Below are 139,310 nucleotides of genomic sequence, written 5' to 3'. Positions count from 1 at the left end.
AGGATGGGCATACATTGTGTGTGAGGTGCTTGAATGTCCAGCACACCACTTCAGCCCTAGGGGTTGAGATGTTTTGTGAAATCTGTGCGGCTTTTCAGCCCCGGGTGCTTCGCAAAAGGCTTGACAGGGCCATGGGGACGGAATGTATGTCCCCTGTGACTGAGCCGTCAGAGGCCCTAGGGGCCCCGGTTCCCTCCCTCCTCCAATGGTCCCAGAGCCCCTCGCAGGGTATCCCCTGTCCACAGGCTCAGCCGCCACTCTCTCGCAGCCGCTCCCCATTTCCACAGATGGTGCAGCTGGTCAAGCACTTGAGGCAGGCGAGGGACATATGGCCCAGGTCCTGGAGTTGTTGGCGCAGCAGCAGAATGCTGCTGCTCCGGCCGCGGCTCCGCCAGTGCCCCTCCCAATACCAGTCACTGTCTCCCCCAGGGGAGTTCAGAGTGAGCTAGAATCACCTGCATGGATGGCAGAGAAGGAGGACATGCTCCCCCACCTAGATGGAGGAAGGAGAGGAGCCTGCTCTCTCTACCGAGGCAGAGCCCAGCTCGCGCTCCATGTCGGCCCTGATGGGATGCACTGCAAACTTCTTGCAGGTCCCTTGGTCGACAGCGGCTGAGCCATGCCGGTCTGTGTTCAGGATGCAGACTGCGGCTCCCCACCCTCAGCCCTTCCCAGCATTCCGGGATTTTATGGAGGAGGTACGCTCCTCCTGGGCTCGTCCGGCCTCAGCAGCAAGTATGCTGAAGCAAGTGGCCCCGCTCGCTTCCTTGGAAGGCGCGGAGAAGCTGGGCCTGGCAGGCTTTCCCCCAGTTGACTCCACCATTGCAGCCTTGGTCAAGGCTGCACCGGTGGGGGGCATACCCTGTGTGCCTGAACCTGCAATGCAGGCCACCTGAAGTGGGTGTACACAACAGAAGCACAGGTGACTTACCTAGCAAATACGGCGAGTATTCTGACTGCCTATATGGATGGCATACTACGGGAAGCCCCGCTCCCTGAGCCGGTGGCTTCCAAGTTACCCCTCCTTTCAGGCACACTGCTGCAGATCTCCAGCCTTCAAGAACAAGCCCTAGGCCGGAGCCTGGCAAGCCTGGTGGTGGCCCGCTGTTGGATGTTCCAATGTCCCCAGGGCATACCTTTGGGCCAGCGGTAGAGGAGATCCTGCAGCGCTCCTATCGAGAACGCGAGGCATCTTGGGAAGTCGCCGTGCTACTCCCTGTACTCTGGCCTGGGGCAGGTTGAGCCACTGGCAATCTCCCCAGGCACGCATGATAACTCGGATGGCGCCTGTCCCCACGGCTCCACTGGGTGACCTGAGGCATCGCCTGCAGGCCACCATGGCAGCAGGCAACCGGACCCTCCCACAAGGGAAAAGGGAACGCAGAGTGCACCCATGCGTGCACCCATGCAGCAGCGCTCCAGAAGGCAGTTCCAGGGCTGTCGCCCTAGGCAACCACCTCAGCATGTTCCACCCCAACCTCAGCAGCCCCAGCAGGGGCCCTGAAGGCTTGCTGCCTCAGGCCCACCCATTCACACAACATCAGCTGCAATACTGGCGCAATTTCACCTCGGACTCCTGGGTGCTCACCACCGTACACACCGGTTACACACCGGTCCTCCTCCCATTTGGCCCTCAAGCAAGATGTAGAGAAATTACTTCTCAAACAAGCCATCCGTCTCATAGAACGCACCTCTCAAGAAGAGAGGTTCTACTCAAGATACTTTCTGGTGCCATAAAAGGATGGCGGCCTTCATCCCATCAACGGCTTCTTGAGGGAGAGGGGGTTCCAGAAGGTCACACATCGCCACATCTTCCAATCTGTCCGGCCAGGAGATTGGTTTTCAACAGTGGACTTGAAGGACGCGTATTTTCATGTTCCTATCCATCCAGCGCACAGGAAATATCTCCACTTCGCCTTTCAGGGGAGCGTATTCGAGTTTTCCATGCTGAGTTCCCAGTTGCAGGAAGGAGCAATGGCCCACATGGTGACAGTGACAAACCATCTAGTGAGACTAGGTCTCACTCTCAACGAAGCCAACAGTCAATTAATACCGGTGCAGAATACGGTCTTCTTGGATCTCCAGCTGTATTCCCTCACCATGCGAGCCTACCTGTTGGACAACAGAGTAGCGGCTATTCAGAACTGTCTGGCCCGGTTTCAACAGGGTCCACAGTACAACTGGTGTTGTGTCAAAAACTATTGGGTCTGATGGTCCACAGCTTCATCAGCTATCCAACTGGGGTTACTGCACATGCACCCCATCCAAGCGTGACTCAATGTGCCTTAATGTTGCAGGTGATGAACACAAAGGACATGAGGGATCCTCTCCTACCCAGAGTTTTAGGTTCTGTGGTGATGGGAGAACATCATATGTTGTCCTGATGAGGAAACTGATCCTGCTCTGTTCCACTGACCACAGGTCTTGCCAGCCAATCTTGTGTTGTTCCACACTCTCCCATTTCATCCCTTCTCCCTGCTTGGCCTGGGAAATGGCCTTTATACACCTCATCCTCTCCTCCTGCTTTTGCTCCTCGTTGACTACCAGCTTCCTCCATTGAGCTGGGGCTGCCTTGTGCCATGTAGGAGGAGCTGAACTGAGACCAAGACCCCCTCTTCCATGCTGAACTTGCCCCATGATATCACCAATTCGAAGGGCAGCCTCATCCTCCACAGCTTTCTTTGCCGCCCACTTTCTTCCAGTTTTCAACACAGGTGCTGCCTCCCTTACGCATTTGTCGCTTGACTCTACTAATGTCATTTCCAGTCTGACCTTGGTGCACTTAAACTCCTCGGTTAGAGCAGAGACTGGTAGCAGCAGTATTCCTTTACCATAAAGTCCCACTCTGCTGAGGCAGCGTGGAACTCCCAACCATTTCCTGACGTATGAACTGATTAAAGCTTCCAGCTTCTCTACTGTTGTCAAAGAAACCTTGTACACAGTCAGTGGCCACAGCAACCTCAGCAGTAAACCAAACTGAAAGGATCAGAGTTTTAGTTTGCCTGGTAAAGTGCTGCTGTCTGTGCTCTTCAACCCTTCCACTGCTTGTTGTCTAACTTCTCCCACACAAACTGTGTCCTTTAGATCCCCGTTGTACCATCTCCCAAGACTCTTCACTGGAGTCTCAGACACTGTTGGTATTGCCTCACCATTAATGAAGAACATTTTATCTACTACTTTACCTTTGATTATAGAGATGCTCCTTGATTTAGTGGGCTTGTATTGCATTTGTGCCCATTCAATGTTATTGGTTAATTTGCCCAATAACCGATTAGTGCAGGCTACTGTTGTAGTCATGGTTGTCATGTCATCCATGTATGCTCGAATTGGTGGTAGTCACATTCCAGAAGCCAAGCGCTCTCCTCCTACTACCCATTTTGATGCCCTAATGATTACTTCCATTGCCATGGTAAAAGCCAGTGGAGAAATGGTGCATCCTGCCATTATTCCAACCTCTAGGCATTGCCATGTAGTGCTGAATTCTGAAGTTGAAAAACTAAATTGCAAATCTCCAAAGTAGGCTTTCACTAAATTTGTTATTGTCATCGGTACACTGAAAAAATCAAATGCTGCCAAAGAAGTTCATGTGGCACTGATCCACATGCATTAGCCAAATCCAGGAATGTCAAATGGAGCTCCTTCCTCTCCTTTTTAGCTGATTGAATTTGTTGCCAGATCACATTGATGTGTTCTAAGCATCCTGGGAAACCTGGAATGCCCGCTTTTTGTATTGAAGTGTCAATGAAGCAGTTCTTTAATAGGTAAGTTGACAATCTCTGAGCAATAATGCTGAAGAAAATCTTGCCTTCTATGTTTAATAGGGAAATAGGACAAAACTGACTGATGCTTGTAGAATCTTTTTCTTTAGGTATAAAGACTCCACCTGCTCGGCGCCATGCTCTTGGTACAACCTGTTTTTCCCATGCCACTTTCATCAATTTCCACAGGATTCGTAGAACTCCTGAAGCACTCTTGTACACTGTACGGAACTCATTAGGCCCTGGAGATGATGAAGCCCTTGCTTTTTTCACAGCTTGCTCTACTTCTTTCCACTTAGGTGCACAGTCCTCCATTTGGTATTCTCGTGGATTGATAGGTGGGATGTCTGAAGGAATTGACATAGGCTCCTGACTTTTTGAACCTGTATGTGTTTCCTCCAAATATCTCTCCAGCTCAACCTTAGATGCTTTCTAGAACCTTAGTGTGCCATTCTTCCCACTGGTGAATAACTTCTTTACAAATTTGATTATACAAATAACTTCTTTACAAATTTTGGGTCTTTATAAAAGTTAGTTCTCGCACGCTTATTCTTTTTGTAGCGTTTCCGTAGGCACTCAGCTCTGCGCAATGTTGCAAGCTTATCTTTTATGACCCTTTGTAAGAGATTGAGTCCCTCCTTCTGACTTTGTTCTGCTCTTCTCCATTGCTTCCTCAGCTGTCTCCTTTCTCTAACTAAGCGTTCAATCTCCTGCTGCCACCTAGACTTTCCAGGAATAGTTTGTACTTTTTCCTTCCTTTTTTCAACTCCAAACCTCTCGCTTCCATATGCGTAGATGATGTCCCCAAATTTATCCAGCTTCTTTTCAACTGTTCCACTTTACCTTTCCAATGCAAAGCAGAGATCTGTGTTTACTGTGTCCCATGCAGTTTTCTCACAAGCTCTTGGCCATTTAACTCCAGGCTTATGTCCGTTGAGGTTCTGTTCTCTCTTATGCTGGTTTGTCTGGTCGGGTTCACAAGGATCATTAGGTTCATCACTAACTGTGTCCATGCAAGTCCTCCTCACGTCTATGACAGGGGTGCTGATATCCTGCGAACTGTGGTTTGCTTCCTGTCGCGAGTTTTCATTCGACTGACATGACTGACTTGGTAAGAAGAACTGATCAATGCGAGGCCCTTGTCCCTTCTCCCTCAAGCATTTCATTCTCCCTTGATGAATCTTCAAACCCCTGACTGTTGTCGCCTGGGAGTAATACACAGCCGTCAAGTGGTGACGACAGACGCATCCAAGCTGGGTCTGGGCAGGCAGAGGAGTTAGCGGGTCCTGGACAGGCATCTGGACACCCCTGCACATAAATACGCTGGAGCTCTGAGCAGTGCACCTTGCTCTCCAGCATTTCCTTCCTGTGCTCCAGAACAGACATGTCCTTGTTTGCACCGACAACATAGTAGTGGCATACATGAACCACCAGGGTAGCTTCGGTCCATGGGGTTACAACGCATAGCCTTTCGGCTGTTGATCTGGGCACAGAAGCATTCACTATCCCTCCAGGCTGTTCACCTCCCCGGAGTGGTGAACTGGACGGCGGACCTCCTCTCGAGGGAGGGTTCTCACCCATCAGAATGTCAACTCCACCCTCAGGTGGTGGTGCGCATTTGGGATCGCTTCGGGGAAGCCCAAGTCTATCTCTTTGCTTCGGCAGAGACGACTCATTACCCCCTGTGGATCTACCTCCACCATTGCGGAGGTCCACTAGGCATTGAAGGCTGTCTCTAAGGCCCCGTTTGAGCCTATACATTCCATAGAGCTGATATATCTCTCTATGAAGACAGCCTTTTTATTGGCCATCACCTCTGCTAAGCGAGTCAGTGAGCTACAGGCTCTGTCTGTGCACAGTTCCTGTATGCGCGTCTGGGATAATGGAAACAGGCTATCGTTGCACACAAACCCTGCATTCCTACCTAAGGTGATTACAGCTTTCCACTTGAACCGATCAGTGGAACTAGAGGCCTTCCATCCCCCTCCTTTTGATTCGGAGAAGGATAGGAAACTGAATTCCCTCTGCCCAGCCTTGTGGGCATTGAGAGGTTATGTGGATAGAATGAAAGCGCTGTGTCAATCTGACCAGCTCTTCGTTTGCTATGGTGAAAGGACCCTGGGTCAAGCCCTCTCGAAGCAGCGACTGTCCCACTGGATTGTGGACACAGTATCGACTGCGTATAATAATGCCACCTGGGAGGGTGGCTGCACACTCTACCAGAGGTGTGGCTACGTCATGGGCCCTCTTTCGAGGTGCCTCATTGACTGACATTCACCAGGTTCTACCTACTTGTGGTAGATCCCTATATGTCTTCATTAGGCACAAGGGTCCTTGAGGTTGTACGTGCACACCACCAACACTAGTTGGCGGTAGCGAGGCGTCCCTCGTATACTGTCCGCTTACGCTCCCTCGTGACGGCTTTGGTATACTTTTCCCAAAAGTATTGGTTGGTAGTCATCTTTGAATTGAAAGGGAACGTTAGGCTACTTACCGTAACCCTGGTTCCCTGAAAGAGAAGACGACCATCAAACCTTGCAAGGTCGCATCACTCGCATTCGCGGGTTCGATGCAAAAGAGGAAGTGAGCTTCCCTCGGCAGGCGGGACCGAGGACATCACTCCACGGAGAGGCCTATCGGCAGCTGTGACATAAAATGCTCAGTGAATACCTACCTATGGCAGACATCCCAAAAGTATTGGTTGGTGGTCGTCTTCTCTTACAGGGAACCAGGGTTTCGGTAGGTAACCTAACATTTTCAATTAATTGACCTAACATTTTCAATTAATTAATTTCAGTGGTCTGTGGATTTTGTCATAGTGGGTGAACAGATAAATTATTACACTGGTAAAAAAAAAAAAAGAAAATGTGTTTGTTTGCACTGCTGGGGTATTTACGATGTGTTTATGAAACAGCAGCTACAATACCAGTCTTTTACGTTTGTAGGGTTATTAAAAATGTAATTGACCTCTTAGTATTACTGTACATTCGTGCATTTTAACTACATTGATTATTTTATTTAGACAAACAACTGGGATGTTAATGTACTAAGTCTATGGTTAAAATGTTTATGGTGTGAACAACCCTTTTTTTAGCTGAAAATAACGATAATTACTTATTTTGTAACACGCATTATTATACTAAACCTTTCAAGATACATTTCTTTCTGCAATATTAAGCAAATTAGGCTGGAGCATATATGTGCAAGTATGCAATGGTTTTGAAACTCTGATTTCGCCTCAGTTGCATTACTTGGACTGTTTTCCTTTGTAACTGCTATGTTAAGGCCTAGAAGCAAGATCTCTATATTAATATCAAATTAAATTCCACCAAATTTCCTTTAAAAAAAACTATCAGGGAGTTTCACTGTTGATAAAAAGTGAAAAGCACTCAGTAAAATTGTAAATATATGGTTAAATGCATTCTTTTGTTTTGTGTACATTATTGTACATCAAACCCAATTGAGCATAAGTAAAAGGGCCTCTGTCTCGTCAATAACAAAACCTGCTTATAAATAGGCCAAGCCATCGTGAATTATGTGTGACCACATTATTGTGCATCTCAATTTTGTATTTTTAATTGAAATGTTCTTTTCTTTTTACTTGCAGATTGTTAATCTCCTGTCAAAACTAATGACTCGACTAAACTTTGTGACTCTACTTGACTCGACTCAAGTCTTTACCCCCTGTGACTCGACTCAACTTGTCCCAATTTTTGTGACTCGATTACAACACTGCTTGGATGTAGAAAACAACACTTTTCTTGTTGCCAAAGTCCACATCCTCCTTTTCTTGCTCTTAGATTAATTCTACATTACTACCTAATGGTTTCCTTTCCCACAGTTTAAACAAATACCAAGCCCTCAGCAGTTATGCTTGTTCTGGCTGATAGCTAAATTAATCTGATAACAATATAGATAATGTGCATTTGAAAGGCAGTTAAATGAACCACATAAGGCTTCTGTTTATAATGGTCTGCTTTTAAATGCCCCTTTCATTATAATGTTGATTTATACCTAGTTTATGGTACATATACTTATAATGTTTAATTTATATATATATATATATATATATATATATATATATATATATATATATATATATATATATATATATTATACAGTGCGTCTGATTTTCTGCATTTTTGCATATTTTTGACACTGAATGTTATCAGATCTTCAACCAAAACCGAATATTAGATAAAAGGGACCCAGAGTGAACAAGTAACACAAAAATTTGATACATATTTCATTTAATTATTAAAGAAAGTTATGCAACACCCAATGCCCCCGTGTGAAAAATTGCCCCCCTACTTAATAACTGGTTACGCCACCTTTAGCAGCAATAACTGCAACCAAACGCTTCCTGTAGTTATTGATTAGTCTCTCACAGCACCATGGAAGAATTTTGGCCCATTCCTCCATGCAGAACTGCTTCAACTCAGTGACATTTGTGGGTTTTCGAGCACTGCTCGTTTCAGGTCCTGTCACAACATCTCAACAGGGTTTAGGTCTGGACTTTGACTAGGCCATTCCAAAACTTTCAATTTCTTGTTCTTCAACCATTCTGATGTAGACTTGCTTGTGTGTTTCGGACCATTGTCTTGCTGCATGACCCAGTTGCGCTTCAGCTTCAGCTCACGGACGGATGGCCTGACATTCTCCTGTAGAATTCTCTGATACAGAGCAGAATTCATGGTTCCTTCAATGATGGCAAGGCGTCCAGGTCCTGATGCAACAAAGCATCCCCAAACCACTACCACCACCATGCTTGACCGTTGGGTTGGTGTGAGGTTCTTACTGTGGAATGCAGTGTTTGGTTTTTGACAGACATAACGGGGCCCATGTCGGCCAAAAAGTTCCACTTTTGACTCATCTGTCCATAGAAAATTGTTCCAGAACTCTTGAGGATCATCCAGGTGCTTTTTGGCAAACTTCAGATGAGCATTCATGTTCTTCTTAGTGAACAATGGTTTCCGCCTTCTGACATGAATCCCATTTTTGCCCAGTGTCTTTCCACTCCTGGCCACTCCTATGAAGATTCACTACTGTCCCAAACTTTCTCCATTTGGACAATATTGCTCTGACTGTGGTTCGGTGGAACCCCAGAGCCTTAGAAATGACTTTGTAACCCTTTCCAGACTGATAGGTATCAACTACTTTTTTCCAGAGGTCTTTAGGAATTTCTTTTATTCGTGGCATGATGTGCCTCTAGAATCTGTGTGCTGACAACTTCACTCTGATGGTAAGGGCCAAAGTTAGTCAGATTTATATTGGGCAGGGCTGTCCCAAATCAGGCCTGGTTGTTAACCAAAGTACTCAAACAGCTGATCCTAATTATCCCTTTAATTGGGTTGATCTGATGACCTTGTACACCAAACAAATGAAAGAAGCACCAAACTTTGGCATCATTTTTTCTCTCAGACTCCCTCTATATACTGCTACAACCCACAAAAAAATCTGACCCTCCGCAGTTCGTTGCCCCTTTAATAGTAGACCGAGACACTGTATTTTAAAGTGCTTACATGCTATTGCTTTAATCAATAAAATAAACAAAAATGAAAAACAAAACCTAACTCTGTTTTATAGCACTTACTAACACAAGAACAAGAACCTAACTAACCAACAGGACAGCTAAGCTGTTTACCTGTTAAAACCCAACAAAAAACAAACAAAAACACACAGTTTGTTAACAAATCACACAAAAAGGCTATACACATTACCTTTTTTCTATACGCTTGAGCACACTATCAAGCGGGCTTCTTCACACAGCAGCCCCGAAGAGACTGGCTGCTCTTTTTAAATACCCTGCACCTGGATCTAATTTACAATGATAGCCAGGTGCAGGGGATAATTAATAATTAACCCCCCTCCTTCCTTGTCACTATATATATATATATATATATATATATATATACTATATATACTGTATATATATATAATGAATGACAATCTATTTTGTTTTATTTTAGATGAACGCAATGAACAGATGTGTAACTTAAATTCCCCTGACTACAAACTATAAAAAATAAATTAAAAAAAACTACAAAAATAACAAGGTGTGAAAGCAGTGTTATTTAAAACAAGAACAATATCCCTAGTTATTTAGTAAAATATGAAACAGAATTTTTGCACAAGACATTACAAACCAGACTGACTTTATAAGCATTTGCAAGATACTGTATATGTAAGACTATATTCATAAAGAATTGATGTGCACAACTGTATTTACTAACACCTTAATACTTTATAAATCCAAAAAATAGGTGGTGCTTTCCAACCCAGTAAGTCATATCATCTTATCAGCTGAACTCCTTTGAAAATGGTATGGTGCTGGAAGGCTATTCCTAAAATGCCAACAATAATAACCAAAAAAAAAAGCTATATATACTGTACATGGTTTATTGCCTTTCTATAGGATATCTTGTTAATGATCGGATTATGTCATCTATGAAAAATTTTGTTCAGAACCATGTAAACTTAGCATGGATAAATAGTATGTCCACATAACAATGTATTTAATGTAAACCCACAATACCAGGTTTATTAAATACATGCCTATGCATAGAAACATGTCAGTACAAAAAGCATACTGAATAAATTAAATCCAAATGATATTGGATTCAGTGTTTTCTGTGTTTTAAGCAACCACACCCCAAATATATCAACTGCACACATCCTAACATAAAAATATGTTTTATCTACTATAATAACTGTAACAACTTGATGGTATTACAAAATGATAACAAGCTGCTTGCCACGCATCAATATTACATTTTTTGTTTGCTTATACAGAGTCATACCCAAGAAACCCCTCTGGGAAGAGTACTTGCTGGAGGAACATGAGAGGAAAAGGGTGATGTTTATATTCCAGTGAAGGACTGTGAGGGAACAATTGGCAGGGTCTTAACTTTTCCTGTGGAGGTGCGGTGCCTCGGTTTAAAAGGCAACTCCCAAGAAACATTTGTAAGGGAAATTGATGTCAGCATTGTTACCAAGAAGAGAATGTGAAGCTGCTGCCTATGGATAAAGAGGACATGGTGGAAAAAGTAGGCAAGGAGTGAAGTTTCCCAATGCAATTATTATTTTTCCACACCAATTTGTTGTCAAATTGGTGGGTGACGTAAGATCAGAAAATAGACACACAACAGGATCGTCAGTGCGCTCACATTTATTAAATAAATAACCAAAAATAACAAAACATGAACACACAAACAAAAAGGTACGATGGCCAAACAAACAAATAGAACACGGAAAATAACAATAAATATCAGCCAAAATGCAGCCAACTGGATAGCAATTGTTTATCTTACTTTGTGATGGCTCTGTCTCTCACTCTCGAAATCCTCTTAACACTCTTTCACTCCTGCAGTACTCAGCTGCTACACTTTTTGTACATCTGGCTGTCCTCAAATTGGCAAACAATTAACCAATTTGAAGATGGCCATATGCTGCATGTGTTCTTTTTGGCAAGATAATTGTCTGCTTCCCTGCTAACCCAAAACCACACCAACTATCATACAAAATACATTTCAATAATAACAACAATAATTCACAATAATAAAACAAATCAACATTGGAGGCTGTTGTGCCCCCGTCACACAGCCCTTTTCCTGCCTATGGAATTTGCACCACAGCGTACCATCTGTCTTCAAAGTACTCAGTAGTTAATTTTCCTACATGTTTAAGTTTACTAGTAGGTTTTTTTTATAGCAATGACAATTGCAAAAAAACACTTTTTGAATATAAACTCTGTATGCAAAGTTATTTATCCTAATCCGTACTGAAACCATGCATAGCTAGTTACATTAATTAATTTAACTCCACCTTTATTCCAAATATGTGCCACTAGCACTCCACCTGACTCAAATTCAGAACAGCAAAAGCTAGCATTCTCAAAACATGTCCGTGAACTTTTCAAAAGCCAATGGCTTTGTGTGGTCCAGTGGTTAAAGAAAAGGGCTTGTAATCAGGAGGTCCCCAGTTCAAATCCCACCACAGCCACTGACGCATTGTGTGACCTTGAGCAAGTCACTTAACTTCCTTGTGCTCTGTCTTTCAGGTGAGACATAGTTGTAAGTGACTTTGCAGCTGATGCATAGTTCACACACCCTAGTCTCTGTAAGTTGCCTTGGATAAAGGCGTCTGCTAAATGAACAAATAACAAATATAAACAGGGAAGGCTGATTACAGATCTGATCAAATCTGCATTTCTCACTGTAGGTTTGTTAGATCCATTATAGCTTGTCAGGGCTAGGTATGTGACTGTTGAAATAAATGTAAATGTTATTAAATCTATTGTACCAGTCAGCAGTTTATTTTGAATTTCTATTGAACCATAGGGGGAACTGTATATGATACAGTAACAATATGCATAATACAGTTACATTCATTGAAAATGTGTTATATGTGGTTTATGGTTCTTATATTTCTTTTTTTTTTTCACAACAACGCTTATCAAAACTGGTGGAAACAGAATGCTGCACCCAGCTACCTCCAGACCCTCATCTCTCCCTACACCCCAACTCGACCTCTCCGCTACTCCTGCACTAGAAGACTGGCTGTACCTCCTCTACGCTCCCCTGCCTCCAGAGCCCGCTCCTTCTCCACCCTCGCCCCGCAGTGGTGGAATGACCTTCCTACAGATGTCAGGACTTCCCAGTCCCTGACCACCTTCCGGCACCTCCTCAAGACTCACCTCTTCAGACAGAACCTGTAGAACTCCTCTTTTCCCTCTGGACACTTATCACTCTTCCTTAAATGCGCTTTACTTGCTCTTATCTGCCCCCTATTTTACTGCATTTAATCCTGTACTTTAGAGTACTGTAATCTGTCACAAGTGTTATTTAATCTGTAGTATTTTGTATTTAATTATATCCTGATGTAACTATCACTGACACTGTTATCTGCTCCGTTATTGAATCGTGTTTTGTCATATACTTGAACTTGCTAGAACCAAAGTCATTGTATTTTTATCTTGCTCTTAATTGTATTATTACTTGTACTGTGATTCTACTGTAATAGATAAGGGTGTCTGCTAAGAAATAAATAATAATAATAATAATAATAATAATAATAATAATAATAATAATAATAATAATAAATTAAAGCTTAACATTTATGAACTATTTCACGGTTTGCCATTTTTGGCACATTGCATAGCACACATGAAAGGGGATTTTTAGTTGTGTCTGATGGCACGATGTCAGAAAGCACTCATCAAGAAAATGCAGAAGACATGTATCATATGACTATATTGTGACAGGTTTACTTTACTTAATCAGTATTACAAATAGTGGGAACTAGTTGCATTAACAATTCTATTGGATGTAGGCACCAATGTTAATACATTTTAGTCCCAGAAAAGCCCTCCAAAAATGGATTTTCATTTGTAAGTTTGTTGCAATGTTTCATATAACATACAGCTTTTTATTATTCTGAGACCCCCTAGTCACACGATTACTATTCTAAATAGTCTATGTTTTTTTGTTATTGTTATAATTCTTTATGCAGTCTGTCTAGGTCATTTAAGTAGACGAGAAACAGCATGGGTCCCAGCACCCCACTGAGTACATGACCCCAACTAGAAGTTGAACCCCTTACAGTACTATTTGCTTCCTGTGTTTTTACCCATTACACAATATGCATTTACTAACTTCAGTTTGAGCTTAAGGTGAGTCTTTTTTGCGACACTTTGTCAAAGCCTTTTTACAGGCCAGAAACTATATTATGTCATATAATCTTGTTTGTATCCATCTTGAAAGAAACAGTCATACAGGATCTATCTTTCCTGAATATGTTTGCTGTCTCTATTGATGTTGTCACAACACAAATGATCTACTAGGTTACCCCTTGATTGATTTTCTATGAGGCTTTGTTGCAGACAGAATTTGTGTGTTATTTGTAGTAGTAGTGATGAGTAACTTCATTAGACACTTACTGTATAGAGCCATTACTTAATAGTAGCCTAGACAACTACTATGTTATTCTTTCTTTTGTTTAATTCAGTTATTTGGTATTACAGTGCTTCCCCTTTATAAGGCAGCCCTTTATACTGCGGAACAGGTTATAAGGTGGTACGGTCATGGCTCCCATTTTCCCCATAATGCCATTGCACTACCACTAGAAGCCTTGTTATAAGGCGGAACCAGGGCCAGATTAAAGGACGTGGGGGCCCTACGCTAACCCATATTTTGGGGGCCCTATGCATATTATGGTGAATGGTGTTATTAGCATATTGGTTAAACCTTGCCCTGTGTTGGTGACAGAGAGTGTGAATGGGGGCTAACCAATTGTATATGGAGCGGTGGAGCGGAGTGGATATATCCGGCCCGCTCCTTCACAGCACTGAGCAGGTTTTTATTTTTCTTAAATACACGTTCGGCCATGGAGAAAAAATCCAAATAGAGACGCAGTCACTGTACAGTATTCCACTGTTCCATCATGCCTGTGCATGGTAACCATTCATTTTCCAATTTCAAACCAAAATTACGCACTTTTATGCTTTGCAGACTTGAGAATTACATTTTTAAAAAAAGCTTTTATATTCAATGTGATTGGCGTTGCACTTTATAATTCATTATGGAGGGGAAAATATATATTCTCCCGATTGTGGAGCTGCCATATAAAAATGTGCAAAACGTCATCAGTGTGTCTATCTGTCTGTGGTTATTACATAGCTTATATTGTTTTTATACAGTTATACGGTTATGCAGCAATGCAGCGTTGTGAACACAGTTTATATTTTCTACACTCTTAAGGATAGTTCAGAAATCACATGCGAATGATAATAATTAAATCTCACTGTTACTAATGATCATTTTAATTAACATTCAAACATCCCTGGGAACACAGAACACAAAATAATGCAATATGAATCACAGACATAAAAAAAGCTTGAGTCCCAGGCAGTAAAGTACAAAAGCATAATCATGTGCATAGTTTACCAATAAGTCCAGCAGCTAATCTACACAATAGCAGCAGAATTATATACAGTGTATATATATATATATATATATATATATATATATATATATATATATATATATATATATATATATATATATATATTCCAAACCTGCTCATAGATACCTTCTATAGACCAGCAGTAGCATTGCATTCAATAGAACAAAACAATGTAGTTTAACAAAAAAGGGAATAACTTTTCTGTCCTTTACTTCTTTTTTGGGTTTTCTTTTGTAGCGAGAGCAACAAACACTATAGACTTAAACCATTCTTGCCGTCTGCAGACATCCACATCTGAATTTACTTTAACCTCCCGCATTGTACATGTTTACCTTTACCTGCCTTTTTTTCTAAAATTCCAACCCCCAAATGAAAAAAGGAAAATTTCTAAAATGTAAAGAGGCATACTGTGCTCATTTGAGACAGGGCAGGTTTTTAAATTGACCCTAAAACTGAAATAAATCAACACATAAATTGAGCCAGATTCCCACATTTTATCCTGCAGACTGATGCCTCTGACGTAGTAGGACTAGTGTCTGATCTCTCCCAGGAGGTAGAGGGTGTGAGGGAGATGGTATTGTACATTAGCAGGAAGCTGCTTGCGTGAGAGGCTCAGAGACCAGGTATGCTGTAATCGAGAAATAAATGCATACCCGTCATAAAAGAACAAAGTTAACCCTAAAGCAAGCTGTGCGCCTCTCTTCCTGTGTGTGCGCCTGTCTGCCCACATGCAGTTTTTGTAAAATGTCCCAAATGGCGACCTCAATTCTGCTGGGGGCCCAGCACTATAGCGTAATTTGCATATAGGTTAATCCGGTCCTGGGCGGAACACAAATAGCACGGTCTCTTAACTATGGCTCCCGACTACAGCATTATAAAGAGGGAGCACTGTACTCACCTTGTCTAAATTTATGCAGCCTATGGTGCCTCAACAGTTTGATAACATCTTCCACTAGTTTACTGTCAATTGATTTGCGGAGCAGCCAGCCATGACAGCTAAGTCTCTCCATGCAGCTGAGAAAAAGCATTTTAGAGGGATGACCCAGCCTGTGGGTTCCCAGACTTTTGAAATAGCTCAGGTAATACAAGTACTATAATCTGAGTGATTATAGTAATAGCTGTTGATTGGACCACACAGCTGTAAGACTTCTCTGAAATATCAGCTGTACTGCAACATAGAGGCTAGGTTTATCAAGGTCTTCGAAGCTGAAGCAATGTGCTATTAGCAGTGATTAAATATATACACATATGAAACAGACATTTTATAAATGTTATGATTATAGCCAAACTGAAGAAATCAGAAACATGAAGATTTTATTTCATGTTTAAAAATATACAGAAAATTCATAAAATGAGAGTTTCCTTGGCTGCATGTTTTCTCCCTTCTTAAAAAGGTGTGTTTTGAATTTTCAAACTCCTACATTGCATTTTAATAGTCTATACATTCCTGTCAAGTTTTAACTCAAAAGGTCCAAGTCTGAAGTAGCTCCCAAGATAACACTTAAAGTGTAATGGTCTTTTCCAACAGCTGTTATTTCATATATAGTAACCCTGAGGTCTAGTCCCCTGAGAATACCGTACAACATACATTATAGGGATAATGCATTGTTCTACCTTCTCCTGGAAGCTGAATTTAAATCACTGCTGAAATGGTCTACCACCTAACAGAGAAAGCTGAGATTCTTTCCATACCGTGTTAAAGAGGAACTGATAAATGTCCGTTAAAGCAAACCAGAACAGTATGCAGTCATATAAAAACTGCACTGGCTGTGTAATTGAAGCCAGATTTAAGTAACTCTAACATAGTGTTGCTGAACAGGCTGTAGTGTTTACAGCAAAAGCCTTACTTTTAGTTGATGTTTGCTGGGTTGTGTGTATTCCTGCAAACTCTTAAATCAGTTGTTTTATTTTTTGTCTTGAAATTTGGTACCTTCTACTAAAATTGTATTTATTCATCATCACATAAATGGGTCGTACCTTCAATGTAGAAAAGTCTGTCATCATGATATGCATATGACATTTTCACAAAGAACACACCAGACTAAAAAACATGTATGTAGCAGAATGAGTTCCGTTCTCCCTTAGGTTATTGTTATTTGATTCATTTTTCTTGTTGTTTTACTAAAATGAAATTATTTATTTATTTATTTATTTATTTTTTAATTTAGCTGTCAACAATGGTTTTCTCCCCAATTTAGAATGCCCAATTGTTATTTGTATCCCGGTTCACCGCTGCAACCCCCTGGCGACTCTGGAAACGGTGGCTGGAACACACGTCCTCCGAAACGTGTTCCTGCCAATCTGTCATATTTCGCACTACGGATCCACAGTGACGCCACCAAACCTAAGCCGGAGGACAACACAGATCTGATGGCTCCACTGCAGACCTGCAGGACCCCTATCGGCCACAGGGGTCGCTGGTGCGCAGTGAACTGTGGATTCCCCTGCTGACCTAAGCCCTACCTACCAGGGCGCCGCTTGGCCAATTGTGCCTGCCTCCTAGGAACCCCCGGTCACGGTCGGCAGTGGCATAGACTGGATTCGAACCTGCGATCTCCAGGCTATAGGGCACATCCTGCACTCCACACGGAGCACTTTTAACTGGATGTGACCCCCGGGAGCCCCAAAATAATGATTTATAATCACTCACATATTTAATTTCAACAGAGATGAGAAACAAGACCTACCTGTGTAAGCCTGCGTCAGTATCTCATTTTGTTGATCAAATAGCAGACCTTGTATTTTGGGTTGTTTGCCTGGTGTAATCACTTTTGTGACTGTTTTTGTAAAACATCAGTATTTAGAACAGTTAAATACAGATGCACCTGCCATTTGAGCACCTACACTACTGTACCATCAGCCCTCTTACGAAAGTCTCGCCTTTTGTGACTGAACTGACTTGCAACAGGAAATTTGAGTAGTTTTGCTATAAAGCAACATGATTTAAAAGCACAAGCAAATATGTTGCAATGTGTTACAACTAAGGCTTAAAAACACATTAAAAACAGCAGAAGGACACAGAGAGCAGGGACTATGGTAAAGCTAACAAGTGGTAGGAACTTATTTTAAACCCACAATAACAACACATGCACATATGAAAATAACAAAATATGAAAACAATAATAATTAATAACTAACAATAATAACTCTGTTATGTGCCTAGCCAATAAAACAGTTTAACAAACACAGTATATAAAACCAAGTGTTTGTTATGGTAATGATCTAACCGTTTCAAGGGCAGTTCTTATCTTAGTTATTGAACAGCATAAAGGCAAAATGCTAAAGCTTTTGCGGGACTTGTTATTTGGTTGTCACTCAAGGATTGCCCATCTGCCCTAACCTCGAAGAAAATAAGGGCATTTCTGACAGCGGTAATCCCCTCTGATCATTACTGTATTGATTTTAATGAAGAAATCTGCAGTAATGAGCCTGCTCTTGAAATACTGTATATACAACCTGGCATGGTTTTATCATAACAGTTTGATACATTCTTTGACATAGAGTAATAGAATAGATTCATCACAATGCTTGGTTTCCCCTGCCAAGAGTACTGTACTTTTTTATCTTCATTTGTAGTCTTATGATTGTGTTGACTGATACACAGCTTAACAGTGTACAATACAATGTTATATTTATTTTAAAGATACTTCACATGATACAAAAATATTGATCACAGTGGTTTTTTTACGATTGCAATTGCTATGAACAAAATTGCTGCAGACTTTTTAGTGGCAATAAATTATAGTCATTATCTGAAAAAAATCACAAAAAAGGAAAATCTAGGCCATTTGGTCACTGCCTGAGAACTATGAGTCCTTTGTAAGTTCTCTACATGAAGGCCAAAGTTAATGGAAATGCACAATGTGCCTGTGTCCTCATAGCCCTTGGTGATCTTTGGTGCACAGGTATATCGAAGCAGTGCACATTTCAACATGTCACTTTGCATATAACTGTTCTTGGTATATTTATTATTCAGGTATATTTAATCTGTGTATGCTGGTCTTCTCCAGAACGTTGGTACACAGCGGCAAACCTCCTCACTGAAGTAAAATCTTGCTTCGCAGCGTTTTCTTCGACCTTCACAAGGTGGGCTGTAGCAACTGTGGAAAAAAAAGAAATATATATATATATATATAAAAAGAATGAAGACTGCTTTTAACCCAATATTTGTCATTGTTTATAAAATATCTTGAGGGCATATATTTCTAACATAATAGCCTAGAAAGGTACAGTGCTTTCTACAGTAAGCAAAAACACAGTGGTAACAAAATTAAACCTTTAAGTAAAACGCCCTAAAGCATACAAATATACCATACTGTAGATGTAAAAGAACACTTAGTGGTTGTTTTCCCTGGTGACAAGGGAAGGCAGTTGTTATCCTGTGGTACTGTGTCTTTTATACATTAATTTACAGTAAGCAACTGAACTGATAAGAGGTCTGAGAAGATGCAAATGAGGTTGAGATCACTGCAGCACTGGTCTTGTCTCCAGCAGTGTTTTAGTTAGTAGTTTTACGATGGTAACATTTAAAAAATAAATAACACTATAGGTCTTTAATGGACCAGACTTTGCTGAGGAATTGAGGGCATATACTCATTCAAACACATAAAAACTCTTCACTTCAAATCAAGCCTAGTGGCCCAAAACCCTATTGATAGTGTTTTTCGGGTGTTAGTCCTTGTCCAATTCTGTTAAACATGTTCTAATACCATGGCTTTACCAGCCCTTATACACATATACAACAACTTTATGAAATATATTATAAAATGCTTCTCAGTGTAAGTTTATCAAAGCATAGGAGTTACTACATTGTTTTTCGAGTGGGGGAGTGATTGCAAGATGTCACATGTCTTACCCTGCTTTGAACTATTATATGGAGTTTTCATAGATAAAAAGCCAGGTATTTCTTTTTTTTTTTTTTATAAAAGGAGACACTGGCTAAATGAATTATGTCTATCTGCATTCACTAAACAGGAAGATGACAGATATTATCTAGGAGTACTGTTACTTGATCACAAGCATTATATAATCAGTCATGAATAAATATTTCCACAACATAAATGTCAAACCGCACCCTCTTACTGTGGCAAATTGGCCTATTTAGTGATGAAATATTATGAAATTATACTTTTGGCAATGAAGTCATAAACAGAGTAATTGTTGGTTAATTGCAATTGCATTTTATTATTATAGTAATTTAGTTACAACAAAAGTGAACCTCCTCAACATACATATCTAATCTTACAGTTTATAGGATATAAGAAAATTATGAATCTCTCACATTAAAATGAAATAGCAACAGTACAAAGAGTACAAAAAACATACAAAAGAGCCAAGCTTGTTTGCAGTTATATAACTGTTGCCTTTGGTGCACGTGTCTACTTATTTTAACTACTTATACAATGAAAACTAAATTAAATTAAATGTGTGCTAAAACAGGTTATTGCTCACATTTTTATTTGGGTTAATCTGCCACACACACACACACATACACACACACACACACACACACACACACACACACACATGGTATATATATTTGGTATATATTTGGTTCAGGAGAGTTAATACAGTTCACAGTGTATTCTGTAGATAAACCAGATTGCAACATTGTCTATTTCAGTTTACACCATTTAAAAGATCATTCAAAAAAAGCAAAAGTCTCATGTTGACAATTTTATAAGACATTCAGTTCTTAGTCCTATATTAGGAGAACTATAAATATGAGCTTAACGTCATAAACATAAAGTGTTGTGAAGGATTATATACCGTTTTGGCATTTCATCTGACTTCTGTCAAACCTCATGATATATTGAAGCCTCTAGCAGAAGGAGAGACAAAATACTAGTCTGTACATAAAATAATATTTGGCAGCAAAAAAAAAAAAAAATGAATGCAGGTTATAACTTGGTTGAGACCTTCAAAAGCTGAAAGTGATAAATGTACACATGCAGTGTTGTGCACTGGATGTCTGTTTCTTTTTTAAACTGTATCCAGTCTGTAAAAGCAAAAACATCACCACTGGCCTTGAACAAATACAGATGTTTTCATATTGTAGTTCAACTAACTGCTCCACAAGGAAAGCACCATACATGTTTGGCACCGGGTTGCTTGAATGCATAGTTTGGCAAGCACAAGTCAGCAAAGCTCTGAAAACTTAATTGTCCTACTTTTTAGGTTTGCATAAACACTAAAGGTATTTTTACACAGTTTTAAATTCATGTGGAACTACATTATAAATATATAATGACAAGCTTTTGTTCTACTGCGAGTTAAATATTAATATTTTCAGCATGTTTTAATTATGCATCATTAAAGAAGAGTGACTAGGGTAAAACGTCATTAAAAAGGACTTAAAAGACTGCCGTTGATGTTTGAGTAGGTAACTTGGATTTTGTTTCCATATTATATGAGTGACATAAACATGAGCTCACAATAAGTTAAGTGTTGTCTATGAATAAAAACCTTTACATAGCAATACTACCCTTGAAACATCAATCTTCTAATCATACCATCTAGTACTGACTTATTATAATACAGCACGTATGTCCAGTGCATGACATGAGGGTAAAAGATAAAACCTGCAGAGAACATTACCCAATCAACAGCAGTGACTGACAAGCTTTATTATAAAAAAAAACCAAGAAGTGCCTAAAAAATTTTTCATTTTCATTTTGACCCAGTTGAAGCCAATTTATCTTGCCAGCACACTAGTATTGCAACCCCAGTTGACCTCATACTTAAGTGAGGGTAACCTGCTACTCAGGCATTGCAGCAGGTATGCTGACCTTTGTGTCGATAGAAAAGTAAAAAAAAAACAAAAAAAAACAGTTGTATTACCTGCATGTCTGGTGTTGAAACCGTCTTCCTCTCAAAAAGCATCTATTTGGTGATTCTGTACATTCACAGGTACATTTCTCAGGATTCAGCGGCTGATTTCTTGGGCAGACTTTTGAACAAGCACACTGGCATGTGTCTTTATCAAAAACTTTACTGGGTCCACATGATGTTGGAAGTAGTTTGCACACACATTGGCAGGAATCTCTATCCAGTACTCTGTTGGGTCCACAGCTGGATGGCTTCAAGCCTCCCTTACAGACACACTGGCAAGTCTCGTCATCTAGCTCTTTATTTGGTCCACAAATATCATTGACTCCATCAAATGCATCTGGAAGCAAGAAAAGAACAGTACAAATGAATCTTCTTTTTCTTCTACTTAAAACTGAAATTTCAAACAGTAACTATAAATAACCTTTGTCATCACATTGAAACTGCAACAAAACTGTGTTGAAATCAACCAAACTTGGCAATTAATTCAAACATCGTCTGAACCGGACCACACATGGTAACCTTGTGTGACAAACTATTTTTTGCAGACTTCAAAAGCTGCAGTATTTTAATATTAACTGTTCATAGAAAAATTACATTTAAGTTGCACTGTGAACACTTTCTTTACCTGTCTTCTACTCCAAAAATGAACACTCTTTATCCCTATTTGTACATTCAGGTCTAATGCCAGCTGGACAGCTACTCCTTTATGCCTGTTTTACAATACTAATAAATAGAATTTATCAGCTATATACAGGCAGTACTTTTGTCTCAGTAAATGTTACACAAGGTCAATCACTCTTAAGCTATAGACTTTTCACAGTAATTATAGTTTCCATTGAATTGCTATGATACTCTAACCATACATTCTACCAAAATTAGGGAGTTCACATGGGCCCCTTATTATTCACACTAAATGAAGGTGCCATAGCTGTTATGACCATTGTGTTTAAAATAATATTAATTTATGTGTTTTTTTATATATAATTGAATACTTAGATAAGATTATAAAGTAGCAGACTTCATTCTTTGAAATCCTATATCCCCATGAGGCCCTGACAGCTGTTTCATTTTCCTTGTGTGTGCTTTAAGTTAAAATCCATCTTCTGGAATCTTTCTGGATATTTTATATTATTTTTATAGTGCTAAAACTGGGATACCATCCAGGCCATAAAAGATTATAGGCACCCCAACAGTCTTCAAGAGAGTTCAAAACAATTTCCACAGGGAAAGCTCATGATAAATATGTTCTGGATTGATTAGTCTTATACCTAACCAGTAATACATCTTAACCAAGTTATTAGGTTACTGTAGATTGATTATCTGCCATAAGGGACATATTTAATATCGTTAAAGCAGATTCAACATGGCCAGGCCTCATTGCTCAGTTTTCTAGCACATTACAATGTTACAAATCCGAGAAATTTAAACCAGGACTACGTAAAGGACAGTGATAATCTCTATCATTCTTTATATTCTTTATACTGTCTTACAGTTAAATGGTGACAGAAAAATACAGTTTAAAATTACTAAAAACAGGACCTTCCCCATATATATATATTTTAACACATAGAAATACACTAAAGTAGGGGCTCCCAAGTGGCGCACTCCGCGTGGAGTGCAGGATGCGCCCTATAGCCTGGATGTCGCCAGTTCGAGTCCAGGCTATTCCATTGCCGACTGTGGACGGGAGTTTCCAGGGTGCAGAGCACAATTGGCCGAGCGCTGCCCAGAGGGGGGAAGGGTTAGGTCAGCCAGGTTTTCCTCGGCTCATCGCGCACCAGCGACCCCTGTAGTCTGGCCGGGCGCCTACGGGCTTGCCTGTAAGCTGCCCGGAGCTGCGTTGTCCTCCGACACTGTAGCTCCGAGGTGGCTGCATGGTGAGTCTGCAGTGTGAAAAGAAGCAGTCGGCTGACGGCACACGCTTCGGAGGACAACGTGTGTTCGTCTTCGCCGCTCCCGAGTCAACGCAGGGGTGGTAGAGGTGAGATGAGCTTAAAAATAATAATTGCATATTCTAAATTGGGAGAAAATAATAATAATAATAAAACAATGGTGACTACTAAATAAAAAAAAGAAATACACTAAAGTAATGTTAGATAAACAACATGGCTCGTATTAATTAATCACATACTCATTTCAATAAATTATCTTACCACATGTTAATTATGTTGCAATTCACAATGTTAAAAGTATTTGCAATATACAATAAAGTACTTTTGCAATGAGATGAACTCTAGACACATTTCGAATGTGTGTTTTCTTGTTACAAAACATTATCTCTAGGTATTATAGAACGTGGCTGATAACAGCACCAAACTGTTTGGCTGCAAATAAACCCCTGGCAGCTATTAAAGGGAAATATGATGTTTGGAAATGCTAGCAAGATTAAATTAAAGTTCAGCAAATGTGCTTACAAAGGAGGGATCCGACAAAATGTTGAGGCAACAATAAACACAACAGTATTTTATTTCACTTTTGCAACAGTCAGTTGCCAATATCCATCCACATTCTTCCTTGTCAATCATGCCAAGTCATGATATCAACAAATAATATTATTAGGTTTACAGATTACAGAATTTACTTCATATTATCTAAAGTCATTTTGTGTAATTTATACTGATTAACCTGTCACAATTTAAAAACATCAGGCTGACACCTGGAACTACGTGGGTTTGAATGCAGTTCCTTAGCTTAGCTGTTTTATAACATGTATTTTGCCTCAAGAAGAGAAGATGGAAGACAGTGAATTATAGGAATAGATGCTCTGCAATGCTGCTCAAATGTTGCTTGTTGAATAACAGATTGTGGGGCTGTTAAATTGCTGCTCAAGATGTGAGGTCTGGCAGATGGCACCCTGGGGTTAAATCATTGTAGGCGTCAAATAGCATGTCCTGCAAACATTTATACAACTACTTCACAGCTGCTTTAACTATTGCTTTGTGCAAATAATAGGAGAAGCAGGGCTATGATCATGCTGGCTGTAAACAGTAACATTCTTTGTAGATGTAATTTCTGTAATATTACACATAGATCATGTAAAGGTTATTTGAAGGACAATTGCAATGTCTTTGATAACATTTTGGAAATAAAGATGAAATACAAATAAAGAAGAACAAAAAAACTTACACATAGTGGGGTCAATTCAATGAATGTGTTACTGCTTAAGTAATAGTAGGTCCAATCTGGTATTTTACATATGTTTAAAGGCAAAAGGGACACTACTCTAAAGACAACTTCAGAAACTCACAGGCATTGTTAGAGATGTTAGGTATCCACAAAGGACCCTTCTTTAAATTATTCAGATGAAGACAGTATTTACATCTGCACATGTTTAGATCAACTGACAAGACCCAGATACTTAAACCCAATGAAACTGAACGATTCTGCATCCAGGCTTCTATTTGCTAAAGTGAGAAAAAAATGTAATGATTATACTTACAAGATCCTGGATACTGGGAAGGAAAAGTGAAGTCATGCTGCTTCACACATCTACAGATGTGATTATTCCAGATGTGATTCTTTGGACAGGTCTTGTTTGCAGCATGACATCTGTAAGGGAAATTGATTTAAAAGTCACCTGTAATTTATATAAGTAAGCAGGTGCTGGAAAACCCCATCAAAATCTTTATGTTGTCAAAATAAACAATACTTTTGGAGAGTTTAGAAAGCCTTAAATGACACTTCTATAAGCTTAAATGAACATTTTTAAGTATTCATGTGTACTGTATGATAATCCCACTTTCAGACATCACAAAGTACAATAAGTTTAATTAGTATGACATTTCATTAGAAACCTCATCCACCAATTAGGTAGATGACCTCAGAACCTTCAGATGTAATCTATATCTTTAAAAAAAAAATCGCTTTTAAAAAAAGATTAGCGAGCATTACGTGGTGGATTAGCAGGCGGTAATCCTATTGCTTAACTAAACATGAAAAACGGTGATCTTATTGACACACAGCAACAGGATAATGCTGGGCAAACAAACCAAAAAAAAACAAACCAAAAAAAACTTACAGTGCTTCTTATCAGATATAATAATCATTTACAGTAGGTATCAGTTATTTTGCAGGTCTGTGTTTGATTACACTAACACAAGCGTGGTTCAATTTAATTTGATTTTAACTAGTGTTTCTTTGAATAACCTTTAGGAGGAATGTGTATGCTAATACAGAGATTGTGAAACCTGGCAATACTGGGAATGTGGTGGCTCCCACTTTAAGGTCGATACTTTAGAGCAGTAGTTTCTATGGTCTAGTATTATTGTTTCTTTGAATACCCTTTTGGGGGGCTTGTGTACTGTATGATAATGCAGATTGTGAAACATGCTAGGACAATCTCACTTGCCATAGATCCCACCTAGACTGACAATACTGGAAATGTCCTGCTTTAGAGCAAATACTGCAGCGCAACAGTACCTACTAAAAGAAACACCCATACCCTCAATCTACCAAAACAGAAGCACTTTTCATTAACTAATGGTCCCCATATTTCTAAGTTGGCATTTCTGCTGTATACATGCTCTTCAAATATTTACGGTCTGTGATGTTTATAAAATACATATGGCTTGTCATTTCTGTAAGCAGCAACTCAGTGAAAGCTTTACTAATATGTTAAACAAGAATTGAGCAATAGTTGCAACTTTAAGAACCCACAATTTAACAAGCTGCACATCCTGTAAATTCAGAATTTTAACTCAGTGACCTTTACTTTCAAAGGGTGGCCAACAGGGTTTGAAATTGTGTCGGTATACTGCACAATTAATGATGATATGTTATGTGCTCCGTCTCAATCTTCAAAGCATATATTGATCAAAAAAGCTCAGTTGGTGGTAAATGCCAGAGGCAATTGAAATAATGAAGAAGAAGAAGAAGAAGAAGAAAAAGAAGAAGAAGATGATTATTGATGTTTTGTGAACAAAAACAAAGCATTCCCTGTGGCATTAAGAGAAGTGGCACCTCCGATATGGGTTAAAATAATTTTGGGTGTGAAAAATAACATTTTTCAAGGGTCTGTGTCTCACAAACCTCAACAATGTAACAACCTAAATCAGTCATTGTCTCAGGTGACATAGTTTCGCCGAGAAGTGTTTTTATTAAATTAAAGTATGAATTCCTGAATATGTCTGTCACAAATCTGAGCTTACTAACTGAGGAAGTGTATATGTATTTACAAAGTATATGTCAAGGCACATTACTCATTTGAAGACAGTGTTATAAGCCCAGAGCCTTATTAGAACAAAATACCATTATCAGGTAAAATGATGAGATATATTCCTTTCTGTTCTGCCAGATGACACAACCCTTGCTGGAAATACAGTGCGTTTGATTCACCACACATTAATTCTGCTGTCTGCAGGGTATTAGAAAAAAACCCCAAAAAACTACAACATAATATCAGTAACTTAATACAGAGAACCAGGCTGCATTTAGCAGGAATAAAACATGCTTAAGCTTGAAAATGACAGGTATGGAGAAATGCCATTCTTAATATCGATTTAACAATAACATGTACACCCTGTCATGACTTGTGTGAATACCAATGGGTTTTATTTCTTTGCTGACTGTTTATTAGGCTATGATCAGGATTTCCAAATACATATACAAACTGGTAAAAGGCTAAATAAACCTCTGAGACTATTAAACATCTCAATGATGTTATAGGGTGCAGTTGATAAATAAACTAGCTTATGGATATCTGTATTTAAACCTAGGATGTAATGATTCATTGTGCATAGTTGAATATTAATACAGTGCTCACCCTTTATAAGGCAATCATTTATGCTGCAGAACAGATTATAAGGTGGTACAGTCATGGCTCCCATTTGCCCCATAATGCCATTACACTAACACTAGTATTCTCGTTATAAGGCGGAACAGAAACAGCACAGTCTCTTAACTGTGGCTCCCGACTACAGCGTTATACATGAAACAGGTATATTATGTCATAATTAGGGGTTTTAATCTTGACATTTTCTATTGATCAATTCATCATACGATCTATTAGTTGATTAATCAATTAATCATACCTGTTTGCTCATGACACGAAATGGTAATGAAAAACAATTACAAGCAATAGTATTTGCTTACGATTGTAAGTCGCCCTGGATAAGGGCGTCTGCTAAGAAATAAATAATAATAATAATAATAACAATATTAACATAAAGCTATTGTAGCCAGCCAACCGGTGAAAGAAAACCACTTCCAGACTGATTTGTGAAACCAATCCAGGTAACGTTTATTCTTGAGTCTTCCGGATATACAGTAACTTGATTATGTATTTTCAGTAACTTGATTATGTATTTCCCAGGAATATGAACTTATATTCTTGGACGTTAGAAGCTGGCAAAGTAACACACTGACCACACGCATGTATTACAAACATAACTCCTCCACCGTCCCTGCAAGCACTGCAGCACATAGCATCACTCTCAGAGCTATAGTAGCTCAATTATAAAGCAGTAATACTATAACACAAACTGTGTTTTAATGATTACATTTAGAACTTAGCTTTTAGATCGCATGTAACTTACACTATTTACTGCAAATGTTTCATAATGCCAGCTAATGTTTAATATACATATATTTACTTACATGTACTTTGACAGCTTGAAAATATTTGCTTGCGTGCAATTGGAAGTTAGCCAAACTGAGCCATTTAAAATATAAATTGTGTTTTTAATTGCTGGTTGTGGTGTTTTATGGATTGGCAGGGCTCACACCTGGCTCTTTTTTTAATTTGAACGTTTCATTGGAAGGGGAGCGATAACTAGAATTTTGTTTTTCTTTTTAAATCAACGGTGTTGAGGGTGGATTAAAACGTGTATGGTGCTATAAAAGCAATAAAAGAGGGGAGCTGTGTATCTGATTGTTTGGAATGTCAAGGTGTGCTTGTTTATTCGATTCACTGTTGTTTTACCGATTGATTAATTGCATTTGTTGTAACACTTAATGTCCAGCATTGGACATTTCTTTAGCCTAATCTGGACTCTGTTTAAAATGCTTATTAGCACACTTTGCATTCTTTGAAAAATACTTTGACCTTCATCAAGGGGAAGCAAAACTGTAGAAGCCTAAATCTGTTTTAGCAACGTCATTTGTTGATGGTCTCACCTAGCGATTACTACAATCAACTTTACTCACCAAACATATAAAACTACAGTTTTTTACACTTTTTAACAACTGAAACCACTCCTATAGCTGTCATGTAGGTCACATATTCTGCATATTTGTAGGCTGGTTAAAGTAGCTTAAGCTCTGGTTTTTAAACAGCAGTACACAGCACCAATAATACTACTAAAGCAGAGGGGTCTGATGGGATATATTCATAGGACTTGCTATAGAGAAATAATGTAAGAAAAAGGTACAGTGTGCAGTCACTTGACAGACCACAGGTGCTAAATATATAAAAAACTGCACTATGGATAGGAAACCTACAATTAGTAAGTAATAATACATACTAGGGCTGTCAAGCGATTAAAAAAATTAATCATGATTAATCTTGCGAAATAGTAATCTTAGTTAATCTTGGTTTTAATTGCATATTTAAATGTGTTTGAAGTTTGTCAGAGCCAGGGCATTTAGTTATAATGCCCCTCGTCTTGCTCCCGATTCACAGCAGGAATGCTAGCACAATTTAAACTTTTAAACCCTGTTTGAAAACATATATTTTTGGGTCTGTTTATTTGTAGCTGGATTATATATTAGACACAGGTGTTTTTATATTTCTTTTGTAAAGCTCCCTGGAATGCTTGCATGAAGAGCACTATATAAGTGAAATTTGTATTATTATTATTATTATTATTATTATTATTATTATTATTATTATTATTAAAAAAACAACCCATAAAAAAAACTGTTGTCCTATTTCTGGATTAATATTGTTGCCCCTTCTTTATAGTTTTATATTTATTTACACAGAATTATACAGAACAATGCCAGCATTAACTGTTAAATTGTTTGAACCAACTGCTACATCACAACTGAGTCAGTTTATTACTCACCTTACTGCATTTCAAATTGAATATATATATATATATATATATATATATATATAGTGCCTATAGAAAGTCTACACCCCCTTGAACTTTTTTCACATTTTGTTGTGTCAATGCCTCAGAGTTTCATGCATTTAAATGATGATTTTTTTTCCACTTACCTACACTCCACACTGTTCAGGGGAAAAACGTTTTTATTGAGAAAAAAAATATATATTAAAAATACGAAACTGAAACATCATAATTGGATAAGTCTCCACCCCCCTGAGTTAATACTTGGTGGAGGCACCTTTGGCAGCAATTACAGCTGTGAGTCTGTTGGGATAGGTCTCTACCAACTTTGCACACCTAGGTTTGGCAATATTTGACCATTCGTCTTTACAAAACTGTTCAAGCTCTGTCAAGTTCCTTGGGGAGCGCTGATGGACAGCAATCTTCAAGTCATGCCACACATTTTCGATATGGATTAAGGTCGGGGCTCTGAATGGGCCACTCAAGGACATTTACCTTTTTGTTCCTTAGCCACTCCAGTGTAGCTTTGGCTGTGTGCTTTGGGTCATTGTCATGCTGAAAGGTGAACTTCCATCCCAGTTTCAGCTTTCTTGCAGAGGGCAGCAGGTTTTCCTCAAGGACTTCTCTGTACTTTGCTCCATTCATTTTCCCTTCTATCCTGACAAGTACCCCAGTCTGTGCCGATGAGAAACATCCCCATAACATGATGCTGCCACCACCATGCTTCACAGTAGGGATGGTGTTCTTTGGGTGATGCGCTGTGTTGGGTTTGCGCCAAACATAACTCTTTGCATTTAGGCCAAAAAGTTCCATTTTAGTTTCGTCAGACCACAAAACTTTTTGCCACATAGCTACAGAATCTCCTGAGTGTTTTTTTGCATACTTCAAATGGGATTCAAGGTGGGCTTTCTTGAGTAATGGCTTCCTTCTTGCCACCCTACCATACAGGCCAGATTTGTGGAGTGCTTGGGATATTGTTGTCACATGCATACTTTGACCAGTCTTGGCCATAAAAGCCTGTAGCTCTTGCAAAGTTGCCACTGGCCTCTTGGTAGTCTCTCTGATCAGTCTCCTTCTTGCTCGGTCATCCAGTTTGGAGGGACGGCCTGATCTAGACAGGGTCTTGGTGGTGCCATACACCTTCCACTTCTTAATAATCGTCTTGACCATGCTCCAAGGGATATTCAAGGCCTTTGATATTTTTTATACCCATCCCCTGATCTGTGCCTTTCAACAACTTTGTCCCGGAGTTCTTTTGAAAGCGCCTTGGTGCTCATGATTGAGTCTTTGCTTTGAAATGCACTACCCAGCAGAGGGAACCTACAGGAACTGCTGAATTTATCCTGGAATCATGTGAATCACTACAATGTAACACAGGTGGAGGCCACTTAACTTGGTATGTGATTTTGAAGGCGATTGGCTACACCTGAGCTAATTTAGGATTGCTATTACAAAGGGGGTGGACACTTATCCAACCAAGCTATTTCAGTTTTTATTTTTAATTAATTTTCTACAAATTTCTAGAATATTTTTTTCACTTGGAAGTTGTGGGGTAGGATGTGTAGATAAATGAAAAAAAAAACACTATTTTAATGCATTTTAATTCCAGGCTATAAGGCAACAAAAGGTGAACATTTTGAAAGGGGGTGTAGACTTTCTATAGGCACTGTATATATATATATATATATATATATATATATATATATATATATATATATATACAGAGAGAGAGAGAGAGAGAGAGAGAGAGAGAGAGAGAGAGAGAGAGAGAGAGAGAGAGAGAGAGAGAGAGGATGTGCCATGGCCCAACTGAAAATATCAAATTGGCGAAGCAGAGCCACAAATGAGGTTGAAGATGTCAGGCTAGCAAGTGAAAATAAATCAGATATTTTCAGTTGAACCATGGCATATTAGATTTATACACTTCTACTGGGTTGCTTTATGTATTATTTCTTCTATATATTTTTTTTGTTTGTTCTTCAGTTTAAATTGTGACTATGTTATGTCCTTCTGCAGTCTGCAGCAATTTATTGGTATGTCAGTGTCTTACCATTGGTTGTAGAAACTTTCATTTCATTGGTTCTTTGTTTCCTGCGGTGGGGGTTGTGGGAATGGAATATTCTGATGCTCAGTTGAGCTGCAGCGGTTGAAGAGGCAACATGTCCTGTACACACTGATGGTTTTGCTTACCCAGGCCTGAATTATGTATAAAGACATTTATTTTGTAGTCTAGTTGCTCTGCCCCACTGTGATTGCTATGTGTGCTGTCTGCTTTCGGAGCTGTACTATTTGCCAGTTTGTCTTTCATTGGTTTGGCGTCATTCTCAATTGACTCAATTACTCCACTATTTTTATTTTGATGGTTTCTATTTGTATTGTAAGGGTCTCAATCGTGCTTAAAATGTTTGAAGTGAATGATACATCTTTGTAAACATTTCACTTTTCATGCTGTGTTTTAAGAAAAAGAACTACAGTACTTCTTAAACTAAAATAGAGTAAAATTAGATCCGGCTAAGAAGCAAAACATACTTCTATTGTGACTAACCCACATATACTGTAGTTATTTTTTGCTACGACACACATAATACATGTTATTTTTTGCTATATATTAATATATTTTTAAAAAAACATTTTTTTACAATGTATTTAATGTAATATCTAGTTATTATCAAGGAAAAAACTCAACCGTTGCATTGGAATTATACTATTGTTCTCACAAAGTATTCATTGTTGAAAAATGAAATCGCCTTACTGTGATATAACCAGCTATGTTGGTGCTTAGTTAAATAACAACATTGCTGCTATACAGTGTCAGCCAGGTTAAGATCATGTCTTAACTGGGGCCTGGATTATGTGTGATAAGAGTGGCATGAGGGTATGAGGTGAGAGGTTACCTCATGTCAGGAGAGGTAGGCTTACAGGAATTGCAAGACATCTTTCTCTACCAGTCATGTGTCTTGGCATTTTACAGAAGCAGAATCAACAGATTATCATCATACTGCAGCCACCTGAGCTTAATCCACCTCTCCACAGCCTAAGAAAAGACCTCCTTGAAGAAATGGAGTAATACCCTAAGATATACTGTAAAGAAACTACAAAAAGTATATTTTAATGTACAGTACTGGTATATAACCCCTGGAACAAGCATAATAGTGAGTAAGAATACTAGCAGTTTTGTACAGGTGTTATATATCCTGTTTACACCTAACATTGGACCAATAACAACTTTGGGACAGCTGGCAGAAAAGACTCTTATCAGTTGTAACTCCTGTGTACACTAATGCAGCACTGCAAGATTGCAGCAGTAGTGTTACCTGTCTATTTTCTGCAGTACTGTGGTCCATCCCTATGGGAACCACTGTAATGGGTACCATTGGCTTAGAGCCATCCCTGCAATGAAAGTTATGAAACTTTCTGATTTTGAAGCAAAGCTGGGGGCATCATCCATGAGGCAGATCTAGTGTACTCTATATCACTCCTATGTTCATCTCCCTAGGTGATTTATTTGCTACAATATAGAATAAAAAATAAAATAAAAGTTGGTTTGTGAAATATGGTTTACAAAAGTAATGGCTATTTTAATTTTATAATTAGACCCCATGATGTTACTAAATTGTTAAAACATAAATCAGTGTACAAAACTTATAAACAAGAAAAAGCCCATGTGTCCTAAAAATAAGTTTGGCAAATTTAGGCAGAATATTAACAGCAGGCTAAATCTGTAGGGTTATTTGATATAAAGCGATGTCTGTGGAGTTATATACTCACATTTAAAAAAATGTTTGGGGCAAGCTATAGATGTGCTAATGTGTTTCCAATTACTATGTTAATGGCTTAGGAAGGTTCAAATGTATTTCTAAAAACAAGCAGGAATGTTCTTCTACAATGCTCACTTCTATGTTACAGAAATCTCACTTTCTGATTGCTAACATGTGTACTTCCAGTAAGAAAGTTTATAAATAATATTAGTAATGAGTAGCAATTATGGCTTTTTATGTGTCATTAACTATTTTGAGTTTTGGTTTCAAGCTTTCAAAATCTGTAGGGTTGTGTTGTGAATTATGGGTGTTTTAGACTAACAGAAAAGGAAATTAAGGATTTCTTTTGAATCCTGAAATAAAAAAAATATGTTATTTAGAGCCATAAATAAAACACAACTTTAACTATTTTGCTGTGCAGTACTTTCTTGACTTGTGTGTACTGTATATATACAGTCAAACTGATATAATGTACCACATTCAGACCAGAAAAATGGTACTTTATAAGCAAGATATGTTATATCTAACAATGACTTTATTTCAATGCAGAGGGGGAAAAGGGATCTATTTTTTAGAAACGACAGCACATATAATGCATATTCGATGAATTTAGAACAACGTTTTGTAGAAAAAGGGACAAAACTGTATTTGACAAATTTTGAACATTTGGAAGAAAACCAAAAAAGGTCTGCCCTCAGAAATTAGAAATTATTTCCTTTATTTAAATTAAAAACATATATGTGAGTCATTTAAAATATGAATGTTGTTTCTAATAGCAGTTTGTGGTGTTTTATGGGTTGGGAGGGCTCACACCTGACTCTTTTTAATTTAAAGATATTGTGAAATATTGGGTATACCTTCCAGTAAGTAACTTCTGCCATTTTTCAAGATTTGTTTTTCACGCACCGTTTTTTGATACCGCACTCAGGTAGACAAGATTAATCAATCAATTATTAGATATAAAAATTAGATTTTAAATACTACAAGCTAATGCATAACCAGGACATGTTTGAGATGCTTTGGTGTACAAATTGGTGCCTTATGTGAAATATATGAAGAACTGATGATTAACCTGTAATGACTGATGTGTTTTAGTTTTTTTTTAGAAATAGAGGGTAGAAGATGAAATGGAAGAAAAGTGGATTCAAATAATTTTTTGGGGGGATTTTCTGTAATCAGATAATTTTACTGCAAATAAAGTGCAAATAAAAATCTCTCTCTCTCTCTCTCTCTCTCTCTCTCTCTCTCTCTCATTACAGTTATGTGCTGCTGCTTATTTCCAGTTGTGATTACTCAAACCTGTTTTTCTCCCTTTTTGTGAACTGTGGTATTGCTTGTCACATTGAAAAATACAGGGTACTGTTTGTTAGAACAGAGCCTAATAACAAAATGCTGAAATTGTAAAAGCTTCTCTTTGAATTCCTCAGGAAGCTAATGACGCTTCTTTGAAAATGGTTGCCTGTATGTCATACATAATTCGAGATCGGGCAGTAACGTTTTTTTTCGTCTTTTCTCGGGCAGTCAGTCACGTTCCTGTTGTGTACTCAGACAGGCACGTCTTGTTTTGGCGATTTTAATATATATATATATATATATATAAATATATATATATATATATATATATATATATATATATATATATATACTATTTAATGCATCACTATACTCACATTTAAGATGCAGGTCTTTTTTGAGAAGAAAAAATTGGTGTCTTAAATTCAAAGGAATACCGTATATATATAGTTTATGTATGTCCCAAAACTAGAATCAGTAAAAACAAACTTATAATAATGAAATGACTGAGTTTAAATGTAAAGCCATACCAGCAATCTGATACACATTTTACTACTTTGGTTTTATAGAAGACATAATTTTTATTTTGTGAATTGTTACTGCATAAAACTATTCTTTAAAGAAAGCATATTTTCAATGCTCTGTAATCTATCACAGTCAAACAGTAAGCATTTTGAAAAACAAGTACACATACAATTAACAGGGCTCCCTGCTCCAACCAAAACAGAGATTTCTCTTTGAAGTAAATAAAAAAAAAAAAAAAAAAGAAAATAGAAACACTAAACCAGCCAAAGAATGTAGTAAATTAAGGCAGTTTTAACAAATATGCAACATATTCCTAGATTGTTTATAAAGTTCAGAATAATCTTTCAAATTGTTTTTCTTGTTACACTAATCTTTGATAAAAAAAAAAAGATACATAAAAAACATCAACAAGGTTATCTTTGAAATGTTTCAGCGCCATTTACTGTAGTCTTTTTTTATCTTTCAAGGAATAGATTTACAATCCAATTTCTTGTTACAGCAGGATTTAAGATCTGCATTACTACCAGTACCTCCCTGGAAGTTCTGGATACCTTCAGCAGCAATACTGCTTGGTTTACAAGCAATCTTGATTCAATCATGTGCCTATAATCTCCAAATCACCATTTTATCTGCAAATCTGATCTCAGATAGGTGTTTCCGCTTAGGGTGAATTCTCTCAAGCTATTTTCTGGTTATTAGACTGAAGGGGCTTAACTTTAAACACAGCTTCTAATTCATGCGAGTGATCAACATGACTGTAGAATACAAGCTACAATGTGCAATATGTAGGAATATCCATCAGAGATTACAGAGGAAGTACAAAAAGTAAATACTTGTATACAACTTCCAAGAACCATGGCATACCACATATTTGGAGCAGCTTAAGGTCTCTTATTTTCATTGACTTTGTTTTTTTTTTCTTATGTGTTTATTTGCAGCTCAGTTCTTTTACAAGACTGGTTGATCTCTCTAAAGTTAAACTTTAAAGTTGATTTATAGTTTTTACGTAAAATTAAGTATTTGTATTTAATGTAAAGTCTGGATTTTTGAAAGCCTTCCTCCTTATATTATTATTTTGGATACGATGTGGATTTTACATTAGCTTAAACAAAATTATTATTTAACAGTTTATCTTATCCAATAGATGATGAAAGACAAAAAGATGTAGCCTTTTTTTTTGTTGAAACCTATCAAGACTGTTGCTGGTTTTTACGAAATATGCACATTTTTAAAACACATACCACATATCAAATTCATGACTTCTAATCAGGATGTTTCATATTCTTTATTCAGTTTAAAATTTTAACAATTCCCAGGAAAAATACCAGATATACTTATGATAAGAGTGGAGCCATATGTCCATATTAACCTAGGCTTTCTTAGTGAAGATGGAGGAGGTGATGGGGAGTATTGGGTGGCAGGGAAGGAGTTAAAATCATCCCTGCAAACACACGTTGGAATGTGGCTGGAGCTGTCAGGTGTATATATAGGGTGATCACGGGTGTAGTTAGAATTGTGTTGGTGAAGGAATGGTGTGGTGGACGGTACTATGTGTTTGTTTTGAGTAATGTAAATAAATATGTGCGTATGAGCGCTTAACTACAGCTTCCTGGTCTCTGACTCTCCTTGGCAACATGCACCCCGTCACAAGCACCCAAGAACTTTTATATTCCAGTAATGGTTTTGGCAACAATAGTGTGTTACAGTTAAGAAGAAGTGTTTGCAGATTGAACATGACAGGATGTTGTAAAATAAGTGACAGTCGGTTAGGGGGCCTTTAAAAATGTCTCAGGAATGTGTGAACAATGTTAATTTACTTGTCCTTTAGAAAACAGCAAAGGCTACAGATGTGTGCAGTCAAGAAGATCTTGTGCATGCAAGGAGGTCAAATGTAGAGAGCAAAATAAGAACAAAAAGTTTTAGAGACGAGTAGAAGACGTTAAGGTAAGTTAAGATAAGGCAGGTTCCCAGAGACACTCCTGATAAATAACAACAGAACAAAACACCAATTGCATGTTACTGTCTAAAGAACATCTGCTTTTTTCATGTACTGAATTTCTAAAACCTCACGAGAGATACATTTTCCCAAAATTTCTCTTATTGCAAATCATCTTGACAGTAAGGATTTTTTCGGAATGAAATGCAAATGAATAAAACATTAAGGAAGTATTTATAAAGGGATTCCCCAGACGTTTTAACTTACCAATACAACTGTGTAAACGCCAGTTGTAATCAAAAGGATCTATTTTATTAGCATACACTATGGTGACAAGAGAAATGATTTATGGCTGAAGATCACTACAGTTTGGCCATCTGTTTATAAAAGCTGTTTAGGAACACAATGTCAAGATAACGGGGATTAGCCTTGCTCTTAAAATATAAATCCTTCCAAGACACATACAAAAATGTCCCTGAGGTGTTACAAGTGTCCCTCAGTTTACTATTAGCCAATGTTTTATCTGATGTATAAAAGCTCTTGATAACTTAGTGTTCAGTTTTAACACACAGTTATTTCTATTTCTTTCACTAATCTGTGGCATCGTTTTTGAAATAAATAATTTAAACAGATTAGATGAGAAACAGAAATGGGTTGTAAACACTACTGATTGCCTTTAATAATTTAAAAGAAATACTGTATACAGTTTTAACAAAATAACAGTTTCATGGCAAATGCATTTTATTTTTCCATAGAATCAAAACCCAGCATTTACACTGTGAAAGGAAACAGTTCTACAATACTTTTATGATGCTGTGTAATTTATCAGATAAAAACTAGGTCTGAACAAACTTGTTGCACAGAAAATACAACAGAAGTTTTAGAAGTGCTTGTCATGCCCATAGACAAAAGAAAGAAAGAAAAAGTGTTAAGTGAATTGCTTTATTGAATGATGCTACGGCTTTTGTCATTGCTCCATTAATTCACAACCTGTAACCGATAATATAATACCTTGATAAGAAATGCCTGAAGTAGGAACTGTCAGCTCAAATAGGTGGACAAATATTTATATAGAATTGGTTAAACAATGACATAATATTTATCAAAGCAGGCCACAAAAAAATCCAGTTGGTTGTCCAATACCTCGTTTCCAGGGACAGCCAACTGGAGTCGACTCGAGTTGGCCTGAATTCTCCCAGAACTCGAGTTAATGGACAACTCTAGTTGGTGAAAAAGATGGTGTTTCTATGCTTTCCTGAGTTACCCTAGTTATCACGAGTTGGGCAGGAAATACTACCAATTTTCCCAAGAAATACTTGAGTTAAAGGTCAAGACCGTTTTGTTGACAAAAATGGAAACTCATTCTGTGAATTTGCTGCAGACGTTATTAGCTACCCTTGAATGTGTGTGTTTTGTTTTAAAACTTATTTGCAAACACATTGCAAACTGGAGAAAACAGAAGCGAAGAGAAGGAATTGTGCAGATTAAGAAGAAACGATTGGAAATGAATGCAAGAAGGCGGTCGAGAATAAAGGCATGTAATTGTTGGTTGCACAATCTTATTTTAGTTGGTGTAAATTTAAATAATTATTTGTCCCCTGATAAATGTGGTAATAATAACATTAGTTTTGATTATCTTTAAACAAATCTGTTCTATTCATGTGGTTCATGGAAATATGGTACAAGATGGAAAGCTCATTAAGATCTTGGCTTGAATTTCTCCATTATCATAACCTGTAACAACAGTGTAACAGGAAGTTCACTGTACATGTCTGCACTAAATTAACAAACATTAAATGATATATCCTCACAAGGAAGTAACTGCTTTTATAAACTTACTCTGTAACCACGACAACACAAATAGAAAATGGCACTTTGCAAAATGTCAAATCCAAAATACACATGTAATCAGCAACCTTAGCAATAGTATGGCGATAAATACATAACACTAGGAATACAACTGGTTCACTAATTGGTTTTCAAGAAAGTATTGTTATAGTGGCAGAAAGCTTAAGGGTTCAGCAATACATATATAATTTTTTCAAGTACTCAACCCAGATACCACACATAGTCAAATATATTACTAAACTCTTTATGAAAATGTATATATCTATCAATCATATCTTGGCATGCTGTCAAAGGCCCAGGTCCCACTGGACAAAGTGACTTCTGTTAAACCTATTCAAGTTTAGACAGATGTCTTCATAAGTGCTCCACTGGGGCACTAAGAATGCAAAATGTCAACTGCCCTTTTATAGGAAATTCCTCCTTATCCAAGGTTTAATTCTGGAATGGGATTGACTCCTCTCACTCTGTATATTTAGAAGTGGTTGGGGGCAGTTACCCTTCTGGTTCTATTTTTTTTTTTTAAATAGGAAGGATAATGAGTAACTTTGAAACTGTAATGATTCCTTTTTCAGGCAGAAAAAATAACTTACAGTTAATGTACATAAGAAAAAGAACTACGACTAATGAATAACATGGAAATAAGAAAGTGCTTTAATATTGCAAGACCTTACATGTCACGTGAACGAACTTTTCATGTCATCTTGCTAGAAAATGTAAAACGGTTAATCAAAAAATGTGTCAAGCTGCAGCCTAACCAAGCCGTAGAAAATATATCTGTAAAATGTAAACTGTGCCTGAGAAATAACTATTTGTAACTGTAACTTCTACAACACTTCCCATAAATCATACTGGGAATCTCAATTTCAATTAAAAATATACTATAAATTGGCCCCTGTTTAACTATTCCCTTGTTATGGTTGCTTCAGGCGAGTTAAGCAGCAATCAGTACCTCACTATCTGCATTCCATTTCTAAGGCTTCAACAATATCTGAATACAAGGCCTCGACCTGCTGTAAAACCTACAGAAATACTGTTCTGTTTTGTATCTTATTTAATTATACACACATGTTCAATGTAAAGGAAACCATTAAAGCAAACTACCCCCTAAATGTAATGACGTCGGGTTCAGGGAGATTGAACAGGGTTATAACAAATAAGTATTAACCTTTCTATTTCAAGGTTGCATATGGGCTTGTCATGGAAATGCAGTAGAATTGAAAATGTCTATAAATTCCACAGTGTTGGAATTAAATCTATTGATATCAATATAACCGTGGAAAATTCTAGATTATACTGTGGAAAATACCTGCAAATATAAAAACACAGACAGTTACAATCTTCAGCTTTTACGGTTATATATTTTAAACTGAGCATACACTCATTCTCAATCCCCCCCCCCAAAAAAAATAAAAATAAATAAACATTTACTTATTTGAGAAATAAAAACAGAATAATAACATCAAATGAAAGATTCAGAAACTTACTCTGGTAGAGAACGTCTAATGATTGAGTGCACATGTCTATAAACATCCAGTTTGGACAAGCAGCGGCAAGATGTATGATTGGCAAAGCTGACTGTCACTGGTTTTGGTCCTTGAGACAGCGGTACTGTAATTTCAAACAACTAGAAGAGGATAAAATAGGACAAAATCAAAAAACATGACAAAAAACATGACCATAATTTGACATTCTTGTGGAACACAACTGTCTGCAAACACCATGACTCTCAACAAATTAGTTTATTTTATCAATGTTGTTTATTCTAATACAAATTGTTACAGCATTGCTAACAATGGCTGAGCATAGTAATTTCTTAATCATATAATTTTTGTTTAAATAACTTGTTTGCCAGAGCCCACACAGCTGTGTCAACCACAAGTGCTTATTTAAAAGTGTTCAAAAGAGACAGCAGCATTACTTGAATTAGCAACTCATTCAAGAATAAATTCTTAAAAAGATTTCAAGCCTTGGGAATATGTTTTCAAATAAATGCATTATGTACTCCCATTTACTGTTATGAAGTAACTCCATGTTACCATGAGTATCCTAATTAATTATGTTTTCATGCACAAGATCCAATAACCCTTAAAGTGTACATTAATAAGTGAACCTTTTCAGTTTTTGTTACTTATTTTGCAACATACATTTTCATCGAGAAGAAATAAAGGTTTGCATTAAATTGCACTTTTCACTTTATAAAAAGTGATATAACTGCAATGACTTGTCAAAAACATTCATTTTTATCAATAACCAATTTCAGTTCAACAGTTCCAGTAAGTATATATCAATATATTACTTAAAGGGCCATACAATTTGTATTTGGAAGAATTTACTCAAGTGGTTTCCACCTATTATTTATTACAGTTCTTAACTGAAAAGGCTGTTACTTCACGGACTGTTACAGAATTCACAATGGTCATTAAAACCAATCTTCTTGACTCTTTCCCTTTACTACACGGCCATAACACTTGCAGATCAACTCTGTTTTACAGACACAAAAATTTGGCATTGATGCACCATCCCAACTATAAATATTCAAACTAAAACTCTTGTCACTGATAATGATGAAGTAGTAACAAGATGGCCTGACCTAACAACATGACCTAGGAACTGACACCACCTAATTTACTGGGTGTAACTCTTCCCTTCACAGGCTAATTTATAGCCATTTACGTATAGAGCACATATGATTTTCTCATTTATAGAATGTAGGCACCAATTTAATTAATTTGTGTAAAAAGAAAAAAATGGAATTGGCTTCCGTTCATTCGCAGCTGTACTTTAATTATCTCTGGGCACAAAACAAACAGCATTTACAGTAAAACACTTTTTGAACTCATAAGATAGGTCAGATAAAGGACAAAACAAGACATGTAGGTTCCAAAGGAATAAAGAGGGCACAATTCATGTGTGAAGTTTTAGAATACTGTATTTTAACTTTAGTAACAACTTACTGTTTTGCTGATATAAGATGTACTAATGTTCATGCACTGAAGTCCTTCATTGTTGCAGCAGCCCCCACATCTGTAGACAGACACGCAGGGTGGTTTAAAGAAGGTGTTTGTTGCTGCCCCAAACTCTTTTCCCACATCTAAACAAACCTCTCGTGGCATGCACTGGGTCTTTCTCCACTCAGTATCAATACCTGTCAAATGCATTTTGAAAAATCAGACAGAAGAATAAGTTGAAATACAATAGTGCTAAAAAAAATATATATCTGATGCACTGCCCACATGATTAGGTTTAAAATATGCTATTATATATGTGCATTAGTAAATAACAAACAATGTACATGCAAGCATTATCATAATTTAGTTAATTATTTTCTAATGTAATGTAAATGTCTTTTATTATAAATAGATGTTTCTACTTTTCTTCGAATAATAACTGTTATTGCAGTCAATATTATAGGAACAGACCACTGCAACAGGCACAGTAAAAATTAACTGGATCTGTCTAAGTGAACTCGTGGGACAGTTTAGTGTAGTTTACAAAAACAGTTTCAAATTTAAAAAGTACATATATATATATATATATATATATATATATATATATATATATATATATATATATATAAAGCAAACATGAGGAAAAACAAATAAATACAAAAATACTCAATGATCTTCAATATCCCACTACAGTATATTTCAGTTGTAGACCTTTCCTAGCTTACTGACATAACTGGGATATAAAGCCAGAGTTCATTGTGTATTCATTAAATACAACATTTCACTTTTAAATCTCATAATGGCTTTGACACTATTGGGCAGTAGGATCAGTAATCAGGGTCTCTTTTGCTGTAATTCAGAGATCTGATAGTTTGGTTTGGAAAGGAAACAATATCTGGCCACTGATGTCATTTTGTTGGGAAATGTTTCAAATTTCAGCAGCGTTTCTCCTGAGGATAACAGTAGGGATTACAAATCTTTCAGATTTTAATCTTTTGCTTGTTATGTTGTTAATTTTACATATAAAAAACAGGAATGGTTATCATATAGTACAGATATGATAAATGGTTCTGTACACCCTAGAGGGAAAACTGCTAGTTGCATATCCTCCAATAACTGAAAAATGTCCTTTGGCAGTTCTGAAATAAAATGAGTCTAATTATGTACTCATATTACAATAAACTTACTTTTTAAAATGTCAAGATTGTAAAATGCTGCTGCAAACACTAAGGGTTCCTCAGCCCTTGCGTCAGAGGCAGCTTTTTCTCTGTCTTGCAGATGCCCGCCTTTCTTTGACTGGCATCTTAACATATTCCAATATTTTGGGTAGACTATTTTCATGAGTTCATCCACACTGGATACAGACCGCAACTGTTCTTCTAGCTCTGGTTCTGGATAGTCCTAACAAAGAAACACAGGAGATCAGTTACACTGTGCTGGAGATCCTGAATGTAAAAAGTGCCTCAACAAAGTCAGTCTATTAAAAGAGTTCACACTCATTTTAAAGAAGCTTCATTAGCTTACCAATAAGATCCCCCATCTACGGTATTAGCAAAATGATTCAATTAAATTAGTAGCAGAGATGAGTAGTCTGTGAAATTTTTACTCCTTTAAATGGAATATTGTACTGATGATCAAAACGAGTTTTTTAATTAAAACACAACCAGCTGTGGAAATGTGTAATTCTGCACAGAAAGACACCTTTCTGTATTCTCCATATTTCTCTTATATACCCTGTCGACATTACCATAATAATGTGCAATACAAATGTGTTGAAATTACACAATTGCCATTGACTTAATACATAACCAAATATTCAAAACAAGATGTCGGTAGTGTGAATAGGATATTAGTTTCATAACCTGATTAACTGATTAACCTGATTATCTTTCTACCCATTTACCGAACAAAAAATGTGTGAATTAGTAACATCTCTTCAGTTAAAAAAAAACAGTTACTGCTGAGAGAGAAAGAAAAGCTGACAGTGTCATCTGGGATGATACGGAAACATCTGCAAATTGATTAAAAAATTGAACTAAGACTTCCTTTATATAAAGAGGTAGATAAATAACACAAAAAAAGAATTGGCTAACTGAGAAAGTAAATGGCAAATAGTTGTCCCCCTTCTGTTATCCTTGTTTGTTCAAGTTTGGAAAAACAATATTATTACCATAACTCAGTTCTCATTGTATTCACGGATCAGAATACTATTTGTATATAATTTTCCATCATCAGTCCATATTTTACTGCTCAGGATTGATGACTTATCACTGCTTCTCTCAAAGTTCAGTCCATTTTGCTTTTTGTTTTTCTTACAAATTAACGGTTTCTTCCTAAACAATCTTGCAATCTATCTACTGATGTATATCAGCTTCCCCAGTTTCCTTCCAACTTAACCACATCCACAGCTGTTTTCCTTCTGTCTAGTTGTCTTTTCCTGGTAGACCTCTGAGTGACTTGAGCTTTAAAACAGTAATGCATACTTGCATTAATTGAGTACTAATAAGGAAAGCACCAGTTCCTGTATGTGCTTAATGTATGCATACCTTTTATATTATTATACTGAATATATTTTGTACTGGGATGGTGCCATGAATCACATTTTTGTTTTTTATATAATCAACGACTTGCAGTACAAGAAAATAATGCAAAAGAGAGTTTTCAAAGGAATCATAAACAACCTGACCCATTCTTATTCTTATTCTTCTTCAAGTCGTTTGTAATTACTTGCTGAATATACTGTTTTAATACATGGCACATTGTTCGGTCTTGTTCAACAACAGAATGAAAATGTCTGGAAATGTAAAATCTCAACATTACTTTAACAAGAAACATTTGTAATGATGACTGTGGCAAGTGAGAAAAAGTGCACCATAATAAAATCATTTTTAAATAGAAAACATGTTATTTTACTGAGAGGTCACACCATTATATAGTTTCTCCTATAAAGTTATTGTATTCAACCTAGAAAAATATTCAATTGATAAAAATAATACTCATCATATGTGTGGTCTATCATACTGCCTCTTTCTGTCCACATTCTGATCTCGTTGGGTAGTTGTAATCTTCTGTATAGTATAACTCAATAAATATATCAAAAGAATTTTACAAATCATCTTTTTGAGAATACAATTTTGTAAGAAAGAACACAGCGCTGTTTCTGAAATTCAACTCAGATGCTTGATCTTTTTAACACTGCTGTATAAACAAGTTTTTCAGTATACTGTATGTACATTTAGATTAAAATATTTCCTTTGATTAGTTAAATTATTATTTTTTTGTTTATGCCTGGTGTCAAAACCGTAACTCAGCTGCTGTCAGAACAACTGCAACACTTACAACCAGACCTCTACCTTGCAGGCCTGCTTAACTTGGACGTCCCTCGTCCTGTGTTCAATTGGCATTCCTCTTTCAATGCAAGGTCTCGGGGTTATTTTGAAAAAGGTCAACATTTAACCTCTTTTCCAGCTACTACTCCTACTGATTAACAGTTTAACTGTCACATTACTTTATAAAATAATGGGTGGGTAATGAATTCTTCAATAACCTAGCTGCACTTTCTTCTGGTTGTCTTAATGCAATACTGACTGTAATTTTATTTGTGTAGAGCTATTAATCATAGTAATAATTGTATCTTGATTCTGTGTACACAACATTTTAACATCCAATTTTCCTTCACTTAGGACCAGTCAAAATTTATTTGGTAAGCTGAGTAGAATTTTAGCAGGTCTGGGAATTAACATTAAACACAAGCGTTGTAGTGTGAATGTGCAACATGCAGCCCCTTTGGGACACTCCTTCTCAGTGTGAAAACATGAGGGCTGTCAGTGGCTGCTGATGGAAACCGATACTTTTGTCTGGAACATTCCAGGAAGCATGCCCAGTTGCCCTCATGACTGACTGTAGAGTGATAAAACTCAAAAGATAATGTTTATGACTCCAGGGATGTCAATAAAATAACTTCTAGGAACGTGCTTCTCTCCACTGATTTAGTAGACATAATTAGCCATGTAACTCCAAAATCTAGTAATTCTAACATTTATATTTCTTTAATTTATCAAGTTTAAAAAGTTCTTACTACCAGTAATAAGAAATATATTGCACTGAAGTGTTTGTCAGTTTCAAAAATTAAAACTATGAGATACAAGAATTGTTTTTAATTGAGCCATATAACACAATGAGGTGTGTGTTGTTGTGGTATATTGCCACTCGTCAGGTGCATTGTGTCCTACACCGGCTGACAAGTGGCAATAGCCCAAAACAACACACACCCTGGAGTGCCATATAACGGTTATACAATGACTATGAGGTCATTTAAAAATGAAAAACAATGAACAACAATAGATTTAAAGAGAACTGTGGTGAGTCACCTGCTGGGCCCCACCTCCACGTGCTTTATTTAGTTATTGAATTTTATTTTGCGTAAAGTATACTGTATGAGCAGTACAGTGCTATATCACTGATGAATGAATTAGCTGACATGTCTTTGTAATTGATTTTTATTTCTTTGGTATTATATAAAACTATATTTTTTTTAATTTTTGGGCCAACAGATGCTGCACTACTCAAGTAATTTTTCTTCCTCTCAGGTCTCGAAACCACATAAATATCCATGTCCCTTGATGGTAAAACAAGACAGGATCCTTTTTTTTAAAGCCAAACAGCAGGTTTAGCCTGGACTGACCTCCAGATTGCTCTGAAAATGCTGTTAGTTGTTTAAAATGGAGAGTGACTTTCAAAACTTGGTAAGTGGATTCTGAATAATTTACTCAAATTAAGCAATTATAAATGCCCCTACACACCAGACTCGATGCAACAAGCAAAAATGTGCAGCAATACTACACATTTAATATAACCTATACTTTTGATAAGTATCTTTCACACTACAGGCGACACCAGGAGCGATGTGAAATAAATAGGATTGAATCCTATTTTTTGCAATTTCTTCGCACGACAACTCAGGAATTGATCAAATCAGAGAACAGCTTCAATGCACATGGTCCAGCAGGGTGAAGCAGTATCCAAAATAACGGAAGAAAAAATAATAATTGCAGTGAAAAAATACCCAGAGCTTTAAGATAAAGATCATCGCAATTATAAAGATACAGATTTGAATGGTAAAATCACTGACACTGTTATCTGCTCCGTTATTTAATTGTATTTTGTCATATACTTGTACTTGCTAAAACCGAAGTCATTGTATTTTATCTTGCTCTTAATTGTATTAATACTTGTACTGTGATTCTTGAAATGTATTTTTGTTTACAACTGTAAGTCGCCCTGGATAAGGGCGTCTGCTAAGAAATAAATAATAATAACAATAATAATAATAATAATAATAATAATAATATATGGGAGTCCATTTCGAAGGCACTGGGTAAGCCTGGTATGTATGATATGTTGCCATATATTTTGAAATACCGTCAGAGAAGACACTCAGAATTTCTACATCATGTTGATGAATATGTACCAGTCTTGACCTGTATTGTCAATAGCAATTTTTAATAGTTTTACAGATCTGGCGCATCGCGTCTGTGTCACTTCAGGTGTTTATGGTCATGTTGCTGCAAAAGTATCTTGTCGCCCGATGAAAAAGGTTAGTATTTCATACAAGATCATCTAACAGGGATTATTAATTAGAGCCATCAGTAACACAAAAAAAGCACATCCACGTGACCTAGAATGAACTGTACAGCCTTCATACAGTATACCCCCAGATTATGATGGTCACGTTATCTTACAAATGTCCAGAACAGGCTTTTCTAGGTATATGTGAAAACTTAGTGTAATCTACAGGCAGAGAGACAGAAAGTTAAAATGTACAGTAAGGGTTACATACAAACAGACAGTCGTAAACACATAAAGTCTCCATATCATATTATGAATTTCAGATACCACTTACACAGGAGAATGTCTTAAAATGTGTAACTTCATTTACATCCATTATAATTTATTATAGATTCATCTCAAATGTTTTTTGTTTGTTTTTTTTTCCAAAAGTTACAGTCTGAGTTTTACTGCAGGTATACAAATGTGCAGTACTGTATATTCTAAACATATTTAACAATGGAAACACATACCCCCACCAACATTAGTTATTTTTGTTTGTTCAGGAAGCATGAAGTCTTGGGAAAAGAAAAACAAATAACATATCTGCTTTACTGTATTGAGAACATTCATTTTCTTTGTTTATCCTATTCCTAAGATAACATCCATAGTCTGTTTCCTACCAGGAACAATAGAGAACTCAGACTTCTAAACACATTCACATATAGCTTGTTTCCTATTCCCATGTTTACTTGTTCTTTTATTGTTTTTACCCAATAATACTCTTGAAGTTTTCCTTTCTGTCCAACCATAACGTAAGATGCTCAAAACTTAAATCAGAAGTGTTTTTGTGAACATCCTTTTAAGGCAATGTTGCAGTGTTTTCTTTATTTTGGTTCTGTAATATATATATATATATATATATATATATATATATATATATATATATATATATATATACACTAATTTCTTCACACTGATTGCCATAGTTAGAATGCAACCATTTTTGTGTACATCATAAACTGGACAACATGTGGTTGAGCTTTGTATTGCGACAACAATCCCTTTCTCCATCATTGTTTACTTTTCCAAATAACAATGTAAGCTTAAGCATGAATGACATGGTGGTTAAAGGACTGATGAAGATCAAAACCTATTCTGTGGTGCTGGTACATTCAAACCTTTTTACAGGCACTTGTTCATCAATGGGACAAGTGTATACAGAACAGGTGAGAATGCATGTTATAATTCCCAATACACTGTAATATACAGTATAACTAAACAAAGATTTTAAACATATTTGACAATTGCATTGATTTAACTATGTAATGGTAAAACAAAATCTGTTCAACAATAATACCTTGTTTCCAGTCGACTCGAGTTGGTGAAAAAGGAGGCATTTCACTGCTTTTCCAAGTTACCCGAGTTATCACGTGAGTTGGGCAGTAAATACTACTGATTTTCCCCGGAAATACTTGAGAGTTAAAGGTCAAGATGTGCATTTTCTGTAGACTGTATTACAATCAAATTGTCAATGATTTAAAAGATAAATCTATCTAGATAGTCTTTTGCATTTGTTTCATGCAGTATACATCTGGCAGACTGGTATGCAGAACAGGGAAAACACTGGAAATGTGTCATATGAGAATGGCAACGATGAAGCCAATTTTCTTGAAAACATTAAAAGTAGACCGGACATTTCCATCAAAGGATTTTAAAAATCTGGAATTGATCTGATGCGATCAGAAAACCCCGAGGCACTGTAAACTGCGCCTGGTATTGTAGTAGGACTGTTATTTTTTTATGTTAAGCATTTTTTGTTTTTTTGTGTGTTTCTTTTTTTTTTACAAGGGTTTAATTAAGTAACAGCCAAAATTGTTTAAGCCAGACTTGGACAAAATGGTTGACTATTATTGTCAATACGCTGTATTCCATAAACAAACAAAAAAACATATTAAAATAAATGAGTTCTGCACCATTTAAAACGGAGCTGATTTTACCAGTGCTCACTAGTCTAACTGATTAGAATTCCTTCTTTGTTGTTCTCCAAGTTGCTGCAGTGACATTGTAGATGCTAGTATAACGAGTTACTGTAAATGAGATGCTGTTTTAGCAGACAGCTTTCATTAAGTAAACATTTATTTGAATCTTTTTGGAATTAAAAGTATAAATGCAAAACTGTCTTTGTGACCGTGCTAAGTGAAAAATGGCAATTTAAAAAAACATCAAAATCCCCCAAGGTAGCAAATCCGCAGAATTTAACACCAGCCAAATGTCCCCTTCAACATTTTCGATTGACTTTTAGTGATGTAATTTCCTCCCAGCCCGAATTCAAACTTTAGAATTCAGGCCAGCCTGAGGAGTGAAATCAGACCAGAGAACAACTCGAGTTATTTAAGAACATGGAAACGGAGGGGAGGTGGAGGGGGGGGGGGGGGCAACTTGAGCGCGTTCCCGAGTTGTGTGGTTCATGGAAACATGGTATAAGTATATTTATGTTGAAATAACAAAGCAAAAAGGATGACATTGCAAAAGGGAATATGGGTTTAACAATAGTTACTGCTAGCGTTTCGGATGTCCGATACTCATACAACAACTCGGAAATGATGTCAGAATTTCTTCATCTCTTAATTTGTATTCTTTATTAATTGATTATGCAGGTTAAAAGTAATAAAAAAAATAATAAAAATATCATACATATTTTCATTCATTTACATAACTCACAAGTAAAAGCTTTGTGAATTTGACCCAACATCTAGGTTTCATGTGCTTAAATAATAATAACACATTTTATGCATATGATCTACAGTATAAAAACGCAAAATTGTCCTTCTTGACTGTACTACATGTATGTTCAAACAAAAAGACACTTCTCACAACCTCCAGCCAATTGCAGAGGGGTCACAACCATAACCAAGTGTTAGGAGTTAATCAAACCTTACATTACACACAATGCTCAAAAGAAAATGTAAACAGTTAGGTGAGTTCACATCACAAGAACAACAAATGTTACATCTACTCTGAAGTTGACCGTTGAGCTTACATCAAGAAATATGTTTCACTGTACTTCATGGAAAGAACATTGCTGACAACTATTTAATCACATGAAAGGAAAGTATATCACCTATATATGACCTTTCTCTTCAATTGAAGGAAATCCCTAAAAAAAAACACTCACACATTTATGTTATAATCAGAACAACTGTTTTCCTACTTATTTGTTTGCCTGCTATCCTGTAGCATCCTTTCTGTGCCTCTTGCATGTACAGAAGAATGTGTTACCACAATACATTGTAAAAACACCTGTAAATAAGTTACACAAAAGGCATATTTTCATGCCAATTGATATGGAAGGACTGATGCAAAATTCTTGATATATTGCATTACCATGTAGGAGGCAAACCGTCTCTGGACAGAGGATAACAACAAGTGAAGGAGATGACATGTTTATAGACCTAAAGCCAAATATGACAGTGCATCGAATGTAATTTAGGGATTACAGTCTAGAAGACGAGTTAAAGATTCCTTTTATGGGATCAATGGCGGTACAAAATGCTATCACCATCCAGAACCAGCAGTGTTTTAAACCTGTAAGAACAATAATTTCTTACATTGTCTTGTTTTATTAAAAAATAACAGCTATACAATACAAAATGCTGTATATGATTGTTTCAGCCAATTACATTTTAAGCAGAGTGGTCCATTTTCCATAGGAAATTCAAGCAGACTAAGCAATACAGTCCAAAATATAACCTAAAAACACATTTTTTAAAATTATAATTAACTCTGATAATGGGCCAGTCTTGGTGACAACACTTAAGTGTGATTAGCTGACATGGAGGTCTTTTACTAGAAAGGGTACTGTAATTGGTCCCAAAGCCTGAAGAAGGGCCTATTGCACAACTTGAGCCATGCAGGTCATAAAGTGCTAGTTACAGACAAGAAAGACATTGAAACTACTTTAAATCATATTATTTTAGTAGGGATGTGCAACCGAACAAGACCAAAAAATAAATAAAATAAACGGAAACTGAAACCAATTTATTTTTGGACAGTAGAATGAAGAAGAGTCTGCAGGCTCAGCACGAAGCTGTCAGCATTTTCGGGAGCTCATCACACACACATTGTTGCACGTAGACGGTTAATATTGACACCCCTCAATATTTTTAATATGGGAACATAAATCGAAATTAATGACAAGACTTACCTGCTGTCCTCAGTAGGGATAACTGCTGCTTCATACATATGGGTGTTCATATGTCTAGGGCTGTATTCCTTTTAGGTTTGTTGATGAAAGTGCTGGTGCTAGTACTGACAGACATACGCAAACACCCTAACCTAAACCTTTTGTTGAAAAGCTGAAAGAAGTATTGAAAGAAGATAAAGTGTTAGCTGAGGTCCCGGACCACTGTGAAACTGGAATAAGCAGTAAACTGGGCGAAGCTGCAAAACCAACAAACGGGATACTGCGGACAAATATCTGGAAGCTGCTTTAAATAAGATGCTTCTGTGAGCAGCCCAGTTTTATAAAAGCACGGCTGTGTGGTGTGCAAGGTGAGTCATACAGTCAGGGGAGCGCAGGTTCGTGTCCTGACTATGCGAAGTTGCTGATCTTTGCTGGGGATTCTGGAAGGAGCACTGTATTGGCTCTGGCGCTCCTGCAGGTTAGGGAAGTAAAACCGGCAGGAACTGTTTCTCCTCATCGCACTATAGTGGTCGTTACCTGCCAGGCACCAAGTGAAAGACAGCCGGTAGCTCGCTGACATCCGCCCTCCCGAGCTGTGTGGGGAATTGCTGTGGTGAGGGAATTTAATTGGCCATTCTACATTAGGGAGAAAATTGGGGGAAAAGTAATGGGCACCCTAATTAAATTAAAACTAAAAAACAATCATAACTGACTTGCACCCCTAAATATTAGTATTTTAGTGTATGTTTAAACAAATGTACATACATACAGAACTTAACTGGAGAGTGGCAGTCTTTACCAGTGAGTTATAAACAAGCAGGTTTATAACACAGTATACCTTAAGAATGTTTTTGTTTTAATATTTATATATATATATATATATATATATATATATATATATATATATATATATATATATATATATTAGCTCAAAGAGCCAGCTGTATATATATATATATACAGTCAATTCTCAGGAGAACAAACTCAAATTAAACTAATTTCCTGATAACTATGAATTTTCAACATGGTCCCAGCCAAATTTAGTAGTAGTTTATTGTAAATTACTTTTTATAATACAAATTCACTTAACACATATTTTCTGTTTGTGCAAATTAAATGAATTGCTTCAGTTAGAACAGCTGAGTGTTAAGGATATTGGGAAATATATTAACTTGCACCCATATTAGCACCCTTTATACTGTATTTTAGTGCTGTTTTAGGACTACTAATCCTATGATGTATTTTGAGTTGCCATAGTGCTCAATGAAAAAAAAAACTAGCATTATCCTTGTGGAAGTGTTGAAAGCGGTGGAAAAGGAAGATGTTGCTGCAGATTAAAAAATTCCCATGAACGGTTTCTCAACCATTCTTAAAAACTGGGATACAATATCTGAAACAATTGAAAAAATCAGTTTACTAAAATCACTAAAAGCTTAAACAATCCCAACTTTATAAAACATTAATTAGTTTATGAAACTGTGACTTGGGGTTATGAATTTCCTGAATATTACCAATATTAGGTTTAACATAATATTCACATCATATTTCCTAGAAACGTCATTTGGGAGATTTAATCATCTCTCATCTCCACACCATAGAAGTCAATCTGGAAAGAAGCATGAAACATACAGCTGCTCTCTATCTGGCCAGTGTTCGGTTTCCAAACTAGAGGAAAGGTCTACCAGTCTACGTCATAACTGGAACTAAGCATGCTTCAGACTTGTACAGCAACATCAGACAGGGCATCCTAAACAGAGGAATTCTTGCATGTTATGGATTATTCTAGTTCCTTGCTGTCCATCTGCCTAAAGATATGCAAGAAGCAGCAGATTAAATGTATGCAATATCTTAAGAAAGTAGATTGGTTCCTTATAAGTAATACTTGCCGGATATTTTAAAAAAGCAGATTGTGGCAAGATGGTTTTGTGCTGACGTCAGACCAGGAAGAGAATTGATTGTGAGGTAAGCGCTGCTGCGTTTTATTAATAAATAAATAAAAGCAAAATCTTTATTTTAAAATACATATATATTTTCTTATTAAATATTTAATCAAGATTTAGCTGTTCGCAAATAAATCTGAATTTTGTGAACTTATATATTTAACTAAAGCTTAAATCTCTAAAAAATATTTAACATGAGCTAAATATTTAACTGGCCAGCTAAATCTGGAGTTTGTATGCAAATGAGCTCTGCCTGCTTTGTGCTTTACGTCAAGATTCTTAGGACGGAGGGGCCAAATACTGTATTTCCACGGTCTTCGGTCAGGTTCGTGTTCAGACAGACATCATGGCCGATTCCAATAATTTACATGAAATTATCGAGCGTGCAGTTGAAGCTGGTGTAAAGGCCAACATACAAGGGGCGGTTTTTGTCACCGGCGATGTGCCATCAGTGATTTATCGTGAGAACCTTCTCACCATACACGGGGCGATTTTTGTTGTCCAGTGAGAGAATGGCAGAAGGATATGGAGGATAATTCGTGCAAAAATTAAAGAAAATAAATAAATATCAAAATAAATAAATAACGAAAATAAATATATAAAAATTGAAATACATTATATTTATTTATTTATTTATTTGTTTTTTCATTTTGGCACAATCTTTTCACTCTAATATTTCTCATTGAGCGTCAATCATACTGGAAGGGCGGGACACTGCCGCTGGTGAGTTCGATTATCTACCATCTGGTCTGCTGGTTAGTCACCATAGAATCGAGAACTGATGGCTGAATAAACCATTTAAAATAACATCCTCAAAAAGAGGTTGCTAAATAGGTGAACATTTAACTAATTTTAAATTTAAAAAAAAGTTAAAAGGACTGTAAACTGCATAGTGAAGCAATGGACTTCCTGAAATGAGAACCATGTATACCACTAGTCCCGCCCCTGTTTCCAGCAATACTAGTCCTCACACAGCTCATTTGAGCTCAAGGAGAATTTTTTTTGCACAGAAAAACAACAGGGGGGGGGTCGTTTATTCCAAGATCGTAAGTTCAAATATGATAGGTATTTCGATCAATTATCATCTGCAATTTGTGTGAGCAAAGTTATATAGAAACGCTATATAGTACGACATTGTATGATATACAAAAGAGCCCCAGGTCTTTCGGGTGAACAAATTACAACTACTGTATATAAAAACAAATCAGTTTATATTTTAATGGGTCACTGTGGGATGCAGGGCATATGGTTTGGCAACAAAAAATAATATGCTGTTAATATGCTGTGTGTGTGTGTGTGTATACACACACAGAGCATATGGACTATAGTAACATATACCAATCAAAAATTATAGCAGATTGGCATACAATGTATTTTTTTTTTTTTATGTGTGCCATATATGTAAGGTACTGTATAGTATTGTAACGACCCGGCGAGCTGGCAAGAGGATTGTGTATGAGAAGTGTAGTGGAAACGACTGAGACAGAGAATAACCAAAACAAATTGAGAAATACTAATTAAAGGGGTTTACTATTTTATCATGGACCGTGGTTGACAGCGGTTCTGATTATTGTAAAAAATTAATAAACCGTCAATTTCAGAAAACGAAGACCCTGCTTGTGTGAGTCTGCTTTATTTTCACACAATGCTACAGTAGTGTGTCAATGCACCATTATCTGTTATATTAATTGTGTACGAAGTAGGACTAAGGTAAAGAAAAAAAAAAGAAAAAAGTGCGCTAAAACCATTTACTTTCAATTTTACAATGAATCATGACCTGCTATATATAAAGAGAGAGATAGAGAGACATGAAATCCCTAATTAGCAGACCACCTATCTTGTTCATTATTTTAGCTCTAAACATGTCTTGTCATTTTTCCATAATTTTTTTTTTTTATCTGCAGATTTATATTCTGCATTCAGTTGTGTAGCCCTAAGAATAAATTTTAGAAAAGCCAATAACCGCACGTCATAACAAAGTGCTGTACATAATAACTTGTGCAAGTCTGGTTGTTCAGTATTAGCATACTTCAATAACTTTGCTTTTTCAAGCAGATGGTCTCCAGTTCCTTCTGTGGTGTTGGCATCTGACATATTCTCCATTCAGTTAAATTCTGGGGAAAGTGGAAGCCACACTTGGTCTTTACCTTGCTGGATATTATGCCAAATAAGCTGATGGCAGCATGTTGGTTTGCAAAATGTCTTTGCATTATGTGTGTCACTAACAACATCGATATGTTTCTCTTCAGAGGACAAAACAGAATAACTTCCTGCTTTACAGTTTTCTGATACCTCTTTTGCTTGAACTATAAATGCCTTCCGAGTTGAACACATTCTTTATGTTTTCATCTGACCACACTAGGCTTTCATTAAACTTGGCATCTTCCTTTACAAACATTTTCATTTAAACATAATTCTATTTACAATGCATTCAAATTCTTCTGGTTAAAATAGTCTTGATTATTAAGTACAAATCTGGTACACAAGCAGATTTTTGCTGCATATAATGAACTGTATTTTTGGACAGCAAACAAGGTAGAAAAAGTGATGATAGCCACGTTTATGCATTTCTAAATGCCAAACGCCACTAAAAATGTAAACCGTGCATCAATTTTATGCTGTGGACGCAGCAGTTGGCATTGATGAGCTTGCATTGTAAAATTGCCTCTGTCCAGCAAATTACAATAGTTAAAGATACTTGAATTTTGTTTGAACAATCAAGGAGACGAAAAATGAGCCAACTGTTGCAATAGTGGGGGCATAATCAAAGGCGAATGTACAAACAACTCAAGTGTACGTTCTCGATACGTCAGAAAAAAGTCACATTGACCTTAATATGGTAGCTTAATACCCCTTTCACACACAAATGCTGCTACTGAGCCGTCTCAGAAACATTAAAAAAATTATTTAAAATACCCACTTACACAGCATGGAACTGAGCAATCTATGCTGGTACAAATCCGTCATAACCCTTTCACACAGCAAAAGGGATAATCTGAGTACAACTTTCAAACCTGTCAGTCAACATATCATTTTCATGGCAACGGATACCAAACAAAATCACAAAACAAAATGGCACCACCATTTGTCAAAGTAAATCTGTCTGTATTTTGTTTGCTTTGAATTTTCAGTTATATTATACAATGTAACAACATGTTAAGTGTGAAATTGCAGGAGCTTCAGGCACAATATAGGTTGTGTATTTTATTGCAAAGAAGGCAATACAATATATTTAAAAAAAAAATGAAAGCATGTAATACACCGACGACAAAAAGACCCAACACGCCCAGTATACAGTCATGTGGGATGCTGACTTTCAATCCACGGCCACTACAGTGCTTCACTGCCAACAAAGCTTTTCACACAGGCAGTTAAGATGGTTCAGTAAAATATGATGGCTCTGTGACGGTATATGCAATTCACACAGACCAAAATCCTACAACAGTGCCAGTTCTGAGCCATCACAACTCATCTGTGTGAAAGAGATAGATGTCGTAGTCAGCAACACATTTAGCATGTAGGGTTTATAAAACAGATGAACAAGGTACAAGGACCAAAATAAAACTGCTAAACAAAACACAACAAATCAAAAGACAAACCAACCCCCCAAGCAATGATGTCATGGTGTACTGTATCTTACTTTCATGCTTTGTTCCGGCTGGGCATTAGCCTCCACTGAACCTTTCTTTCAAACTCCCTCTGCCCAAACAAAGGATTTAGTTCCCTTTTTATACATGTGGCCATTCCCCATTAGCACCTAATTACCCAATCTGGAAATGGCCACATCCTATACGTGGATTTTAGCAAATTTAATCAAAATAATACATCTTTATTTATACACCTACAGCTAAAACAAACACTATTTACAGACAGGGCTTCTGTCCTATCACAGTCTTACAGACATATTCTATAAAACAGCTAAAAACAATGGCAGGGCAGCCACTAAATTATGCTTGAAAAGTCTAAATACTTTAATCAGTCACCACAACCTTAAGATTAACAATGCATTTCAGGGTAAAAACGTGTAGGAAGATAAAAACCCAGCCAAAGAATGTTCTTTCAACACAGGATAAGTATACACTTTATTTACAAAGAGATTAGTGGTTAAATCTAATAAATGTAATCCAAGTATCACATTACAGTCCCAAAGACATACACTCTTAGACTACCCTTTTGTGTCCACATCTCCTGCTTCTCTGTTTTGGAAGTGACTGCACTTTTTTATTAGTTTAAGGAACAACATTAATGTCACAGCTTGAGCACCATGAACAGAACATGCTTTGTTATTTCCTCATTAACAGGGAAGCATATTCACTGTTTTACAGTCTACACAACATATTATGAGCTAAAAAAGTGGATTAAGGTATTAAAGTTCTGCCCAAGTATGCAAATTATAGGATTAACAAAAAAACTAACAAAAAAAGCACTGTTAAGGAGTCTAGAAACCACAGACATCCACACAAATTGTACCAAATGTTCACAAAAACAAAACAAAACATGTGTTTTGCTTGCCTGGCCTGCTCTGCCTGCATAATGAGCAAGTGTGTTTTTGAATAAACTTTTTTTTTTTCTTTTCCATGCCTCATAGACATACAGTAGAATGGAAAATGCAATGTGTCCAAGGGAAAAGACAGCTGACTAAACCAACAGGACATATAAACAGTTGTGATGTATCCTGAAGAGATGATGCTAGTCAAGGAACATAATCTGGCTGTGTGGTCCAGTGGTTAAAGAAAAGGGCTTGTAACCAGGAGGTCCCCGGTTCAAATCCCACCTCAGCCACTGACTCATTGTGTGACCCTGAGCAAGTCACTTAACCTCCTTGTGCTCCGTCTTTCGGGTGAGACGTAGTTGTAAGTGACTCTGCAGCTGATGCATAGTTCGCACACCCTAGTCTCTGTAAGTCGCCTTGGATAAAGGCGTCTGCTAAATAAACAAATAATAATATAACTTAAGTGGCTTGATGATGAAGATTAAGGCAGGTGTTTAATTGATGTAAACGGCAGCGGATCTAAATATAACCACTATTTAAATTATGAAAATGGTCCAAGGTTATGAAAAACAAACATCTAACACTGAAAGTTAAGTCTCTTATGTCTCTGTAAAATATAAAAAAGCCCAGGTAGATTATTATTTTAATGATTTAAATGATAGTGGTATTTAGATCTGCCACTTCACTGCCTCACTTACAGTCAATGTTATTACTGCTGGGGGATTGCACTGTGTTTGGCAGTTAGCCCACATTTGTTATGTAACTTGTGATTGCAGACATGATTTTTTTTTTTAAAGAAAATTTGACATGAAGGGTGAAGGAATTTACTTTTGATGAAGCAAAATATCAATTGAATATTTGACCAAAAATGTTTATTCATATTTTAATTTGAGAGGGTTTGTGTTTTATACAGATTTTAGAGGGTTTGTGTTAGAATGGAGTGAGCCACAGAAACAACTACTAAATTTGTTTTCCCCCCAATGATGATAAATAATCAGCAGCAGTTTAAAACATTAATCATCATAGCAGTTAATAGAGTTCAGTCCATACTTACCCTACAGTATACCATTGGTACTCTTAAAGCACAGTCCCCTCCATATATAATACCATGTTGTTACAATGCCAATAAATAACTAATATTTGTTTTCATTCTTGATATTGTTGTGTTATATATTTATAGTAAATTACCCATACATTGAAATCATAATTACATTGAATCTGTTGCTTTGGACTAAAACCTTGGTAGCCACCAATGACCTTATACATTTATATTGGAAGCAATATAGAAGGATTCAATTGCTTGGAAAAAATTGAGCATTAAGACATCAAACTGCATTCCTATTTTATATGGAAGAGCAATTTAACTACAGTGCCAACTGCTGAAGCATTCGTCCTGAGTCATATTGCATATCTTCAACAGGACTCTTAAGTATTTTTCCTTTTGAGTAGAACACCATAAAAGGCTTGGATGCTTATTTTGAGAAGGAAGGAAGACTCCATGGTAGAAAGAAAGTTACAGGGTTTATCCAAATATATTGCATATTCCACCTGTTGCCTTACAGTTATTTGGCTTGGTTTAAATAATGAAAAATGTAGTTATCTTATTTTGTTTAAAATAAACTACAGAACTTTAAAATTGCCCCAATTTCAATGAGCCACTCCCTTTTTTTATTTTTTTTTATTTAATAGTCTGCAATTGTTTTTTTATCATTTTCTCCCCATTTAGAATAGCCAATTATTTTTTGGCTCAGCTCACTGCTACCACCCCCACGCTGACTCGGAAGCGGCAAAGATGAACAGACGCTGTCCTCCGAAGCGTGTCCCGTCAGCCGACCGCTTCTTTTCACACTGCAGACCCACCATGCAGCCGCCTCAGAGCTACAGCGTCGGAAGACAACGCAGCTCTGGGCAGTTTACAGGCAAGCCCGCAGACGCCCGGACAGACTACGGGGGTAGCTGATGCACGGTGAGCCAAGGACACCCTGGCCGACCTCTGTGCTCTGTATAAATATTGTAAACTGATGCAAGGTTCATTGCAAAAACATTGATGCAGCTGTTTAGTTTTGTTCCGTTTTTACACAATCACAGTGTAAAAGTCTCATTTGGGGGGTAATGATAATAAACATTCAAAGTAACTAATTTTTTTACAAATACTATACAAATACTACAACTGTTCATTGTGCATAACATTATATTATTGATGTACAGGTAGTGGACATAAAAATGGAAACACCTGGCTAAATGAGGGACACCAAATATATTGAAAGCAAGGGCTTCTACACAGGTTCATCAAAAACTGGATACCATAGTGGCCCAACACCCTATTAAGTGACTTTACATTGGTGTTTCCATTTTTTTGTCCACTACCTGTAGAATAAATATATAATGTATAGCATCTGGGCTTTTATCATACATGTTACTTTTGTAAACAGCTTAGAAAGTTGTATATGTATTGTAGTAATGTTTTGCCACATTAAGATACTGTTTGATTTAAGAACATGCTCTACTGGTCACAAATCACAAGATTGTGTCATTTAGTCCTCCATTCTACAAATTTCATTATATTATGTGAAGGATAATAACACACTCAAAAAGGAAATAATGTAATTATTACCAACTCAATTTGTTGTGGTTTGAAATGCCTGAAATACATCCAAACACTGCCAGTATAATGAAAAAGTGATAAAAAAATGTGTATAAAAAAAGTTATATTAAGTAAATTACTTTATTACTTTTGTTATGTTTGCCATCATTCTCAGTGCTTCTGGGTCTCCAGTATTGAGTAGACTATGAACATTTCAGAACCGCTGGCCACACATGCTCTCTCTAATAGAGTATGTGGGACAGAAGAGTTGCAAAGTAACATTGTCAGATGATTTGAATGGAACGAGGAAGACTATGTGTTTGGACTCCAACCAGTTTGAAGAAAGGTAAAGAGATATTTAGAGAAACAGAACTCAGAACCATTCAGAATGATGTGAAGCATCATAAAATAATAGATGTAAAAACCTTTTCATTTTGCTATATTAATAATGTTAAATAAAATAATGGAAGGATGAACTGCATTATGTTAAAAAAAGAAGGACATCAATAATATGGACACCCCCACCTCCATAACAATGATACCTACTGCATAAACCTTTACATTTGCTGTTTGTATTTGTGCTGTTAGCTGCCACTCTCAACTCTGCCAAGCAATTGCCCACATTAATCAACTTCTGCAAAAACTGCTGCTGTCTAATTCTTGATTAAAAGGCATTACATATATTCATTTTATTTTTGGTATATAAATGTAGAATCAGTTTCTAATATTAAAATTCATCAGAGAAGATGATCGTGTTACTCTAACATTAGCAACTAATGTCTCATCAGACTGCAATCAATGCATTCATCCTTACTATACTCTTTATACTTAGACTGCTTATTTTAAGATTATCTAAAATCACATAAAACTCTGCTCTTCCGCCTGATAATCACCAAGGATATTCTCAGACTCGCTTTTACTCAATCAAAAAATTGAAGATGCAATACATCCAGATTTTATGAACAGCAAGATTAACTGTAAATCATCCCATTTGGCTTGGTTCTAAGATTGCTTTAGTTAACAAGGAGCACTATAGAACTGGGATGGTAATAGTTTATAATTTAAGTGTTTCCAAGTGTTACATGTTCCCCGTGTGTGGAGCAAAGGGAAAGAGTAAAGATGAATAATCTTTAAAGGATAACACAAACCAAGATGAGCATTGAAAAATACCTTTATGTGTCACACGAGCCCACTTCTTACAGTCCTCACAATGATTTCATTTTTTCCAGGTCGACAGCTGAATGCTTTGCCTTAAACTAGACAGAACTATTTTTCATTTTCACATGATTCATCTTCTCTGTTTTTGATTTTTTTTTTATTTGTGGTATTGTAAGGTATTCTGCTGTCTGGGGTAGGTTGTAACATTGGCTGTCATACAGGCCCGGAGGAAGGCCTTGGTAAATGTGGCAACTTCAGGGGGGGGCGGCCCAAAAAACTAAAATTAAAGCAAGGAATCTGCATTACGTGCTAAGCACCGCTCTCGTCACGTTTACAGTAGCACCATGGTAACTGGCATTTCACCAAAGAATCCAATCCAGACATGCTCTTTCACATGGTATGGAGTGATCGATAGTAAATTTAGTTTGTTCTATCTATTATGGTGTTCTATCGCCTAGAGAAAATTGCTTTATGACTGACTTACGTCATCCATAATGGAAGCGCAAAGTTTCAAAAAGTAAGCCGATAAACGGCAGGACAAGAATTTGGTAAGTTAATCATTTTAAATTATGCGAATTTACGGTATTTTGACAGTAAATACCAATGTTAATAAAATGTGTTCAGTTCCGATCTCTGAAGTCCAGAAACAATCGATAATTTTTTTTTTTTTTTAAATCAGAATTGTGCCTATCACACTGGCACTATTACTAACCTATAAATAGACATGTAATACTATTTAAATGTGACCTGGACATGCACTGAATTCAGCAGTAAAAACTTTTTTTTTTTTTTTTACTGACAAGCTAAGCTACTGTCACATTGAAATGTTCCTACTTACCTATATAAGTTGTTATTAGGGTGACCAGATGGCTCTGTGTTCACCAGGAGGCTGAGACAGTTCAGGTTTACAGACTTCCATCATCACCAATGCATTTAACAGACAGGTGTGTAGGGTTTCTGGTTTTCGGTGTTTCCCTCCGATTTTTTCTACTCTCCAATAAGAATTATTAAATTGACCTCTGATAAGCTATTTCTGTATCTCAATTACAACTGAGAAATATATTAATAATAGTAATGACAAACTTGTGAAATACTGTCTTGCGTGTTTGTGTATTTGCTGCGCATACAGACGATGTTTGCTGCCTTCACGTTTAATAATATGTGCTTACCCTTAAGAAAAAAAAAAAGTAGGTAGTAGTTGGCGTGACAAAGTCTGTGTTGCCCTTTCTGCTATGGTTTTGTACAAGTTTGTATTTTCAAAATGTACGGTACATTGAGAGTGTGTTCTTGATAATGTTGTATAAATAGTTCTGATTTTCACCTTAGATAAACTTTTGTTACCCAACGCAATAGCACAGATTAATGTTAAACTGTGATCCATAATGTATGCCAAGTTAAAAAGCTAGCCTATATCGTTTCATAAAAGGTCTGCTTTGCTTATTCTAACATTAGTATCTGCCCCACAACCTACCATTTTTGGTTGGCTATTCCCCTATAGTATTGTGTTCTTCTGTATGATAGATATCAAGCAAGAAAAAGCTCATTTGCAATATCAAAGGAGCGTTAATACTTTTGCCAAAACATTAATTTCCAGCCAGTACATTTTGTTTCATATTACAGTTTAAAATGTTGATGATGTAATTGAAGTTATGAAACAGTCCTTTCAAAATCCTATATACCGTGGAAAACCCAATTTTTAAAATCTGTACATGGTTTGTACAAATTTTGAAAACAGAAACCAGGTTATATACAAGCACACAGAGCGATTGCACAATACAAGCTGAAAAATAAATAAAATAATGATTACTTAACTGATATAAGGGTGCCATACTAGGCTTTGCCTAGGGCAGCAAGTTGCTGAGCACCAGCGCTACTGTCATATATGACTGAATACCATATACAATTATTTGGTAAATATTGTTCTGATACCATCATACATTTTGGATTGAAATCCATTCAGACTCCTTGCTTATCTTTAACAAGGACTAGAGTCATGTCTATTACAATTTTCACCTTCTTTCAAATTAAAAAAAAAAACTCTGCTGCTTCTCTCTCTCAACAGTCCCTAAATATCTGGTTTCATTCCTGTTAAGACATCTCAAACCACAAAAGCAAACTGAGTAGGCCATTATTATTTTAAACAAACAAGAGCACATAGGACACAATTAAAACCCATAGAAAAAAGACTACTATGTTATCTCATAAAAAATCATGACCACAGCATAGTCATTAGCCATACAGCCTTTTGACTGAAAATAATAGATTAACCATTTCCATGTGGTGGTGGGGTAGCACAGCTTGTATTGCAGCATGCCAGGAAGTGAAATTCTGTGCATGCCATACTATAATATGGCCTGCAATCTCCAGTTAAATGGATTGCATTCTTACCAATTTACTCCTGGGGTATAAACAACATGCATTTTTTGCTTTGTATAAAACATGCCCCAAAATATAAGTATCTTATTATTTTGTTTTAGGTACTGTTTTCTTATGAATCATCATTTTACAGATGTACAATGATTTATTCAGTTATTCACAAATATACTAAATAAAGAAATCAAAAAGAACTAATAATCATTTTATTGCTAATATTATCAATTCAGAACCGAGAATCCGCAATGTGATGATTTATTGATTTGCAATTGAACAGATGATTTAATGATGAATGATAAATTTGTGGGTGCTCGACAGCTACCTGCGCGAGGCTGGCTAGGAAAAACACGAATGATATAATGCCTCCTAGTGCCGCAGACAGGAAGTGGCACTCAGGGCCACCTTCCCCCAGGACAAGGCACGCTGCAAAGTGGTGACAGGGGAGGAGGAGGCCAAAACAAAAGAAGCGACATGAGTGAAAGCCACACAGAGCCTTTATGGTGGTTGGTGATGACATGTTTGTTAGGGGCGGATTCTCCTTTACAGAAAAAATAACCACGTTTTCAAGTAAAGAAATTATGAACATAAGAATTCAATTGCTTAAAGAACAACATCTACAAATTGCCTAAATCTCCTGAAATGCATAGTAAAAATGACTAAAGCTCAGTGACTGTATTACTTATATTTAAATTACTTTTAACAACTATGAATTTGTACATTCTATGTTTTATTTAAATATGCTCATCTTCCCTTTTCAAAACGTACAACGCTTTTACGTGTACATAGAATGATAAAACAGGGCAAAGAAATCTTCACTGCTGACATCACGCTCACACCTGATACAGTTTTTCACAGTGTTAGCAAGGCATATGTGTTCATTGCACTCTATAGCAGTCAATGAATGAGGAACTGTTGATTTACACTGTGAAACCATTCAGTGATAGGAGAAAGAGGGTTTCTGACAGGGAGTAAATATCTGGACAAGTAAGTAGTTGGGGTTCTGAAAAATATAGTGTTACACATCCCCACACGTTGCTACAACTTTTTAAATAATGTACTTTCATTGTTAACATCCTGACAACTTTTACACTTCTAAACTTTAATGTCTGTTTCAAAGCTCTTTTCAAAATGGCCGCTCTAGGCACTGATAGTGTAAGGATTATTGCCCACACTGTCAAACAGGTAACACAGCAATAGCGATCCATGATGTGGTACAGAAAAGCCAGAGCACTTGTTGTTACGTGTTTTTTTTTTTTTTTTAATCGCTCTTTCCTACAGGACAGATCTCAAAACCACACACCTGGGCCTGCTCCATACATCGGCCAGAAGGATCACTTTGACTTCGGCCTTAACTGAATACAATGCTTGGAATTCAAACTAAAAGCTGAGATTTCAAAACGCTATGCTTAACAGCACAATTCAAATGAAGCTACGAAGGATGAACTTGATCAAGTCATTGGATAAGGTAATCCAACCAATGTTTTTAGCAGAACAGTGTAGCTGTGTTATACTGCATTAGTATGGTTTTTTTGTATTGTTTTCTTTGTGTATTTTTGTATATTCACTTAATATGTCAGATATATTTTAAACATATGTTTTTTTATAATCCATAAAAAAACATAAGTGCTGGATATTGTTATCAAATTACAGAAACATTTTTCCACATCCCGTTAATGTCAAGTTTATACTACTAATTGGATCCAGACCAGATGTGGATGTTTTAACTGAAATAGCCTGTGTGCCATCTTGGATTGTGGTTGTGGTTGCTTGTGGTTTTCTAATAAGAAATCAATGAGCCAAAGTGTTATTTTGTAAGATTAATTAATAGCTTAGCACATCATTCCTCTGCAGACATCTCTCTTAAAACCTGGTGATTATATCAGTTGAAATGTTATTTAATTACACAGGCTGACCAAAAAATTGGACAATTGGAAGATTTCCCACATTTCCTGAGTCATGTGACTTCACTAGACATACATAAGCCTTTAAGAGTGGTGTGCAATTATTCAGCAACAATCAAGGGAAAGCAGAAGAATGTCAGTGACTTGACAAGCAGCATAATGGTGGGTGCCCTTGCAATCAACTCTTCCCTCAACGTAGTGGCTGCATTGACCAACGTGTTTCTAGGTACAATATTCCTGAAGACAACAACGATGTGTGCAAAGTGTTGTAACAAGCGACAGACTTACTTCAGCAACCAGAAACCTTAAACACAGGAGGAAACATGTTTCCACCCAAACCATGTGCCTTTACCGATGCACTGTGGGGTTTTAAAGCCATCTTCAGTCAGTCTACCCCGTTAATTGAGTTTCTTATTACATCTCAATTAATACAGTTTGTGCTGGCATTCCTTTAAAAGCAGGACTGGGACTGAACTCACTGTTGCTATTTTTCAACACTCTTGTATCATACCTTGTTTGTCTGTTTCTTACAATGTACTGAAATGCAAACTTTTTCAGTGTAAACCTAATTCCTTCCGTTGTAAAGAATATAAACCTTAAGGGTTCACCTAAAGCCTCTCTTGGACTTTTGTGGATTTTGTTTAACATTTCACAAAACTCTTGGCATGCTGTAAAAAATTACAAAAGCTCCAACTCTTTCACTGTTATGATTTGCAAATAAGTCAGTGCCATACCGAAAAACAGGACATGTGAAACAAATCACGGAAAGAGATTCAATCTATAATCGCACACTAAAGTAACGACTCCTAAACTTACAGAATTGGGAATAGGATACATAACATTAAACACAGTCTTCCTGCAGGTAATTGACTTTCATTAGGACCATGGTCTTGAAAGTTCAAGCTGTAGTTTTAATCTTCTCAGTGGATGGCACAGCAGCCTCTATGGAAAATCACAAGTGAGAAGCATTAACTGTGACTCCTTCCTGTAGAGACACCACTACACACTGCATTACAATCCTCTCTATGTAGCTTTGACTGCTTGTGTGGTCTCCTGAATAATTATTTCTCTCTTTTTATAGCCCTGCTAGTGGAGGATTCTGAAACCTTTTGTGGCCAGAGGATCCCAGAAATCTAAGCAGGGAGTATTGCACATACAAAGTGATATAAGGATGGGTAGATATTAGTTATATACTACAGACATTACTGTATATGCACACAGATATACAGATCTTATTATATAAGAATAACGGAATGATTGGACACATTTCTGTTCCAAATTACGCGCTTTTGCAGCCAATTCAGATGTTGATTGAATAAATTCTCTGAATTCCGCTGTATAATCACTGGTGGAGTCGAGCCGTTTTGGTATTTTTTTCTATAGGCAGAACGTTGACGTAAGAATAAACTTAAGAATCTTCACCGACTTGTTATGAAAATGCTTATATAGCACCCGACCGTTCTAATTTCGGTGCATGAGCACAGATGAAGTGATCCATTTTCCATGGGGAAATCAAATTAGTCTTTCTGCACCATGCCATTGAATAGGTACTAGGAACAAACAAATCAGTGACCGATTCCCTGCGTGCCACTTTTGATGGTACACGAATCGGAGTCTCCGATAACCGGTGCGTATTTTAAATGTTTGCAGAGGCAAGTCACTCACATCTCCCGATCCCTGCACAATTGTCTGATTCAGTCAGTCGTCCTAGTGATGCAATGAAGAGCACATTAGGAACTATTACAAACTACACTACTGCAGTTTAAGAAGGCTACTATTTTTTTTAGTAAAAATGCTGACTAAGAAGACAGCAAAAGTGCATCCTACCACTGTGGCCATAAACACGGCTTTAAAGCTGCTATGTATCGGTAAGTGCAGAGACCCAGGGATTGGAATGCACGACTGCCCTTGCAACTGGCTGAGTATGGCACTTTGTACCCTGGGGGTAACATTGTAAATTTGCAAGGGGAAAAAGTGGGCTGGAATGTGTGTCCACATTTTTCTCGCATCTCTGACTTAGCTAGGGAGGTTAATCACGAGCAGCGGTGGCAGATATCGTTTTTTGCGACGCCTCACCAAAAAGAAGCCATATTGTGTTTTTTAAACCAGCCAAAAACCACACTTTTACATTTAAAATGTAATATATTGTAACAATCTGCGCATTTGTGTTTCCCGCCTGTATTCCTGCTGTTTCTACAGTAATTCCCGCCTGTATTACCTGCTGTAATTGTGTTCCCCCACTCTGTATTTCCCGTCACTGCTTTGTTTACCTGTCTCTGTGAGTCAGCCTGCTTGTGCATGTTCTGTGTCTCCCCTGTGATTGGTCCTGTCTGTGTGTGTTCCCATTGGTCCAAAGTGTGCGGCCGAGGGCCAATGTGATGTGTGTAAACTCTGCACCCTGATTTACATATGGGGGCGGAGCTAAGGATTTATTTAAAATTTTAAAATGTATTTATTTATTTTTTTATCTCATTTGATCAAATGCGGTAGGTCCAGAAAATGTTTTATTTAGAATGTAGTGTAAAATGTAATTGTCCTGAACTGTCAGCAGATACAGTCTTTAAAAATAGATTTCTTAGTGTTTCTGTGATTTGTAATTTTATTGGATGCAGGGGCAGGACATGTTATACTATACAGGGCATCGTGGTGATTGAAGTTCTGTGCTGGTGATGACCTCATAATCGAAAGGAAAAGAAAAAAACTTGCACGATAAAAATAACCAAACCAAAGGCAGTATTTACCTGCTAGATGCTTTCAAAATATGCCAAATTTGGCTGGAAAACCTCCAATCTGGCAGCACTGATTAAGGGGGTGTAGCCTATAGTCACATGTGAGACGCATGCATTACCTATTAAACGTTACCTCAAGTTCAAATACAAATAAAGCGTTAATTTGTATAATTTTTGTTTAAGAAAATCTATATTTTAATTGGCATTCCGGTACTTTCAGATTTAGGACTACACCACTGAGTATAATTTAGGTTTAAACATACTTGGTATTCCATACCTTGTACTGATAATACAAACAGAATATTCCTGAACATTCACAGAGTGGTGCGGTTAGTTCATGGAATGTCTAGGGTGGTGCAGTAAGCACTCTATAGTACAGTAATTACAGTATAGTAATAATAATAAAAAAAATCTAAATAAAATTTGAATTTTACAAACATTAAATGTGATAATTTCGTTCGACTACTTCCAAGAAGATTGAAGCTCTTGCCGGGTTTGTGATCCATTCGTCACTCTGTGGGTTCAACCAATCTTCCCAGAGCTGTTTACTGCTCCAGTGAAGACGACCTGTGACCCTCCCTTTCAAACATTGAGCCTCACACTGACCTGATTTACAGTACCAGACAAGGCAAAATCTCTCACCGACTATAGTACTATTAGACTTGATTTTTGTACTCTGAACAAATACATTAGTAACGCTAGGTGGCAGTATCCTATACGTTCATACATCATGTGTAGGGTGTCTCTTCAATGTGATTGGTTGATTCTGATATATAACGTATAATTCTCGCTATTATGGGGGTGGGGGGGGGGGGTCGAGGAATCCAAGTAAAAAAAGAATTGCTAAGGTGGGGCATGATTCAAAAAAGATTGAGGATCCCTACACTAGCCTTTGTCCTCCAGAGGCCAGTTGCTTGCTGACATCCACTCTTGAGCTCCCATGGGATTACACACTGGTATTCAAGTTCTCCTGAGCTGCTGTGGGAAACTGTTACAATGAAGGACCGTACTTGGACACTCTAAATTGTGGGGAAATTCAGGGGTAAAATAACAGGGCATTCTATATTATTTAAAAAAAAAATCCTTGCAACATTTTGTGAATAGGGTCCAATAAGATGCAACTGTACTAGATGAAGAAACAACAAACTAATTTGATACTGTTTCACAAAACAGCCCAACCCAGGAAGCTGATCTTGAAGTACAAGGTAACTCTGTGCCCCATTTTAACAGAAAAACACTGATTTCAAATATTATTATTATTTATTTCTTAGCAGACGCCCTTATCCAAGGCGACTTACAATTGTTACAAGATATCACATTATACAGATAACACATTATTTTTACATACAATTCCCCATTTATACAGTTGGGTTTTTACTGGAGCAATCTAGGTAAAGTACCTTGCTCAAGGGTACAGCAGCAGTGTCCCCCACTGGGGATTGAACCCCCAACCCGTCGGTCAAGAGTCCAGAGCCCTAACCACTACTCCACACTGCTGCCTGTGATATTAAGTGTGATATTAACTATCAGTAACCAAGAACTATTGAAACATCAAAACCAAAGTATTGATGTATAGTGAGCATGCAATTTTGACTGAACTACAATTAAGATATTACTATCATGTGTACCACAAATAACAAAAAGCAAACTGAATCACAACAAATTCTAATGCATGTTGCTCAACATCAGAAAAAACAAATGACTATCAAAATTAGGCAAGTCATTACCAAGACATAACCTTCAATATTTCAACCAATTAGGTTTCAGTATTAAGATAAGTAAAAAGATAAGTCAACTTAACCTACATTCACAATGTATGTAAATTGCCTCGTATAAAGGCGTCTGCTAAATAAGCTAATAATAATAATAATAATAATAATAATAATAATAATAATAATAATGTCTAAAATATCCTTCAATTGCTCATCTAATCAGGTATTACAACCATGACCTACATTCATTCACAGTACGTTAAAAAACCAATGACGACAAACTCATGCAAACATAAGTAACCAAACCCAACAGTAGATTCTCTGTCCAGTAAGTACCATGACCAATATTCACAGCACAGGCTTTTCACTCTTTCTCCTGTTTTCAGCGATATGCTTTTCAAGCAGATGATAATAATCTTAAATGTTATTAAAGTTCAAACATGACTCATACAAGTAAGACTTTTTGGCAAACATTTTTGGAAATACATGTATGTCATTTTAATTTTTTCACAACATACTTTGATTTCAAGAATTTACAAACTGGTTCTTGTCCAAGCATCATGCCCAGTAAAATCACTTCAGTTTGCAAATGTAGCCAAGAAAGCTTTGCAATGTTAACCTTTTACACTGTTCCCCTTCCACAAAATAATGTTACCTTGTTAGGAATGTTGGGAAACCTTTTTTTTAATAACATTTTTGAACATAAATATCTGGAACTGAACTGTACTGTACACATAAATAGTTAACTGGAAATGTGGGTTCCATGAAGCCAGCATGATGGCAAACCTATGTAGAACTTTAGAGCACGTGTCCCTTTAGTCCCCCAGTGCCTAATCAAATGTTTTGTACTGGTGTAGTGTTATTTTCAGGTACATGTTAAAAAGTGGTACGCACGGCACTATGCTTGTTCACACATGCCTAAACAACCCCCTCAAAGAAAGCTGGGAAATGCCCATTCAAATCTGGTACGTTAATGCTGTTTTTGGTCTTTTACATCTTTTTAAATGTAATTTATGATATTTTTCCACCATTAAGAAAATAGTATGCAAATATTTATAATATGCAATACATTGGGTCATGTACATTTTTTTTTTACCTGTGCAACTTTGCAGTGGCGTCTCATTTTGTCTTGTTCCTAGTGAATTGTTTTTTTTTTCTTTTTCACAATAGCAAACCACCTATCAGATCTCAATTGATTGCACAAATCTGACAACATGACACTTTCAATCTGACAGTGTACCACTTTTTGACATTGCCCATTTTGACAATGTACCACTTTCTAACACTATACCGTTACCAAACATAAAGTAATATCATCAGTCAACTAAGGTACTAAGGTAAAGAATGACAGTCCCGTGTTCAATTGATTTTACATGTTCCAAAATTGTCTGCACTAACATATGTACATTTTAGTCTAATACTGTTGAACTTCAACAGCGTGAAAGCATCGCTGCTAAACTACTTGACTAACATCATAATTTGGTAACACAGTAGTTAACTTTCTGTACCACTTAAAAATAATGTAGCACATAAATGATATACTGACCATACATTTCCCAAATGAATGTATCCAGCTGAACATGACAATTCTAATAAGAATCTATTTATCCGTCCGTCATTAAATGTCCAACAATGTTAACAATAAAAGGCATTGCTATTTGCAAATAATAATAATAATAATAATAATAATAATAATAATAATAATAATAATAATAATAATAGATACATGTATAGTCGTCAATATCGAGACTTTCAACATACCTTTGTATCCGCTTGATCCTGTTCATAATCATAGTAATCATGACCTGACTCAAAAGCAGAGTCTCTATGAAGCAATATAGTAAAGATCAGAAAAATAGATAATTCCAGTAAGTGCATTTTATACTCTAGACAATCCGAGATAAAGTCAGTCTGGGGAATATCCTTTCAATAAAAGTTCACTTGGATTTGATAATTCGATACTTTTAAACTTTCTCCTGGCTAGCTTAAAATGCATGAAAGCATCCGATATATTCTTTTAATAATCGGCGCTGATTTAAAAATGCAAGTAGTATCGATGTTTTCTGTACAAGAAAAATAAAATACACCTTTAACTGCATAAGTTTTCACGCGTTGTAGTGAAGAGAAACTTCCACTGGAATAACACCGGCGGAGATCCAGTTTACTGAAACTTCAGATCGCGTTAAAATCCACAGAGAGGGGAATGGCATGTTTATTGCAATTTACTGTGTCCCCAGCCGCCTTCTCCTCCCCCTAGTTTCAAGAGCTCTCTCTCTCTCTCTCTCTCTCTCTCTCTCTCTCTCTCTCTCTCTCTCTCTCTCTCTCTCTCTCTCTCTCTCTCTCGTTGCTAAAAGCTGATCTGCTACTATTTATATCAATCGGGAGGTTTGGGAAAGAAATATGAGTTGGGACACGTGCGCCTTCTCCGGGAGGCTTCTTATGCAAACCCCATGCGGTTACAAAAATATGAAACACAAACAGATTTAAATCTGGGTTGTTTTTTGTTGTATATATGTTAGTATATTACTTACGTTAATGTGGTGAATTCCTTCATTAGTCTGCAGGTGGAATTTGGAATAATGACATATTACATACAAAGTTGGTGTAATACAGCACCTAACTACTGTATATAAGCTTTGAAATGTGCATTCTATGCAGAGGCACTTACAATAGGACACTGATTTAAAATCTCATCCACAGGATGGAGCACAATGAGGTCAAGTGACTTGTTCAGGGTCACACAACGAGTCAGTCACTGACAGACGTGGGATTTGAACCGGTGACCTTCTGGTTATAAGCCCGGGACTTTAACCACGGGACCACACTGCCTCCTAATTGTTATTTAATTCAATAACAATTGGTTCAATTGGTTTGAGGACAGACAATGCAGAAATATTTCACCATCACCGCTCCACAGAATGAGCAACAGTGGTGGAGTTTTTGTTTTTTTTAGCTTTCATTCGCAAAATACCTCATGCCTGGTTAGTTAATAATGTGTTTTACTGCTCTTGCCCAAATTGGTTTTAAATGTCATTGGCAGGGTGGCATGTCGTATAAAATGAAACTGACCAACACAGGTATTGCAGATCACCATGGCTGCTTTAATACTATACCAAGGGCATAACGCAGTTCATGGTAAGTGGTTTTATACAAAACTATAAACCCACAAGAGATATACAACCATGAAACCACCCATCAGCCGTGTGTTTTGTCATTTACACGAGTAAATGAGATTTACCCTATCCCTCTCTTTAACCGTTTTTTTTTCGGCCACAAACCTGATTTACATAAGTCATTCTCCCAAACGTGCATGCACACCGCCATTTCACATATAAATTGCTCCGCATGGAAACCCCATGAGTGTTAATGTTTCGGTGTCCCTGGTCCCCCCTAAGTGTTCTTGGCATGCATCAAGTTTGTGGATCTTCAAACATAGTAGGCCATCATACTGGCTGCGTAAATGAGTGGAATGTTACTACTAAATGAAAAACAAATATAAGTGCTTATGAAATACTTTTTTTAAGTCAATGGGCTGACTGTCTTCAGTACAAAAACTGAATGTGTGAGGTGTTTCACCATTGGACTCCTCCAGAGGGAAGAAACAAATGGTTAGACATGTATATTGAAGTAGTTAGAAATGAAATAGTAACAGGCCTAAGAAGTAAAGATAAACTAAATTTAACTATGAATTAATATAGGATGATAGTATCATTATAAGACCAGCAGATAGAGGTTCTGGGGTGGTGGTTATGAACAAAGATGATTATATAAAAGCAGTAGGGATAGAATTGCAAAATATAAATACATATGAAGAAGTAAAACATAATAATAATAACGGCATAATAAAAAAGTGAGAATTTTGGCAGATTTTGACATTTGGAAATAGAAGTTACAAACAGAATGATGGCACATCAGTAAGATAAAAAATGAGGTATGCATAAGAAATAGTCTTGAAGCCCAGGTGTTAAATCTGGACAAAGAAAATAACGCCGAATCAATATGGGTCAGAATAATGGACACAAATTCAAAGGGCATAATAATAGGAGCATGTCAAATTCAGACGCCGTACTAATGGGGGATTTCAACTTACCCCGTATAAAATGGAAAAACCTGGTGGGGAGCATGACGGACGAAATTGAAATGGTAGAAATGACAAATGACTGCTTCCTAACGCAATTTGTCAAGGCACCCACTAGAGGGGAGGCATGCCTTGATTTAGTCTTTTCAAATAACGAAGACAGAATAACTAAAACAGAGGTCAGAGAGCCATTGGCAAACTCAGACCACAACATGGTCTCATTTGAAGTGATTTTTAAAACCCAAAAAGTAATGACTAAAGCTAATGTTTACAATTTCAGAAAAGCAAACTATGAAGGTGTGAAACAGAGACTAACAGAAGTAGATTGGAGTAAAATAGAGAAAACATCCACAGAAAAAGGATGGCTGTTTTTAAAAATGTAGATTAGGAATAGCAGAGGACCTAATACTGATCCCTGTGGTACACCACTGGTCTCCTCTAATCATCACTTTCTGTTTTCTACATGTTAACCACTCCTTAGTCCATGTGCATGCATTTCCTTGAATCCCTACTGCATTCAGGCGCAAAACAATTACATCCCAAAACAATTACATCCCAAAAGTAGACAAATCTAAATCTAAAACAAAATGGCCAAAATGGTTTAATAGATCAATTAAAAAAAATATTCAGCGAAACAAGGCACTTTACAGAGCATTTAAAAGGGACCAAAAACAAGGTACACAGAAAGAGTACATGGAACTGCAAACAAAAGTCAAAAAGGAAGTTAGAAAGGCCAAGAGAGAGATAGAAATCAACATTGCTAAGGGGGCTAAAACCAATTACAAAATGTTTTTCCAATATTATAACAGCAAGAGATCATTCAAAGAGGAGATTAAATGTCTAAGAGACACAAATGGCAAAATTGTAGACGAAGAAAAAAAAATAGCAAATATATGAAATGATTACTTTTCACAGGTTTTTACAAAGGAGGACACGGACAACATGCCCCAAATGTTGACCTGTTCCTATCCAGTTTTAAATAACTTTAGCATAACAGAGGCAGAAGTGTTCTTCTTAAAATAAACAAATCCCCTGGGCCGGATGAGATCCTCCCAATAGTACTCAAAGAAATGAAAGAAGTTATTTACAAACCGCTAACCAAGATCATGCAACAGCTTCTTGACAGAGGGGTTGTACCGACAGACTGTAAAATTGCAAACGTAATACCGATCCACAAAAAAGGGAGACAAACCCAACCAGGTAACTACAGACCAATAAGCCTGACTTCTATTATATGTAAACTTATGGAAACTATAATAAGATCCAAATTACCTATATGATAACAATAACCTGTGAGACAGTCGGCATGGTTTTAAGAAAGGGAGATCGTGTCTAACTAACTTGCTTGATTTTTTTGAGGATGCAACATCGACAATGGATAATCGCAAAGCATACGACATGGTTTATTTAGATTTCCAGAAAGCTTTTGGCAAAGTCCCGCATAAAAGATTAATTCTCAAACTGAATGCAGTAGGGATTCAAGGAAATGCATGCACATGGATTAGGGGGTGGTTAACATGTAGAAAACAGAAAGTGCTGATTAGAGTAGAAAACTCAAAATGGAGTGAGGTAACCAGTGGTGTACCACAGGGATCAGTATTAGGTCTTCTGCTATTCCTAATCTACATTAATGATTTAGATTCTGGTATAGTAAGCAAACTTGTTAAATTTGCAGATGACACAAAAATAGGAGGAGTGGCAAACACTGTTGCAGCAGCAAAGGTCATTCAAAATGATCAAGACAGCATTCAGAACTGGGCAGACACATGGCAAATGACATTTAATAGAGAAAAGTGTAAAGTACTGCACACAGGCAATAAAAATGTGCATTATAAATATCATATGGGAGATACTGAAATTGAAGAAGGAATCTATGAAAAAGACCTAGGAGTTTATGTTGACTCAGAAATGTCTTCATCAAGACAATGTGGGGAAGCTATAAAAAAGGCCAACAAGATGCTCGGATATATTGTGAGAAGTGTTGAATTTAAATCAAGGGAAGTAATGTTAAAACTTTACAATGCATTAGTAAGACCTCACCTAGAATATTGTGTTCAGTTCTGGTCACCTCGTTACAAAAATGATATTGCTGCTCTAGAAAGAGTGCAAAGAAGAGCAACCAGAATTATCCCAGGTTTAAAAGGCATGTCATATGCAGACAGACTAAAATAATTGAATCTATTCAGTCTTGAACAAAGAAGACTACGAGGTCATCTGATTCAAGCATTCAAAATCCTAAAAGGTATAGACAATGTCGACCCAGGGGACTTTTTTGACCTGAAAAAAGAAACAAGGACCAGGGGTCACAAATGGAGATTAGATAAAGGGGCATTCAGAACAGAAAATAGGAGGCATTTCTTTACACACAGAATTGAGGGTCTGGAACCAACTCCCCAGTAATGTTGTTGAAGCTGACACCCTGGGATCCTTCAAGAAGCTGCTTGATGAGATTCTGGGATCAATAAGCTACTAACAACCAAACAAGCAAGATGGGCTGAATTGCCTCCTCTCGTTTGTAAACTTTCTTATGTTCTTCTTATGTTCATAGATGACCTAAAATTTGTGGTTTTAGAAAAAATAAAATTAGATAATGTACAGTATAAAAGAATAAAGTAAAATAAACAGATAAATAGACTAGATACCATCATGCCTGAAGGTTTAAATAGAACGAAACAGTAGATTGTTACATCATTAGCTATATAGTGGATGACATCACAATGACATTAGATTTAAAGAGAAATAAATGTGTGGTTACCATGGCATCAAAAGCTTATAAATACCTTCAATGTTTGCTTTCAAACACACTTTCCCTTGACAAAGGTATGTTAAACATACCCAAACATTGGGAAGTTGGTTTGATATAATCACTATACTACACTGCCAAAAACATACAGTATTTTATATATTTTTATATATGGGGTCATCATAGTGCAAGAAATCTTCATATTATTACAATGTATTTTTTTGTGTGCCAATCGTTAGCAATGAAGACAGCAGGGACAGTGTAGATTTTAGGCATAATAACAGATTTAGAATGTGTTGCAAATACCTTTCAAAATGTGACATCCAACAGATGATGACATACACTGTTAAACCTGTGCTTTTTTCAGCCATGCAATAAGCAGGGGCAGGAAACCCAAAGGCCCAAAGCAGATGGAAGATGTGTGATAATTGACTTGATTGTTAGTGCTAGAATCTCAGGAGTGGGTGAACAATGGCAGCAAACCAACTACATTCTGTGTCTGACCAACTGGCATGCCTCATTCAACAAGTAACAAAATGATCTTTTTATTGTGTCATCATTTATCATCTCATGATCTATCAAAAATACAAATAATTTAAAGCGCACATGTTCTTTATTATTTTTATCTATTTTTTTTTTTATTCAACAGGAAAATGGTCACTTACCCATTCTTCAGCTTTGGTCCTAGAAAATCATTCTATACCAGGGCTGTTAATTAAATCAAAATTATGACTGGCCATAGCCATTATAAAGTATGATTAAGTTCAAGATCAGGTTAAACAGGTATAATGAAAGCATTAACTGCTTTGGTAGCAAGGTCTGGATTAAATAAATATGATGGTGGTATCATAGCCAATATAAGGTATAGTTATGACAGCATTATAAATTTTGATATAATTTAGGCCCTTGTTGGAGGTTAGTTGGTCCAATTAAGAAATTAAGAATATGATTGGAACAATCAGGCCTGGGTAACTTGTAGCCACATAGGTTCCAAAATAGTTAATTAGCTGTTAAACTTAGCCCATTCCTGCCAAACAAAATAACTGTATTATACATACACTCTTAAATAACTACAGGCAGTTTATGGATGCAGCCGTTCTTCAGAAATTAACAGTGCTTCAACGTGGTGGTCAGCTTTCTTCACAATGCAATAGAAAAGTTACTCATTTGTAAAGTGGGTTAATTCTTCACTTAATTCTCTCAGTTGACTGGCCTTGCTTGCTGAATAGGTAGTGCTCCTACCTCAAACTAGAAACAAATGATGAGGATCAAGTGCCACATGCTATTATCCAGAAGTGTTTGAGCCAATCCTGCAACTGAAGGAAGAAGCCCATAGGAATTTCTATGAGGGCTCTTACAGAATCTAAAACCAGTGGAGCCCAACCTCTCAGTTGTCTGAAGATGTATGCACAGCTTGTTCCCACATAAGAATTGCCCCAGTGGAACTCTGCAACAATAAAAGGGCACCAAAGGACCATAGCCTCTGCTCTCAGAATCATTTGCCTAGTTAAAAATGGAATTCATGGAGTCCTGTCAGCTTTAAAACATCTTAGTTCAATCTTGTTTCAGCAAAGATCAAGTGGTGAAGGCTAATCTTGTTTTGTAGACACTTCAATACAATTTTCCCAGGAAGCTTTACCCCCCCAGTCTGCCAAAATGTCTCCTACTAAGAATACATTTTCCTAAAGCATCGATGCAGACTTTGACAGACACAATGCTGAATAAATCAACGTTGGTTACCATAAAAAAAATAAAAATAAATGGATAATACAAATATAGCTGCATTTCTATAAAGCAGTATTATCCTGTATGTATTCACTTAGACAGTTACAGTTCAAGTTGATTTTATTTATTTATTTACAACTGTAGTATTAAAAAATACCTTAGCTGAATAAAATTTGACAAGATATCTTGTAATGATTCTTGTTGAAATATTTAACTCAACTAAATTTCTGATCCAACTGTATATTTTCTGATTTAATGTCCTAAATATATTTGTTTTATATAAATGTGTAGATTTCTTAAATGGTACATAAGGACCTTTTCAGTTTAACGTGTTACATGTTCCCATGTGTTGCTACAACTGTTTACGTAAGGTGTGTGTATTGTTTTATTTTTTTTTTATTTTTACATTTTGACTGCTTTTTAAACTTTTAAATTGCATTCCCTGCCTCAGATGGCTTCCCATGTACTCTCAGAACTACATTTCCCCATCACCCTCCTGCTCACATATGTAACTGAGATGGATTTACCAGTGAGCAGGAGGATGATGGGAAATGTAGTTCTGAGAGGTCCATGCAGGTACATGGGAAGCCATCTTGAGGCAGGGAATGCAATGTCAGAGTTTTAAAAAAGTGGTAAAAATGTAAAAAAATAAATATATATATATAAATATATATATATATATATATATATATATATATATATATATATATAACAATACACACCGTACGTAAACAGTTGTAGCAACACATGGGAACATGTAACACAATAAAATAAAAAGGTCCTTATGTACCTGTGACAAGTTGGCTTTGGTGGTGACGTCAGACCAGAAAGGAACACGCAAACAGGCAGTACTGGCGGGGGAAACTGAGGCGCAATGGCGCTCAGTGTTTTATTAAACAAACGAAAAATAAAAGATTTATAAAAACAAAAGACACAAAACAAAATGGCACATTTGCCAAACAAACAAACAAAAAACCAACAATTATACTAACAAATATTGTGCTGGCAGTTCCAGCACAATAGCAGTTTTAGTTCTTTTACCTCTTTATTTCTCCTCTCCTGAACTCCCATTCATTACTCCCTGAACACTCTCTTCCCCGTGCAGCCAGTCTGCAGGTCTTTTATATTCTGGCCGAGGGGTTGACTAGCTAGTTATTATCTTATTACCCCTTGGCACGAGTCTGCACGAGTTTAGTAAGGATGCTTGACTGTCAGCTAATTAAATACTCAGTAGCTGATCAGTCACGCATCTTCACGAGGTTCTAAAAACACACAAAACAATAACATCTGTGCCGCAACAATAATAATACAATGGGGCGGGACACTCCGCCACAGTACCCTTTACAGATTACTATTAAGTATTGCTCATCAGTGTCAGTTGCAAGATTTAAGGTTATTTTTCATCCTGCAGAAGGAAGGGGATTCAGGGTATTATTTTTTCCCATACAAGTCCCATTCATATGCACATTGTAAATAAAGTAATTAAGATACACAGATCTACTTTACAGGACTGTACAGAGGAATAGTTTTTTTTTGTTTGTTTGTCCTAAGGGAATTCGAGATGATGTGATCTGATACCATGTTTTTAAATGTTAGCATCTGCTGGGTTTTAGAAAGGGATGTCTTTGGGGAATTACACCTGCTCATAGCATGCAGTTCAATTTTAAAAGTGGTTTGTTCAGTCTAAACAATGAATTATATCTCAATGACCTGAAACTGCCTGAAAACCCATGATCCTACTGGCTGAACTCCATAATCATCTACAGCTTGTACATTAAACCTCTCTAGGAGATTTAATCAATATACCTTTACAAAGACATCACAATGAAAAAAAAAAATACAGAATTAATGCAGCAAAACCTGTAACACCACCTAAAAGGAAAATAAATAAGCAGATTTATAATAAGCAGTCTCTATCTTGAAGATGTATCTACTGAATTATTATTATTATCATTATTATTATTATTATTATTATTATTATTATTATTATTTTATATACATTTTCCATGTTGAAATTGTCAATTCAAATGTTACTCCATCACTTCAACCCCACTTACCGATCAGGCAGCTCAGACCTTGAGTTACAAGTTAGAACAACACTTAGGGGCTGATTTAATCAACCTATACTCATGCTTTACAAAACTAAAGGGGTCATAAAGCTGTTACAATGTGTTTGCAATTGAGAACGTCTTTAAAACCTATCTGTAGAATATCTGGAGGTATTTGGTTCACTGAAATTGGTTCTAGTCCTCCATACTAACCACAAAATTACCCATAGTTAGTATACTACTATCAGGTCATTTCAAAGTGCTCCTATGTGACCTAAAACAGATATTATTTTTCATAGTTACAGTAATTACTCTATTCAGTTTTGTAAGTGATGTATGTGATGCAAAAATGCAATTATGTATTCTTTTGATACATTTTAACACTATGAAACACAAAATGATATAATATGACAATAACAAAACAAAACAAATGCTGTTTGTCTTGATAACAGTTCTACTTGAATCCATATGCAATCCCTCATTATCCTTATTGTATTTTTTTTTTTTTAATAGAAAAGTAGTAAATTAAGGACACATTTAACTTTCTCTGTATTTATGGTTGAGATATTTTATCCTTAAGATAGTCTTTTATTAAGATCCATCTTCCCCCTTCAAAATACCACTCAGTCTTAAACAAATGATCATCAGAGGACTTACAAACTTACACCACACATAAAGTATAGAGTATTGTATATATGAAAGAGAGACAGAGATTGTTCAAGTGCTGCTAAGGCCAGATTTCCATCAACGTGACTGAAGCCTTGTACTGCCAATGTCTACAATTGTGTGTTTTAATCTCCTTATAATATCTCAGTGATATATTATTTTATGTGACAAGATGTATTTGTTTATCTATGGAGATAATGTATTTATAAAGAAAGAAACTCAGCTTATAACCTTTTATAGAAAACATTTACAATAGCATTTATATTTCCGGTACCCTTGAAACAGGTCAGTATAAATGCTTCTGCTACAATATAGCTTGCAACATAAGAACCAAAAAACATGTGAAGAACTAAACTTTAAAAGGGATGAAATTGTATGTTTTTGGGTCATGGCCTATCCTGACTTTTGACCTACAAGCTATTGATACCTTGCCCGAGCAAATTATTTACACTGAGCTCCTCCATAAACCAGAGAAGCCTCAAGTGCCCCTCCAGCCGTTACAAACAAGATGAATGCACTTTTGTGGCTGATTTCATTTGTATGGAAACAAGTATCAATGGAAAGTATCCTAGTATTGAATTGTAGAGGGACTGAGCCATCAAACTGAATTTATGTACATATTACTTAAACTGGAAAAATAACAAGTTTTTGGTTTCTGTTTTTACTATTATTATTGTATCAGTGCACGCAATTGTAGCATAAAAACAGGGCAGCTCACACATTGTAATTTTAAAAATAGTTTTTAGTGGCTTTAAATATTTCCGCCCCCAAACCAAACCGATATTTTCAATCTGTCTTTTTGTGCAAAGAAAAGTGGCATGTAAATGAAAGGCATTCCCAGTGATCAAATAAAAAACGTTCTTTTCTGTTGCTATGTGTGCCATGCACAGTCCCCAGGCTGTAATTATATCTACTTTACAAGTACTTGTATTTGTATGCTTGCTTGCATAAACTGCTGTGCTTACAGATAAATCAATTATCTGGAAATTAAATTACACTTCATCTAGTACTACAGGTTGCAAAATTTAACATAAAACATATTGATTTGTGCAGACCCCAGGCAAATTTATTCACACATATGTATATTACAGGACATCCGAGTTTAATGACAATTAACTTGTTTGATCAACATGGAAATATGCTAGGGAACACACTTATTGTGACGTCTATATCATTTATATTAAATTATTTATTTCTGTTTTAAAATGGAACATTTGCCTGCAATATATATATATATATATATATATATATATATATATATATATATATATATATATATATATATATATAATATACATAAAAAAACGTCTCGCATACATGGGATTTGAAAATATAACCTTCAGTTTGCAAGCATGTTGTGGTACTGTCAGTGCTACACAACTAATTGAGAAAACAAGCAATATTTTAAAAGATTAAGTCAGCCAGCTGAGACTTCGCTGGAGACTTACTTGTAGTACTACTTCCTAAACATGAAAATGTTACAATAAACTAAATGAACGGATCAAGCTTATTATGCTAGTTTGCAAAATCAGATGAAAGCTTTCAATACAACCAGGATAATACTGTAGTGACCTGGAGACTGTAGAGGGCGCTGCGTCCTGAATGGACTCTTTTATGTTTGTTTGTCTATTTGTCTGTTGAACAGGTGCATGTGTTGTTCGGAACGGGACCATGCCGGGGGTTAGAATAGGGGGAGGCAGCTTAGTTGGATCACCCCCCTTGCGAGGAGTGGTGCAGCTCCTGCTGTTGCCAGGCAGTCAGTGAGGGTGATGTGTGATTGGTGAGAGAGTGGGTCAGGGGGTGGGTCTAGTCTGGTTGATATAAGAGAGGGGGGATTGCGCCAGAGAGGAGAGTGGTTAGAGAGAGCGACTGAGTGAAGACAGACCGTACAGAGTGCCACTTCAATTAAGGCCTACGAGAGTTAGCCAGAGATAGAGCCGGTTAGACGCTGTAATAAGAGAAAGGGGGGGGGGGGGGGGGGGGTTGTTCTTTTGGCGTGGTCTCAGCCCATAGGGACCGAGTATTATTTAGATTAATAAACAGGACTTCTGCTTTGTACTGACAATTACAGTGTCAGTCCATTCCATTCCAAAACAAAACAAAAATGTTTAGAGACCTTGTGTCTCCACAATACATAATCATTATATACAAACTTGTCCGTCGCTTTACGTGTTAAAAACTGTAACTTTACTGCTATACTACTTGCAAATGTTGTCAAATGGAATTATGGCATGAAAGCTAGGGTGTCTGCATTGCAAGCTGCATTGGAAGCATATCTTGGGTTTGATTCCCACACAGGGTTTATATTGCAAACTTTAAAAAAAAAAAAAAAAGTATTTTATTTATGTGTAACAAACACATTTTTCAAGTGAAAAAAATGTAGTTGACATGAATGACACTTTCATTGAACATAAATACTTTTGCATGCATATATAAGGCAGGATTTGAGACCTAACTAGTCATACTTTCACTCCAGCTACATAACCGCTACGCTACACAGATTCACATCTTTTGTTTTGTTTTTTTAAATTTGGAATCGCCAATTATTTTTCTTATTTTCTCCCGAATTTGGTAAGCCCAATTATTGTTTATTTCAACCCGGCTCACCGCTGCCATCCCCGCTGACTTAGGAGGGACGAAGATGGACACATGTGTCCTCAGCCGACCGCTTCTTTTCACTCTGCAGGCCCACCATGCAGCCACCTCAAACCAATGGGGGCCAAGGTTGCCCAATTGTTTCTTCTAACTTCAAAATCACAAGCTAAGTTAGAAGAAACAATTGGGGCAACCTTGACCCCCACCGCTTTTACAGTTGTTCCTGATTGCTTTGTGCTGGGCAAGGTTGCCCCAATGGTTTCTTGAAACTTGGCTTGTGTTTTTGATACATCTACTTTAAATGGCTGGGCACTTTTGATAACTTGGCATTTTTTCACATTTCCAATGTGTTTTTGTTTCTGATTTAAGTCACCATCAGAATACTCAGCGAATGCCATGTTATATATAAACATTACTCAGAAAAGGGCAACTACAAAATCCATTTGGAGATTTTTTGTGTAGCAGTTAAGCTGGACAGTTGTTATTATTTAAAAAACAAGAGTGGTACGTTTATTTTCTCGTTCATATTACACATTGGAGCCCAGTTACTGAAAGCTGACCTGCAATTTGCTGCTTATTTTCTTCAAGGAGACCTAATAAGAAGCTACACATGTGCCCTTTGCATTCATGGCATATTTCCTAGGAAAACAGGAAGGATTTGTGTAATATTATATGGCATTTAAAATGACCTTTGGAAAATAAAGTAGTCTGAAGTTTTAAAAGTTGTATGCCAGCTTTGACTGTAAAACAATATAAAGAGTTTGAAAAGATATCTTAAATGAATACATAGGGGGGCCTTACATGAGTTAAGTGGGTGAAATGTAAACCCAGAAACTCCTTTGCTGTCTTCTTTTACTGCCTTCCCTAATCTTATCCTCCACACAGGGAGCAACACAAAATAGCCTTGTGACCAGCAACTTCTGTATTAACCCATTCACATCACAATCTGAAGAGTTCATCAGAACATGGCCTGTTGTGGAAAATGTCACAAAGTCTGTTGTTATTTCTTGCTTGTTATTTAAGTGTGTTACAATATTGCTCACAGTAGCTAGGATATGGTGACCCCCCCACCCCTACCATAGCTGTATATATTGTACAGTATCAAAAAGTCTGTTAAATACTTTCCCCTCATTTTCATTACGTTCAAGCCTGTAATACTGAAGAAATGTGGTGTCTATAATACACATACTCCCTTCCTCCCCCTAATTTAAGCCTTTTTGTCAAATAGGCAGGGAGCAGGATTAACATCAATGTCATGTATGGCAGAGCTAGTGATGGTAATCCCCTTTAACTCTACATTTTTGGGAGAAATTATAGTTTTACTGATGCTGATTTATACTTTCAGTCTGATCAAGAAATTGAATTGTATTTTTTGTTTATATATATATATATATATATATATATAGTATAAACCATGATGGGCCGTGCAGTTCCCATGCAATATATGCTGTTTAACCAATCAGAGCTTGTTATTTTTCCAAGCCATCTATATCTATCTATCTATCTATCTATCTAGCTAGCTAGCTATCTAAGATAGATAGATAGATAGATAGATAGATAGATAGATAGATAGATAGATATAAATGGCTTGGAAAAATAACAACCTCTGATTGGTTAAACAGCATCATGATATACAATTATTCACACTCCAGAATGGTCAATTTCCTTAGTGATAAACTTCCCCACCTCCTAGTTATTGGCCTGTCATTTTATGTATTGATGGTTAATATAACAGCTTGCCCTGGCTTTCTTTAATTCATAACCTCAATACACATAATTGAGTATTTTATGGATGAAGGGTTAATGATAGGGTGTTGACAGGGTGTTGCATGCCAATTTAGAATTCCAGAAAGCTTTTGACAAAGTCCCGCATAAAAGATTAATTATCAAACTGAACGCAGTAGGGATTCAAGGAAATGCATGCACATGGATTAGGGAGTGGTTAACAGGTAGAAAACAGAAAGTACTGATTAGAGGAGAAACCTCAAAATGGAGCGAGGTGGTGTACCACAGGGATCAGTATTAGGTCCTCTGCTATTCCTAATCTACATTAATGATTTAGATTCTGGTATAGTAAGCAAACTTGTTAAATTTGCAGATGACACAAAAATAGGAGGAGTGGCAAACACTGTTGCAGCAGCAAAGGTCATTCAAAATGATCAAGACAGCATTCAGAACTGGGCAGACACATGGCAAATGACATTTAATAGAGACAAGTGTAAAGTACTGCACGCAGGCAATAAAAATGTGCATTATAAATATCATATAGGAGATACTGAAAAAGACCTAGGAGTTTATGTTAACTAAAAAATGTCTTCATCTAGACAATGTGGGGAAGCTATAAAAAAAGGCCAACAAGATGCTCGGATATATTGTGAGAAGTGTTGAATTTAAATCAAGGGAAGTAATGTAAAACTTTACAATGTATTAGTAAGACCTCACCTAGAATATTGTGTTAGGTTCTGGTCACCTCGTTACAAAAAGGATATTGCTGCTCTAGAAAGAGTGCAAAGAAGAGCAACCAGAATTATCCCGGGTTTAAAAGGCATGTTGTTTGCAGACAGGCTAAAAGAACTGAATCTATTCAGCCTTGAACAAATCTGATTCAAGCATTCAAAATCCTAAAAGGTATAGACAATGTCGACCCAGGGGACTTTTTTGACTTGAAAAAAGAAACAAGGACCAGGGGTCACAAATGGAGATTAGATAAAGGGGCATTCAGAACAGAAAATAGGAGGCACTTTTTTACACACAGAATTGAGGGTCTGGAACCAACTCCCCAGTAATGTTGTTGAAGCTGACACCCTGGGATCCTTCAAGAAGCTGCTTGATGAGATTCTGGGATCAATAAGCTACTAACAACCAAATAAGCAATTTTGTAAACTTTCTTATGTTCTTATGTTCTTATGTATGTTCTAATCCAAAAAAACACTGGGCACAAAGCTTTAACTTTAATTAATTAATTTTGTATTTTTTTTCTCAATAAAATACAGTTTGATATTAAACTGTTTTAAGAACAGTATGTTTAATGAATATCAAATAGTATTGAATTAATAAAAATCTTCAAATAACTTTTGTTAAAGCTTTGTAAATATATATCAGTATTTCATTACTGATAATGCTTCTATGCTAGTTCAATAAAATATTTCTACTAGGGCATAACATGCTTCAGTGTTTAATTAATTATACATTTGTATATTTAAGTCTTTAAGTAGTTGTGCATAGGTTATTATGTTTATGTATAGTATATGGCAAGCAGAACATACTGTAACCATTTGTGAGTTTACTGGAAATAATAATATCTTAAAAAAAAATAATAACTAGGGTAAATGTTTAAACTTACCACTGTTTAATTTTCTCTGTTTACAAATTACTTTTATTTTCCCTGAGGCACTCAAAGCGAAGAAACCATTTGTAAAAGAAAACAGTTTAGATTTTGTGACATCAGGATTATATTGAACCACCTGGTGTTGAGTGGAAAGACAGATTTGAAAATATGGAGCTCTTAGTGCATGTGTGGGACAGTTATTGTGAGATGGGATAATGCATTGGGTCCAATTCTTTTGGTAATACAAGTACTAAAGACCAGGAGCTTGTTTCTTTATTTTGAGATCGTAAGTTCAAATACAATAATTGATACAGAAGTAAATAAACTTAGCTATAAAACTAAACTCTTTGATGAAAAGCATTTGGTCAAAATGTTTGCATAAATAATTACTATGGGCCCAAGTCACTAGGAGTGATAATAATATACTGGGCCTAAATTCCATTCTCTAGATAACATAATCCTAAAGCACATTTGAGATAAATAATGTCAGTGTAAAGAATGCAACATCCTTTTTTTTATAATTGTCTATGATCAAATGGTTTCAAACGTTATAGCTTGGGGGTATCTATTCAGCTCTTAGGAAGCACAATAAGAAATATCTCACGATAAGAATACCTGCTGTGAGTCATAGTAATGGAATTGAAGCAGACACTGCTGGAATAAGATGGGAACATTTACCATTGATTCTTTTTATTTTTCATTCTTTTTAACATTGTACATATTGAATTTTGTTGGTATTGAAGTGGCCTATATGTTCTGAAGTTGTAAAAAATTAAAACTTTAAAAGGCACTTAGTGGTGTTTTTTAATCAATAGTTTTATTTGTCAAAGTAACTATTCACAATACTATAGTTAACCAGCACCAGTGTAATAAGGATACATTTTCGTTCAACACTGTACCAGGTACACAGCTTATTGTATTTAATTCATAATTTCACAGATAAAAACTGCTAATTGTTAGATAAGAAAATTCAAATATGTCATTACAACAACAAAGTGGTTTGTCCTCCTGCTTTCAAAGGATTTAAATCTGCTAATTACTGAGGATTGCAGCAGATGAATGGGCTGCCTCGATGAACTTGTTGACCTGCATTTTTAATCTGGTGTTGCAAGAAGAAATGTTAAATGAGGTTGAGTGATCTAAAGCTTTGATGCACTGGTCTGGTGGATGGTTTTTATTTTTAACACACTTTTCTACCAGGTGTTATAAGGCAGTAATGGAGCCAGGACATCTAACCAACTTCCCCACAGTTGTGAAGAATATAATATCTCAATCATGCTTTTGAGAATGAATTATCGACTCAAGACTGAAGCATTAGATTCAGCAACTGTTGACATTGAATGTTAGTGCCTGTGACTGTTGTTTATTCTCAGAAAAAGAGGCTTAAGTGTACGTGTTTTGTAAAGTAGTACCTCTAAAATAAAAAAAAAAAAACATGTAATTCTCACTAAATTGATTATGAACCTTTTGTAGCTCGTACTTACGATGTGTATATTATTTTCAGCTTGGCAGGGGTAGTACTTATTCAGCTGGTTTTCTAGAGAATATGTATATACATGTCACCTCTAAGGGATTTGTTGCATTTGTTTATGTAACTACACAGGACACTGCATCAACAGTGTTAAAGTTGTTATGTAGAACACTTTTGTTTGGATTAGAAGGTCAAGAGTTCTGCAAACTACCAACACTACAAAATGAAAGTATTCTATGAGATGGCTTTCTAATTATGAGATGTAAACCAGGAGACATATCTTCATATGAAACATTAAACATCCTAAACCCTATGGCAGCCGATATTCTTGTATATCGACTGCCAAGAAAGTTTATTGTCCCAATATTATTATAGTTTGCTGAGGAGCATTATGTCGTATGCCACCAATATATCACAACCAAATTCTATTCATAACAGCAACCATACCACTTTGAGTTCCTAACATACTTTGTTCTCAATATTGCTACGGCTGACATCACCCACTGTAAAAATCACGAACCTCCCGGAAATTCAATTCAACTGCAAAGTCAATTCAAAACATTGACATCAAAGATCTCAGACATTCCCTTCAAAACATAAACAAACCTAAATATGGTAGATTTATTTACAAGTGGATGGGCTAAATACCTTTTTTGTAACTAAAAATCCTTCTAGTTTGATTTTGTAACATATACATTACCAGTAATGCAGTACGCTGTGAAGTACTTTATAGGATGATGAGTATATGTGTATGGGTTATACAGGATGTCGCCGCATATATCACATAAACACACGTTGGCTTTCAGTTTGGTCAGTTTGCTTCTACTCATACTCTAAATAGACATTGAGCTGGATTAATGTTTCAAAAACCTTTTACCTAGACCCAAAGATTTTGTCTAATCTCTCAGTGTCTATTACTGTCTTAAATACATGGCTGGGAACTTTGCACTGCTTTTCTACTGTAATCAAAAGTCCGTTCATGCTTGTAAAAAAATGTTTTTGGCTGTGGAAATATTCAAGGTAGCACAATATAATAATAATTTCAGTTTATACCCATTCAGGTTGTAAAAGCAAGGTGGCAGTTGTTGTATCCGGACTACTGACCATTCTAAATTATCCTTAGGTAGAACACAGCCTGTATACATGCACCTATCCATTATCTCCAGAGTTGGGTATTTGATCAATGGAGTATGAAAGTTCTGAGGCTGTCATTAAAAAAAAAAAAAACGTGTGGAGGTGAAACTTGTGATTTTGTCATGCTTTGCTGTCATTGAAGTTAGGTTATGTATAATGAAGTCAGTCAGTATGCCATAACTGTTGGTTAATGAAGCAGAACTGTGTACACGGTGAAGGTTCAGACATGTAAAAAGAAAAATGACAATACAGTATAAATACATAAATAGAAAGGTAAAATAATATAATTCTACCAAATGTTATAGTTTTGAGGAAATCTGTATTCTGGAGCTAAATATTTCTTCTGTTAAATACTCTATGGCCCGATCAAGGTTATGTAAATTAAATGCTATCAGTCACCTCTATGCGCTCTGGGAGCTGAATTTATTCCTGTACGTTTAGTTGACCGCATAAAGGAACCATAGTTCACATTAATATAGCATCCCTATAGGGGAAGCGAACATGTTTCTGTTAACCTGCCATCGTTACTGTGACAACTATTGATATCTCTTAACTATTTGAAATACTGCATTCAGTGTTTTCAGTGTCGTTGAAACACCTTAGTTAAAATGTTATGATACCCTTCACATTGACCTTTGAGCAAAGATGGCTACCATACTGGGGTCATGTGACCTTTTGGTTTCCAGATAATAGAACACCTTTGAGATATGTTTTACAGCTTTGTTCTATGATTTTCCACTTCCAGTTTTGTCCACTAAAAATCAACCCTTTCACTGTGACATTGTTTTAACCTGTAGGTATATCATTGATACAGACCACACACTTTGGCATGGTGTCTTTACAGGTGGTTCACAGCTGTTTTCTGATTCATTCAGTCAAGTTCCATTACTGGTGTTTTAATGCCACATAGGTTTAACCTTCTGGCCAAAACAATTGTGAAGATCTGGTATGCCATTTCCCTTACATTATATCACTGGGTATGCTGAGATTACTTTGTGTTATTCCCCCCCTCCCCCTCCTTTTATCTCTGGTATGATAGTTTTAGTTTACAATATGAGGTATTCTAAATGTTCTGTTTAATCTCTAAATCTGGATTCTGCTACATGCCTCAGGAAGCATTCCATTTCAGAAAGTGCTGGGTACAGTAGTCCTTACACTTCAAGCTCCCAGAAAGCAGACAGGGATGCAATTGATAACATGAGGATTGTCAGGTAGTTATACCTGTACTTTTTTTTTTAAATGCCAGGCCTATTTTAATGATTTATTTGGTGGCCATTATTATGCCCTAATACTCTTCATGTAACAGAGGTAATTCCTTCTCTACACCTAAATTATTTTTATTTTGATGTACCAGTGGTTCTAGCTACATTTTTTTAATATAAATTAGGAGCAACTTGTTCACTGGAAATCCTGGCAGCTGTCACATTGGAATTGCTGCTCTCACTTTGGTCTAATCAAGCTCATTAAGATAATGAAGTGATGCAGCAAAATGAAAACAAATACATTGTTTAGAAAATGAAATCCTCAATTTGTCTTTCTAATCAGCAAGTAATTGTAAATGCCATAATACCAATCCAGTTTAACAACTGGTATGTCTACTGCGACTGGTTAAAACTGTCAAGGTGACAAACAACATTCAGCTTCGCAGATCAGTTCAAGAATGGCTCATATAGTGTAGCATTAGTATTATTCATTGGGTCATTAAATGGCTGTTTAGCAAAACACAGGGAATCCAGGGGTTCATTTGCATGTGATTTATAGCTTTTAAAGCAATTGGAGAACAATAATATGTTTAGATTTCTTTTAATTGATGGAATCCAGTGTGGTTATGCTTTAATACTAAACGGCTGATGTTTAACTCGTTTTTTTATTGTCAAACAAATACTATTCTGTTTGACACTAGAAAACTGAACAGGATTTTGTTTAACCTAAATGGTCAGCAGAAGAACATTTAATCGCTGTTCTAAATCAATCCTCCAAAAATAATGTTGTCTTTCAAATCACGTGAAGACTGCATCCAAATGACCCCATTTATGTTCTATATTAAATTCAGTGCTTACCTTTTCGAAAATGTGTGGAGTTTCTTTCTCCTCCTCCACCCCACCACCTCCTTTGCAGCTGTGTTTTCCTTTAGGGGAGTTGATAGGTCCCATCACCCACCCTTGAATGCCTTCTGAACGCTGTCAGAGGGTCACCTCAAAGAAGGTGGCTCCCACTAGCCATAAGGCAAGATGCTGGCTTGTATTTTAACACTACTTCTAATAAATGTTTTTATTTCTAACCTTTACATGAGCTGTTGCCTTGTTTATGAATATATGTTATTTAAAAATCTGAGCTACACTAATGTCAAAAACATGACTTAAAAAAAATTGATTTGTACATTTTTAAGTGAAGCAGACCCGCATAAGTCTTTGCTGGAGCTCCTTCTTTTTTGGTTCCCTCCTTCTTCAGATATTCCTTAAATTGGTCTAATTCTTTAAATATGCGTGTCTTTCAACTCCTCTTACTATTATCAGCATTTTTTTTCTCATTAATCAAGGCAGTTCATCCATACTTTATTTTATTTCCTTAAGGAGTCACTTAAAATCCATAAAGATTATGTTATGCCTCTCCACCTATAACAAGATGATATAGATAAGTCTCCCAAACAAGCACAGCAAGTTCCTCATCAGTGTTATCTGTAAATCACCATTACATGCTATGATCAAGTCTAGGTTATCAGCTTGATGGGAATCAGTTAGAGTGACAGGATATAACTCATTGAAAAGTGATGAACCAAGAAACTGCTGATTAGAGAATCAAGTGTGATAGACCCATATGACTACTGACTGATTTAAAAAAATGAAAGCAGTGAAGAAATATGTTTAAAGGAAAGTATACTAAAATACTTCTAATATTATAGTTTATGTGATTTTCATGTTTCATACTTCATTTTATTCTCAGGAATCTGCATTTGGTGACATTATTATCACTGTGCTGTTATGAGCATGAAATATAATAATACGTAAATAATAACGGAATTCCATTGTTTAAATTACAGGTTGCTATGCCTAGAATGCATGACAAAACACATATACTATGCCGTAACTATGCCGTAAAATACTTCAGCGTGTTGTAATCCTCCTGGTCTTACATATGTCCTTTTTTGGATAAATTCTGTTTTTAGTAATGTGTGTTTATTGATCATGTGCTGCTGCTTCTATAATAACATTAAATAAATGGCCAGCTTTCAAATACAGTTACTCAAATGTATGACTTTCACAGATAACAGTTCTTCCCATTTGTTTGGTAACTTTCATCATACCTTCACTGCTCAAACAGAGTCAGGAAATTCCAAACTGCTAACCTTTTGGGGTCAGAGAACACAGCAGACAGTTGTGTTGCATTGAAAAGTGACCCTCCTTTTTTTGTAATCCAAACAAACTATCAGACGCTATACTTTTGTCTCAAGAGCTAAAATTAACCCTCTGAGACAAACAGTAGCTGTTTATGTGCCCACACCACAATTTTACTTTCCTCAAAAGGAGATGGCCAATAAATAGAGATAAGTTTGAAACTCTTGAGATCACTTAAAATACCAAAAAGACCACTGGACCTTGGCACTTCCACTAACACTTGGATTACTGTATTTGTATATACATATTTAAAAACATGATATTGTGTTTGCATATTATTCCCTTCCAGGCGGTAATAGAAAAAAACAATTATAAACTAAACCACAGCTGTAAAAGCACATCTGACTGCTTAAATTTGAGATTGACAGCTTCCTATGGTTATGGCGAGCATACATGCCTTTAACCTAAAATAGTTAACCGAGAGCTTCAAAACTGGGATGTCAATCACAAAATAAAGTTTTTTTACAAGCATAAATGGTAGTTTAATTAAACAATAGAACCTCAAGAAGATTACTTTACGATCGGGTAAGACCTGCCTCGTGTAGTTACATTATGAGGGTTTGTGACAGAGACAGAATGATTCTTGGTGATAAATCTCTCTCCCGACCTGTGAGGGCGCTGTGCAAAGGGAACAGAGTGCCCTGAACTGGATGGCCAGACAATTCATTCCCAGGGTTAGAAGGAAGTCGGTCATCTAGAAAAGGAGCGGAGCTACGATACAGTAAATCATCGACCCGGAAGGGAAACGATGTGGCAGCCGCGGATTGGAGAAGCAGTTGCACTAGTTAAACAAGGAGTCATGATTGACGGTACAAAAGGGGGCGTAGCAAAGTGATCTATTCCTTTGTATGGTTAAAGCTGAACCGGAAGAAGACTGTGTATTGTAATCGTGAGTGTTTTGTTTGTTTTGTCGTGTCTAAAAAACCACTTGTTTGTTGTTATTAGATGGCTGAACATGATCCGGAGCTGTCGCCAAAGGCCAGCACTTACCCGGACATCATTGCACATTGTTTCACGAATAACTGTATTTACACCACAAGCACTTTAGCACGTACTGTGGACTTGTGTTTGTGTTTTGTGTTACGTGTGGGTGTTTAGGAACGGGACTATTATTATTACGGGACCAACCCGGGGATTAACAACAGTACAATACACGCCACAGTATTGCCTGTTCTCATTGTTATTGTTTACTGCCGTTTGTCATCAGACTTTGGATTGTACAAGTAAAATATCATTGCACCTGGATTATCCTTGTCTGTCTGTTCATTGATCACTGCTGCATTCCTGTACCTGCACACCGTTAACCACTTTGCCACAGGGTTCTATTGGTATTAGAAAATGGCTGCATCACTTTTTTTGTGATTTTATGCAGCACTAGTTTTAGTGGCTAACATTCTATGAGTAATGCAGTTTGCTCAGAATTACATGTGTGGTCTGGTAACCTTCAGGATTGAGTATCCCAGCAGTGGATGATGTTGCATTGTGGGTTTTTCCAATAGTCTAAATAATAATAACTCAATGCAAAATCAAATCTACTTACATGGAGCTGTTCTTCAGTTGAGGTACATCGTACAGCGAACATGGTTTGTGAACTTTTATTTACCTCTTAAACATAACATGTAAAAGAATAAAATTACCAGTAACTTTTTTAACTTTATTTGCTAAACTAAATTAAAATAGATAGATTGAACATATAGAATAGCGAGAAGCAGACTTTAGTCTACATTGAGAGACAACATTCAGCCGGCGTGTACTAGAGTAGAGATTTTCTTTCATCAAGCAGAAAAAAGGTAAATTACATAAATGCTGTATTTGCATATTTTCTAGTGAAGTGATTTGGAACAGAGATTAAAACTAGTTTGAAAGGTCACTTTTAAGGTCCTTTACCAGAGATTAGAGACCTCATATTGACCAACCACTTCTAATTGTTGTATAAAATAGCTTGAAAAAATCAAACATTGTGATTGGCTGAACAAGAACATCATATGACCATGAAATTTAAAGCGAGTCTAGGTCAACTGAAATATATAATTTATAAGCATGTGACGGCACTACTGTGCCTACATTAACTTGTTGTAAGCACAAAGATGCTGTGTGTGTGTCTATCTTTAATTTATGATCTCATGGGAGCAGAAAACGTTTTTTAGGAAAGTCATGTACGTTATGTCCATTCTATTTTTGTGCAAACAATCATTCGTATTCAACAACATTTTAAAACATTAAGGGAGATATTAAATTCTTAAGACAAAAGAGTTTTGAATGAACCAAGCACTGTGCAAGATGATACAAGATGATGTTTGTTTGTTTTTTTTCCTGATACCTATAGACTAGTGTACTGTATAAGGACGACAAAGCGACACTAGTGAAAACCCATTTACAATTAACTGTTTTCTTGTTATTTTTTTAAACTTGTTTTTTCAAATATCTTCTATTACCAGATAAACCCGAGATACACGTGGCAAGTAAAGCTTCTTAGATCTGCAATATCTGAGCTTTGAGTCACTATGACTTTGTGTAATACATTTCCGGTATAGAGGTTACAGAATTTGGATTGCGTTGGTAACAGTGATAAAGAGGTTTTTCAGTATTATCATCATTGCTGTGTTGATATTTGTGGGGAACAACACTGTATTATCTTCCTGTGACTAACCAGATGTATTACCAAATGTTGTCTTGTATTCTAACTCTAACACAATGTGATTCATTCCTGACATATTTCATCAAGCATGCGCATCACTTTCTATCCTAGATAAACCACATAATTTACTTAATCAGTAACATGTGGAAATGTGCCTGTCAGAATAGTAGCGAGTTTCAGTATACAGTACTTCAAATTTCTACATTGATTCTTGGTTAAAAATAAAACATTAGGATAGCAGAAAAAGTAGATAAATTATAATATATTATAATATTATAAGGAATACTTAGTACATGGCAAACATTGTGGGGCATTCTAAACCAAGAAAATACAGTACTGGTGATGCCTCCATGTTCAGTTTTCCATATTCTCCACTGCAGATTTCAGTAAAAATGTTTTTCAAAAAATGTTTTTCTGTCATCAGAGTTCTTACCTAAATTGGCACTTTCCAAGAGATCAAATTCAGCCTTACATCCAATAGGCGTATTTCACATAGTTGGTCAGCCCTACATTCTTACCCACTAAAATGTACAAGTCTACTAATTAAATTGAAGGAGAGCTGGGAAACAGCAAATAGAAGTACAGTACTGTATAATTTTAAAGGTTACATTTGGTTACATATTATTGTATTGCAAAGGCCTGCGCCAAGAGGTTAAACATGCCAACAATCGAAAAGGAAAAAATTTTTTTTATCAAAATGTCACTCATTTCATTTGAAACCATTGTATCTGGAAATGAATTGGCGTTATGAGACTTTTCCCAGGAAAAGTTGCCAAATTTGTCATGCAAATCTCTTGGGAGTGAGGAAACAAAACATCACTGTTTAATATTACTGTCAAATTGATCATATATTGATCCACTAAGGCTTTAAGGACATATACATTACTGTATATGAAGTGACTGTCATTGTTTTATAAGATTTTTTTTACCACATTTTTAATCCCTCATTGAACTTTGTAGCACATGTCTGGGCTATTACAAAAGGTGTCATTTTTTCATCTGAGGAACTTTGTACAAATCTGCCCTTTTTGTAAACTGAACGTCAGCTGAGGTTTTTATTCATGCTTTTGTGACTTCAGGACTGGATTACTGCAATGCATTATTGGCTGGTCTTCCACATAACTCTAAATAGCCTGCAACTCGTACAAAATTCAGCTGCACGTGTCTTAACTCGGACTAAGGCTTATCACCACATCACTCCTGTGCTGTCTCAGCTCCATTGGCTGCTGGTAGCTCAGCGAATAGAATTCAAAATACTCCTTTCAACTTTTGGTTCAGATCCATGCAAGGCCGAAGCCTTTATTCTGCTGGGGCTGATCTTCATGTGGTCCCTCATAGTCGTACTATTACATTTGGCACTAGGGCGTTTAGTCAGAGGCATCTCCTCCATATCCATGTTCAAATCGAAGATTAAAACCTTGTTATATGATAAGGCTTTTGTTCTATGATGATGCAAAGCACCCCAATACATGCAAATGTATAGGGGATACTATATAAATCTAAATTTGATTAGTGCTGCAAAAGTAGCACTAGAGAATATCTGAGTTAGCATAGGAAAATTACATTCCAATGTTTCAAAGGGATTTCTAACTCAATAATTAAAATGTATTGTGGAGTACTTGTTATGTTTTAAAACATATGTCTGCTGAGCAGGATGTTGTATGAGCAAGACATTCCCACAACTATTCAAGCTGTCATTAAAACCCTGTTTTTTTTAAGTTAAACTTAGAAAATATATATATGCTACCAAGCTGGGTGCTATGCTTAATGAAACACTAGTCAGAAAAACATTTGTAAGATATGATAACTCAATGACTACACAGCAGGCCGCCTTCTTTGTTGGGTTCTGCTATATTATGCTGCTTAAAACACATCACTTTTTATAAGGTTCACACTCCAAAATATCTACAGTGTTTTGTAAATAGGAGACTTCATTGACTGATTCCATCTAGCTAATACATATAAACAAATAATGGAAGCTATGTCCAGTACATAGAAAAAAAGCAAAAAACCTATTGTGTACCCAAACTTAAAAATCACCATTGACAGATACGTAATCTAAAGAGTAAAATACACTGGGAGGTAACAGAATTATGTCAGCTCTTTTTGCTGACATGTTTAACAGCACTTCTTAAGACTGATTTTTGTGTTAACATTTTGTGAGATCAACCATCCTAGCTACCGTACTGAACCCATACGCATTTCAAGAAATATGAGCATACAGAGTTACACCAATAGCTTTTTTTATAAAAGAATAAAAGGGTGAACATGTTAACTTTTATAATATTCTCACTACTTTCTGCTGTTGCCCATTTTTGGGACATCCTGGTATCGCCCTCTAGTGGCATTTATACAATAATGGACTTGACGTTTGCAGTATTTCACTATAACGATGGATGGTAGAGTCTGTCGGCTATGTTTACAATACAAATGAATAGACTAGGCTATCAGTGGAGTATTCTTTTTAGCCAATATAGATGTTCCATGCCAGATTATTTTTTAGCATAAAAGCTTTTCATATTCATACTGATTACTGAATATGTCTGTATTGTAGATTGGGTAAGTGCCATATTGCCAAATCTATGTGATTTTATTTGGCAAAAAAGAAAAAACTCACTACTTGGATAATTGATTGAAGATACACAGAACAAGGTAGCCCAGAAGATGCTATTGTGTCTCCACCTACAGTACTGTATGCATACAAGCAAAAGCTGTGCCTTTGTACTGTACCTTCCAGAGAATACGTTATTACCTGCTGTGCTATAAAAACCCTCTTTGATTTATGATTAAAAATGAAGTGGAAACTAGTAGGTAGTGTGAGACAAACTCTCTTTCACTACTGTGTTTGTTTTGTTTTTACAATAACCAAAAGCCGTTATTATTGTTTGGCCAAATACATGTTAAGTCCTGGGGCAAGAAAACGGAGAAAGTGTTTTTGTAAAAATATTTACTTGTTTATTATTTTATATGGGAGAAGAATCCAGTATATTTTGCACCCGGCTATTATTCAATTAAAGCATCTACACTCAAGTTACATTTTGTAATCTTGTTTTGTCTTTGCTGCCAAAGTTACGATCAGGGTCACATTTCTAAAATGACACAATGCTTACAGAACTTCAAAGGGTACTTTCTTTTCTATCTTATTAGAGTCACTGGAGACAAAAATAACAAGTGCCACTGTGCATTCAAATACAGAACAAAAAACAAAAAAAAGTGTATATTACTTTTCTGATGGATCATGTCTGATGTTTGTTATCAATATTAATTTCTATCCTGAAGCAAATAGGGAGATAATCTCACATGCACTCTCATTGCTCAATAAACTGTATAAAGAGCACGAGCCTGTCTGGATGCTCTAACTAAAATGAGCCTGAATTTAAGACAGACAGATCTATTCTGCAAAGCTCTTTCACTATTCCATTGCAAAACGTTGTTCCAACCAGGTCCAACAAAGTCCTTTAATAGAATGGATAGGGCAAGCCAAGGTTGCTGGGTGTGTTTATTGTGGAAAACAGATTACTTCAAATAAAATGTGATACTCATGTATAGAAAAAAACTGGAAATCTTAAAAAGATATGTATATAATGGGCTCTATGTACTAATATTACTTACGTGTTCATAAATACTGTGAATTCGTAGCCTCCTTCCTGTGTGAATGTTTGCTTGCGTCGTGAGCAAATGTAATATCGCCATAAGTTTACGAACAGCATAAATTACTACTCGTTATACAGGAGAGATCGGAATTTGCATGTCATTATAAATAGATTTGCAACGGCAAAGGTCACAATTTAGAACTTCCTTCTGGCAAAGATAAATGAATGGTATAGTGAACAGGAAAAAGAAGTAGGCAAATTATTAACAGGATCGAGCTATGGCTTCTGCAGACTCTGAGCTTCATGCAACTATGGCACCAGCCAAAAAGAAAAGGAAAACACATTTCCACAAAGATGACATTTACCATTTTCCATGACATTAGTTAGTGAAATGGAAAAAAATCTGGAAATATTATTTAACATTTTGCTGGGCCAAAAAACATTAAGAAATGAAACTAACAAAATAAATTCACTGAGACCAGTGCCGGTGCTAGGATTTACTGTGAAGTAAACCGACCCCCCCCCCCCCCCCCTCTCAAAAAAAAGAAAAGAAAAAACACACGGAGCGCTGCTGCAGCACAACCTAAAGAAAACATTTTGAAAATAAATACATCAGCAGCAAAATCTGAACCGATGTAGCCTGAGATAGTGCATCCCTTCAGCGACGTAGGCTTTACCACGCATGCGTACGTTATGTTATTAAACCTATGAGAACGTGTACCCCGTACAATTGTGCACCCCTACTTACAGTATATTAATATTCACATTTAGCTGTTTATACAATTCAAGTAGTTGTTTTATTAATAAATAGATTGTTCCACTTCCTGCTTTTTCACACTGTATTAGTAATGCGAACAATTCACGTGATTTTCATGGCAGGCAACTAAAGTTCACGTTTGATTCATGGCTTAATAATTGTTTTTCTTTTTTTTAAGAATTAACCCTTCTGTGTGTGCTTACTTTTTTGCACCACAAAATTGGAAGTGATACCTTTCTTCTCATGTTCTGGTACATGACTTTGTCTCCAACCAGAAAACTCGCCTTTCCCACATTGTGCCTCCTGTCATGGTCCCTTTTCTGCCACCCTCTTGCTTACTCCAGTTTGTCAGCAGCATCTCCTGCACACATGAAATGAATTCAGTAAAGGTAAAGATGTAGTGCATTGAGGTCAAGTCATGTTAATGGGATTGTTGAAAGCCTTTTCTATATTTTGCTGCTTATTTTTTCATTTCCTCTACAAAAGCTGTTGCTAAAGAAACTTCGATTTCTCTGAGGTCATTATCTGAAGCTGGTGGCTGCAAGATGGTCCTAGATTGCCTAAGAAACATTACAAATAATGGAGAGTAGCCAGTAGAGCAGTGCTTGGACATTCTTAATCTGGATAATATATTAAGAAGGATATCACTTGAATCTCACTTGGTTGTTCCCTCATTTACTACCTTCCTAAGAGCACTGCAAAAATAAAAGTATCAACAGTGATAAAACAGCAGCATGCACAATCAAGTATGATGTAATTTAGAATGAACTTAGTTGCTCACTAGTTAGTAACTCCTTATAATTACCTTTTAATGCAAAAACATGCAAAACAAAAATTAATTGTTGAGATTGACATCATGGAACCCAATCTATTCTATAATATATGCACCAAACATGTTTTTATCATACTATAATGTAATACTACAAATTAGAAACTTAGTACGGGATACAATTGTGCCCAGCAATACAAACAAATTGCCTATATACTTTGCAGAGCAAGTGTTGTAACATTTTGTAGGTATGTTAATTCTGAAATATATTTACTCTTGTAGAACTCTGTTGATTCACTCATCCAGGCCATTGGTCTGAGGATGATAGATCACTGTGACTTTGTGGCGCACACCGTATCTTCCCAACATTTCATTCACAGTGTGGTTACAAAATTCCCTTCCTCGGTCCGATAGCACAGCATACTCAAGTGCCCCCATCCTGTTGAAAATGTTGTCCAGTGCCTTCTATAACATAAACAGATTCTCCTTTAAAATCAATGTACTGTAGGTCAAAGGCAATTTTCTTTTAGAAACTTCTGGAGCTGGTTGTCAGAATCAGCATTTCTTGTAGGTTCTTTAGCTATAAAAATGGTTTCCATCAAAACCCAAGTACAGTAATAGGATTCATGAGACATACTGTTTCATATTGTCACCTACTTATGGAGATGCTTTTTTATGTTGGCACCTGCCCATCTTTACAGACATACACGTTTTATTTCTTTAAACAAAACACAAAGTATTCACAAAAAACACATAAAAATGTAGCTCTAGCTGGCAAGTGCATGTAATAGCCATCCTTCACCAATCTTTCTTTTTTTTACATTTATACCAAGTTTGGAAAGGTTGCCACTTTCTCCAGCTGTGTATAAGGTTCAGCAAGGTTTGTGGACATTTACAATTAAACTGTATTCAGTGAAAATGATGAAAAAGTTGTACCTCGACTTCCACACCAGCCTTGCAGGGTATTGGCTCTGTTTCAACCCACTTTGTGAAATAGCACATTATAAGTAACAGGTACACATTCTTGATTCTGAAACTTGATTGGAACGGAGAAATGCCTCCATATACAGTAAGAGTGTGTGTGTGTGTGTGTGTGTAAGAGAGAAAGAGAGAGGAGGGGGGGAGATAGATGTCGTCAAAAGTTTGCATACCCCAATGTGTGGAAATATACATATGTTGGGGATTTAAACTGTTAACTGTTGTGTTTAAGCATTTGTTTATTTCTTTCTAAATAAAACCCAAATATTTATTCTATCTTGATTTTATATATATATATATATATATATATATATATATATATATATATATATATATATATATATATATATATAATCCACCTGATTTCACCTGATTTTTTCATTAAATAATTCTACCTGATTTTTAATAAAGCATTTACCCAAATTTGGAAAGAAAATGCACCGATAATCAGTAGCCTATCGGCATGGCACTGATATAAGGTAAAAAAACACAATCAGCTATCGGCAGTTTTTGTTATTTTAGCCGATAATGTACACCGATATTCATGCTTGAATTTCTTCCAGCACTGAATTGAGGTATGAGATAGGCCCGGTTTTTGGGATGGAACCGCATTACAGTCTTGCGTTTTGATTGGTCCATGTCTGTCACATGAATATGTCATCACACGAGTGGGAAAGCTTGCAGGCATTTTTAACATTGCGATCAGAGAGAGAGAGAGAGAGAGAGATCTGCTTTCAACAACCTTTCAATTAAAATATAAAAGGTATTTTGCTGTGCTAATATAACAAACTATGGGTTATTACTTTATATGAATTATCATGTTATGCACAAATGTAAGAATTGGCTTTCTGTGGTGATGTACTTTTTTCTTTCAAATAACATATCTGTAATTGTTTGCACAATATATTTTAATTGCAAATATATGTCTTCCACACTATTACAGTTTTGTTACAGGATACATTAGTTTATCTCTAATGTAATCACAGTTTTACATATAGACTACCCCTGTGTTCGTTTACATCACAAATTCTGGCCCGCTTTGCTTTTCAGATAATGTCCCAAATTCTGGGCCGCTATAGTTTTCAGATAACGTCCCAAATTTGGGCTGCTCTGATAACGTCCCAAATTCTGGGCCGCTTTGCATTTTCAAATTCAGCACAGTTTTGGGGATATTCTGCTCAGCTGACAGCCGAGTTTCTAAGTCATGCTTGCACAGTTTACCATAAACTGGATCATGAATTCATTTAAGAGTGACTCTTAGTACATGATTCAAAGTTAATGTTTTTTTTACTCTCCCCAGAAAACATTATTTTTTATGAAGAAACAGAAATCAAAGAGACCCTCCCCGGTGATCTTACGCTTCCTGGTCTTGTAGATGGTAAGTTTGCCAAGAGCCAGGAGCAGATTCACCAGGAGGTCCCTCTTCTTGGTGGAGCCACGAACAGGGTGCCCGAAAATAAAAAGGGTAGGGGAAAAATGCAGCCAGAACTGCAGCAAAAGGTTCTTGAGAAACACAAAGAACGGCTGCAGCCTGGCGCAAAGGAAATAAATGTGGAACACCAACTCGGACTCACCGCAGAAAGGGCATGCGGGGTCCGAGTTGGTGAAGTGACGCAGGACCTCTCCTGACGCGAGCGCTCCGTGTAGCACCCTCCATCCCAGGTCCCCAGCACCTCTGGGGACCAGCGGGGAGTACAGAGCCTCCCACTGGGGACTCTCGCCCTCTGGGGGTTGGAGGGGCTCCCGCCAAGCGGTGTCTCGGCGGGAGACGAGGGCGAGGAAGTGGAGGGTGTGGAGCGCCATCGCGTACAGGGTCCTCCTCGACACGGAACAAAGGGGGGTCGAGGAGAACTGCGAGATCCTGCTCAGGTGATTCTCGAGGAGAGGCTGAGGGGGAGCCCTATCCTTTGGTTTTATCAGCAGGACCGGAGAGCCGGGGGTAGGGAGGGACGATGGCTCCCCGGTCCTGAGGACCCCCTCGAGATACCTGACAGAGTCTGGGTGCAAAGCTGCTTTGCACTCCCGGATCGCTCGGCGGGCTGTTCTGAGGGTCCCTCGAGTCGCCCTGGCGACCAGCGACTCGGGAGTCAGCCACGCCGAGCGTTGGTGATCCAGGAGATCCCAGACTCTGGTCACCTTGGCTGAGATCAACAGGCTCCTCCACCACTCCAGAAGCCAGTTGGCTTCCGCCTCTGGGGTCGTGTGGGTTTCCTGCAGGAAGCACACAGAGTAACCCCCTTTTTTCAGGTAGGAGATTACCTGGGCCCTGCGGAAAGGGTCCCTACACCCGTTGACGTTCACGGTACCGATGTGATACATGATCTTCTGTCAGGAGTTGTCGGTGACGCTCACGGGAGATCCTGAGTTCTCCCGAAGCTCACCAACTGGTCGTGTAACTTGCGGGCCCGAATGTGCACGTTCGAGCCCGAAGTTTTATTGGCGTGGCTGGCCCTGAGGAAGGACCTCACAGACTGTAAGATCCTCTGGAAGTCCCCCCATTTGTCCAGGGCCAGCATTACCTTGTCCCTGCGGTGGACAGTGGCCTCCAAGAATTCGTGGAGCTCCACCACAGGGATGTCTGGGAGAGAGACGGACGGAACCTCCGAGCCCATGCTGCCCGTGGACTCAGTATCCTCCTCCCTCAGCTCTCCATCGCCCCCCTCGCGATGGTAAAGCACAACGCACTCCCGTTGGTGGGTGAGCGCGTTGCGCCTTATCTTGAGCTTCACTGGTCCTCCCTGCATCCCACCCCCAGGGGACGAGACGGGAGAAACCGGTGGAGGGACCCTCGCGGGGACCGTCTGCACCCTGGATTTTGGGGGCGCAGACGGGCACTCGGCGTACGCTGCCGAGCCAGATGGTTTGGTCCCCGGTCTGGGTCCCTCCTTTGAGGTCTGAGGCACGGTCTCAGGCCCGTCCTCTTTCCTCGAAGGAAGGGAGAAAGGGGATACACCCTTTCGGGTCCTTCCCCTCCCTCCGCATCAGTCACCGGGACCGCCTCGGGCGATGTTTCCCCCCCGATGGCCGCGCAAGGGCTGGAGCCCTCGTCACCGCCGGAAAGGGAAGCCCGAGGCAGTTGTTCTTCCAGGGGCTCCTTCCGCGCCCTCTCGGTGACTGGAACCGGCCCCTCAATGCTGGGTCGGGGACTGGTTTCTTGGCCCTGTTGCACTTCGGGGAGGGGATCTACCTCGAGGGCACCACCTTCTGCCCTCTCTGGTTCTTCCCCTCCCTTCTACGCTCCGGAGACCATTGTAAGCGTGGGCTCCGCAGAGCCCACGTCTGCCTCAGGGGGTGTTTTCTTATCCCCCTCCGCGGCAACACGAGGGCCGGGACCCCCGTCGCCGCAAGAGAGGGAAGCCTGAGGCAGCTCTTTTTCTGGTTGGGGGGCTCTTCTCCCCCCTCCGGCCCCTCAGCTGGGGTCGTCTGCATGGGCTCCGCATTGTCCGCGGAGCCCACGCCTGCCTCGGGGGCCGAGTCTGCCTCCTCCCCGGAGACGGGAGCCAGAGGCAGCTCTTTTTCTGGGAGGGGTTGTTATTCCCCCCCCTCTGGCCACTCAGTGGGGGTCACCTGCATGGGCTCCGCGTCACCTGCGGAGACCGCTTCTGCCTCGGGAGCTGTTTCCACCGCCCCCTCCTCGGCAACACAGGTTTCAGGACCTGTGTCGCTACCAGAGGAAGGCGGTGCCCGAGGCTTCGTAGCCCCCTGCTTGGCCGCCCCGGTGGACCTGGCCGCCGCCTTCTTTTTGCGGCGGGCGACAGTGGTCCACTCGGCGGCCTTCTCCCCCCGCGCGCTTTCAGGAGGCGCGTAGGGTCCAGTCGCCTCAGGAGCCTTCTCTCCCTTTCCCTCCCCGGATGTTAGTGGGAGGGAGGCGGGTGCTTTTTTGCCCTCCTCTGCGGGCCTCATGGAGGGCCCCGGGGGCGAGGTGGACTCGGAGGGGCGCGGTGCCGGCGCAGGTGGTTTTGCGCCCTGCTGGAGCTTGGGGCACCTCTTTTTCTGGTGCCCCAGCTCCTTGCAGTGGTAGCACCACACCTCCTCCGAGGAATTAAAGATTACATAATTGGTCCCCTCGAAGGGGACCACAAAGTTGCCCTCCACAGCGTCCCTCCCCGCCAGGTGGATGGTCACCTGGCGTCGGAAGGACAGCACGTGGCGGAGGGGTTGGTCCTTGCACCCTAGGGGGATGGGGTGGATGCCCGTTTTTAGCTCCCCTAGGGCCTGAAGATGGGGTTTCAGGAGGTCGTCCTTCAAAAAAGGTGGGACATTTGAAAGGACGACCCTGCTGCCCAACCCCTCCAAGGGTTCAATGGGAATGTATATCCCCCCGACCGCAAGACCTTTCTCAATAGCCGTGTGCGTGGCGGCCTCAGATTTTAAAAAGAAGACGGCCTTGCCGTACATCTTTGAGGCCGCCACGATGAGGGGTATCTCGGAGGAGGCACCTGACCCCGTGCCTCCTGGTCAAGTTTTTAAAGGGGGCTGCAGCCACCTTTGCCCATTTTTGAGGGGCTTGTGGAGCCTGTCCACTCATTTTTATTAATAATTTTTTTTTGTATTTATTTATTTATTTATTTATTTATTTATTTTAATAAACAAACAACCCCCGCCCCCCCCCCCCCCCGTACTTCAACAGCACAGGGGTACAAAATTTTTTTTTGTTTTTTTTTGAAATTTTAAATAAATAAAGAGAACCAAATAATACACCCACCCCTGCACTTCAATAGTGCAGAGGCAGATAAAAAATTAAAACAAACAAACAAAAAATATTTATTTATTTTTTAAAACAAAGAAATAAATTAAAATACACACAAACACAACCCCCTGCACTCCTATAGCACAGGGGCAAAATAAAAATGAAACAAACAGAAAAGTTTTTTTATTTTTATTTTTTATTAAACAAACAAACGTTTTTTATTTATTTTTTAATAAATAAATAAATATGAATTCGCACACCCCTGCACTCCAATAGGGCAGGGGTCAAAGAAAAATTCAGAAATAAATCAAAGTTTAAAACTAAAAAACAGTTCTAAACTAAAAAAAGAATGAAAAAAAACAAACTGAGGGCAAACAAAGGAGCACATGGAGGAGCAAGGCGAGCGCTTCCACCAGGGTATACTGGACTTTGAACGCCGCTACCAAGGACAGTATAACGAGAACATGATGGGAGACTACATTTGGGGGCTGATTTGTGAAAGTGATTTACAGTATAATCGTAAATCTCGAAAAACTACTCACTTCTAAATCTTTTGTAGTCATTTTTGTATTACTTTAGTATAAATACATGTTAATTTGGATTCATATGTTGTTTTTTTCTGACTTTATGTGAATGAAAAGACACAAATTCGCCCGTTTTCTCATTGGAAATAGGTAAATTTCAAAATATCACTGTCCTGGTCACAAAAGCAAAGTTTGTGGGGAATATTAGCCATTTTCTATACTTTTGAGGCATAAGCAATTAGGAAATAACACTTACTACCCAGGAACAAAAATTGTGTTACATAGTGTAATAAAAAGTGTTATTTAACATACAAACAATACAAAATTAGAGACTAGGCTGGAAACGCTAAATTGTCATTCTGTGACATTGCCAGTGTCACATCATCTCTTTGCAAGATCTCAGAAAGGGTCCCAACTTCCCCAACTGCATCAGCTACACCAGCTATGTTTAGCACCAAATCCTTTGATGTCATGGCTTTGTTAAGTCTGCTGAAAGTTCACCTCTGTTTAGCATCTCGTGAACTTGTGGCAGCCTGTACAAAGTGTCTGTGGAGAGCAGGAAATGATTCCCACACAGCCTTGACAGCCCTCTTGCTCGAAGCAATCCAATGTACTGAAACCACACAACTAATTTTTAGTAATTGAATTCCTAACTTGGCAGTGCTTTCCGATAGTTCTTGTTGGATTTTCGGCGATTGGTGGTACTTAATTCCGGAAAGTCTGCGTATGGTTTATTCAATTTTGCACAGTCCGAAACACTTTTGCAGTTAAAGCAAACAACTATAATTGTTTTTCTACAATCACTGTTTCTAATTCCCTCTTTCATGATTTTTCAGAATTTCAGAAGCCTTAATGTGTGCATCAGATGTCTTGTGTCTGTGTATTTTATCCGCAAAGATGTCAGCTTTTCAGATTTTGAATTCTCATGAGACGTTACAGTTCCCAAACTCCATTCTTTTGAAATGCTTACCCCTCTTGACACTCCCAAGTTGTTTGTATCTTGGCATATGCTGCATCTGAGACAGCCTTTTGAAGGAAACAGCCATGGGTAGTTGGACGAAAAATTAACCCACTGACTGAAGTCCCAACAGTCAGGTTGATCTGCCGTTTCACAGCCGTGAATTGAAGCACAAGGTTGTTAGTTTTTATCGTCTTGTGTCACTATAATCTTACTCGCAGGAACAAAAAAATCTGCGATACTCGTCTTCATCATATATGATCAAGTTAGTAAGTAGCCTACTTAGTTCATAAATTATAAGTCGGCAGTTTCCTGCAAATAATTACGGTTGTTAACAAATATAAAATTGACTGTTCTGTTTCTTACAGGGGGGGGTTCACTTTGTCAAAAAAGCAGCATGAAAAATTGATGCAATTTGAAGTTATTTACGGAAAGAAACCCTGATGAACCAGACATACCATTTAGGGCGGGTGAGAGATGCAATTTCTATAATATTTTATGCATTTATTTATTTATTTTATTTTCGTAATGAAAAATCACCCCCCCCCCCCCCCCCACAACAAAAATGTGAAAAAGTGAGTGGATGACGTCCACCTGCAGTCACCCTCAAGTCTAACCCTGGTCATTTTACAGTGGTACATAGGTATGGGCTGGTCATTTTATAGGCATGCAGCATCATTAGTAGCCAGTCACCTTCGGGATAACATCTTTCAAACATGAAATATAATTTAAAATATCAAGAATGAAGCCCAGAACACACTGCCTGATGCAACCATCGCATCTCAATGGAGGAGGTCGCATCGCAAAAAAATCTTTGCGAGCGGGCATCACACACTGCCCAATTTAAATCGCTGGAAGGGACAGACTTTGTGATTTTTTTTTTTCTGATGTTTGACCTGCCCTGGATGCATAAAGTACAGTGTCAATAGGGGCAAATTAATGACAAAATGAACATGGCTACAAGGTGATGCGATCGTGAAAACCACATGACTGGAGACATGCATACATTCTCTCTCTCTCTCTTAAAAAAAAAAAAAATATATATATATATATATATACAGTGCTGTGAAAAAGTATTTGCCCCCTGTCTGATTTCTGCATTTTTGCACATTTTTCACATTGTATTTGGTCAGATTTTTTGTGGGTTGTAGTAGTATGTATATAGAGGGAGTCTGAGAGAAAAAATGACACCAAAGTTTGGTGCTTCTTTTATTTGTTTGGTGTGCAAGGTAATCAAACATGCAATCTTCAGGTGTGAAAAAGTTATTGCCCCCCCTAGTTAACTGAACCCAATTAAAGGGATAATTAGAGTCAGCTGTTTCAGTACTTTGGTTAACAACCAGGCCTGATTTGGGCCAGCCCTGCCCAATATAAATCTAACTAACTTTGACCCTTACCATCAGAGTCAAGTTGTCAGCACACTGGTTCTAGAGGCACATCATGCCACAAACAAAAGAAATTCCTGAAGACCTCCGGAAAAAAAAGTTGTTGATACCTATCAGTCTGGAAAGGGTTACAAAGCCATTTCTAAGTCACAAAGAACCCTAGAACAACATCCAGATATCTGCAGGCCTCTCTCGCTTCGGCTAAGGTCATTGTTCATGACTCCACCATCAGAAAGACACTGGGCAAAAATGGGATTCAAGACAGAGTAGCAAGGCGGAAACCATTGCTCACTAAGAAGAACATGAATGTTCGTCTCAGGTTTGCCAAAAAGCACCTGGATGATCCTCAAGAGTTCTGTATCAATGTTCTATGGACAGATGAGTCAAAAGTGGAACTTTTTGGCCGACATGGGCCCCGTTATGTCTGGCGAAAACCAAACACTGCATTCCACAGTAAGAACCTCATACCAACGGTCAAGTATGGTGGTGGGAGTGTGATGGTTTGGGTCTGCTTTGCTGCCTCAGGACCTGGACGGCTTGCCATCATTGACACAACCAAGAATTCTGCACTGTATCAGAAGATTCTAGAGGAGAATGTCAGGCCATCCGTCCGTGAGCTGAAGCTGAAGCGCAACTGGGTCATGCAGCAAGACAATGATCCAAAAACACACAAGCAAGTCTACATCAGAATGGTTGAAGAACAAGAAATTGAAAGTTTTGGAATGGCCTAGTCAAAGTCCAGACCTAAACCCCATTGAGATGTTGTGGCAGGACCTGAAACGAGCAATTCATGCTCGAAAAACCCACAAATGTCACTGAGTTAAAGCAGTTTTGCATGGAGGAATGGGCCAAAATTCCTTCACGGCTCTGTGAGAGACTAATCAATAACTACAGGAAGCGTTTGGTTGCAGTTATTGCTGCTAAAGGTGGCATAACCAGTTATAGAGTCTGAGGGGCCGATTACTTTTTCACACGGGGGCATTGGGTGTTGCATAACTTTCTTTTATAAATAAATTAAATATAAATTAAATATGTATCAAATTTGTGTTATTTGTTCACTCAGGGTCCCTTTTATCTAATATTAGGTTTTGGTTGAAGATCTGATAACATTCAGAGTCAAAAATATGCAAAAATGCAGAAAATCAGACAGGGGGCAAATACTTTTCATGGGACTGTGTGTGTGTGTATATATATATATATATATATATATATATATATATATATATATATATATATATATATATATATATATAATTAAACTTTATAAGTATATGCACCATAAACTAGGTATAAATCAACAGTATAATGAAAGGGGCATTGAAAAGCAGACCATTATAAACAGAAGCCTTCTGTGGTTCATTTAACTGCCTTTCAAATGCAAAAGCCTGTTGTTATCTCTACTGGACCTGGCAGCCATCAATTCCTTTGTTTTGTACAAGGTGGGAGAGATTTGATGTTGAAGCTAGCCACAGCGCTTAAGCAGAAACATTTCGATCAGAAAACTGCAGGCTACAGCAGCTCAATGTGGATTCTGTGCTGCGAGTGACACACACACAAGATAAATCATATGCTACTGTCTTTTAGATTAAAAACTCCTTTTAGTTTTACAGTTTTGTATGTGCATATACCTGTTTACACACTAGTTCCTTTTGAAATGTTTATTTTATTATAGTTTTTCATTTTTTGAAGTAGTGCTTTATATGTGGTAATTTAGAAAATAAACCCTTTTATGTTTAACCCTTTGCAGTCCATTTATTAAGTGCGTGTCAGGCACGTCAGGTCCAATTTATTTTCACACGCGCAGTTAATTTTAGACGCGCTGTTTAAAAGTATTTTTTTTCCACAGTCAAACGGGTTTAAAAGACCCTGCATATCAACAAAGCACTCACTAGGCATCTCCAGCCCCGTCCCACCCTTTCGTTCGCTATAGTTTTCACATATGCTAAGAAATAATAATAGTAATAATAGTTTGTGACGATGTGCCCGCCCCTGTGTGTATTTTCTGTTATATGTTGCGTGTGGTGTGTTAAATGTTGGTGTATAGTTATTGGTACACGGGATATAAACGGGTCTGTGTAACACGAGTGTTTAAAATGTATATTTGTATTTAGGCACGAGGATGGCACAGCACTTCACGTGCAAGTAAAATGTAATATGTGAGCACGGGGAATTGCACTTTATTGATTCACGTGCAGTTGTACCGCGACTCCAATTGAATGATTGATTAGCAGTCGAGTCTCGGTACAACTGCATAAAAGCAGCATGTTTTCACTCACTCGGGGTTGGGTGTTCGAGAGTGGAGAATGGGAGAGAGAGAGGAGTTAAAATAAACGGAAAGAATAATAAAAATAATAGTACGTGTTTTCACTCACCGTGTTTGTTTGTCTCCGTTTGTTAAGTGTCTGTTCGTTTTTGTTTACCTGTTTATTTTGGCCGCAAGTGCCGTGTCCTGTTTTTTGTATTCTCTTATTTTGTTTATTAAATGCTGAGCACAACCAAGTGCTCAGCTTCACCAACCTCACTGTCTCTGTGTATTACTTCCTGTTTCTGGTCTGACGCCACCCACTCCGGCCGTTTTTGTGACATAGTTACATACCGATCAGTCATCTCCTGATCACTCGTTTTATCACCAAACGCTTCAATAATGCGATCCAAGTCATTATTTTATTACTATAACATGTTAAAAAAAGCTCTGCAAGTGTCCGTGATATTCTCTGAGCGTTGATACAGCCAGCTTGTTTCCTTATGGCCTCCATTATCAGATACCAGGGGCAAATATGACTAGTCATAAGATACGCCCTTTTTTTTCGGCTTGTCTCGGCTCCTGTCACTCCCACTCGGCCATTGAATGGTTTTCTCGGCTTTTTCCGGAGAAAAAACGACTAGAAACCCGTTTTTTGCGTCTTTTTGATGATGTTGGACAGGGTCCGACATTGCACCGGATAGGAATAATTGCAATGTCGGACCAGGTCCTACATAGGACCGCAAAGGTTTAACCCTTTGAGTAGTACGAACGTACCGGTATGCTCGCTGATCTCTGGTCCCCAGGGAGTACGAACATACTGGTAAGTTCTGCAACTTTATACTTGAATTACTGAGCCTACAAAACTCCTGATCGCATAATATTGTAACACTAGGTTTCTGTAACACCTTTTATTGGTCTCTTGCGCCCTCTGCCAGATATTGACTGAACCCAGTCACAAAAATGTCAAAGTGTTTGTAAACCGACATAAATCACTCAGTGAGAAAGAAGTATTAGTAATAATACTGAATTCAGATTCCGATTTAAATTCAAATACATATAATTTTTCCACTGAATCGGATGTCAGCTAGTGTGTCAGTGAAGACATAAGCGAAGCATATTTACCATCAACATCAAGTGACAGTGAAGAGGCGGTGCCAAACTCCATGTCTCTCTCGCCCTTTTTTTTGTTAGGACATGTTGTTGTGGTTGTTCCACCCCGTTGTTTATTGTTTATTGCCTACATGTTATTTTTTAGTCAAAACCTTTCCCTATAACTAAATAAAAATGACACATGTATTTGTTTTATTTATTTACGGTAAAAATTAATTGTCTGTATTTCATCAGCATTCATTGCATACAAACAAACATCTAGCTTTCAGCTTGTTTGTACGCTGTACTCGTAATAATCAAGCGCATGCAGAAGACAGAAAAAAAACACTCCCGCAGGACCGGCAGTGCATTTTAGAACTCACTACTCTAAGGGTTAATTGTTCATTTAAATATGGCGTTTTGGCTGTGCACATGTTTGATATGATGTGCTTGAATAAAACTTTTGAGTTGTATCCAATAGTTTGTCTTTCATTTTAATATTGATGGTGTTTAAAATGTACCTGGGGTTTTAGGTATGAGTATAACCGCGATGGTTCTACTATTGAAGTAGTTCATAAATGTACAGTGTGTGTGTTGGGTAGGGTGTCTGTTTTCTACGACCTTTCTGCTGGAGATTAAGTCAGAAAAACAGGATCTTGACTGCTGAAACCTTGTGAGCCACAAGCACGATTCCTGCTCCAGTTTACATGAGTTTTTACAGCTATTTTTATCATGAGAAAGCGATTGACCCTGCCCTTAAAGTCACACTGCCAAAAGGATGTCCTTTTACTGTTTCACAATGTATTTGCGTAACAACGTCACACAGTCATGACTGTAGAGTCGATTTTCAAGTGCTTGTAAACCAAGCCGTTGTCAATACCTTTTAGAATTTTGATGCTTCTGAACATCCTTGAGTATTCTTTTTCCGAGTAGATTGGTTCCCTTTTTATTTAAGTGCAGTCCATCCCGCCTATATAGATAGTTCTTCTTGTAGAATGTGGTCCAATGTTCAAGGAAGGTGAAGCCTTCCTGTGTGCACCACGATTTCAGCCATGCATTTAGATTATTTATTTCCAGCTATCCGTATGGTCCTTTGCAAGGTACCGGCAGTATCCTAGAAAATCCACAGTTTTGGTCTTGTCTTTTAATTTCCTTCCTAGCTCTCTGAGTTTGTTTTGCAGGGATCTTTATTTGTCTGTTCCAATGTTGTTTGTATCAATGTGGATGACTACTATAGGGTCGTCTCATTCTAGGAGTCTGTCCATGTTCTCAGTGGTGTGCGTGACAAAGGCTCCTGGAAGGCAGCACACTGTTGTTGTAAGGGGGTCCAGACTGTGCACTGAACTTGATGTGTTTCTCAATATGGAGTCCACTACATGACCTCATGACCTCCATTGTTTTTGCCTGGCCAGCACCGTTTATGAGGTCCTGGATGTTGTTCCTTTCGTTCTTTTGATGCTGGTTTTGGTCATTTAAATTATAAAGTGGGTCAAATTTGTTTGACATTTTGATTTCTGGCAGTTGTGTTTGACTACGTTTCTTTTTTTCCCCTTTTTCTGCCTATCTGAACCGATCCATTTATGTGACAGTTATCATGCCCTGGTGACTTTTTGGATCTCAGTTGTTTAAAGCACCCCAGTGACCTGTAGTTCTAAGAATTCTATCTAACCTCTAAGTACATCTTGTACACCTGAGTGTTACCATTAACCTGATCCCATGTAACACCTAAGTGAGTGGAAATAGGAAATATTGTTAGTTTCTTACATTCACTAATTAGCTTCTTGCTGTTGCATGAGGACATATTAATGTTTACACTCTGGTATACAAGACACATTTGCTGTTAGGTGCTTTGGATTATTTGGAATGTAACACTTACTATCTTAACATTTAAAAAATGTATGATCTTCATTTAATTTCTGTATACCAATATACCATATGCATTGGGTGTGGGTCCCCAGTCCGGATGTCTAATGTCTTGCAGGGCTGTGAGCCAAGAAAGTATGAGAACCCCTGCCTTAGAGGATCTGTGACAGGATAGTGTCAGGAATGAGGCCAAGTCAGGAAGCTGCAGTGAAAGCACTAATGTGTGCATTTGTTAACAAAGAAAGAATAAATAAAGCAAAAAAAGCAGCGCACAGGGGCTAAAATAAAAGGTATAAAACACAATATTTTCAAATAACTGCTTCTACTTGTCCATGCTGAGCAGTTCCATTTATTGGACTTTTGCATCTCACTCCTTCCAAATTCATCCAACAAACCAAGGATTTTCTTCCCTTTATATACATGTGGCCATTCCCCAGTTAGCACTCAATTACGTAATTCTGTATGTCACTCTATAACATATCCCCCAAAACATTCTTTGAGAAATGAAAACGTCTTTTCTAGATTATATTCATATTACCCATAATATAACTTCTAGAAACCAGATGAGTTTAACTTGGGAATTTGTCAAATTAAGCTTTCATAACAATTACATCATTTATCTTGCTGTGAAAAAATAACTTCCTTTAAATAATATAATAAACCTTAATATTGTACCCTAATATTCCTATTGAAAACACATTTTAATCTCAATGGACCTGTCCTGGTGAAACAAAGTTTTTATTAAGTGAGTTGGAAATATGAGGAAAATTGGAGCCATGACCACATCAAATTATTTGTTTTTTTGGCATTCATATGACCATTATATTAACATGATGTAGGATGTAGATGTTGTTTTTACATCTAATAAATCAACATTTACAAGCCTTTTAAATATTTTAGCTTGCGGGTAACCAACATTGGATTCAATGTCAAGATTCAAACATTTCAGACCACCATGAGGTAATGGGAGTAGGCCAAGTTCTAGATTGTTCAGTCCTAAAAGTCTCCCAGCTCAGCTATTTGTCATGTTCAGCTGTAAAAAAAAATATATATGGTGTCTTTTGCGAGAACTGAAATGTTACAACTTTCAAAGGTCAGGTTGAGGTCTTCTACAGTAGGTCTGAAAACCAGGCCTGCAATTAATTTTGAGATAACTTTTTTTTGTAATTGTGCAGAATGATGCTATTTAGGTAATAAGGGTATAGCTGATAACATTTTAAGTCAACAAATCGACTTACAAATGTTATTGAAAATATTTTATCTATTGGTTAAACACCAGGCTCAAATTATGAAATCAACTTGAAAACTGATTAGAAATTATTTTAGGAAATGCTCAATATTGTGACTGGAGGGAGGTCATATGTGAATGTTGTTTTGAGTTGTGTTATGTACAAATGTGTTTTCTACATAGGCCCTCCTCTAGCGGCCCTCAAGAAGGGCTCTGTACTGTACTGTACTGATATTTTGCTAATAAAGATGCCACTGGCCAATCTGGACTAGTCTTTTCTAACAGTTCTGGTAGTTGTATGTTTCTGAATTTCACCAAGATATAAGATTGAACAACATATTATACCTGTGACAGGGCGAAAGTAAATAGTGTTTGATTTGGCTGTGGGGCTATAAATAAAGATTTATTATTTTGTATTTAAGTTTGGCAGGGATGGGGTTAATTCCATCCCTGTCAAACCCACGTGTGGAATGTGGCTGTGTCGTGATTGAATAATTGATCATCAATCAAGTCCCCGACACATGGTATAAAAGGAAGCCCATTCCTTTGTTTAATAGAGAGGATTCAGTGAAGATGACTGCCCAGCATGAATATTAAGGAGTGTTTGTTTACATTATTTATTTTCTTTAATTTTGTTTTGTCAAAAAAAGTGCAGAAAAGTGCTTAAACTGCAACCTTCCACTTCTATGTCTCCTTCCTGTCGAGTAACAGGCTTTGGCCACCATGCTACCCTTTCACAACTGGTGTAAGAATAAATAAATGGAAGACTGGCATGACCAGCAATGCCAGTTGGAGGCAGAATGTGCCATGGTCAGTGACGCCACAGCCTGCTCCAGAGCTGATGCCAGCAGTGCCACCACCAGCAAGCTGGGGGCTTGCCCCTATGCTGGACCCACTGTCCAGAGAGGAGTCCAGAGAAGGGACAAAAGAGATACTGGGCTTAAGGGGTGGAAAGGGGTTTAAATAGGCACCCCTAATAGAAGGCACAGGACCACCCCAGCAGAAGGAGGAGTTGAGGAGGTCAGCTCCACCACTGTGCAATAGTCCAGCGCCTGTGAGGAGGTTCACGCGACCCAGGCTCCCAGACATCCATCCTTCGTGTCTGGACCTCTGGTTGCTTAGCCTGACTTCCAGATCACTGCACCACCAGGCACAGTTAGTCTCCTGGTCTTTTGCTCCACTCCCCCTGGTGGCGCAGACATCGCTGCACAGTCGATGGGGCTCGCACCGCTCCCTGATGCTGTAAAGGAGTGAAAAAGTAAATGGCTTCGCCAACATGAAAAATATTTGGGTACCCAAAAGATTTTAGCGAGTGGGATAGAATTAGCATCTAAGCTACCACAAGATTTTAAATCACTACAGAAAGGTGACGAAACACTGCAGGCGTTTTTGGATAAAACAGCAGGGAAAGAGGGTTTCAGAGGGTTTACTGTACAAAGAAAACCCTGAAGGTGACCAAATAGTGCTCCCCACCAGTTTGAGAACTAAGATTATGGAATTGGGTCACGCTATTTTGATGGCTGGTCACAAGGGAAGACAGAAAACTGGCCATGTATGTATACAGATGTTGTAAATTATTGCCAGCGCTGTGAAGAATGCCAATATACAGCTAATGTGTGTAGATCTGAATGCAGTTCCTTACTTCCGCTACCAGTGATTGAAGTCCCATTTACGAGAATTGTGATGGGTACTGTGGACCCATTAGAGAAAAGCAGCACAGGTAATCGCTTTATACTAGTTATCAGTGAGGTGTTTCCGCTACGCAGTATTAGAGCTACACAGGCGCCCAGGGCATTAGGGCAGCTGATAACACAGGTGGGCATACCTAGCGAGATTTTGACCAATCAGGTTTCAAATTTCAAATTTTATTTTATCTCTTCTGGAACACATGTTCCTGGGCATAATCAGACTTAAAAAATTATGCTTCGCAGGTTCGTGCAGGAAATAGGCAAAGATTGGGATTTGAGGCTACCATATCTACTCTTTGCCTATAGAGAAGTGCCAGAAGCTTCAACCAGGTTTTCTCCTTTTGAATTACTTTATGGCAGGCATGTGAGGGGACAACTTGATGTGAAAGAGACCTGGGAAGAAAATAACAGCAGCCCAGAAAGTAATATCATCAGATACATTCTGCAAATGAGAAAAAAAAATTGGAAGAATCTACAGCCCATACAAAACAGAACCTGAGGGAAGCCAAAACAAGCATTGGTATGACCGCCATGCCAGAGAACGGGTCTACGAACCAGGCCAGAAAGTACTTCTACTGCTGCCAACCTCAATCCAGAGGCTCATTAGCGAAATGGCAGTGACCTTACGAGGTGTTGAGGCATATTGGACCCGCCACATATGAAATCTCTATGCCAGATAAAGCAAAGAAAAAGCAGATATTCCAAATGAACCTGCTGAAGGAGTGAAAGCAGAGACAGCAGCCCATACCCTGCTTACTAATCCGTAGAGCCAGAGATATTGATGAGAAGGAAAAATCCTTTCCCTCCAGTGAAGCAACTAGTACGCCCAATTCCAACCATCTACCACCTGAACAGAGAGAACAGCTCGGCAACCTGCTTAACTCATTGTCAAACCTATTCACAGAGAAACCAAGATACACTGACCTGATTCAACACTCTTTAATTGCAGAAGATTCCATCTGCCAAGGTATGTAAAGAATTCCAGAGCACCTCATCCCTGTACTTATGAAGAACTGAATGCAATGTTGGATCTTAAGGTCATTGAACCATCAGCTAATTCCTGGAGCAACCCAATTGTTCTGGAACCTAAAAAGGATCAATCCATTCACTTTTGTATTGATTTCCGAAAGCTTAAGACTATATCTGGGGCAGCAGTGTGGAGTAGTGGTTAGGGCTCTGGACTCTTGACCGGAGGGTTGTGGGTTCAATCCCAGGTGGGGACACTGCTGCTGTACCCTTGAGCAAGGTACTTTACCTAGATTAAAAACCCAACTGTATAAATGGGTAATTGTATGTAAAAAAAAATAATGTGTAAAAAATAATGTAATTGTATGTAATTGTATGTAAAAATAATGTGATATCTTGTAACAAGAGTACATCGCCCTGGATAAGTGCTTAACAATTAGGTTGTACCTCTATTGCAATAATAATGCTTCTAGTTATAATTACATGTTATAATCCAAATAATATGGTACATTCGGTGTAAATAACAAATAGTATGGCTTACATTTGTAATGGGAAGGTCTACTTTCTGTTTATTACTGTGATAAAAGGCCACATTCCCAAAAGACCATGAAATGTATCTTTGTACTAATAATAGATCTGTTTTGGTGCAGTTTTTATTAGCTCATATAGTTAAGAGTAATTGCTCAATTCTGCTTTAGAACAGACCCATTTTGTAGGGAATTCATAGGGAACACTGCTGCAGAGACAGTGCTTACATTATGGGACATGCGGTGTAATGAAGAAGGAAGTTGTGTTTCCTTTCCTTCCACACTGTTCTGCTTAATAGACCATAGCAACTTCCTATTCCCTATATTGGTACAAAATAACATATGGACCAGCCAGATCTCTGTGATACACTGAAACTTGGAAATGATCCACGTTTGCAAAGGTAAGTAGTGGAAATCAAATAGAGACAAAACCGCAAACAGCAGGGTAATTAACCCAATCAGCTGATATAGTGTTTAAAAAATAGAAAGAATTGGAATAGTTATATACTGTACAACTCCTCCAGGGACACAGATTTGTAGAAAACGTGCCTGGTTAATGTCTGTTTTAAAGTGACACTATAAAAAGCTAACAGACCAGTCAAAATAGTGATAAGTACCGTACTGAGTTTAAAATACACCATGCTCAGTGTTTCATTAATATAAAAAAAGGTATTATCCTTTTACATTAAAAATCAATCCTGTTGGCACGTTAATTATATATATCTAAAAGGCTTAGTGTATATACTGGAATAATTTCAATAGTGTGATGAATAGGTAACCAGTGATATAAACCACATTTTGACCTTACACTTGACATGACGACAAACAGTAAGGTGTTTTAAAAAACTCAAAACCTTCACCTGTAACTTTGGTACACCCAGAAGTTTTTAAACGTTTTCTGCAGCCATGCCCAGCATGATCTTTCATCCTGCCTAAGTGTAACTGTTGCCTGGAACCTGAAATAAACATTTTGAAAACGCGTATAGTTCTCTTTAAAAGAAATATGAACATCAGTAAATGTGACAGTTGTTTTAAAGGACCATTTTTGTTGGCACAAACCCCTCTAAAAATACTTTTGCCTCCCATACTTTCATTGCAAGAATCATTTAAAAAATATGTAGCTATTTTATCTATAAATTTAGATCTGTTCTAAATTGTTCTGTATTTTTTCTATTATCGTATATACATAACTTAACAGCCTGATGTGATAGAAGACATGAGATAAATATTATATTTGTGTTTATTCAACCATGTCAGTTCTCTTGAATCTGATAAACCAAAAGTTTAAATTAGCTGGGCATTAAACAAACACAAGCAACAGATGAATGCGTGTTTGTGATATTTCATTTGGAGTAATGTCACACTGTATATGCAACTCAGTACATTCTTTTAAAATAAAATGAATAGAGTTGAAACAAGTGCTAACATGGATTTAGCAGATTTAACATTATTGGGAAGACAATACCAGAGCGTGCTAATATTTCCTCTGGATATTTACTATTACTGAACAACTTTGAGTGGACAAGTATTGCCCATTAACCCCATTCAGATGTCTTGTTTACTAAATATGTTGGTATCCCTAAATAGTCCCTTTTATTAAAATACTATCAATTTACTACAAATTCTGAATGATTGAGTGCAGTACATGTTCATCATTTGACCCCAAATAGATTTCTGTAATGGTAACTGACGAGATTGGTACAGTGTGAACAATGTCTTGTCAGTTACCATTACAAAAAAAATTTAATACAAATATTTTTGAAGCGGAGATAATTATCATTTCAGCAACCCCAAAATATCTGGTAAAGGTACTTCATCATCATTAATCCTCTTTATCCCTCCTGGGACATAAGGTCAAAGTAAAAAAAAAAAAGGTGTCTGAGAGGGGTTAAATGTCATTCGGCATTACTCGTGAATGAATCGTGGTACCACTGCTCTTCAGAGATGGCTAGCTCATTAAAATCATTGGCATTATTTTGAAAGAGTAAAACAAATGTTCCACCACCAAGGACCACAAACCAGTAGGGCTGATTGATCACTTTTACTAGGATGTTGTATGTATATGCAATGAAATATTGTTCTCAACATGGGGTTATATCTGTCATATTGTTATATATGTTATGAGTTTTTATATTTCTATTCACAGATCACCTGCTGAAAACATTTTTCAAGTTTTACTCTTTTGACAGAAGACAATTTCTTTTACAAGCATCTTATTGTTTTCAATGATTTCTCCTTCCTGTAATGCTGCTCATAGTTATCTGTTCGCCATTCGTTTGAATCATGCACCTCCATGCACTGTGATGCTCATAACAGAGTTTCTCTTGGTTAACACTCATAAGTAAAGAACTATATTTCCAGCTGATTTATGATATGTGGATACAAATATGAAAACAGTCAGGTGTATGCATTTCTTATAAACACTTTAAATAAACAGTGTTAAATACTAAATATAAAGGTATGGAGAAAAACAAGCAACTGGGTATGAATATAAATAGGGGACAAGTAATAATATTAATATTAATAAGTATGGGCAGCAGTGTGGAGTAGTGGTTAGGGCTCTGGACTCTTGACCGGAGGGTCGTGGGTTCAATCCCCGGTGGGGACACTGCTGCTGTACCCTTGAGCAAGGTACTTTACCTAGATTGCTCCAGTAAAAACCCAGCTGTATAAATGGGGAATTGTATATAAAAATAATGTGATATCTTCTGACAATTGTGAGTCGCCCTGGATAAGGGCGTCTGCTAAGAAGTAAATAATAATAATAATAAAAGTAGGTAAGAAAATATATTTTATTGGTTTATCACAGGAATTAAATAGATCTTAAGGAATGCCATTACCAATGGTAATCACTATTGGAGCAGTTCTGAAGATATAGTTAAAAAAATGTAAAATTAATATACATAATGGATTTTCTTTATCCATGGATCCCCTTGCATGGTTTACCTGGTTTACCATGGTTTACCCATGCTTTCATCAATGTTACCTCTGCTTTCCCTTTGCCTAGGTACCCTTTTCCATTACCTGGACACCCTGCACTTTCTCTAAGCATGGGACATGTTTTCCTAAACCTGAAAGAAGCTGTTTTTTTGTTGTTTTAACTCTACTGAACAATGTCATTTTTTTTTTTATATGGCAGGAAGAACATTTTTTCTTTTATGTTTAACATTTAAGACAGATGATAAATTCATCACTTTTTACTCATCACGCAAGGTTTCCAAGAGCCCCAGTGAGTTGTTTGTCACTTTTAAGAGCAACATAATTGAAATGTGACTTTTGGATTGCATTTCAAGTAGTTTGGTAATAAGAGTGAAAGTCTCAAAACATTGCTCAAGCGCAAACTAAAAAACACTTTCTCAAACTTCTTTCAGAGTACAAGTGGTTTCATTAATGCAAAGGAATGTCAATAGGTTCCAGATTGGAAAAAGTTTAGAAAATCTTTGTTTCTACGGGCAATGGCTTTATATCCAGACGGTGTTGTCCACGTACTGCAGTGTAACTTCCAGTTCAGACATCTGAATTTCTCCCTTTGAACCAAGAGAAGTGTATAACAGGGGAAGGCAACTCTGATCCTGGTGTGCCGTCTCAATACAGTTTTAATAGGTATAATTAATACAGGAAGTATTTGAGGTCTTTGCCAATGGTTACATTCAGTGCAGAAGGATAAAAGTGAATTAAACATTACAAATATTACTAAATAGTACTACTTACTGTAAGTCAGCAATTACTTTTAAGGATAATTAAAAAGGGCTGAGTTAGAGTCATTTGTGGTGTATCCGTACAGAGGCACAGAACGAGCCACGCGGGACACAGTGAAATGCAATGTAAAAGTCGCATTTCAATTGGTTTTTGAAGCCCATATGTACATATCATGTGGTTAATAGACCATGAAATACAAAATATAAATACAAAACAAGATTAGCAAACTGAAAAGGTGTTAAAGAGCAGTCACAACAAATGTGCAATATGGCCTCCTTATCAACAACTGCCTATAGGCAAGGAAGAATTCTGGGACTTGTCTTTTGCAATGGGTAGTCTATTCTTGGTTGTAGTTATTGTTTACATTTTTCAGACAAAGTTTTTCACTGTGGTTTTGAGTTGTTAAATTGTCAGACACAGGGTAGCCCGAAAAGGTCCAAATGGAAAACTGGACTAGCAGTAAATTTGAAAAATGTGGATGAGCTATGTTTTTTCATGTTAAAGTTGCCCTGTCATAATCAGAAAGGGATGAATCTGCCTGGTTCACGGTCAAAATCGGACCAAAACTAAGTTGGCCAAAGCACTGTCACAGGTCTTAGCAGACGCCCTTAAATACATCCAGCAGTGCTTGGGCCTACCTAGTTTTGGTCCAATTTGACTCCCTTTATGTTTTATGTGCGCATGTATTTCTTTGGGGGCATCTGGTCCTGAAATACTTTCACAGTGGGAACAGGTTTTGTGTGGTTTACAGGACTTTACGTGGGAACTACAGGTATAGTAAGATATAAAATGAAGATCAATTACTAATTGTTCAAGGATCCCTTGGTTGCCTGGTAAGATAAAGTTATTTGTTGGCTGTTGTCTGTCATTTCAGTCACTGTGTTATTAATACAGTGGGTTCAGTGGAAAACTTCCCCCTTACTGCAGTTGGCGCAGTGAGTCATACTGGGTGCGCCAAGGGTCAGTTGCCGCGGACAGGCCCGGATTAGCCGATGTGCATTAGGTACACTTGCACAGGGTCCCCAGCTCAAAGAGGGCCCCCGACCACCAATGATTAACGTAATGAGTAGGTAGTAGGTGTGTATGACAATCAGAACTGGCCCAAATTAACAGTTTACATAAACATCATGTTAATTTGTATTTATATTAAAAACACAATAACACATTATGTTAAATTCATTGTTGTCACAAAACATTCAAGCACCTTTCCGTTTGTGCCTCGGAGGCTGCCGTAGTTTAGCCTTAACATATGTAAGTAGCGCAAAGAAAACGTAATCACATTAGTTACATTTATTGATTAGTTTTATTGAACAAAGTCATGTTGGAAATATATAAGCAGTTCCACCAAAAGAATTAAAGAAAATGAGTTGCGGGGCAAACAGCTACTCAGCAGTGCCTAAACTGAGAAATGTGTTTCAATCAAGTGGGAATGTCAAGTTCAGGCTGTGCTGTTTGAAGAGGCCTGGTACAGTTTGAACCACCACAGGCTGAGATGTCTGAGGCTGAAACGAGGATAGGTGATCCTAATGCTCATGACGTTCTTTCACAACCATCTTTATCGACTGCTCCCGCTGAATGGCAGGTAATTGATGAAAATGTCATTAAGTACTAGATTGATAAGGGCCTTTGCCAGAATCATTATGCAGATTTCAAAGCATCTGAATGGCAGTACAAACACATGGTTGGGCAGTCTTACAGTCGTAGTAGCGAAAACATTTAACAAATAATTACATTTAACCATCCTTGGAGACAAGTAGAAAGATTCAATTACACATGTTAACCCAGATGGCCACGATTATGTAAGTAAAAATGGAACATTTCTGAACTAACCTAACATCGTACGAAGTTGTGAACACACTTTTTTATACAATGCATGTTTAATTTATAGCACAGTTCTTTTATGATTGACACCTGGAATATTAGTTTAGCCCCTCCTTATTTGTCGTAACATGACACCCGCTGGTGTGGTACTTAGAGGCTTCTTGTAAACCCAATGACATAAAAAAAAGGACAGGGTCATGTAGATTTTTTTTTTCAGGAATAATAGCACTGCAATCATAGCGTGCCACCTCTATTTTCATTTTAAATGTAGCCCATGCTTCTTTAACGGGTCATCTGTCTCCATTGAGAAACGTATTAGTATTCCTAATAATAGTATTACTAAATCAAAGTTAACCATCATAACTGGATTTTATCATTAAAGAAAATATAGTCTATACAAAAGGGAACACATATGGAGGTATATTTATATCTATATTAGGGTTAATCAAATTATGTTTATTTGTTTCTTATAAATTATGTTAAAATCAATACAATGATTTATAGCTTTGTTTTGAAATGTTGTTGAAATGTTGTTTGAGTCTGGGTTTACATGTCAAGGCAAACTGCCTTTTACAGTTTATTTTCTGTAGCAGTTCTAAAACAAATTACAACATTTCCTATTTCCCAAGACATGTCCTTTCAAACAGATTACTAAGAGACTCTCTGTGCAGATTACTGTGTTTGTTTTATTTTCTGGGGTTTTTTTTAGAATGTTGTGCACTTCTTGCATTTTGACATTGTTCTAATTAGTGTAGTCAATTTTGAATAGATTATGTTTTTATTCATTAAAAAAATTCTGAAAGATTGGCTATCAAAAGAGCATGTAACTTCAAAGATATCTGGAATAAAATAAATACTATCAAGGAACATATATTCTATAGAAATACCAAGTTGTGCAAAATATGAGCAAAGGCTATCTTAGTATAAATGTTGATTATAAGAATATTTTCTTTTAAATTATTCAAACAATGTAATCTTGCTAATGAAGTAAAGGACATATTCAAAAGTTTAGAATTTACACACAAACTATATCATGGTGCAGTCTGTCTAATACAATATTATTTAATCTATTTGGAAGATAATGGGGTAACTTTATTGTGGATTATTATTATTATTATTATTATTATTATTATTATTATTATTATTATTATTATTAAATGAAAATGTTTTTAATATTTGTAAGGGATGTTTATAAGTAATTGAAAGGGAGTTCCATTGGCTTCTGATTTCTCTGGGACTTTACAAATAGCCAGCAAGCAATCACTATGAGTAACATTTTTACATGACTCACATATTTTTCAGCAAAACAATTATCGGAAGCAAGAATGAAGATAAAAAGCTAAAAACGATCCTTTAAATAGATTCATAAGAGACCGAATCTTCTGTTGCTCGGCTGTGGGAACAGCTCATAATGGCTATAAGCTCCATCTGTACTTATTGAGCTGTCATGCATCACTAGCACATATGAGTTATAAACAAAGAGAAGTCTTGAGTTCAGAAAGAATTTCAATGAGAAATTAAATCAATATCATGTATTCATTAGGAAAGGAAAAAGAAAAGCATTTTAAAACTTTTTAATCAGATTCCTCAGAAACTCTCCTGGAGGAAACAAACATTATAATGTATTAAACACATATATAAATTGCTGGAATGTAAAAATTGCCCCAATATGTCACACAAATGAGCAATTTCAAAATAATAATTAAATCATGGAAAACTCACACTGGATTTATAAATGACAGAGCAAGCCAACCTTAAAACCCCTAGGTTTGTATTGGAATGAATAAGCTACCACAATGACACATAATCACATAATTGGCTTGTTAAACACTTCTTCTGTGGTTTCTGAATTGCCTCTATTCCTCCTGCAAAGTAAAAGGTAACAGAAATTCCGTTGATGTAAGACATTTTTGGTTTATGTATGGGAAAAAACAAACATATCATTTGTTCAAGAACATCAATGTCATTCACTTCATTAATTGTCTGAAAGCAAAGAGACCACTTCATTTTTTCTGGCAAGTCTTCAGCAAAAAATGTCTCAGATAATCAGCAACTATTTCCTGGACTGTATCAAGAGAGGAGTGGTTGAAGTACTTCATGTTTTTAATGTCTGGGATTTTTAGGAGATCAAAAAGAGTCAATATTTTGAGAATAGCTAATATGGGGACATGAAAGCTTTTAGGAAGGCTTTGGTCAATATTTCCCACTTTGGGCAAACTGCCCACTCCATAATAAATACTATATATGACATGATCAAATGTCCTGCTTCTCATCAACAATTTTCTTCAAGGTAGAATGAATGGCAAAGCCCTGATGATTTAAAATTATTATGTTTATTATTTAAAAAGGAAATGTATATGTGTGCTGGGCATTATTATTTTTATTATCATCATTTTTAAATATTACTGTTTCCGCTGTATGTGTCTGTTGTTATTATGATTGTAATTGTAATTATTTTGGGGGTTTGGTTGTGGGTGGATGTGTATGTGGTAGTGGGTTGTAGATATAGTGTGTTTTGTGTTTTGTGTTGTTTATATGCGGACGGACGAAAGCCATCCGTTATTTTATATTGTTTTGATTCTTCTCCCTGCCTTCACATGTGGAATGCAGGTGGTCAGGAGATAAATGATCGCTAAATTGTCTCATTAGCTCCTGACTACCTGCTATATAATATCTTATATCCACTGCAGGTCCCCTACTCTTTTTGTTAAGGGCAGTTTGTACAACACCCTCCACACTGGCTCTCTTTCTTCTGCTACCTGTAAATGGCTTCTCCATTTTGTGTCTACAAGCCCATTTAGCTGGTTGGACTGGACTGTTATAACATGCAGCTCATATAGTTTTTTCCCCTCTGCTGTGTGGAGAGCTATATTTTTAACTCTCTCCACTTTCTCTATTCCCGCACCTTCCCCGCCCTCTTCCTCACCTAAACCTGGGGATAAAAAAACTATAGGGAAAAAGGAGTCCCTTCCCTGATCTGACCCCCAGCTAGCCCCTCCCCCAAAGTCTCCTTGAGTTTCGGGGAGAGAGAGTTCTTCAGCTCATTAATCATTGTCTCAGCCAGCCTCTTCGAGTGCCAGCCCAGCCGCCCGGCCAGCTGAGCTGCTGAGATCCAACAGGGGTGGCCTGACACGATCAGGTGGGCCAGTCAGGTTACACCGGCCTTGACAAAACTGGCACACAGCACCCCAACTGAAAAAACTGAATGGGAAAAAGGGGATTAGAGAAGAGGGGCTCTTCTAGTAACGACTGCCCTGTCACTGACCCCTCCTCCCTCTCCACATTTTAAAAACATTAACATAAAGGGAGACCTGTCTTATCTAACCTGGAAAAATCAATTAAGAACAAGCTCCGATCTAACCCCATTCCTCCTGCTCTTCTCAGAAAATAAAAGGCTATCTCTCTCCAGTGAGCACCTTTCTCAGCTTACAGGAGCCTTTTCACTGCCTGCAGTCTAAAGGCTGCCACCTTGTTGGTAATGCTGACCAGGCCTTCATCAGTGAGGAGGTACAGAACTGCCGGCCTCAGCCAGTGTCTCCCGCTCTAGAAGAAATCCAGCAATATCCTCTGACTCTCCTCTACCATTCCCCGTGGGGGGTCCAGACACACCAGCTTGTGCCACAACATCGAGTACACCAAATTATTGATGACCAGAACCCTTCCCTTGAATGACAGCTGAGCCAGCAGCCCCTGGCAGCTGTGCAGCTGCCCCCTCACCTTAACCACCAGGCCCTCCCAGTTCCTCTGCATGAACAGCTCTGTCCCAAAGAACAACCCCAGCACCTTAATCCCAGTCCTGTCCCATTGCAGGGCCTGAGGAAGCGTGCCCCCCCCCCCCCCCCCCTCCTGCCAACCGCCTGACAGGAAGGTGTTGCATTTTGCTCAGTTTATCTGTGCTGACGATGCTCTCTGAAACACTGCCAAGCTCTCCTTCAGGGCCTGGACGTCCCCATCACTGCACACAAAGATGTTCACATCATCAGCGTAGGCTGATACGTTCACAGAGACGGACGGGTGAGGCAGGCACCGCCCAGCCAGACAACCTGCTCCTCAGAAGATGCAACAGTGGCTCTATAGACAACGAATACAGCATGCCAGACAGAGAGCAGCCCTGTCTAATGCCCCTGCTCACAGAGAAAGGTTTGCTTAACCCATTATTAATCTTTAAAACACTAAAAACATTTGAGTATAAAAGCTCTATGTAGGAAATAAAAACAGGGCCAAACTCGAAGGCTCTCAGGACTTTCACAAGGTAGATGTGGTCAACCCTATGGAAAGCCTTCTCTTGATCAAGGGAGACCAATCACACATTAAAGTGACATATTTCACTCAAAGTTAAAAAATCTATAATTCAAAAATAGATCTTCCTGGGATACAATAACTTTGATCTTTGTGTATTACTGAGACATTTGGAAATTATTTTCGAATCGACACATAACAGCAAAACAGGTCTCCAGTTCTTTAAAAGGCAGAGGTCTCCTTTCTTGGGCAGCAGTGTGATCACTGCCCTGCGGAAGCTGAGAGGCAGTTCTTTTCTCTCCAGACTCTCCTTCAGCACCTGGAAGAAGTCCTCCCTGATCACTGCCCAGAAATGTTTGAAAAACTCAGTGGGGAGGCTGTCTATCCCAGGCACATTCCCACTGGAGAGCTGTGTCATTGCAGTGGTCAGTTCCTCGAAGGTCAGATCTGTATCCAGTCCACTCTGCCCCTCCTCACTCAGGCTGGGTAGATCCTGCAGCAGGGTCTCTATGTCATCAGGATCACACTGTTCTTTTGTGAATAGCTGCTTGCAGAACTGCACAGCCGCCTCACTGAACTCCTCTCTGCTGTGTAGTTCTCTGCCGCAGGGCGTCCGCACACACCTCAGCTGCTGGCTGCATGCTCTCTTCTTCTCCAGGCCAAAGAAGAAGGAACCAGGTGTACTGTAGGGCATGAGGGTGCAGACATCTCCATACGTCAACCAGATCACTGGACTGTAAAACTGCAGTCAGCTCTTTGGAGGATTGAGGATGTGGCTCCTCAGTATTCCTATCCTTTGTAAAATCTACAGTCCAATTAAAATCACCCCCAACCACTAATACGTCATTATTATTACATTTTAAAATGGTTTGATTCAATTTGTTAAACAATACAGTTCTTTCTCTTCCTGTATTTGGTGCATAAATATTTATAAAAGTAAAGTTAAAACCAGCTATTTGTGTTTGTACTTTTAAAAGCCACCCTTCCTCAATCTCTTCTAATTGCTTTACACTGACAGCCAAGTCTGATTTAAAAAGCAGTGCTACTCCCGCTCTGGTGCTGGAAACGTGACTGAACACACACTCATTCTCCTGCTCAATGTGCATCTCCTGCAGCAACACAACCCCAGTCCTTTTCTGCTTAAAAATATCAAATAACTGTGCTCTTTTAAAAGACTGTCTACAGCCATTAACGTTAAAAGAAATAAAAATAGACTTTTCCATGGCGGCTAAAATATTTAAGACCATCAAGTTAAAACAAACATTAAAAAATAAAAACAAAACTGTCATATTAAAAAAATCAATTTTAAAATAATGTTTTTGATCGTATCATTTTCTTTACCGTCTGTACTACTTTTTTTAAACAGTATCTCTTCTGCTGATCTAGCTCCTCAAGCGTGAACTTCCTGGAAACCACATGCGCAGAATGTAAAAACAATTTTAAAATGGGAAAAAAACTTTTAATGTCCACTCCCCTCTTACCTTTGGTATTGTCAAGAAAGTTGTTAATATACTGCAGTGTATAGAGTTTTTTCCTGACAGGTTGACTGTCAGGGACGTCCGAGATTAATGAGGAATCAGAGAGCCCCGCGTCATATGACTCGTACATGCCCTCATCTTCCTTGCTGTCTGCCCTGTCTTCTTCAGTGGCCTTGCCGCTCTCCACAGCCACAGCTTCTGCCTCGGTGCCCCCTGTCTTACTACCTGTCTCGTAGTCACACTGGGGCAGTTCTGTACTTGTGCTTTCTTCCTCAGGGCAAGGTGGCACAGCCTCCGGGGAAGACGTCAGCTCCTCTTCTGGCATCGGTTGGGGATCACCTCCACTCTCCGCAACTTTCACGCCGGGGGACTGAGTCTTCTCTCTGCTGCCCACAGACACTAACCCAGGGTCCCCCTTTGGCTCGCCTTCTTCAGACCATTTGTTTTTCTTCTTTTTTTCGTCCAGCCTCTTGCACTGAGGCTGTCTGCGCTTGGCTGTGGCTGTGTCTCTTATGCTGCGGTGTTGACTCGGCTGACGCTGATTCAGGCACCACTGTCTCGGGCTCTGGTGGCTCCGCTGACTCGGGCTTTGTTGGCTCTGGGGGCTGCTCGTCCTCCCGCTCTCCCAGATCACCCCTAGCCTCCTCCCTGCCAGGAGCTCCCTTATCCTGCTCTGCTTCAGCCCGATCTCTGTTTCTCAGACACTGTTTTCTTTGATGTCCCTGAGCTCCACATTTAAAACACCTCATCGTATCAGAACTGGCAAAAACAACACAATTCGTCCCCTCAACATTAAAATTCCACGCTACCTCAATAACTAAATTAGGATCATGTTGTAAAATAAATGCTTGTCTTCAAAAAGACAAAACATGTTTTACACTGGGAGTTTTACATCCTAGAGGGATCATCTTAATGCTAACTCTCTTTCCAGTAACTCGTTTTTAAGAAGGGAGGGACATTAGACAGTATTACTTTGGTTACAGGTGTCACTAAAGGTGAAACTTCAATAAAAGACCCCTGCATACTAAACCCCTCCTCCACTAGCTTGTTTACCAACTCCATATCAGTTAAAAAAATGACTAGAGCTTTATTCATCCTAGAAGCTGATTTTATTTTATTAAAGCCCACAACCTCTCCAACCGCCACCAGGCATTCCTCCACCGATACACCAATATCAGGCATACAGCGGCAGCCGTGCCGGGGAGTCAGTACCCCTGCTCCCCCCAAACTACACGCCATATCAGCGCTAAACAAACAACAATGACTCACAAATATACTAACACGATTACGATATGTATAAATAAATAATTGCAAAAGCTTAGACTCTCCTCTCCACTCACCACCTGGCTCCTCCCACAATCTGAGAGAGAGAGAGAGAGAGAAACAAACACACAAGTAAGACGATTGCTACCTTTATTGTGCTATGTATAGGTACTTGTTTGTGTTTGTTTTGGCCCTTGTGCCTGTTTCTTTGTGTTTTGAAAGTCTTATTTTGTTGTTTTTGACTTACTCAATAATTATACTGCGCAGCCACGCAGTTTTTGCCCTGCATTCCTGCCTTTGTTGTACTACTTCCTGGCCTGACATCACCACCCTTGGCTACCCTGTCACAAATGGTATTTTAACAATGTCACTGGGTTTATATCTTATAATGTGATTCAGACAAATAATTTTCCATAGGAAAGTGCATTTTTAAGAACCTTTGAAAAGTGCAACTCAATAAGAGGTGAGTAACCTACTCTATACCTTTACCAATAAAGTTGCCCTCAAAACCATAGTATAATACAGTAGATTAAAGCCATAAAAATACAGTCGATCAAATTAAAAGTTGCAGAAAACTAAATAAAAAAATAAATAAAAATATATAGCTTATACATTATTAATCTAGAAAAATATCTATATTATTATTATTATTATTATTATTATTTTAATTTTAGTGACCAATTTTTATTTATTTTTTTCTCCCCAATTTGGAATGTCCAGTTATGTTTTTTGTCCTCACTGCAGTGAGTCCACACAGCACAGACATTCTGAGGGTGTGTGAGCATCCTCCGATCTCACAAGCCTAAAGCCAGAATTGCTTTTTCGCCGAGCAATCCGGAGCAGAGGTGGGCGGGCTACCGATCCCGGAGAACAGAGTCCAGCCCTGCCTCTTACCCATTCTGAATGTGCTCTATGTCCGGCCAATAGGGTTCGTTGTTGTGCTATGAGGAGAAGCAATCCATGCTGGTTTCCCATCCCCCACCTAAGGAGCGTCAGAGCCAATGTGAGACCCCTCTCGGTGTCCCCAGCAAAGTTCGGCCTCTTTGCACAGCCTGGACATGAACTGGCGCCGTCCAAGCTGTGTGACTCATCCTGCACTCCCAGCGGCAGCGCTTTAACTGGATGAGCCTCTTGGGGATCCCAAATAATCTATTTTTTTTACGTATTTATAGTAAGTTAAAAATATTAAGGTAGTTTTCTAAGTGAAAGATTTGTAATAGAAAAGTAAAATGTTTGTTTGCCAGGAGTAATGAGAAGGATACATATTTATGTTGGCTTTCTTGAAGACGGACAGATTGGTATTTTGTCTTGGATGTGGATGTAGATGTTCCCACACAGTTGTGTGGTGAAGAACTAAACTGCACATGTGTTGTGTGGGTTGGCAACTGGACTTCCCTGAGGTTATAACCAAAAGCCACAGGAGCACCCTCGAGAAAGCTCCAGTGCTTTACACATTACTACTTTTTACATTCAAAACAGCTGTTTAAAGTGCTGTGATATCCTGCAGGAAAACCTTTGCTAGCCAAACATGTTGATAACTTGTAGTAGCAGTGCAAATGCATACCATATTTCAAAGAGAGGCTATTTATTTAGTGTTGTAAGTTACGTTCAGTGTCTCAGTTTATTCATGTCAGATGTTGACTTATTGTTGTCACATATTTTGTTAATGTAATATTGCATCTCTTACTGGGAACCTAATGCAGTGAGCAACCTATAGCTATAGTACAAGGTTAGTTGTTCTTGTGTTGTCCTGGATGACTTTCAGTTGGACAAGTGACAATGCTAATGTATTCTAGGTCAACACAATTATTTAAACAATCTGGTGCACATGTAGACCTAGAAAGCTCCTGAGTCCCTCCAGATCTACCAGCCTCATTTGGAATTAAACAGGTTGCTGCTACCTTACTGTTGTTCAATATCAAACACGCTCCAAGAGGCACTTGACCTCAGGTTACTGAGAGGCAGTGTCTGGTGCATAGAAACCTGTCGGCTTCTATCTAACACATTCTACATTACCTGAACATCTATTGTATATACTGTACAGTATGGTGGCACACAAAATCCAAATCAGTGTCTGCCTGAGAACCTGTTTAGAATCTGGACAAAAAGTAAGGTATAGTGTACATAGTAAACCATTGTATTATTAACAAGCAACTATATAATATGTAAATATGTTCTGCTGTGTAATGGAAATGCTATGAATATGACTTTTTACTGTGCCTAAATATATTTTCAATATACATTCAGCATATGATTCCGATCTAGAAAATAAAACTACCTTTATTAAATCATAAAATCTAAATTGCAGAATGTATCAGTTATTATTTTAAAATGTTATATATATATACACTAGCAGTCAAAAGTTTTAGAACACCTCCATTTTTCCAGTTTTTATTGAAATTTACGCAGTTTAATGTCTCAATCTACTCTGAAATTAAAGCATAGAACAAATAAACAATTGGAGATAAAAAAAGAAATCATGGAATCGTTTTGTTTAACAAAATTTAATCTAAATTTTTGACTCATCAAAGTAGCCACCTTTTACAGATATAACAGCCGAACACACTCGTGGCATTCTTTCTACAATGGAAATCAAATATTGTTCGGAAAGTTCTTCCCAACACTGTTGCAGAAGTTCCCACAAATGTGTTGCACTTGTAGGTTGCTTTGCTTTCATCCTTCTGTCCAGTTCATCCCAAACCAGCTCGATGGGGTTTAAGTCTAGAGACTGTGCTGGCCATTCCATGATTTGAAGCCTACCGTCTTGTTCTTTTCTTCTATGGTAGTTCTGACATAGCCTGGAGGTATGTTTTGGGTCATTATCTTGCTGTAGGATGAACCCCTGACCAACTAGGCGTATACCAGAGGGTATTGCATGGCGCTGCAAAATGCTGTGGTAGCAGTTTTGGTTCAGGGTGCCACTCACTCTATGCAAGTCGCCGACTCTGGATCCAGCAAAAGAGCCCCAGACCATCACGCTTCCTCCTCCATGTTTGACAGTTGGTGTCACACACCGAGGAACCATCCTTTCGCTTACTCGACGGCGTAAAAAAATCCTGCGTGATGAACCGAAGATTTCAAATTTTGATTCATCAGTCCATAAGACCTTCTTCCAGTCTTCAGTAGTCCACTGGCGGTGCTTCATGGCCCAGGCAAGCCTCTTTTTCTTATTTTGCCATCTTAGTAATGGCTTTCTTACTGCCACTCGACCTGTCAAACCTGCAGCTCGAAGTCTTCTCTTCACAGTTGAAACTGAGACTTGCTTACTTCGACCAGTGTTAAGCTGTGCTTGAAGCTGTTGTCCTGTGAGCCTCCTATCACTCAAGCTGTCAGAAACTTGTCTTCTGATTCTGTTGTGGCTTTGGGTCTGCCAGACCTCTTCCTGTCAGAGTTTCCTCCAGTTTCCAAGTGCCTTTTGATGGTGTAGGAAACTGTACTCACTGACACCTTGGCTTTCTTTGCAATTTCTCTAAAGGAAAGACCTACACTTTTAAGGGTTATAATGGTCTGTCTGTCTTCCTTTGTTAATTGCCTTTTTCTCGCCATTATGAGATCAATATACTACTTCCTGCAGTACAATACTGTCCAAATAATACTTAAGAGGGTGTAGTAACACAGTCTGTTCCAACACTGCTTTTTTACAGACAGAGGGTTTGTAAGTAATCAACAAAAGTTGGAACACCTGTAGGAATTGTTAGCATCAGCTTTCAAGGCTTAATTTACTTCCATTGCTGCAGAACAGCTGTAAGTTGTTAACCCATTACTTGTTCCCTGAAAAAGGCCTTTTTGTATAACTCTGAAATGTACATTATTTTTCAGTTATTGGTAACCTAAACTTTTTTTTTTTTTAACCTCTGGCAGTTTACCGCTTACCTTTGTACCATTTCAGGTTATTCACTGGACTTGAACTGCTTAAATTTCAATAAAAACTGGAAAAATGGGGGTGTTCTAAAACTTTTGACCGGTAGTGTGTATATATACATATATATATATATATATATATATATATATATATATATATATATATATATATATAGTAACATGGCCGGTACTCATGGTCATCCATTTGCCCCTATAAAAAGGACCCAGCACGCAGAAATTGATTTTTATGCACTGACGTGCTATTTTTTAATAAACAAAATAAACAAAACAAACACCTAGCTCCTTCGGCGCACTGACTACACATTTATCCGGAACTGTGTCTACATAAGCCGGACAGCTAAGCGGCTAAAACACACAGTTTAACAAAACAAAGAGAACACACAGTTACCTTTCAGTGACGGCTCGGCAGCAGGGTACACCTCCTGCTTCCTACTACTCAGCTGTCCCGAGCAGTCTGACCGCTGCCTTTTAAAACTGCAGCTGGCTGTAATTTACAATATCGCCAGCTGACAGTAATTAACAAACCAATAATACAATTAAATAAACCTGCATTCACACGTGTTTTTGCAGGGAGGCTTTAACCCCCTCCCTGCAGTGTTACAATATATACTGTATATATAAAAAAAACGCCCTCAGTCAAATTATGAGGAATTGAGGAGATATGCTTTTTTAATGTTGCTTTAACTGGTATTTAAATTGTACCTAAGGGTCAAACCCTGATTTGGTAGCTGCATTAAAAGTGAAAAACTAGCATACTGAAAAAAGCAATGTACAAAATCACTCTGTTTTTATGGAAACCAGCCCAATGAAACAATATATCAGGTTTTATGGTAAATAATACATTTTGGGGATATGACATTCTGAAAACACTACCACAATACATAACTTTCATTAATCACTGTCTTTGGAATCAACTGTCCAAATTAAACAATAAAGGTTTCTGCACGTTAAATATGTGTTGTGCAACCTCGGTAAATAAAACAAAGCCCGTTCACAGCTCAAGGCATTCAAACTCAGTACCACCCATGGAGCTATTGATTTTGTTTTAGTCAATTTAGTTAATGAAAATGCTGCTGTGGTCTCACACAATGTGATTCCCAGATCAGCCTCCATGTAGCGTCTGTACAACAAGCATATTCTCACAGTCTAGGTAATTAATTTAATACATTCAGAAATACCTGTTCTGTGGTGTTGCTTTGTTGTACTAATCAGAGTTAGATTCACATCAACAGGCAACATCTGCGAGGCCTTTTGAAGTCAGCAACAACATGGAAGAACTCCAGACTAAATACTGAACGCTCTCAATTAATTCGACCTCCTTGATTTGTTCAAGGGAGTGAAAGTAAGGATAACAACTTAAAGCAGAATGTTTCCAAAAATACACTGATCTCTCATTCTTAATTTAAACTGTGATTGATGAGGCAAAGTGAATAAAAAGTTTCCATTGAATAAACCAAATCAGGCATTAGTAACACTAAGCAGCATATTAACAATGCCGAAGACAACTTAGAAAGCAGACTCTTTGACAGAATAAACCTTTGCCGCTAGGCTTGCCGCTTTTCTTGAGGCGAGTCGACAGCTCCTCTTCTTTCCTCATTGGTTTATACAAATTGTTTAAAAAGCTTGGATATCCTTTTGTTGTGAAGTTTCTTTCTTACTCCTCCTCCACTCCACCTCCTTTGTAGCTACATCACCATTTTGGGGTCAATGGGTCCAATCACCTGGCTTTGGTTGTGACAGCTGTCAGAGCTCTCACCTTTATAAGGAGGAAGGTGGCACCTTACAGGTCAAAAAGCAAGATCCTGGGCAGCACCTATCCTATCATTCCCTTGAATAAATATTCTAATAAAGTATCAGAATGTAAAGGTAAATTGCATTTTATTACATATCTAGGCATACATCTATGCCTGATACTCTTGAATGAAACAAAAACAAAAACGGTCAAATGTTGATATATATATACAGTGCCTTGCATAAGTATTCACCCCCCTTGGACTTTTCCACATTTTGTAGTGTTACAACCTGGAATTAAAATGGATTTAATTAGGATTTTTTGTCACTGATCTACACAAAATAGTCCATAATGTCGAAGTGGGGGAAAAAATCTACATATTTTTCAAAATTATTTACAAATAAAAAACTGAAAAGTCTTGATTGCATAAGTATTCACCCCCTTTGCTGTGTCACCCCTAAATAAGCTCTGGTGCAACCAATTGCCTTCAGAAGTCACATAATTAGTTGAATGTAGTCCCCATAGGAGGCTGTGTGGTCCAGTGGTTAAAGAAAAGGGCTTGTAACCAGGAGGTCCCCGGTTCAAATCCCACCTCAGCCACTGACTCATTGTGTGACCTTGAGCAAGTCACTTAACCTCCTTGTGCTCCGTCTTTCGGGTGAGACGTAATTGTAAGTGACTCTGCAGCTGATGTATAGTTCACACACCCTAATCTCTGTAAGTCGCCTTGGATAAGGTGGGCTGTATGGAAGAGTGGTGAGAAGAAAGCCATTGCTGAAAAAACCCCATATCAAATCCCGTTTGGATTTTGCCAAAAGGCATGTGGGAGACACAGCAAACATGTGGAAAAAAGGTTCTCTGGGCTGATAAGACCAAAACTGAACTTTTTGGCAGCGCAAAACGCTATGTGTGGTGCAAAGCCAACACTGCTCATCACCCTGAGAACACGATCCCCACAGTGAAGCATGGTGGAGGCAGCATCATGTTATGGGGATGCTTTTCATCGGCAGGGACTGGGAAACTGGTCAGGATTGAGGGCAAGATGGATGGAGCCAAATACAGGGAAATTCTAGAGGAAAACCTGTTTCAGTCTGCAAGAGACCTGGGATTGGGGCGGAGGTTCACCTTCCAGCAGGACAATGACCCTAAACACACAGCCAAAGCTACACTGGAGTGATTTAAAAACAAGAACCTGAATGTCTCAGAATGGCCCAGTCAAAGCCCAGACCTCAATCCGATTGAGAATCTGTGGCAAGACTTGAAAATTGCTGTTCACCAACGGTCCCCATCCAACTTGACAGAGCTTGAGCAATTTTGCCAAGAGGAATGGGCAAAAATTGCAGGATCCAGATGTGCAAAGCTGGTAGAGACTTACCCAAAAAGACTCACAGCTGTAATTGCTGCCAAAGGTGCTTCTACCAAGTATTGACTCAGGGGGGGTGAATACTTATGCAACCAACAAATGTCTTTTTTTTGTTTAATTAACTTTTGTGTTAAGTATGTTGTGTAAATCAAATGGTAAAAATCCCAATTAAATCAATTTTAATTCCAGGTTGTAACACTACAAAATGTTGAAAAGTCCAAGGGGGGTGATTACTTATGAAAGGCACTGTGTGTATATATAT

General features: G+C 37.7%; 1 protein-coding gene and 1 long non-coding RNA gene across 4 annotated transcripts; one reads left to right on the top strand and one right to left on the bottom strand.

The window, feature by feature from the left end:
• Positions 1-18,334: 18,334 nt before the first annotated feature.
• On the bottom strand, positions 18,335-72,777 carry LOC117420824 (vascular endothelial growth factor C-like). Of its 3 annotated transcripts, XM_034034494.3 has the most exons (8): positions 72,578-72,777; positions 72,252-72,315; positions 43,056-43,269; positions 41,875-42,065; positions 40,405-40,544; positions 24,991-25,100; positions 21,561-21,888; positions 18,335-18,820 (listed from the first exon to the last, which is right to left on the bottom strand). In XM_034034494.3, exons 3-8 carry the CDS (start codon positions 43,207-43,209, stop codon positions 18,703-18,705), a joined length of 1,041 nt encoding a protein of 346 aa, XP_033890385.1. In that variant the 5' UTR covers positions 43,210-43,269; positions 72,252-72,315; positions 72,578-72,777; the 3' UTR covers positions 18,335-18,702. The 3 variants fall into 3 exon arrangements, with proteins under 3 accessions (XP_033890385.1, XP_033890384.1, XP_033890387.1); XM_034034493.3 differs by having other exon boundaries at positions 72,252-72,777; XM_034034496.2 differs by lacking the exons at positions 72,252-72,315; positions 72,578-72,777 and adding an exon at positions 62,614-62,932.
• LOC117420825 (uncharacterized) lies at positions 62,212-66,298 on the top strand. Its single transcript, XR_004547424.3, has 3 exons — positions 62,212-62,323; positions 65,427-65,613; positions 66,056-66,298. It is a non-coding gene; the product is annotated as an uncharacterized LOC117420825 (long non-coding RNA).
• Positions 72,778-139,310: the final 66,533 nt, after the last annotated feature.

The sequence above is a fragment of the Acipenser ruthenus genome, chromosome 1, assembly GCF_902713425.1.
Source record: "Acipenser ruthenus chromosome 1, fAciRut3.2 maternal haplotype, whole genome shotgun sequence".
NCBI lineage: Eukaryota > Metazoa > Chordata > Actinopteri > Acipenseriformes > Acipenseridae > Acipenser > Acipenser ruthenus.
The sequence above is the reverse complement of the archived record's forward strand: the minus strand, read 5'-3'. Positions and strand labels throughout refer to the sequence as shown.

Coding starts and splice junctions, on each gene's coding strand:
- LOC117420824 (XM_034034493.3), bottom strand. CDS start 72,368: ATGCACTTACTGGAATTATCTATTTTTCTGATCTTTACTATATTGCTT. Junction 42,066..43,055: donor CAATCTTGACATTTTAAAAA/GTAAGTTTATTG, acceptor TGCATTTGACAG/GTATTGATACTGAGTGGAGA. Junction 40,545..41,874: donor CATCTTATATCAGCAAAACA/GTAAGTTGTTAC, acceptor ATCCTCTTCTAG/TTGTTTGAAATTACAGTACC.